This window comes from Peromyscus maniculatus, chromosome 1, assembly GCF_049852395.1.
Source record: "Peromyscus maniculatus bairdii isolate BWxNUB_F1_BW_parent chromosome 1, HU_Pman_BW_mat_3.1, whole genome shotgun sequence".
Taxonomy (NCBI): Eukaryota; Metazoa; Chordata; class Mammalia; order Rodentia; family Cricetidae; genus Peromyscus; species Peromyscus maniculatus.
In genome coordinates, this window is record NC_134852.1 from 79906358 (window position 1) to 80041811 (window position 135454).

The 135454-nt window shown below is 43.7% G+C and overlaps 2 long non-coding RNA genes and 1 pseudogene across 2 annotated transcripts; all 3 read left to right on the plus strand.

Moving 5' to 3' along the window:
* The first annotated feature begins 13894 nt into the window (after nt 1-13894).
* LOC121826102 (uncharacterized) lies at nt 13895-15300 on the plus strand. Its single transcript, XR_013049447.1, has 3 exons — nt 13895-14444; nt 14640-14748; nt 14917-15300. It is a non-coding gene; the product is annotated as an uncharacterized LOC121826102 (long non-coding RNA).
* A 4541-nt stretch (nt 15301-19841) lies between these two features.
* On the plus strand, nt 19842-21441 carry LOC102917257 (tetraspanin-7 pseudogene; annotated as a pseudogene).
* A 4655-nt stretch (nt 21442-26096) lies between these two features.
* LOC121829489 (uncharacterized) lies at nt 26097-119000 on the plus strand. Its single transcript, XR_006072371.2, has 3 exons — nt 26097-26498; nt 27992-28147; nt 118599-119000. It is a non-coding gene; the product is annotated as an uncharacterized LOC121829489 (long non-coding RNA).
* The last annotated feature ends 16454 nt before the right edge of the window (nt 119001-135454 follow it).

The following is a 135454-nucleotide window of genomic DNA, read 5'->3' on the forward strand; positions in this document are numbered from 1 at the left end:
TCCTCCTCCTCCTCCTCCTCCTCCTCTTTCTCCTCCTTCTTCCCCTTCCCCTCCTCCTCCTCCTTCTTCTTCTCCCTCTCCCCCTCCCCCTCCCCCTCCTCCTCCTTTTGGTCTGGAAATTAGCTTCCTTTAGTTCCCACCCCTCCAAGCCAGGGAGGGATAATGAAGCCTTCTCCGACTGCCATGATTCACAAGTTACAGACCATAACAGTGTGCACTGTTAGGGTAACAGGGAATTAGATTAGACCTCATCTGGATAATTCCAACACCTTCCTCACTTTATGCCCCTTGGCTTTAGCCGCATCTGCAGTGTTGATTTTTGCCAGTGCACATTGCCTGGATTCGGAAGGCGATGCCAGAGGAGGGGCATTATCTGACTATCACTGTAGGTCTTTTGTATCCAATTCTGCTTGAGGGGCCAGAGAAAATGTAGAGTGGGATCGTGAATTTCCTCCTGGTGCCTGCTCATCCTCTCTACTTCCTTTCATTGATCATTTGTCTGCTTTTTTTTTTGCTACAGATTGTCTTCTTCATTCTCTTTGCTCTCCCCCACTTCTTCTCTTCCAATTTCTTTCTCTTTTTTTGTTTTGCTTTTCCTCTCCTTTTGTAGTGTGAATATGCACCTGCAGAGGAAAACCTTGGATGTTATTTTCACCTCATACCTTATTTGAGGCAGTTTTTTTTTTTTTTTTACTGGTTTGCTGATGTAAATGCTGGGCTAGCTGGTCTTGAGAATCCTGTCTCTTAGCAGGAGCTCTGGCATTACAGAGATTTGAGCTACAAATCTGGTTTTATGTTGATGCTGGAGATTCAAATTCAGGTCTGCAGGCTTGCATCGACTGAGCCATCTCCTCAGCCCCTTTTCAGTTTATTCTTATCATCTTACAACAATAACAACGATGATGATGATGAGGACTGAGATAACAATACCTTATTTGAGCAACACCCCTCCTTGGGTGACCTCTCTGTCCCAGTTTTGTTACATGTTACTGATCGCTCCTTTATGTTTTCCTTAGAACTATCAGTGGCCTAGTTTTATTTCACCCCAGCTATATTGGTTGTCTTTATTTGTCCCAACAAAAGCAAAGCGAGAGGATCACAAAGAAATGGGGCAGATGCTTGGCTGTCATACTCATCTGCCTATGAAACACCCCAGTCATCTGCAGAACCTTCCATACAGTCCATGATGGCTTTGTGCACTTATTACCCTAAGAGTATCCCTGACATTGATGGAGGAGAAGGAGTACTTACCACTAATGAATGTGCTAAGGGCAACCTACAGCCTACAAGGGACAAAAGTTTGTGAATGGCTTACTGACCCCAGTTTCCCCACAGCGCACTGAGAAACAGTCCAGGCATCCATCTACACTGACTAGATGGAGTAGTCTGAGCGCTAGTTGCCTGCTGAGGTCATCTACTCTTCTAGATTCCATGCCCCACTCCTCAGACCCTTCTTAGAGTTTCTAGGCTCAGTTGCTAAAAGAGCATTTGCTCCCTCTCTCAGGGTCTAGATAATAATAGTTAATTTTGTGTGCCAACTTGCCTGGGTTGGGATGCTCGGACAGCTGGAAAATATTATTTCTGCATGTGTCTGGGAGAATGTTTGTGGAAAAGATTCGTAGTATCTGGATCAGACCAAGGGAAATGTGGCCTGTAGGAGTTGGGGAGATAGCTCCGTGGAGAAAGTGCTTGATGTGCAAGCATAGAACCTGAGTTCAGATCCCCAGCACCTCTGTGAGAGCTCAGTGCAGGAATGTGCATCTGTAACTGCTGAGGAGTGGAGGTGGGCAGATCTCGGGGGCCACTGGCCAGACAACCTAGTCAAAGCATTGAGGTCCAGGTCCCATTGAAAGACCTCGTCTCAACAATCAACTAAAGAATGATGGCAGGATAACAGCTGCCAACCTCCAGTTCTACACTCATGAATAGATCTGTAACTTGTGGGTATACACAGGCATAACCCCTCCCTAAATCATATGAAGAGGGAAAAAAAGGGACAATACGTGAATAAATACAAATCCACCCTGTGTAATGTTGGAGCTAGACATTCACCTTCTCCCTCTCTTGGGTGCTGACCTTCTGAGTCTCTTTGGACTCTGGGATTTATACCAGTGGCATTTGGCCTTGGTTTAAATTACATGTCTGGCTTTACTATGTCTCCAGCTTGCAAATGGGTTTATAGCTCTTCTTGGTCTCTATAATTACATGGTGTAGCTCTCAATGAACCGCCAACCATGGTTTTTTCTATCCTACTGGTGAACCAGAGTGATACAGTCCGCACTGGAGAGAACACCAAATCCAGAAGCCCTGATTCCTGTACTGGAAAGATCCATGGACAAGAGGATGGGGTGGTATGCCCAGCATCGCAGGACCTGATCAGGGAAGGCTCTAATCAAATGTGCTCTTTCCTGGCTCCTCTATCCCCTTTAGCAAAGTCTTTCTTTGTTATTTTATTTTAAACTGCATTTTAAAATTACTTGTGTAGAAATGTCTGTCCTGCATGCAAAAGCCAGAAGCCCCTGCTTCCTGTCTCAAGAGGAGAGAAGAGGTGAGGAGGGCTGGGCAATAACAGGTCTAATTCTCATAGCAGAAGGAAGAGACAGACTGGCAGGAAGGACTCAGCATGCTTATTGGAAAACCAGGGACAAGTATTCATGGTCAAAATTCTTTCCCCACGCATCTGTAACATTCAGCCCATTTTCTCTTGGGGCTAGTTTCAGTGGCCTTGCCCCAGGTGCAGATTCTAGCCATGACACTGACTCCCTGACCCAGTGGAAGAAATCCAAACTCCTTTTCATCCCCTGGAGGTATAGTCCTGAGCTCTGTTATGCAAGTCCAAGAGACATATGCTTACAGAAAGGAGCCTTCACTGTAGGAAACCACAGCTGCCTGTGAAGTAACCATTGCCACAGCAAATTGGAAAGCTAATCTGATTTTCAAAGTGTGGACAAATATCTGCTTAAACATTTCTCAAACTTGTCAGGGACTGGAATCTACAATTATTTCAAACCAAGGAAGCAATAAGTACCCATTCTCCATTCTCATGGGCCCACCTAAGTTGACTGGATCACAGGAGTGGTCATCTTGTTTTACAGGGAGACACAGGTAGGTCACTGTAGATAGGTCACTGAGAGGAGTTGAAGATTAGAGGAAGAGATGAAAAATGAGCCCATTTAGGTAGACCTGAAACCTGTTCAGCCCACTGCTGCTGTCTGAATTCTCTCTTGGTTTCTGGGGCCAGACAAAAGCTAGACAGTGTCTTTAAATAGTCACAGGCAGGAAGATTGGCACAGGTATTCTCCACAGTGGTGGTGGTGTGGGAACACGTATGTGGGAGTACAGTGTGGGAAATAAGTTCAGAATTAGGTTATTTGAAACATCAATGCAAATTTGAGTGTCTCAGCTGGTGGGCTATGTAGGGCAGTTCCGGCTCTTGGGCTTGGGGTACTGAAATTTTCTGTTTATTACAAGCGACAAGGATTTAAGAAAGAGATTGTAGACACCATTGGGGATGGGGAAAGAGGGAAGGTCATTATGTTGTCATATAAGTTCTGAAGTTAGAAACGAGAAGTGAGTGGAAGGGAGATGCTTTTAGGAAAAGCAGACAGTGGAATTAGCCTGGGTAAGCTGAGAATGAAATCCTTGAAGACTCGGCATAGGAAAGAGTCCCACCACCTGCTACTCTACTCCTGAGGACTTGTGAGAAGGGGTTCTGTGCTTAGGGTTAGGCTACAGATGGGGTGTGGAAGCTGTTTTATTCATAAGTATTTAGCTATCATAAATTCATTCATCCACTCCATAGAGGCAAATCTAGTGACCCAGACATTGTACTTGGCCCAGGGACTATGCTGATCAACTCACCCATTCACTGACAGTAGAAACACCAATCTCTAGGGAAGCATAAAGCTGGAGAAAGTGGTGGGCAAACTGAAGCTTGGTAGAAGGTATACAGTGGCGAGAGGGATTTCAGACCAAGCGAAGATCTTGTGAAAGTTTAGGCAAAAAGGAACATGGAGCACTGAGCTATCACAGCATGGCTTGGGCTCACCGTGTGACTTTGGCTCAGAACAAGGACAGCAGCAGGAGGTGGGCTGGGAGATAAGCAGAGCCTCATAGACTGTGCTTAGCACTGTAAGCTTGCTTTTTAAGGCAGCAAGAGCCCCCGAGGCAGAGAAGTGATGTGCTAACAACCACTAACATACACTGAGTGCTTGCTACCTGCCAAGTTCTTTGTGCTACTCATATTATGATCTGACCTGTCCTTAAAGCTACACAGTTGGGACAGGCAGTTTGGAGGACAGAAGATTCATTTCCTTTGGGCTGTAACAGTTATTATTTATGTTTTACAGATAATGAAACTGGACTGAAGGAAGTCACATGATTTGCTCACGCACATATAGTAGAGACAAACTTGGTCACAGCTTTGTTTGTCTGGCTGGGAAAGCTCTCGTTTCTGTGCTCCCTGGACTGTCATCCTCTTTGAAAGGATTACATCTCAGAGAAATGGAACAAATGGGAAGCAAAGAGAGCCAGTGAGAGTTTGCACATCAGTCCTTCAAAAAATATTGGCCATGGCCAGCCAGATCAGCAGGCAAGGAAGAAAAGTCTATTGGAATCAGAAAGAATAAGAGAGGGAAATATTTAGGGAATATAGGTGCTTACTGGCACTTTCACATCTTGCTTTCTCTGTGTCTGGCTGGTGACTCCTGACTCAGCCTTCCTCTCCCCAGAATTCCCCTCTTTGCTTGTCCCACCTATACTTTCTGCCTGGTTACTGGCCAATCAGCACTTTATTTATTCATCAATCAGATTAACACATTCATAGCATACAGAGTGATATCCACAGCACTACAGCTGTACCCATATGCATATACATTGTTCTGCTGATGGGCAGCTAACTTGTTTGGTATCTTGTTTTTGGTTGTGAGTCTAGCCTTTAATAGCTGAGCCATCTCTCCAACCCTTGTTTTGGTATTTTAAAGTATACTCGCTGGGCAGTGGTGGCACACACCTTTAATCCCAGCACTTGGGATGTGGAGCCAGGTGGATCTCTGTGAGTTCGAGGCCAGCCTGATCTACAGAGCAAGATCCAGAACAGGCACCAAAACTACACAGAGAAACCCTGTCTTGAAAAATCAAAATAAATAAATGAATAATAAATAAATAAATAATACTCTATGGATAACAAGAATAGGCCCCCAATCTACATTTTTCTTCATTTTTATCATGGAATTATGCTCAATTACATAGATGTTAATGTCTACAGATAAGGGGTTACTTATCACTAATCCTATAGGTTACTCTGTTTTGAGATTTGCTAATTGTTAAGTATCTTTTCTTATAGAACCACTTCTCCATTGGTAAAACTGAGTTTTTACCCCATTTAAGTTTCCATTTGTGATTATAGGAATGCATAGATGATGGAAATACATGGTCAAAACTATTTTAATAACTCATTGAAGAAAAGGTATGGAATTTGGAATTGCAAAAAGTCCAGGCAAAGGAAACAGACTAACAACAACTTCCCTGACAGACAAGAGATACCCACCTTCAGGTTTTTGGTCAGGACTTTCCAAGGGACCCCCAACTCCAAACAATGTAGGCAATAGAATTGCTCTTTGTTACCTGCCAGGACTTGAAGGTGAAGCCTTATTGTTAAAGACACCACATATTTTAGTCACAGGACTTGGAGACGTCAACTTGGTACTGATGTAGAAGCCTACTCTGTCAGCCCTGGGTCTTTATAGTATTGGAAGGTGTTATTCGAACTGCCAAGGGAGACAAGTTAGCAACAGTCTGACCCTGATGTGAAGCCTATTCATCACAAAGATGACCAACCCAACTGATAACCCCAGTGATGCAATAGTGGTTATCATGGGGGTAGCCAACAGCTGTATAGCTAGACTTAAAGCCAACTTAGTAGGAGGGAACTCATGCCTTGTACTGTAGACCGAGCCAAGCACCTGTGGCTAGAGAGGACATAAATCCTAGAGGAGGACCAATCACTACCATCTTATAAAATCATGGAGCTTCCAACAGCCTTCTGAATACTTACCTTTATACCCATAGATAAGTGTAGCTCTTATCCTTTATCAAAGAAATTTCTTTTTGCAGCAGAGAGTAACTGACCATAGGGTTCCCAGCTCCAAACAGGACATTGTGATGCCACCACCTCTTACACGTAAGGCTCAGGTACATCATGAAAGGTGTAGAATGGTTATAGCCAGAAGACTGGGGCAACTGTTGCAAGGTAGTGTCTTCTGGATATGACAGGGATTTTGTGTTCTTGAGATCTCAACAATATGGTTGCCTGCATAACTCCTGCACAAGACCTCACCAGTCACCATGGTAACCTAGATGGGGGAAAGTTCACAAGGCCCTACCCCTAGATGAAGAGCTATAGGCAGTCAGTTGTTGTCCAGGGAGATTTTCTTCAGGCATGAGTCCCATGAAAGGTTGCCCAATCTGAAGGGGTCAGCACTAAACACATGTATGTAAGGGCAACACTAATTGCACTCAGTAGGTTTACATACATGTGTATGTACATATGTGGTGTGTGTGTGTGTATTTAAAATTATAGAAGAGTATATGAATTCTAAACAAGACTTTGGTGGGACATGGGAGGAATTGGAAGGGCAAAGGGAGGAAGGAAAAGGGTATTCATGTGTGAAATTCTAAACAATCAAAATTTAAAAATAGCCAATGCTGTGCTCTAGAACCTACATTCCTTTATTCAAATAATTTTATTTTTTTTGTGGATTCTGTACCTGAGCACTGCATTTTAACTGTTTCTGTTCCTGCCTCTCTCTTTCTTCAAACCCTCCTAAGTACTCTACCTCCAAAATCATGACCCCTTCTTTATTATTATCACACACACACACACAAACACACACACACACACACACACACACACACACACACACACACACAGCAGTTTGGACACATGTATAACCCACTGAGTCCATTTAGCTTTGTTTTATATCTACATCTTGGGAATGGGCAACCTATGTGGGAGCTTGTTCCTGGAGGGGAATATTATCTTAAGGTGTGTTACTTTTGTTTATGCCGCATTTGTTTAACTCTGTGGAACTGTGTTACTGTGCCTGTCTAAAACACCTGATAGGCTAATAAAGAACTGGATGGCCAACAGTGAGGCAAGAGAGAGAGAGAGAGAGAGATATGTGAGGCTGGCAGGCAGAGAGAATATATAGAAGGAGAAAAGAGAAAAAAGAGGAAGAGAAAAAGATCTAGCAGCCAGAGAAGGAGGAGGACTCCAGGGACCAGCCACTCAGCTACACAGCAAGCTACAGAGTAAGAGTAAGATTTACAGAAGTAAGAGAATGAGAAAAGCCCAGAGGCAAAAGGTAGATGGGATAATTAAAGTTAAGTAAAGCTGGCAAGAAAGTAAGCTAAGTTAAGGCTGTGTGTTTATAATTAAGAATAAGCCTCCGTGTGTGATTTATTTGGGAGCTGGGTGGTGTACCCCCCCCCCCAAAGAGCAAAAGAGTAAATAAACAAAACAAAACAAAACAAAACAAAACAACAGAGACTGATATTCTTTCTGTGATGGCTAATCTTATGTGAACTTGGCACAAGCAAGAGTTACCTGAAGGGAGGAACCTCAACTACTGATTGATGGGGGAGGGCCTATCCCATTGTGTGTGGTGCCCTCCCTGGACTGGTGGTCCTGTGTTCTATAAGAAAGCAGGTTAAACGAGCAATGAAGCATTTGTCTAATTATTCTTTATCAATAAAAACTCAGGAGTCAGATATTGGGGTAAGAACCTGACTGATCAGAGAAGCAGTAGAGAAGTGATCTCTCTCTCTCTCTCTCTCTCTCTCTCTCTCTCTCTCTCTCACACACACACACACACACACACACACACACACACACACACACACACACACACACATTCTTAGATCCCAAAGGGTCAAGACCCTCTCTACAACTCTCCCTACAACTTCCTGTGTCTATCTGTCCTCAGTCCTCCAAAACCTCTATGGTGGATTATGGTCAGCTAGTAGCTAGCTCTGCCCTCTGGTTCAAAACAAACTTTACTGTCAGTCTCGGGAGCCTCAGAATGTGATCGAAATATTGCATAACAGAGCAAGCCGCTGCATGCCTTCAAGGCCTCTGCATCAACTTCTGTCTCCATATTCCTTCCCTGTTTGAGTTTCTGTCCTAGGCTTCTTTCAGTGGTGGACTACAGTGTGGAAGTGTAAGCCCAACAAACCCTTTCCTCCTCAACTTGGTTTTCGGTCATGGTGTTTTATCATAGCAACAGAAACCCCAACTAAGACACCCTCATCAGGAATCGACTGCCGCTCGCTCGCTCGCTCGCTCGCTCGCTCGCTCGCTCTTCATCTAGGGGTGGGAGCATGTAGAATGTCCCCTGTCCACGTTGGTGTACCCACTGGTGTCATTATGCTCATCTTGTTCAGGCAACTCCATTGCTGAGAGTTCATGGGTGCAGCTTCCCTGACATGTATGGAACTATCTCACAACAGATGTCCTGCTCTTCTGGCTCTTACAGTCTTTCTCCCCCACCTTCCATGATTTTCCCTGAGCCTTAAGTGTGGCGGTAACGCCCGCATTACTGATACCCGTTTACCATGTCTGAGCGAAGGGCTGCGGATTAATTCCAGTAATCAGCATACCTGGAGAACTTACCGACGTCGTAGCTGTTCCTGGCGAACTTACCAACGTCACCGCTCCGTGTGTTGAGTTCTGAATCCTCTTCGACCCCTCTCCTGGTGTCCGAAGTTTCCTTCCCGGGTTTCGGCACCAGTTGCGGCGCGCTCCTCGGCCAGAGAGGAAGAACGACCACCACGCGAGGATTCTTCTCAGATCACACTTTATTGGAGCGCCTCTTGATTAAGGGAGAGCAGGAGGTGAGGGGGCGGCCCGAGGACTAAACTGCAGCTGCTTATATAGGAAATCAGGCAAATGTGCCGTACTGTGATTGGGTCCCGCCAGAATGCTAGCACAGGGAGCCACAGGATAGGCTGAGGACATAAGGCCAATTACCATACTCGTGTATCATAGCCAAATATGGAGTTGTTTACAGCTAGGCTACCAGGAAGCCAGTGCCATCTTTGAATAGCGGCTCCCTACACCTTAAGTGTAGGGTTGCTTCGAAGATGTATCCTTTGGGGTCTTGCACCCCACAGCCAGTTATTTTCTGCATTTTGATCAGTTGTCGATCTCCATAATAGTCTGCATCTGTTGCAAAAAGAAGCTTCTTTGATGAGGAATGAGAGCTTCACTTATCTGTAGTATAAGGATAAGTATTTAGAATACAGTTAGAAATGATATTGGCTTAGGAAGGTGGCAGTAGTGGGTTCTTCTCTAGGGTCTATGACCTCAACAGACGTGTAGTTGGCTAGGTTTGCAGTACCAGGCATGACTCCTCTCCCATTGAGCAGGCTTTAGTTCAATTAGACAGCTGTTGGTTGCCTCAAAGACAAAAGTGCCACAACTACATTCTTGCTAGTCCAGTCATTGTTGTGGTTCATAGGCTTTATAGCTATGTAGGATTACGTATCGATTCCTCCTCTCTCTGGGCAGCTTGCACAGCATCTTCTGATACTATCGTAGCCAGTTTTCAGTAAGGAGGTGTCCAGCTCAGTTCCAGCTTGATTCTTTGAAGTCTTGTGTCCACTTCAGATTGGACCTTGAAGTCCTTGTGTCTTCAGCAATCGGGTTACCTTCAAATTCCACACCAAGATTCTTGAACTTTGGGCCATAACCTCACATGGGGTCCCTGCAACTAAATATGGAGTTTGCAAAAAAAAAAAAAAAATGCAGACAGTAAAAGGTTTCCGAGTCCACAATGAACAAAAATGGATCCAATCCCAACACATAATGTATTCCAGTCACGCTTGCCTGTGTTGTACCTGCACTCTCACTGTAGCCTAGGTTCTGAAAACACAACGTGTGCACTTTGCACTGTGAATGTCACCATACTGTGAAACACCAAAAAAAAAAAAAAGCCTCCAAAAACAAAAACCACCTGAAACACTTTTGCTTAGACTCAAGACTATTGTATTTTATGAATTACAGTGCTTTTATTGTATTGTATTATTATGGTTTAATTATGGAAAACAAAAAATTTTTAATGTTACCCTGCAGTTACTCCTCAGCATGTATCAAATTAGTACATGTGATTGTGTTGTGTTAGGCAAACAAGCATATCCATCTCATTAGTGTGCCAATTTCCTTTAATATTCTATAAATAGTAAATGTATACACACACCAAAAAGTTTAATTTTTTTGGTTTATTATCAGTAAATACTTACTATGTGTATCTATTTTATATACCTCTATTCTTTTTTTTTGTGATTCACTTTGGGTTTTTTTAATTAAGAAATCTTTTTCATTTTACATACCAATCAGAGATCCCCCTCTTCCCTCCTCCTGCCCCCGAGCCTTCCCCCACAACCCACCCTCCATCCTCCCTCCCCACCCCCGACAAGAAGGCAAGGCCTCCCAGGGGGAGGCACATCCAGTAGAGGCAAGTCCAAGTCCTTCCCCCACCTCAAGGCTGCAGCAGGTGTCCCATCATAGGTAGTGGGCTCTAAAAAGCCCGCTCATGCATCAGGGATGGATTCTGATCCTACCGCCAGGGGGCATCCCCAAGCAAATCAAGCTACACAATTGTCTTACCATGCAGAGGGCCTAGTCTAGTCCCATGTGGGCTCCACAGCCATAGATCCATCTTTCATGAGTTCCCACTAGTTTGGTTTGGTCGTCTCTGCAGGTTTCCTCACTATGATCCTGATGCACTTGCTCATAGAATCCCTCCTCTCTCTTCTACTGGACTCCTAGAGCTCTGCCTGGTGTTTGGCTGTGGATCTCTGCATCTGCCTCCATCAGTCATTGGAGAAAAGCTCTGTGATGACAGTTAGTGTATTCACCGATCTGATCATTGGGGCAAGCCAGTTCAGTTCAGGCACCCTCTCCACTATTTCTAGTAGTCCAGGCTGGGGTCATCCTTGGGGATTCCTTTCAACTTCCCTAGCACTGGGCTTCTCTCTATCCCCATATCTTCCTCCATCATGGTATCTTTCTCATTGCTTTCCCACTCCATCCCTGTTCCTGCTTGACCATCCCATTCCCTTATGTTCTCATCCCCCATGCCTTACTCTCCATTGCTCACTCCTCACCCCCATTTTGTTCATGGAGATCTTATCTATTTCCCCTTCCCAGGGTGATTTATGTATCCCTCCTTGGGTCTTCCTTGTAAGCTAGCTTCTCTGGAATTGTGGGTTGTTGTCTGGTTATCCTTTGCTTTACTTCTAGTATCCACTTATGAGTGGGTACATACCATGTTTGTCCTTCTGAATCTATGTTACCTCACTCAGGATGGTATTTTCTAGTTCCCCCCATCTGCCTGCAAATTTCATGGTGTCATTGTTTTTCTCTGTTGAGTAGTACTCCATTGTGTATATGTACCACATTTTCTTTATCCATTCTTCAGTTGAGGGGCATTTAGGTTGTTTCCAGGTTCTGGCTATTACAAATAATGCTGCTATGAACATAGTCGAGGATGTGTCCCTGTGGTGTGATTGAGCATTCCTTGGGTATATGCCCAAGAGTGGTATAGCTGGGTCTTGAGGTAGATTGATTCCCAATTTTCTGAGAAACCGCCACACTGATTTCCAAAGTGGCTGTACAAGTTTGCACTCCCACCAACAATGGAGGAGTGTTCCTCTTGCTCCACATCCTTTCCAACATAATCTGTCTTCAGTGCTTTTGATCTTTGCCATTCTGGCAGGTGTAAGATGTTATCTCAGAGTCATTTTGATTTGCATTTCCCTGATGACTGAGCAATTCCTTAAATGTCTTTTGGCCATTTGAAATTCTTCCTTTGAGAATTCTATGTTTAGCTATATAGCCCATTTTTTAAAAACTGGATTGTTCATTATTTTGATATCTAGTTTCTTGAGTTCTTTATATATTTTGGATATCAGCCCTCTGTCAGATGTGGGGTTGGTAAAAATATGTTCCCATTCTGTAGGCTGTCATTTTGTCTTATTTACTATGTCCTTACCTCTATTCTTAATGTTTGTAAAAAAAAAAATTTCAGGCCCAAAGGGGTCATAAGTAAGAAAAATTTAAAAAAGGCTTTTTAAGAGACCTGTAACTCCTAGTTGTCTCATCTTTTGTGACATTTACAGCTACTGATATGTAATGTCTAGGTTTATTACCTAAGAGAAGACTGCAAAATAGTGATATTCTAAGTTTGTGACTTCTTTGAGAGTTTTTAATTGGATTTCTTTGACTTGTTACTCAGTTATTAGTTAAGAAAAGGTAGAATGAATAGCAAATTCTTTCTTTGCATCTATTTTAAGATCATAAACTAATTCCTGTCAATCCTTAAAGATAATCTATCTTCAGGAATTGAAGTCATTGTAACTAATGGATACACACACACACACACACACACACACACACATATATATATATATAATCTCTTTACCTCTGTCTCTCTCTGCCTCTCTGTGTCTCTTTCTCTCCAATTGTGCATGCATGTGGAGGCCAGAGGACACCCTGGGGTGTTTCTTCCAGCACATTGTAACCCCAGTCTTCCATTTAATCACTTGGTGAGGTGACTGGAGTGTTCTTATAACTTTACTTGTGCTTCGTTGATTATTCATGAGATTCAGTACATTTTTATTTGTTTATTGTCCAGTTGGGGTTTCCTGTTGTTGTACCTCTGTTTACCTACTTGCCTGACTATCTTTCTTTAGTTAGATTGGTTTATTGTGCATTGTGGACACAGGCTCTCTGAACTTTAAATTTTTTTCCTTGCTTTTTATCTTCACTGTGTAATGATGTCTCTTGTTGAAAAGAAGTTCTTGATTTTTATGCAGGTGAATAATAACCTTATCCTTAATGACTAGTGCCTTTTATGTATTTTAAGAAACATTTATCTATCAAGAAGTCATTAAGATTAATTACTGTGCTGTTTTTCATATTTAAATCCATATTACATTTAGAGTATTTTGTATACGTGGTAAAGTAGGGGTCACATTACTCTCCCCTACCCATTAATATCCAATTTTCAACTTCTTAATCTAAAGAAAATTAGTAGATACCTTCTTGCTTACCTCCTTGGATCCAGGGACAAAAAGAAGTAGTTCTACATGTTGACCTACTTCTCTGGGTTTGACCCATTTCTCTGGGTTTCTATGTTGTCCCACTCCTCACTACTTTTAGCTGTCTGGTGTCTTTAAGAAGACATCTTGTATTTATGTGTTGTTCAGACATTTCTGTTTGTTCTCAGAGACAAAACAGATAAAAGTTCCATAGTCCATTACCATAAAAAGATCAAAGTTCAATGGTTTACCCGGATAAAAGTCACGCCACTTCTCACGTTTCCTATTTGTTGCCAATAATGTCTAAAGTAAAATAATAATGCATTGGATCATCCCTTTGAGACAAACATTTCAGTCTCTGCAGAACACAGTGTACATTCCTTGCCATTTTACATGGCTACCAGGAAAAGATAAGTTGTCTGGGATCAGATGTCCTTCTACCGGAGGTTCAGGTAGTACCAACATGAACAGTGTCATATGTACATGAAGAGAGAGGGGCAGAGAATGAGAATGTTCACATTTAATTGGTTTATCATAATAACTCATTGAGGGATTTGACTCCTTTTTCTTCAAAATTGGTTGGCCCAGGAGGAGTATTGTGTCAAGGAAAAATTTCAGATTATAGCTTTCCCAAGGTCAGTTTTCTTCTACTTTTACTTCTTCATTAGTCCTCATCAGTGAAGTCTTGACATCCTGTCCCTTTGAACCTTGCCCCCTGTTGAGAAACATTTGCCTTGTGATGTCCCTTCAAATATCATGCATGGCAGCATTCTAGCATCTTGGAACTGAACATTTGGAGCTGAATCCTGCTCCAGGTTTAACAACAGAAGATCAAAGAAATGCTCGGCATCGCATGAACCTACATGGACACCCAGAGACAGGCAAAGCTTAGGACAGCAGCAGTAGAGAAGGCTAGCTTGTTCCTGTGGTTGTTTGTAGATAATTACCAGTGGGATCATGAGAAAGCATCAGCAGGGAAAACAAGGGCTCAACAGAGGCCATCTAACTATAAACCTCTGCATTTGAATACAAAGGTTGAATTTGGAGGATGTGGGGGCCAGTTCAATGTGAGCTTTTAAGCCAGGCAAGGGAGGCTTAAAGTCTTCCCATCATCAATGAGAAAAATTTAGAAAGATGAAACCAGTGAAATGTCAATATTTAAAAGCTCCAGCAATAGATGGAGTAGGTAAGGGTTAAAGTGTCCACTGGAGAGGAGAGGTAGATAAGCTAGGGATTTATGTCTGTCACCGTGGGAAAGGACATGGTCCTGAAATCAGAAACAGTAGGTTACTAAAGAAGAATATCTTAAAGATATTGAGAAGGCAAAGATTGGATGGTACAAGGTGATCTAAAGTCTACAGAACGTTCTTTATGAATTCTATTCTTTATTTTTGGGTGAAAATTGTTTAATTGGGAAGAGAGCTCAGAAAGTAAAAACTGTAGGTGCTCATAATAAGAATCACTGGACACACCAAGCAGTGAGTGCCAATGGTAGATGCACAGCATATGCTACAGTTCCCTTGATTTTTTTCTTCTAGGAGGACATCCAGCTTATATCTCAGAGCAGCAAGGTCACCCACAATAACAAGCAAATGGGTGCCCCTCCCATTGTGGACTCATCTACGACTGGTTGGGGGTCCTGCGAAGGTAAGTCTAGAGCATTGTCCCTTGGTTAGTACTTCTCCTATCTAGATCTGTGGGCCTCGAACTCCAGTGCTCACTGCCTTTAACACACAGAATGTCTTTGTTAGCATGGGTGTTTGTTGCTATTAGTAGAAATTATGTGAAATGACAAGAATGAGCTGTGTCTTACAGAAAGTGACTAAAGAGTGATGCAAGCAGGCTGATGGACTTAAAACAACCCAGTAATACCCAACAGGTAAGGAATGTGAGGTTGCTGGCTATAATGAATGCTAATAAGGAGGAACTTCTTCCTTCGATTTTTCAGTACCACCACGTCAGTCACCTAACTAAAATGTATCTTGCATCTCTGGGTTGAGAAATGGATGACTAATGAAATGCCTCATATAGGCAAACAATGACTAGGTAAGACAAACTAGAAACTAGAGAAGAAAGTTGGTTATACTATAACCCCCAAAGGACATATCAGTTTCTTTTGCAGGTGGAAGAATGAAAGTTAACATATGAGCCAGTCATGGTAATGTATGCCTGTGGTTTCAGCATTGGGAAGGCTGAGGAAGAAGGCAAGTTTGAGGCTAGCATGGGCTACAAAAAGAGACTCTCTCAAATAATGAAAGGAAAATAAATTAAGAATGAAGACAACATGTTTTGTAAAGGTTGAGCTGAATAAATGACTAAAGATTTTAATGCTTTTGACACTCATATTCATTCCGCCGCCGACTTCCTCAGAGGATGTACCATTAAGTCATGATTGACGTCATAGCGAGAGACCCACATTTCACTTCCCGCCATCAGTACCTCCTAATTACAAGTGGCTGTAAGATCTTCCTTGCCCTTCTGTTCATGTCCTTTGCCACTGTCCTGGCTCAGACTTTTTACCTGGCTATCTCAACACCTCCCTTCATCTGCCTTCTCTTCCTTTAACCCCGTCTTATTCTGCTTCTGCCTTAGAAACCTTTGCCAGAGTGGACCTCCTGGAACCCAGACGAGACCACACTAGTCCACTGTACGAGATATCTTCAGCGTGTCTTATTACCCAAACTGGTGCCCTGAAGTTAGACTCTGACCTGTGGACATTTTTTATCTTCTCAGGTCAATATTCACTTGTAATATGGATCCTGGAAGATTTTATTCAGGGCAGCAACCCTAAGTTGGTTATTGTCAGCCCACTTCCTCATTATTTGACTGATCCATACTAGCTCCTGAGATTGCATCCCTCACCTACTGGGAGAGAGCTCACACAGGCTGCCTCTTCTTGCATCGTTCCCTCCAGCTCCATCTGCCTACCACACTACAGAAAGCTTTTAGTTTGAGAACAGGCTGAGCTTCGGGGGCCTCCACACCTTTCCACATGATATTCACACTAAGTGAAGTGGTTTTGTTTTCACAGGGTTTCACTAGGTAGCCCTGTCTGGAACTCACTGTGTAAACTAGGATAGCCTCAAAAAGCCCAGAGATCCTTTTGCTTATCACATCCTGGGATTAAAGATGAGTCCCTCACGCTCATCTTGAAGTGTTTTTATATCAGTGCTTACTGACTAATACAAATGTCCCATACTTCACAAAGATTTCTCTGGTCTCCCCAGATTAAATGGGCTACTCTTGTCTTTAGGTCCATTAACTCAGCAGTCCACCCATCCGTTCAACAATATACTCTGTACCATTTGGGGATATCAGGTACAGAGCAGGGTATTATGAACATAAAAACACCAAGACATAGATTTGCTCCAAGTTTTACCTCTCACACTCACACTCATGGTCAGGCACACTCTGGCAGAGCGGCCTGTCTGGAGTGAAGGGCATGTACATATCATGGAGGAGGCACAACTGGAAAAATGAGTAGGCTGGAACATCTCTTCTCTGGAAACACGAAGTAGATCAGCTAGGAATCTGTGGCTGAGATTTTGGCAGCACATAGACTGAAGAGCTGAATCAAGGCAGCTGCAGTGAGGAGGGCGAGAAGGAATGGATTACAGGACTCTGCTGGGGGAGATATGGTTGCCACACTCAGTAACTGACTGCTAGAAGTGCAGACAAGAGGAAAGCACCAGTTTTCTGGGCTGCTGACTGGAAATGCAAGTGTGGCCATGAGAAATACAGGCTGGAAGAAAGAGCCAATGGAAGAGTGATTTCTTGAATGGTTGATGTGCCCTGGGACATTCAAGTATATTACAGGGCTGCACTGTGGAGGGCATGCCCACCTGGGCAGTAGCTAAACTCATTTTGTAAGTATGGTAGAAAGGAAGAGGAATCCAGCTCACTCTAGGACTTGGGAGAACAGCAATAAAGGTCAAGAGAGACAAAAGAGAAACTAGAAAGCAGTAGAGTGTCTCAGACCCAGATTCCATATGTGACCATAGGAAAAGCTAGTTCTGCTGACAACCCCCAACATGGCAATAATTTGTGATTTCTGTCTGCCAATATTGAACTATTTAGTTGTGTCTGTCCTATAAGTTATTGATCATAGGCTGCTAATAAGATACCACTAACCCCTCTAATACTTCTACAATTATTTCCCCGGAGCAGGAGTCCCTAAGAGTGCTGAATTTCCTCATGAAGCCGACGTTGTTGTTTTAGCTTATACATGGCTGTGGGAAGCTTTGTGATCATCTTCAGTCATTCATTTACATGAAGAGCATATGTTGCAACCAAAAAATTTACAAATGAAAATTTAAACTCCCCAGAAGTCCCACAGTAGCCCACCAGTGAACCCCCTGATGTATCATAGGCCAGGTTGTAGCTGAAGTTATCCTGTTCCTGTCCAGCTCCAGTGGCCCTCAGACGCAAGTAAACACACAGAAACTCATATTATTTACAAACTGTATGGCCTAATGGCTCAGGCTTCTTGCTAACTGTTCTTATATCTTAAATTAACCCATTTCTATTAACCTATAAGTTGCCATGTGGCTCGTGGTTTACCTGTATCTTTACATGTTGCTTCTCATCATGGTGGCTGGCCGCCTCTCCCTCCCTCAGTCTTCCACTCCCCAGCATTTTCCTCTCTCTTTGTCCTGCCTATCCTATAATTCCTGTCTGGCTACTGGCCAATCAGCATTTAATCAATCAATCAATCAATCAATCAATCAATCAGAGCAAACATTCACAGCATAGAGAACATCCCACAGCACTGGGCCATTTTTGTTTTGTTATGGAATTCTGTTTCCTTTCTTTTTTAGTCTGTACTTTCTTCAATGCACATTCAAGGAAGCTGGGCAACCTTGCTTAGCTGCTGCTCTGTTCTTAGTGTCTGCCATAGTGCCTAGAACACGGTACATACTCTCCAGGCTTTGCAGAGTTCATGAGGGAGCTAAAGGCTCTTTCTGTGCTCTCTTGCCTCTCCAACAAGCTTTGTCACTTCTTGTTGTATCTGGCTTGTGGTGTTATAAGGGCAAAATGGTGATCTTCCATAATTTTCCAATTAAACAAGAAAATGGCAAGGGAGGGTCTCTAAATGCCCACTACCGTGGGAGAAGACTTAAAGCCAGAGAGTTGTTCATGAGCACACACATTTCATCTATAAACAACACAAGTCCTGCCTGGAGCTGGATATCCATGGGGACTGGTAAACCTAAAATATATAGCCTGGAGACTTAGGGAAGAGTTGATGTTCCAGCTCATGTGCCAATTCCTCCTACTTAGGTGAGGTTTGCCCATGGTGTAGCACCCACTCATACTTTGGAAGGTAATCCACTATACTCATAGTTCATCTCTTTGAGCATTAGTCTCATCTAAAATCTACACAGAAACACCTAGATTAATATTTGGACAAATATTGAAAAAACTAGCCCAGAAAAACTAACAAAATTAACTATCACAGTATCCAATGCTGTGGGATTCAAAGTCATAGATGTTGCCAGTTTTTGTGGGTGCTCTTATCCTCCCTACCTCGAATGCCTCCACAGTTATCGGCACTGACCTCAAGTCACACAGATGATCCCACTTTTAGCAGGGACAGCTTTTAAAATTGAGTGAAGATTCTGGTGAATCTCACCCAGGCTTGTGCTCAGCAACCCAGTAGATAGTCATGGATGATCCTTTTTGGCTTCAGAATTCTTACTAGGAACATAGAATCCTTATCAGCAACTTTCAGCGGTTCTTAAGTTACCTTCCTCCTGCTTCAGCAGGAGCATAATACATAACTGTCTAGAATAAGTTTATTATTAGCAGGTAGGTCCCTACTACTCTGTATTAAGCATTGGGCTCTTTTCTGAGGGCCATTTGAAATAAGTTATGGCAGTAACAAGGATACAGTCCTTGGTCCCTTTGTATTTAAGGAAATGAATGTCCCAAAGTGATGAGGATTTCCCCAATGTTCCTTGGCCTACTTATCCACTGCAGCAAAATTCATACCCAAAGCTTAGCTGTGGATGACATGTGCTGTTCTGTCAGCTCAGGAGTTTGTGGGTCAGGAATTCAGTTATTCTCTGTGCCACAACTACTGAATTCTAGCTAAGTTGGTTCACATGACTAGGGGTTGCTGAGATCAGTTGTGTAGTGGCTTAGTGCTGGCTATCTTTCGGATCCCTTGCATGTTTTTCAAGTCATGTTTACTAGGATGGGATTTCCAAGTTCACTTTCTGCACCTGCCCTTGGTTGGACCTGACATCCTCCTTTCTATCGCTTGGGCTTCCTGACAGTATGGAAGTCCAGGGTAATTGGACTTCGTCATGGAGCTGGCCTCCTCCAGGATAGAGATTGCAAAAATTGACAAGACTTCTTGGGACTTGTCTTTCCAAATCGCCATGTCTGTCATGATCTATTGGTCAAGCAAATCATTTAAACCAGCCTACATTTAAAAGAAGAGAATGGATTCCATTTCTATAAAAGAGCGATAACAAAAACTTTCAGCCATCTGTAATATGTAAGAGTCAAGACTGAGACATAGAGCTCAGACTTTTCCTTTCCTTCAAAAGCCTTGCCTTTTCTCTCTGTTCCTTGGTGTCTGGCAGTACCCGTATGCAGTGGCCACAGGGTTCATCATTATGAGCAAGGACCCTGGGTCACAATGTAAATAGCTAGCTAGCTGCAAGAGGGCCATGGCTTGACAATCTGTGACATGTCTGGGCGGAACAATGAGAAGGGCCAGCACCAATATCCTTCTTGGGGGGGGGGGGAAGGGACATCAGTGCCATTCCTCACCCTGTGGGTGGGCTAGGGCTGGAGAGAACAGTATTTCAGCAATGAAGGGGATACTCCAATGACCAGTGCTAATGAGGGACAGGAACAGGAGAGGGAGGGAATTCATTGCCAGAGAGTGGAGGATTAAGGCGAATGGGGAAGAAGTGGGGAGATCCAGCCTTCCACTGTATCCACCTCCCAGAAGGAATGAAGCCAATCTACTGTCCTCCAAACACAGGAAGCAAGAACTTCATTCTCTGGAGTCTTTCTTTGCCAATCAGACTAGCAGAAGTCAGTGAAGTCTCGGGAGAATTGAGCAAGCCTACAGCAAGGATCGTATAGGAAGGGTCAGCTGGGCAACACTGCCCTTTCTCTCTCTGGGAACAGCTTTGTGGCAGTGAGGAGAATGGAAACCAAATTTGTGCTAATCTGTCTCAAAATCCTCCTCCTCTTCTACTCCTTTATCTTTTGGATCACCGGGGTGATCTTGTTGGTTATTGGAGTCTGGGGAAAGCTTACTCTGGGCATCTACTTATCTCTTATTGCCAGGAACTCCATAGATGTCCCCACATTACTCATTGGAACTGGCACTATGATTGTTAGCTTTGGTCTATTTGGATGCTTTGCTGCATGCCGAGGAATCCCGTGGATGCTGAAGCTGTACTCCCTGTTTCTGTCGCTGGTGTTCCTGGCTGAGCTTGCTGCTAGCATTTCAGCACCTCTATTTCACCGTGAGATCAAGGACAGCTTCCTGAAGATTTACACCGATGGTGTGCAGAATTATAATGGCAAAGATGAGAAGAGCAAGGCGGTGGACCAGGTGCAGCATAGTCTGATCTGCTGTGGGGTGAAGAACTACACCGACTGGAAAACAAGCCCTTACTTCCTGGACCATGGCATCCCCCACAGTTGCTGTAAGGATCCAAGTGATTGTAACCCTCAGGATCTACACAACCTGACCATAGCTGCGACCAAAGTTAACCAGAGGGGCTGCTATAATCTGATGAGGAGTTTCTTAGAGAGAAACATGGGGGTCGTTATTGGACTGCTCTTTGCAGCCACATTCTACCAGTTGATTGGCATAAGGCTATCCTGTTGTCTGTCCCGGTACATCATAGCCCATCAGTATGAGATGATGTGAAAAGTTTTCCAACGGCGATAGAGTAAGAAGCCTGTTTCAGAGAAGAACTACTCCATCCTCTGAAAGACTTGCAAAGAACATGAGCACACAGAGCTCATGTGCCCTGCTCTTGCTGCCCTCTTCCTCAGGTCCCACACCATACAAGTTGCTGACTCTCCTACCTGATCTCTGCTCCAACTCTGCGCTCACATGAAGTGGACTGTTCATCTCGTGAAGCCCTGGTGTGTTATACAGTGTACCTGGTGGCAGCTAGTCATGGTGAACGCCACCCAATGGCCCTGTGCATGCAAGCTCCTCCTCATGTGTTAGGTCCAAATGCAACTTATTTCGGGAGGCTGGTTATCACATCGTCACTGGCCTCCTGTGGCCCTGCATGCAGTATGAGTGACTGTCAGCCCTTCGTCATGATCCATAAATGGCATGCACCTTTATAGAGATAACCAGATGGTCATTATCAGCTCTTTGGGTTTAATCTTGTTTGCTTTGGTTTTCATTTTGCTGGGGGTTTCCCTACTTTCTTTAGGCTGCCTAGAAGAGCTGAAGAGACACATTAGTAGGTATTCATGGGGAGAAGAGAGCATGTGTTATGGTGGAAACTGTTGAGTGTACAAGTGGATAGATATAGGATATTAATGTAGATTATTGCATATATTAGTAAACTAATCTAGTAAAATATCAGCCTTAGATAAATTGCATTGTCATGGATTCTTGTATATTGATGCAAATGTAAATTATTTTTATATTCTTATTCCAGATATTTGTATATTGATACAAATATAGAACCATATTTGTTGTAATGTACATATATTTCTACTCTTATTTGAAATGTTTGTATATTGATACAAATGTAAAATTATACTTGTCATATTGTATGCATGTTCTGCCTCTTTATCTTTAGGATATTTGGTATATTGATACATATTTATGATTATTGTCATATTGCATATTATACTATACATTCCTACCTCTGCTTTAGCTTTATTGTGTATTGTCACAATTTTGAAGCCATTGTCCTTTTACTGTACATTTGCTTACAGACTGTTTACCCTGTTTATGTGAAGTTTAAGTCCTTAGGTTATATGGGTAGATAAGACTTACAGATTCATAGTCACCTATGCTTGTCATCTCTATAGTTATGTTAGTTAGGTTGTGCAGACTTACAGAAACATATGTCAGATGGATAGGTAATCTTCAAACACTTCATAGACCTAGAGAATATGGCATTTAAATGTTTTGATAACTTGGGATTTTGTTGACATGAGATACGATTGCTCCTGGCAGCACCGATATGATCCCGAGAGAATGCTGGGCTTCTGAGATATTTCCATTTGGAAGTTTGTCTTCACCTTGGCATAAAATGGCCTACTGGGCAAAGAACTGCCCTTGCCTAGACTGCTGACAGTAAAATGGTCTGACAGATACTCAAGGTCTGTAGCCAATTTGAATGCACCAATGATGCTGAGAAATCTTAGGTGACTGTCCAGGCTGCCAGCTCTCTCCGTCTACTCTCTCAAGACTCCCGAAAGTTGTTTGCATCCTTCTCCTGTTTCTCGGGTATTATTATATTCCTTCTCAGGTCTTTGATGGGATTGAAGACTAACAGTTATAGTTACAATCTTCTTGTATCTTAGCTAGAACATATTACATATTAGATTTAGGTTCTATAGGATAGGACACCTTTTGGAATAATCTTTGCAACATGCCATTTACCTATGCTCCAGACTTCTCTGGATTTTAGTATTTCACTGTGTGTCTCTTGTTTGATATTGTTCGTGTTGGTTGTAGTTCCATCTTGTCTAGGCCATTATCCCTTAATCCTCCTGGACAATATTTGATAATCATTTCTATTGTATACAGTTTTGTATTAGGTTAGAACTTTATTTAGACAAAAGGGGGGGATGTAGTGGGTAGCTGATCCAGCTTTGACCTAGAACTAGTACGCCTAATGAGGCTTCCGGTGACTGCCATGCCTACCTATGACCTGCCCCTGAGGTTGGGCCAAGATGGGAGCCCTTAAGACCCAAGATCCAGATGTGCCGGCTCTCTTGGTTCCTGGTGATCCTGGATGTTGGATGGTAGACCGAGTGAAGTTCTCCAGAGAACCCAGCTGGACTGCACCTCACTTCTGAATCCTGTAACCAACCAACCCCTTTACTGACTGTAAGTTATCCCCAAATAGACCTTTTTAACTACGTGGAGTTGCCTTAATAATTCCCCCAATATGCAAGTTCTCGCTACCTAGTTCCACACTTGGGTATGTAGAGACAGCTTACTGGATGTTGGCCATGCAGTAGAAGCCTGCACAACCCTGTTCCAAGGCTGTGTTGTTTCTTCCTTTGAAGGTAATGATGCCAACTCTGGTGTTTTTTCCACCAACTAATTGCTGTTGTTTCTTTACTTTTCATTCTCTGTATTTTTTTATTGATTGACATTATAGACTTTGAGGGTCTCAGATCAACTTGAAAATGGGTGTGAAAGGGAAACAAAAGTCAATGTTTTGAAAAGATCTTTAAAAACAATGCTTCTGGGGCCTCAGGGTTGACTCAGTTGGTAGTGTTAGCTGTGCAACTATAAGGATCTGAATTGTAGCCTCAGAACCTGGGTGAAAGCTGGCTGCAATGGCTTTCACTTACTATTCCGGTGCTGGGGAGGTAGACACAGGTGGATCTCTCACACTTACTAGCTGGCTCACACAGCCTAGTTTGCAAGCCACAGGCTAGTGACACAAGTGGATCTCTCACACTTACTAGCTGGCCCACATAGCCTAGTTTTCGAGTTACAGGTCAGTGAGAAACCCAGCCTCAACAAACAAGATGGATAGTGTGCGGAATAACAGCCTAGCTTGACTTCTGGCCTCCACACCTCCATACATGTACACCCCCATACACACGTACACTCACCTCAAAACAACCTCCTCTGTCTTGTCTAGCACTTCAACACAATGCACTGATATTATAAGCATTTGTGATGTATGCATTAATAAATAGAGGAATTATGAGTAGTCAAAATACCAGAGGTGCCTCAGGAGCTCCTGTGTAGACTGTTCTTTTCCACTTCTCTGTCTCACTGGCAATCACTGGAAGTTACCAGAGATTTGATAATGACTTTTTTAGGGTATTGATAAAGGCTCTCAGGGAATAACCCTTCTTTGGGCTGCTCTTTGTGACCTGTTAGGTCCTCCAGTGGGGCACTTAGGAATGCTTCTTTTCCAACACTAGTTTTTCATGCAGTTAGTTGCTTTGCACTTGGAATGTGACCTTTGCTTCCCATACTGAATTTTCTCCTAACACGATGATAGCCTAGAGACGAGAGAAAGAAGTTTGCTGAGTATTGCACTCTGTTTACTGCCTCTTATCAGCCAATCATTTTTACTAATAGACACACATGAGTCATTGTGCCAAAGTCCGGTCATGAGTCACCGTCACTCCAGTTGTGACAATGGTGCCACATTCTTGTCCAGAGATAGGGCTGAATGTGATCCTTCCCAGCAATAGCTGATGTCATGAAAACTCAGTGAGATTCTGGGAAGAGATCTTCTTCTAAACAAATGACAACGAAAGGTTTTATTTTCCTGTCTTTTTTGAGCAACATGTACTCCAGTACATGAGTCTCTTGTAACCATCTTGTAACTGTGAGGGAAAAGGAAAAAACAAAAACAAAAACCCTAAGCCATACTAAACCTAACCAAATACCCCAGGTACTTGGATTTGCAAATCAGAACCACCCCACAGCCTGTCCTCTGTGTTTTATGTCATTCTCCAGTTTTATGTTTCTTTGGGCTCCAGCCACCCAGCTCTTGGAGCCTGATCTGCATTTCAAATAAAGACCTGGCTCGGGAGTCTCTTGAATATGGCCTAGAGAAATCAGATACCCAAACTCCCAGCTCAGAATTCCATTCCTGGTTTATTTGAAACATGGAGGAAGTGGTGCAGAAAAGAGAGAGACAGAGACAGAGAGACATATAGGAACTGGAATAGAGAGAGGTGATGTTAGAGAAAACTCAGATTTCTAGTTTTTTCTCTTCAACTCCATGCACAGACCATAGACTTCTACATTTGGTAGAGCCATTGAAGAACTTGTGTTAAGTCAAGCCCTCCTTGAAGAGACATTGACTATGATATCACACCCCCTTCACCATAGACTGACTATACTTGGACTGTGGGGCTCTATGGCTTTAGCAGGGGGCAGAAGGGACAGATGGTGGTAATTTCATATCCTATATTGTAATGACACTCTTGTACCCTGTTTTGGAAAAGGAATCTGTGCGTGTCTGTTATTGCCAGGTTAGCATGGACACAGGATTATTGATCTGTTTGTTCTCAGTGGATTTCCCTTTACAGCCTGGATACCCCTGGAGGGATATCAACAAGGGTGACACCAGCAGAAATAAACTTGAATTTAGATTTCATGGACTACCCAAAGCCAGACAGCTACTGAACGAGAAAAGGAGGAGGAGGGTGACAACAAGGGACTCACAGATGTCACATGTCTCAAAAGCATGGCTGACCACCTGACCAGAGGGGGCAAGACTGAGCTTTGAACTGATTGACTCTTTTCCCTGCCCCCTCCTCCTCAGACAATCTACAGCCTGGGGAGAGATGGAAGAGAGTTTCAGGGTGTTAATCCCCTGTCCCAGAAATGTGAAAGATCTGATTTGTGTCTCTGCTCATGGATGTTTCTAAGTGACAGACAGCAACTAAACTCCAGTATTCGCTTAGTTTCATGATGGAAAACCTGGCATGTTAGAGTGGTCAGCTTTAAAATACTGTTACCTGAATCCTCTCAGTTTCCTGACTATGGTGTTCTTAGGCTTATATTAACTTAACTGTGGATGTGAATGACCACCTTCTATAGTGAGTTCCATGTTCATTATAGGGCCCTGGAAGTTCTTGAAACTGCTGGGTCATCTCTTTCTGGCTCTATCACCACATTGATACTATGCCCCCCCCCCCCGCCCCAACCCCCGGCTCCTGCATTAGTCAGAATGTGAGTGTGTGTGTGTGTGTGTGTGTGTGTGTGTGTGTGTGTGTGTGTGTGTGTGTTTGGGTATTTGGTGATTGGTGGCCTAGCCCTGTGTCCAGAGGGCCAGATACTATTGCAACTTCCCAGCCTAGGCAGGCCCACTGACCTGGATCAGACATACCCATTTCCTAGCAGGCTTTGTGTAGCCTCCCTGTGAGGGTCCCAGACACTCTTGGCTCTTGTGTGCTCACTGGTCAGCCTGCCTGCATCCTAGAGTGATGCTTGTGCTCACCCAGTTTTTGTAGGTCAGCTCCAGCTTGGGCACCCGGATGAATTTTTCCATCACCCAGGCAGTTTCCACGGCGTCTTGAATTTGGACTTTAGCCCTTCCTTGGTTCCCTGTTACACATTTACAGTTGCTCCCACGTCACTGCCTCACAGTTCTTTTTAGAAACGGTTTCCTCCTGTGCTGAAGCTATCCACCCTCTCACCATCTTCTGATCTGTCCTGAAATCCCTGTCTCCTGACTGGAGTGGTAGGTTGAGTTTCAGGGCTAAGTATAATAATGGTTTTGGTAATTGTGTTGATTATTTTTCTCATTTCTGTTATCAAATGCCAGACCAAAAGCAACTTAACAGAGGAAAGCTTTGTTTTGGCTTACAGTTTGACAGGTTGTAAGTCTGCCCATCATGGTGGAGAGGCCATGGCAGCAGGGACAGGGGACTACATTGCATCCACAGGCAGGTCACAGAGGGTGATGAATGCTTATGCTCAGCTCACTTCTGGCTTTTTATTAGTCTTCAACTCCAGATCATGGGGTTATGATGGATTTTCCCCCTCAGTCAATCTACTTAAGAAACCCCCTTATAGATATGCCAGAGATTTGTCCCTGGGTAATTCTAGATCCGGTTAGGTTGACAATATTTATCATCATAGGTGATGAAACTGCCAGTGTGGTCAATCATGTGATGGGGAAGTGAAGTCCCTCTAGGGTAGGTGGAGGGTGTCCATGAGCATGTTGACTGAGATAGAGGAAGGGGCAAGAAGAACAGCTTATTGCTGCCTTGTCCAAGAGCCAATAAAGGGACTTCACAGGGTGACCCACATGGAGATCCCCATAACTCTCCTTGTCTCTTTATCCTGCCTCAAAACACAAATCCAAGGAGAACTGACTGAGAAAATGTGCCAGCAACACCTGGCCCTTCAGGAGCACTGTCTAGTGCTGTCCTGATGCCCCAGGCAGATACTGTCTAAGGCACCTGTGATTAGTGCTGATAGTGACCCGCCATTCCCCACAAAGAGCCACCAAGTCTCCAGGTTCCTCCCTGTGAACATCCTGTTGGCCACTTTCAAGGATGAGTCAAGACACGGGGTAAGCCAGTGATCTCTAAGCCTGGGTAAAAGGCATGGGAAGACACCAGCCATACTGATGCCTCTGATACCTTAGACATCTGCACCCCCAGAACTGTGAGACAGTAAAGTTTGGGAATAAACCACACAGTCTGTGGTGCTTCATTTTGGCAACCATAGCCAATGAGTACTGATTACCCTCCAAATAAAATACCTGTGCTTGAATGGTTGTCTCCTGGCCTGCTAAAATGGGAACCAAACCAAGAAGACAGCATTTCATTTGTCCTTTCAACGTCTTGGAAGGGAAGTCATTGTTGTCTGTTTCAACAGCCTAGAAAGACGAATTCCATGAAGACAACTTGAATTTGACTTTGTGACAATACCCTCATTCCTTCTGGCCTCCCACTTCCTCCCCCTAGAAAGCTTGCTGGTGACCCTTGGGCTGTCTCATTTAACACTGCTTTCTGCCTCATCTGGCTCTAGAAGACCGTCGGCTGGAGGGTGACACTTTGGCTGACTTAATAAGCAAGCAGGCCTTGGTGCTGCCTCTCAGAGAGTGCACACTGACCATAGCAGTGTCTCAGCTGGTCCCCAGGGATGTTCGTGTAATGCCACATTAGGGAAGGCAGATGAGCAGAACGCATTTTAAATCCCACCATTTATCCTTCCACTCCTGAGGGAGGCCAGAGTCCTTCAAAAGAGAACGAAGTATGTGAACTTGAAGATCTGAAAAAGATGGGGGAGAATAATGCTGGAGGAGAAGGAACTTGACCTCCCCACTTTGAAGGGATTCTGGGTACGTTGACATCCCGAGGGAAGAACTACAATAAACAGGTGAGGCCAAGAGGAACAGAAACAGAACACAGGGTTTGTGGGATGCTGGGGGCCTGCTGAGTATCCAAGGCAAGTAATGGGAATGAGTTCTTTGGGGAGCAGGCTCAGAATCCTGGCATGCTAATGTCTCTGAGCTGGGAAGATTTATTGTGGCTAAGTGGCTTGCGGTGCTTGCAGACAGATGCAGCCCTCTTTCAGCAATGCGGCCAGATCATCTGTTTTGCTTTCTTCATAAATATGTCTCCCTGAATGTCAAGAGGGAGAGATTTGGAAATAAAACAAAAAGGCATTTTCTATGGGGCACGAGAAATCTCAATTTATCACCAGCTTTTTCACCAAAGGAAAACGATTTGCTTTTTGTCTTCAAAGACGGTTGAACAAATGTTTCAAAACTGCAGTAGGTTATTGCAATTAGTGGGCCCACTTTTTAAAACCTTCCCCGCAGATAGACAGGTGCTCTGAAAATGTTTTCATATACTTGTCTCTGTGAGGTGGAAGGAAGAAGATGAGGTTGCCTGGGAAGTGTCTGTAGGCAGTTGGTCTTTTGTGTTTCCTATGCCATTGGTTTTTTGAACATAGAGGTGTGGACTGTTCTTCAGCTGATGTAGTTGCTAGTCTTGGGAGCTGGGCCTGGAGCAAGCTTCAAGGTGAGCTCTGAGAGGCTGCTGAGAAGTGCACACATTCATGGTGACCATGTGTGATGGTGATGCTGTTGTCTACCTCATGAAGCAAAGCCCACACATTCTGTCAGGCTGCAGGGGGGAAGACACTCAGCTTGGTACTGGGTATGGGGCCCAGAGGGAGGGGTGAGAGAGGGCAGAGGGGAGGGGCGGAGAAGGAGAGAAAGAGTGAGAGACAGATGCAGAAACACAGAAGAGGAGACAGAGAGACAAAGAGACAGAGACAGAGAGGAGACTTATGAATTCCTTAACTCTTGCTAAACATTATGTTTCCCTTCTTTCTCTAAAAGCCTGAGTCAAGTTTGAGACTTATACTTAATGGATGTCTAACAGTTTGGGGCAAATTTTGGGTGCTAAATGTGGTTTGGGTTATTTCCTTATCTCTCTGACTTTGATTTCAAGTGAAATTTTGTCTTATGATGTGTAATCGTGTACAAATTCTTTGCCTAACATGCTGGAGCAGATGCTGTGATCTGTTACCTGAATGTCTCCTCAAGATCAAGGTGCTCATGGCCCAGGGTCCAGGGATGCTGCCCACTGACCATTCCAGAATGTGACTCTCCAAGAATAGTTCTGTCCTTGGGTCTTAAGGGAGTATCTCATCCACTCCAGGTCTTACGTTCTCCCCAGTGGCAGTCTGCACCTAGAGAATGTTGGGTAGAGAGGTGCAAGGGTCTGGCAACCCTGTGTCTAGGATAGTGGTTCTCAGCTTCCTAAGACTGTGGCCCTTTAATACAGTTCCTCATGTTGTGGTGACCCCCACCATAAAATTATTTTGTTGCTACTGTAACTGTAACTGTAATTATGCTGTTATGAATCGTAATATAAATAGCTGGTATGTAGGCTATCTGATATATGGCCCCTGTGAAAAGGTCATTTGACCCCTAAAGGGGTGGTGACCTAAAGGCTGAGAACCACTGCTCTAGGACATGTCTTTCAGGACAGCTCAGCCTCTGAGCTCCCAGTGAGGCATCCTGAGAACACTCACAACTCTCCCGTGACCTCTCAAAGCCCCTTCACTCTCTATCTCCAAGTCTTTTTCTTGTCAAACTTGACCAGTAGCCATTGGTGCCAGCAGTGGGATGCCAAAGCGGATTCTGAAACAGGAATTAAAAGGGGAGGCCCATCAGTCAGCTGGTAGTCAAGCTCCCATCTCATGCCAGATGGAGCCCTGATTGCCCCAGGCATGGACAAAATGTCACAGATGGTAACTAGGCTAGCATTTCAGAGGAAGAGAGTGCTTGAAAAGAAGAGAAGAAAAGGTTGCTGGTTAGTAAACTCCAACTTAAAGCTAAGAGTAGAAACGACAGGGTTTCCCTGACAGTTTTGAAGGGGAATTATGTGCTGCAGCCAAAAGGCAGAAAAACCCCAGGATTGCATCAGGGCCTTCATTGTGAGGGCACGGGGAGCTCTGAATGGTTTTCAGGCTTGGGCCAGCTATTTGACCAGAACCCAAGAGATTCCTGGAGGAGCTGGGTTTCCGGGAAGAAAGTCATTGCACTTGGTGATGAGTATTTCCAGTCTTACACAAAAGGGCCTATGACTGTGTGCTCAAGAATGAAGCACTCAGGGCAGGGAAATACCTTCCTCTTTACCTAAGCACCGAGGTTCTGTGTTGCAGTCTGAAACACCTGAGACTGGGTAATGTAGATTTTAAAAAGCTTACGTAGTTTTTCGTTTTGGAGGCTGAATGTCCAAGATGGGGTAGCCTTGCCTGTTCTGTCACTGATGAGGGTTCTCCAGCTGTGTCACACAGAACTGCGAATATCTTCATGGTAAGCGTGCATGTGGGAGGGAGAGAGAATCACATGGTGAGAGGAAGTTGGAGACTCAGGGGAAAGGGACTACTCTTTTTATAACATGTTACCTGTAGGGGAACTAATTCCTGTGGGAACTCTGGAGATGGTGTAATGGTCCTAAATTGAGCAGTGTTCCTAAATCAACTTCCAAATGGCAGGATTTCCTTCTGGATAAAAGTAGATCACATGTAACACCTAAGAGCAGAAAGGTTGTGGCTTGATCATCTGCAAAAGGGCAGTGGCGTTGCATTCCTGACTCGTGCCTTGACTAGCAGGCATGATGTCCGTCCAAAGCAAGAACTCCCGTGGGAGGGAGATGACAGCTAGGCAGGCACCATGAGCTGCTGTATGAGAGAGAGGTGCCAGGGAGGAGGCACCATCAGCTGCTCTAGGAACAGACCAGAACTGTTTTGCAGGAATGGCTTTCACTCCTTGTCTCTTGTTTCCAAACTTGTTGACTCCATTTCCAAAGTCAACACTGCATTTCCCCCGTGTCTCATTAGTGTGATGGTAACATGCCTTAATAGCCACGATTGCATTGCTGGATTCTTATATCTTGAGCAGTCACAGTAAGTCATGTGCATGGAGGTCAGGGCCTTATCACTTCCATACCTCTTTCCATCGTAGCTGTGGTGGCTATTCTAGGTTGTCAGCTTGACTACATCGGAAGTCATGTGCATGGAGGTCAGGGCCTTATCACTTCCATACCTGTTTCCATCGTAGCTGTGGTGGCTATTCTAGGTTGTCAGCTTGACTACATCGGAAGTCATGTGCATGGAGGTCAGGGCCTTATCACTTCCATACCTGTTTCCATCGTAGCTGTGGTGGCTATTCTAGGTTGTCAGCTTGACTACATCGGTAGTTATCTAGACCCCAAGAAATGTGGAAGAAGGAAGCTTTTCCTTTTTTTGCCTGCTTGCCTCTTGCTCTCACTGGCCATTCCTTTAGTGGGATTAGAGCCTGCTTATTTGGGATTCAGGCATATCCTGAAGAACAGCTGAGACATGCAGCCTCATGGGTTGAACAACTCCTGGATTTTTGGACTTCCCATTGGTAGACAGACATTGTTACATGAGCTGAAGTACTGCTTATAAGCCACTCTAATAGATTTCCATATATATATATGTGTGTGTGGGGGGGAATATGTATAAAATATATAAAATCTACATACATAGATATATAATATGCATGTATGTGCATACACTTATATAGTGTATATATACATGATATATACATAATATACATGTATGTGCACACATTTTCACACACACACACACACACACACACACACATACACACACACACACACACTTTATTCCTTTAGAGAACCCTGACTAATATAATAGCTATCATTCTAAAGGCACATGTTGATGCTCTTATTGACCCTCATGCATTTGGAATATGGAGAAAGGTGGTCAAAAGTGAGCCTATCCTGCCTCTTTCTTACCTACAGTCTTACCATCTCACTGTAATGCTTTCTCTTCTCATTCCACTTTTCTACTTTCTCCAGAGCTCCTTGCTTTTCATTTAGAAGCCTTCCTCCCTTAGCTCATGTCTAGCTCCCTGACTGGATTCCTGCCATCTGGTGCTTTGTACGCTGGCTAATGCAGCAGTCTCTAGACTTGGAATCAAAGGAACACTATTTGAAAATACGGTTGCTCTGCTATGACCAAGCCATTTGGCCTCTCTGGGTCACGGGTGGAAATCAGAATTGAAGAGAAGATGTGGACTCTCTGAGATACCTCAAAATGAGTGTACATAACTACCCACAGATGCTTCTTCTTGGGGAGTCTCTATTGCCTGCAGTCATATGACTTGGTTTCCCAGAAGCATTAACACAGTCTCCATGCGGCTGGCCACGTGGAAGTGCTCACTGAGTGATTACTATGACTTCGGTCCCCTCTTGTGCAGCTAAGAGCGAGTGGTACTTTCAATGGACAACATCTGGGGTTTTGAGGATGACCTCAGTTTTTCTCCTAGTTGTATTGCTATGGCATACTGTTCTAGGGTTAGCATCTCACTTCCTATGCTGACTATGCAACTCAGGGCACGGAACTCAACCGCAGATCACTTGGGTTGAGAGGCAAATATCTGACTGTACTGAACAAGAGACTCCTTGCCCTTGTAACTCATGATCCTTATGCTTATGTCCTTGGTACCATGCCTGACTGCAACCTGACAATTCCACACTGTTCAACTCACCTGTGATGCACTGGATGGGCCACGCGCCACTCATCTTACCAAACAAATTCTTTGAGATAATCAACATGTAAATCAAACAGCTTATCTGGGCTCATGGTTTCAGAGGTTCCCTCCTCTGGTTAGTTAGTTGTTCCTGTTGCTTTAGACCTGTCTGGAAGCAGCACATCACAGCAGGCACAGATAGTGAGGGAACACTGTTTGCCTCGTGGCCAGAAAGCAAAGTGAAAATGAGGAAGCCAGGAGTGTACAAACCCTCAAGGGTGTATCAATGACCTAAAGACCCCCAAGTGCCCTACTTGTCAAAAATACCATCCCATCCCACTAATACCACTCTGGGGGGACATTCTAGATCAAGCTAATAGCAAGAACCATGCCTCCTTTCCCATTGTGGTCCTCCATGAATGCTTGGGTTAGGAGCTAATAACTATAAAACACCCAGTGTCTAATTTTGGCCCCTTCTTTCCCCTGTGTGCCCCTCTGAGCCTATTCTCTAACCATTTTGGGATTCAAGTGTCCCTTTAAACTCCCTTTATCCAAAATTTTAGACCCTGTGCATCTCAGTGTTAGTCCCAGTGAAATCTAAAACCACAGTAAGGCTGCTATTTCCAGAGGCAAATGTCTGTTTGATTTAAACTCTGGCTGGGTTAACACACCACCAGCTGGATAGAAATGAAAAAATAAGCTCCAAGAGGCACTGTTTCAAAATACCTACCCTTTAGATTCATTGGATGCAGCCGGCATGTGGGGTGAGTCTTCCAGATTCTGGACACTTCTGACCTTTAGTTCAGGCAAAAGTCATGGTTAGGTCCCTTGTGACCCTGTCTTCTCCAGTCTCTAATTCTCTACTCACATTTTCTCAGCCCCCCATTCTCTGCCCTTTTATCACTTTTATTGCTTTTCTCTGGACCATCTCCAGGTCTTGACATCTTTCTTAGAACACAGAAGCCATAGACTGGTAAAGAATGCTAACAAGGAAAGAAACAATGTGGAGCCCATTAGGAGGATTGATTTCTAGCCCTTGCATGCGTTGCTAATTCATTCCAGCTTTTAAAGGCACAGCCAGGGGGCTCCCTGGCACTGAGAGCATGGTCTTTGGTGACCCAGGGTGACTTCACCACTGGGTTGCTCATGGGCCCATCACTCCTCAGCTTAGACCTCCTTGGTTTGGTTTTGCTTCTGGTCAGGCTGTCTTGTATTCATCTTGTTTGAGGAAGGCTCTCCTATTAACAAAGATGCTTCCAGAATTTATTATCTCTTAATCTGCATATTTTTGTTTGGTTTTTTTTTTGTTTGTTTTTTGTTTTTTTGTTTTTTTTTGGTCAGGCTTGGCCATGGTGATGCTGTAGAGAGCTGTGTGTGGTGTAGCGTCTGAGAGGCAGTGTGTGTGTGTGTGTGTGTGTGTGTGTGTGTGTGTGTGTGTGTGTGTAGGGGGGGGACCAGGACTGGCCTCCTCTTGTACTGTGTGGGGTGTGCTACTATGTGGATGACCTGGTGTTGCTCCAGCGAACAGCTTCAACGGAAACATTGCTGGGGACCTGATGTTCAATCCTGGCACCAGACCCCAGGAAGCAGCAGACCCCAGTGGTCTCCATGACCCAGTAGGGAAGTTGCTACTGAAAGGTGGCAAGGGTCACAGTTGGCAATTTCACATTCTAACAGTCAGCAAAAGCATAAGGCATGCCTCTAAACTATGATTTAGGGAGGATGAGGCGGAGGGGGAGAGAGAGATTGCTTTATCCAATGTGGTAAAGAGCTCCCAGCTAAGTAAACCTAAAGATACAGCCAGAGGATCCAGACAATGCTTGAGGTGAAGGATGACCTGAGTGGTTGTTTCGGGGTTGAGGAAACACTAGATGAAAGGCCCATGTTACTCACTTAAGGCTTTGAAATGGCAACATGGAGCACATAGTGTTGGAAGAAATTCTGGTCGGGACAAATCTCCCTGTTCTTACTCTAGCTTTGGGTCTTATAGCTTTTGTGTGAGCTGGCCCAGGATTCAGTATGTGAATTTCTCAAAGATGTTGTGAGACTCAGTCATGATAGTGGATATTGTGTGGCGTTGTAACTAATGCAGAGTGCTGGAGGCAAAGCCCAGATACTGTTGCAAATGGGGTTTGGTAGCATGTAGGAGAACCAGACTCTAAACCAGCCGAGCTTAAACACAATGTAGACATTTCTCCCATATCCAAAAGGGCTCTGAGGCAGAAGCAGCATGTCTGTGAAGTCATCAGCTTCTCAAGTTCCTTCCAGTGCTGGTGCAAGTACCTTCCTTTTCCTGGCCCAAGGTAGCTCCCAGGGCTCCTGCCGTCATATCTGCATGTCCACTGACAGCAGGATGAAAGAGGAGTCCAGGGCAGAGGGGCTGTATGCCTTGCTGGTGAGGTAACTTCCTAGAATTTGTATAAATCGCTGTTTTCAATTTGCTAACGAGGACTTAGTCATGCCGGTCCAGGGTGCCTGGAGCATAATGTGTTTTCTTTCCCACTGCATTGTATCCAGCCACTCATCCGTGGCCAGTAGCTGCACAGAAAGAGGGGAGTGGGGTGGGCATTGTGAGGAAATGTGGTAGTGTCGCCTCACATCATAGCCTGTCAATTAAAGTAGAAACCTAATTCGTGCCAGGTCTAGACCTTAGAGGGTGGTCTCCGCTCCATGGATCAATAGACGAGGACCCACGCTCACCGGGTTTTCTTATCTCTAAGGCAACAGTGTGCTGCTTAACAAATATCCCCTCCTCTTTTGCTCATCGTTCACCTCTTCATTTGGTCATCCCCATGGTGCAAATCCCTCCCTACTGGCAGGGTTTGCATGACACCAGCATCATCAGCTGATCACGTCAACCCATTCTTCTCCAGCTAACATTGATTTACCGTAAAGATCTTGATGGTCGACTGGGTGGGATTTAGACTTGCTGCGGAAATAAATCTTTGGGCATGTCTGTTGAGGGTTTGTCTAGGTTAGTGTAGCTGAGGTAAGAAAACCCATCCTAAGCGTAGGCAGCACCATTTCATGGGCTGGAACCGAACAGAGGTGAGAGAAGTGGAGGCTGAGCAGAGCATTCACCTCCCTCTTTCCTGACTGTGGGTGTGACGTGACCAGCCGACTCAAGCTCCTGTCTCCTGCCTTCCTTTATACATTGGACTGTGACCCTGAACGCTGAGCCAGAAGGAACATTTTCTTCCTTAAATCACTTTTGCCACAACAGGCATTTTGTCACATCACAGAACACAAGGAACTAATAGGACGTCTCTCACTGGATAACTGCATGTTTGTGAATTAGTTAAATGTGTTCTGTAATAATTTTGCACATGTATATGATGCCTACTGACCACTCTCCCCCCACCCTCTCACATCTTGTTCTCATCCCCGACTATGCGCCTCCTTTTCTACAAATCTCATTCTCATTTTGTTTAGTAACGCACCGAGTTTAACCAAGGATGTCTGTGTCACCATGGATTTGGAGCTATCTGTTGGAGCTCTGTGGGCTCAACACTGTGTACACAACTAAAGACAATGATTCCAACCTTTTCCCAGGATCCATCAGAAGCCAATACTTTAGCATAAGGGGTAAGGTTCTGTGAAGTCCTTCCCTAAAATTGCATTTTTTTTTTTGCCATGAAGATAAGGTAAAAAGATTATAAAGTACTTATGTATACAAATAAGAAAACAAAACTGTATTATTAAACTATGCCCAGATATAGCCCCAAGGCTCCATTGTAATTATTAAATGGGGAAGATTAGTGGGTAGTGCAGAGGTATCAGAAACAGTATTGTCAAACTAGAAATTTCTTCTTACCCTAAGATGCAAGATTAAAAACTTCCTCATTGTGAAATTTAATCTGCTCTGTTCTTATAAAATTGTCAGCTGAGGTCATCTTCCTTTGCACCGTGATCTGGATTCCACCCTTTAGGAGTCAATCACACACTTGCTAAGTTTCTGACTTGCACCGAGATTTGGTGTGTTTGAATGGCTTTTCTTCCAGGATGAGTCCTTGAGAGACTTGGGGCCAAGCACTACTGTGGAGCTTCAGGCCTGTGGGGTCTTAAGGCCTGGTGATGCCTGGAAGTTGCCTTAATGAATATTCAGTGGGGGCAGGAAGTCAGGTGACAGCAGAGCTCAGACCCCTGGAAGAAGCAGCCTAGTGTGGGAAGGGCCATGCCAGGAGGACGCTCTGTGTCCATCAGAGTTTCTGGTTAGACTGAAGGTCCAAGTTCCAAGGTGAAAGGAACCTTCCTGAAGGTCAAAGACACATTGGGCTGCTGTTGCTGCAACAAGCCTCCAGACAGCACCTGTAGACCTTCCCCTGACCTCCTGCCCGCTCCTGGAAGATTCCTCAGGATGTCTTCTGACAAAGATGAATTCTGAGTAAGGATGGCAGATTTTTCCGAGGACAAAGAAAAGGAGCTTGTCTTTTGGTGCATTTAAGGAGATGAAGTCAGCGTCTGAGGAGGAGTCTGGGCGGCTGTCCTCTCGTTGCTTCTCAGGCTCTATGGTGTATTTTTCTGAGTTATGCAAAGGAATGACTAGCTGGATTCTGGCTAGTCGTTAGAAGTAGCTGTTCGTTTTCCTGTTCAGTTTAGGAAAGGAAGTAAGCTGTGTACTCTGGAGGTAAGATTTCTCTGACATGCCCGTGCCATCCACTAATCTCTTCTTCGTCAATTAAGCAGGGCCTCAGGCCACAATCTAATGCTATTTTTTTTTCCTGTACTTATTTTACTAAAAAATGAAAATCCACTGTTGTGTTAAAACATGAGCTAGCAACCATGATACAAATTCCTAGTCGTTTTAGGTCTAGGGATGGTGGTTTTGGCTTTATTGGCCCAATGGTGATTGACAGGGTCTAACAGGAAAATCTATCTGGTACTGTACCTCCAAGTGTGCGAGGAAGGATTTGGGGAGGAGTGTTGGGGACCGGTGATGTGTCTAGTGGGAAGCATAGGATGGAGTTTGCATGTGAGAACTGTTGCAATGGTTTGGAGGCGGGAGTGAATGAAGTAGTTTGGGTAGCAGAAGGAGAGATAAAATGAGAGGTAGCATTTCATAGCTTGTTGTTCGAATCTAGATGGTCTTTTAATAAGAAACCCAGAACCAGATATTGGGGTGAAAGCTGAAAGACCAGAGAAGCAGAGCAAGTCACAGCCAACCGCACCTCAACAACTCCTCAGGCAATCCTGTTTCCTCAGACTGAAAGCCTCAGAGTCCTCACCAGAAAGGATCTCAGCTGAACTGCTTTAGTTCCTGTTTCCTCGCGCCTTATATACCTTTCTCCGCCCAGCTATGTTACCTCCTGGGATTAAAGGCTTGTGTGCTTCCCAGTACTGGGATTAAAGGTGTGTGCCACCAGTATCTGGCTCTCTTTCTGGTGTAGCCTTGAACTCACAGAGATCTGGATAGATTAAGGGTGTGTGCTATCACTGTCTGGCCACTATGTCTAATCTAGTGGTCGGCTCTGTCCTCAGATCCCCAGGCAAGTTTATTAGGGGACACAATATATCACTATAATAGCTGTTGACACTGATACACAGAGCCTGGGAATTGACTGACATTCTCATGCAGCAAGTAAGGCTTGGATTTGGTGGCATTTCTGTACTTCAATATAGAAATTATGAAGGCAATGGATGATGGAACACTGTTTCCACATCCTGGCTATTGTGGACAGCTAGGAAAATGAGACAGAGGCCAGGGACAGCCTGTCCCATGTCAGCGGAAAACACTACACTAATATACTTTCAATGAGCACAGGTCAGCTACATGCCAATTGATCTGCACAGCTCCTATCCTTTGGAGCCACATACTGAAAACAATGTGGCTCTTTTCAGGTGTCACTTGCTATGTGCTTCCTGGGTCTCCAGGGAATATCTCATGAAGTCACAGAATCTGGTCTTTTTCTGAGTTACCAAACAACCAAAGACAATTGGTAGAATATTGGTTCACATATGAAATATCAAAGCCCCCTTTGTCACTTTTACTCATTGATTTAAACATCTTCAGAGCACCATCAGGGTATCAGTGGGGGATAAAACCAAAAGAAATGATTCCTCAGAAAACTAGAAATAGACCTACCATATGACACAAGTATCCCACTCCTATGCATATGCCAAAGGACTCTATTTACTTCTGTGGTAGGGACATTCTCATCCATGTTCATAACTGCTCTATGCACAATAACTAGGACATGGAAACAGTCTAGACATCCATCAGCTGATGAATAGATGGTAAAAATGCAGCATCTACACTCAATAGAATTTTCTTCATCTCTAAAGGCACATTACATTTGTAGATAAATGGAAGTAATTGTAAAGCATTACACTACTTGAGATACTATAGCTCAAGAAAGACAAACGTGAGACTAATGATTACTTCTCTCCTCTTGTCGGATGTATAGCACCTTCCTGCATTACCAAAGCTTCCTGTTGAGAACCAGCTTGATTTCTTGAAGTTCTATGCCCTAGTATATGGTGTTTTCAGAAATAGGTTCTTACCTTCAGGTGGTGGAGAGCAGTAACTAGCATTGGCAATAGCCTGTAGTGTTTGGAGGACCCTTTGACCAATAACTCAAAAATACATAACCCTATCCTGGCACTGATGGTTTTATTTGGTGGTATATGATGTCTAGTTGGGGTACTGCTTCCCTCATCATATGGTATCTTCACTTAAACTCTTTATATATGGCTATATTTACTAAGCTTCTATAGTCATAGGTTTCTGTTAAAAGTAACTATCAATCTCACCCATCTTTGAACACTGTAAGTGACAACCGTGACCTGCCTGTAAGATGTTCTCAATCAGAATAACCATACACTTTTTACATTGTATTACAGGCCCACTCCATGAGATAGAATCTGTACTCAGCACTGTTAATGAGGTCAAGCACCTGAGGTCTGATAGGTTATGGGCCCTTGAGAAAAACCTACTGCTATCATTCTTCTAAGTGAACATAGCAATAAAATGACTCCTAATGGCGTATTGCTACACTTACAGATCAATGCATTTTTCATCCTTCATCAGAAAAGCCTCTTCTTGCAGTAGATGGTAATTAATATGGAGACCCACAACTGGACAATGTGCAGAGAGTGAGAGACTTTGGAGCACTTAGTCCTAAATGGGATATCTTTATCACACTCTTCCCCTCACATCTCAGGACTATGTGGAAGATCTAGGGAACATTTTAAGAGCCAGAGGTGGTAGACACCTCCAAGGAAACTGTTTTCTATATACAACAAGCTGATGCGCAGATAAACTTTCAAGAATATGACAGCGTGCTCAAGCCAGACAATCCCAGCATGGAGAAGGAGAAATGGGCACAAAGTCCAAGCCCTAGCCAAGAAGCCATTTGCAGTTAGTAGATGCTGGAAGTGGGAGAATCAGTTTTCTGCAATGGAGTGATGCTGGATATGTCAATCACACTTCAGGGCAGACGCTATGCTCAGGAGTAGTTGACCCACACAAAATGGACCCTAATTGTGAATGTATATGCATGATTTTGTTTTGTTTTTAAGAGACAGAAATAACACAAAGTTGGGTGGGTAGAGAAGTAGGGGGTGGATCTGAGAGGAAATGGGGGAAGGGAAAGGGTATGATCGAAATATAGTGTATAAAATTCTCAAAAATAAAGAATTGAGAAAGGAAAGTCAAATTGTTACATGTTCTCAGTCACATGTGAATATTAAAGTTGAATATATAGATTTATGTGTTTAATTTGGAGCATCTGTAGAACCAAGAAAACTAGAACAGGACCATTGGTGGGCAGGGAAAACCTTGCATAGGGGATATTACTCATCCTAGAAGCCAGAGGTTGCCAAACACACATCCTAGGGGCCGGTGTGGGATTTCTCCTCTTGAGCTGGTGACCAGAGGTGTCCCAAGGACACCCTAGACGGTTCAGGTTACTATCTTTGCTCTTAGTTGCCCCCAAGAACTTGATTATAAGACTTGATTGCTGAAGACACCCACATGTTGGTTATGGGGAAATCAAATTGGAACTGATCAGGAAGCACCTACCTGCTGACAGTTCTGGAAGGTGCTATGCAGGCTGCTAGAGGAAAACAGTCATCAGCAGTCTCACCCAGCTATCAACTCTATGAAAGACAGTAATGACCATGGGTGGAATAGCGGACTGAGGCCTCGATTTATAGGAGGAAACACTCACCTGCTATTCGAAAGCTGGCCAAGTATTCATGGTTAAGTGTGCTCACAGGAGCCAGGAGTGAACACACCTACTATTATTCTGCTAAATAGCTGTGAGGGCTTCAAGCGGAGGAAGAGTCAGTTTTCTTTGAGGGTGTGGCTCCTGGTTGGTCAGCCATGCTCCAGCAAATGGCCCCACTCCCAGGGAGTATAAGGGTATTACAAATGGGAGTCAATGGGTCATTTAACAAAAAAAGGAAGACATGAAGTTTGGGGAGTTGGGAAGATAGAGTGGATCTGGGAAGATTTAATTGGGGTGGGATATGATTCAACTACATTGCATGAAATTCTTAAGGAAATAAAAATATTTATTAAATAATAAAAATACTATATTACAAGGAAGCAAAATGCAAAAGAAAAAGTTGTCATCTTTTCCCCAGAAGCTTCCCTCTCCACCCCCCAACTACTAGTTGAGTACTATAGATTTCTAAATTAAATTAATTCTTTGACAATTTCATAAGAATATCTAATACATTCTGACTACTACTGTCAACGTAAACTTTTCTTATATCTCCCTTTCCCTAGTCAATCCCCTGTTCTTACCTACTAGTCTTGCTCCCATATTCATGACATCTTGCTTTGTTAAGCATGGCTATCCATATGACTGCTGGAACTTGGTTGGCTAAGTGGTGGGTACATGACTAAAGACAATGACTCCCCTTATCAGCCACCAGAATCCATGAGTTTCTCTCCCATCAATGACTGAGTGTTGACAGACCCTGTCTTGTGCAGGACCAGTGTAAGCAACTGTAGTTACCGTGAGTTTATTACTGTAGTAGCTATGGCACACCAAGAAGACACCATTTCAAAATCCTCCCCTTTATCATTTGGCTCTCACATTCTTCCCACACTCTCTTTGACAATGTTGTCTGAGCTTCAGAGGGAGTTTGTACAAAAGTCCTGTTCAGGACTGAACACGGAACCATCACTTATTCTCAGTACCTTGAGCAGCCACAGGTTTCTGCCTTTTCCACAGTTCACTTGGTTAGAGAAGCTTTTCTAATCAAGACTGAGAGCATTTATCTTTGAGTATAAACTTGAAAGGCAGTTTGAGACCATGTTCTTAACCAATAATAGTAATAGTAACAAATAATAATTCTCCTTGGGGCCTAAGACCTCCCTGGCCATGTTTTTGTTTCTAGTTTTTCTCTCTCCAGAATTATACTATGAGGCACGAATTCTCTCGTGTCAGTGATTCTCCAGTCTTAGAGAGTAGTTGGCTGGCCTCATGATGGTCAAGTCACTGTGGCACCAGTGGGCATATCTTGCCTGGCAGATTGGTCTTTAGAATGGAAGCACTACAACTCGCTCATTTGTCCTAATACTGATTAATTATGGGTTTAAAAATATATAAGTGCGGGGTTTGAGAGATAGTTCAGCTGTTAGGAGCATGTACTGCTCTCTAAGCTTGCCTGAGTTCGGTTCCCGGCACTGAAACTGCTGCCGGGGTCTGATGCCTCTGACCTCCTCAGGTAGCTGTACTCAGGTACACATACCTAGACACAGGCACGCACTCACAATTAAAAGTAAAACAAATCTGTTTAAAAAGATATACAGATTTCTACATTTCAGCTATGTGGACCTTATTGGATATTTAATTTAATTTGCACATAGTTCTTCCTTTACTCTGAGTTGATTTGTCATTTTTTTTTTTTTTTGAGACATGGTTTCTTTGTGTAGCTTTGCGCCTTTCCTGGAACTCACTTTGTAGACCAGGCTGGCCTCGAACTCACAGAGATCTGCCTGCCTCTGCCTCCCTAGTGCTGGGATTAAAGGCGTACGCCACCACCGCCCGGCTGATTTGTCATTCTTGATAACACTATGGACTCAAAAAGATTGAAGTTTTGACAAAGCTGAATTTATGTGTTACAAAAAATCACACGTATGTTCTCTTCTAAGGTATTTCTAGCTTTAGCAGTTGTGTGTAGAGTTTGCTTACTTGACTTATACTTTTATATATATATGATGTGACGTTGAGGCCAGGGTGAGTCTTTCTAATATAGCTATCCACCTGTCTAAACACCACTTATTGAAAAAACTATTCTTTTATTAATTAATGGACTTGGCATTCTTGCAAAAAAAAAAAAAACTGGTTGAGCATTGGTTTATTCCTTTTTTCCAATAATTGTTGTTTGAGATTGTAATATAATTACATTATTTCTCCATTTCCTTTTTTCCTTCCAACCGTGCCCCCCATGTACCCACACCCACTCTTTCAAATTCATAGTTTCTTTTTCTTCAATTGCTGTGTGTACCTTTAATCCAGCTGCATTGACAAATAGGTAGAACTTTAGAATAATCCCACACTCTCTTGATTTTTATACTTTGTAACATACAAGAAAGCATGGGTCTGCCAGTTTTATTGTTCATTTTCAGGAGTCTTTGGACTATCCTTACATTTCCATATTTATTTTAGAATTATTTTGTCAATTTCTTCAGGTAGGGCAGTTGCAATTTAATAGGGGTTACATTTAATGTATAGATCAATTTGGGGAGCAAACCCCATCTGAACCATATCTCTTCCAGTCACTGCATTAGATTTGTGAAGATCTTCCCATCATTTAGGTCTTTGGTTTGTTTACTTTACTGATGTTTTACATTTTTCAGTGTCCAGGTCTTTCATCTCCTTCCTTAAAATTGTTCCTACACACACCTTTTATTATAGAATTATTTCCTTTGTTGTATTTGAAATTATCTATTTTTTGCTTTTAATTAATTTATTTTTATTTCTATACAATAGATTTTAATCATATTCCTTTATCTCCTTCTCCTTTTATAGCATATAGGTATTTGCTTTTGGATTTTAATATTGTATTTAAAAAAATCTTATAGAATGTGCTTATTAGGTAAAACACTATTTTTATTTTGTTTAGCATTTTCAGTATTTAAAACTTGTGTCAGCTGAGGGAAAGTCAGTTTTCTTTAGGCATTCTGCCCTTGAGGGGCTGGCTGCCCACGGTCCAGTAGATGTTTTATACCCATGCATAGACAGGTAGTACTAAGTCTACTCAGTGGGTTTTGAAAGCAAGCACATAAAATTGAGATAGAAAAGCGGTAGAAGGGTACAGGAGAGGAAGTGGAGGGTGGGGAACCGGGGGGTGGCTTTGATCAAAACATGTTGTATGCATGCATGGAATTCTCAAACAAGTGAACAATAACTAAATAAAAGTCATGGCGTTTGTTAGCAGTGGTAGTTGTAATTTTTCTTTTCCAACCTGGAATCTCATTATTGTTACTTCTTTTTCTTTCTGACATAGACCTAGCTAGAATCTCCAGGGCTTTTTTTTTTTTTTTTGGAAAGTAGTAAGAATAGATAACCTTGCCTGGTTCCTTGTCTGGGGGTGAGGTTGTCCAGTCTTTCATCAGCATGTAATGCTGGTATGCTTCTTCATACACCTGCTCAAGGAAGTTAGTCCTAGTTTGTGGAATCTTTTCTCTGTGAAAAAGTTGTGGCATTTTCTCAGTGCATCCACCTAGGTAGCTGTTGAGACAAGCATGTGGTATGTGTTCCTTACTCCATGACTGTAGTGCAGTACTTGGAGAGATTTCCACCTGCTGCAGTACCCTTGCGTTACCATGATAGACCTTGCTTGTTGACAATGCGTAATGACTTTTGTTCATTGCTGGGTTTGGCTTCCTCTGTGTTAAACGTTTTTGTCTTTGTTTTCATACAGCTTGTGATTTTCTTTCCTCCCCATGACTTTGACTCAATTTTGTATTAGGGGGATGAAAATGATCTTGTAGAGTAAGTTAGAGAAGGTTCTTTTCTTTGTTGATGTAGCTATTTAGATATTGGGTAAGACTAATGAAGTGAATCGCCTTCTCCTATACTTTCTTTGTAGGAAGTTGTCTGGCTAGGAATTTAGTCTCTTTCTTCCTTTTGAGTCAGTTTTCAGTTTCCAAAATTTTTCACCTATGAATTAGACTATTGTTGGCATATGCTTTTTTCAGGACATTTTCTGCGTTTCTGCAAAGTTGGGACTTCTTTTTTTTCTCCACATACTGTAATTTCTGTCTCCTTTCTCATTTCCCTGTTCATTGGTCTAACTAAATTTTTGCCAATTTTGCAGATAATTAAAGAGCCAACTTGGGGTTTTATTGATTTTTTTTTTACTGCTTTTTCCATTGTCTATTCCTACTTTAATGTTTATTATTTTCTTCTTTCTTTGGATGTAATTTGCTCTATAGTGACTTTTTTGTTTGCAATGTAACAGCTTAGATTGTGGATTTAGATGATGCATTCTTTCAATTAACATCTCTGCCTTTACTTGAAGACTTTTTTCCATTTGTACCCGATGTTTAAGATATACGCCTGCCATTTTGTATCTGCCTTTGATGCAGACTATATCTTTTTGTTGTTATCACAGGCTTCTTTTGTGTTCAACAGATACTTTTTAATGTTTTACATTAATTCCCTGGATGTTTCTTTTACTATATATATTTTTGGTATATTTTCCCAGTGATTGCCCTGGGGGTCCAATTAACCTATTAATTTACTGCAATCTAGTTTTCATTAATGTCAACTTAATTACAATATTATATAAAAACCTTCCCACTGTGCTGCCCCAGTCCCTCCTTCATATCTTGTTCTGTTATTATCATAGAAATTATGCTTTATGCCCATCAACATATTTGTAATTATTTCCTAATATGACTTACTTTTAAAAGACACAGGAGAAGCAAAGAGCTATGCAGAAAATACATTTATCCCCCACTTTTATTTACCAATGTGATTCTCTTCTGGCGCTCTTTATTTCACCATCTGAATTTTCTTATTGACCTGTTGTTTTTCTCTGAAGGACTTATGGCAGGGATTATCTAGCAATGGATTTTTTTTCCTGTTTTTATCTCCAACAAAATTGTGATTTCTCCTTTATTTTTACATATAGTATTGTTGGGTAGAAATGTTTTTGTTATACTGTAGGGTAGAGAATTCTTTGTTGACAATCATTGTCCTTTTACTGTTAGCACTCTGAATGTCTTCTGCTCTGTATGGTTTGTGATGAGAAGTCTACTGTTGATCTTATTATAGGTCTTTATCTGGTACTTGCTTGCTCTTGGGCTTTCATGATTTTCTTTATCATTAAAATGCTTGATTATGATGCATTTGGATGTATAACTTTGAGATTAGGTTTTGTTGAGCTTCTTGGATATTCAGCTAACATTTTCCATCCATTTTAACATGTTTCTGGTCATCCTTTCTTCAAACATTCTATTTTTTCTCCCTCCTCTCACAGATCCTCCTGGCACACATTGCTTCCTTTGATATTACCTCTCAAAGTTCTGAGAGCTCCTCTTTATTCTCTTGCTTTTCAGGCTACACACCACTTTTTTAAAGCAATGTTTTTATTAATGCTTTAAGAATTCAGAGCCGGGCGGTGGTGGCGCACGCCTTTAATCCCAGCACTCGGGAGGCAGAGCCAGGCGGATCTCTGTGAGTTCGAGGCCAGCCTGGGCTACCAAGTGAGTTCCAGGAAAGGCGCAAAGCTACACAGAGAAACCCTGTCTCGAAAAACCAAAAAAAAAAAAAAAAAGAATTCAATACAATGTATTTTGAGCATATTCACTCCCAAAATTCTTCCCACTAGTACCCTCTGCCCCTCCCATCCCTTCTCATTCAACTTTGAGATTTCTTCTTCTTCTTCTTCTTCTTCTTCTTCTTCTTCTTCTTCTTCTTCTTCTTCTTCTTCTTCTTCTTCTTCTCCTTCTCCTTCTCCTTCTCCTTCTCCTTCTCCTTCTCCTTCTCCTTCTCCTTCTCCTTCTCCTTCTCCTTCTCCTTCTCCTTCTCCTTCTCCTTCTCCTTCTCCTTCTCCTTCTCCTTCTCCTTCTCCTTCTCCTTCTCCTTCTCCTTCTCCTTCTCCTTCTCCTTCTCCTTCTCCTCCTCCTCCTCCTCCTCCTCCTCCTCCTCCTCCTCCTCCTCCTCCTCCTCCTCCTCCTTCTCCTCCTTCTTCTCCTTCTTTTTCCTGCTCCTCCTCCTCCTCCTCCTCCTCCCCCCCCCCCCTCCTCCTCCTTCCTTTTTTGCCTTTTCCATCAAGTCCAGCTAGTATTGGGAGTGGAGCCTGCCCTGGCATGTGTTCGACATACCAGGGGTCACCTTATTAAAGGAAACCGACCTCCTCTCCCAGAAGTTATCAAATGCTAACAGTTCTTTGGCTGCTGGTGGGATTTCATGTCTACATCCCTCAGCTATGTGCTGGGATCTTGCCTGTTTGGAGCTTATGCAGGTCTTGTGCCTGCGGGCACAATCGCTGTAAGTGCGCATGTGCAGTTGCCCTGCTGTGGCCTGAGAGCGCCGTTTCCTTGATGCTATCTGCCACCTCCGGCTCTTACAACTTTTCTGCTCCCAGAATGGCACATTAATGACTTATTTCCAAGCTCGCTAGTATGTTTCTCTGCTTATGAAATTTTGCTAAGAGTCTATGCTGAAATTTTTTTATTAGACTTTGCACTGTAGAATTTCTATTAGTTTATACTGTGTTTGTGTGTACCATCCCTAGCCCTTTATGAATCTTCTGTATTTGATGAGGCATTGTATTCACTTTCCTTTAGTTCTTAGAGCAAGCACATTTAAAGGCCTTTTTCTAGTAAGTCTAATCCCTGTCCTTCCTCAGAGATTAGGGTTTTTTTTTTCTCAATGACAAGTCTGCACTAGAAATGTGAATGATTATTATTTTTTTACTTCCAACCTAGACCCAAAGAGTGAGGGTAAATTAAAATGCCACAAATAATTGCTTTTCCTAGGGTTTCTGTGTTTTTCTTAAACACATAGCTCTAGAGTGGTGTCAAGCCTTTGGCTAATTTCAAGAGTTGTAGGAAAAGTTGATTCTGATAATTGACAAATAAAAAGCCCAGTGCCAGGAATGGGTTACCTCTTTTGGAGTTGTTGGCCAGTGAGTTCTCACAGGCCCCGAATATTGCAGGCTACTGCCAATATCCTTGGTTACCCTCCAGAATTTGATAGATTGATGAAGACACCACATAATTGAGTCATAGAACGTGGTCAATTATTAAGCTTTCTGGGAACCACCCTTCTCTACATAGTCCTCCACACATACTTCATCATGGGTTGGTTGTGACTAAAAGGATAAGTTAATACGTGGCTAACTCTCATGGAGATGTTTAGCTCAAAACAAGAATTTGGTGGACTCTTCCTGTCATTAGGGTTACCTTGAATTCTCCCAATAATCCTGAACAGTTGCTAGGTCAAGTTCTTGTCAAAGTCCATAGAATTGTTTATTGAAGATGGTAACAGATGCCCTCATCCAAGCTCAGGGTTCTGTAGGCTGTAGGGATAACAGGTACAAACATCCCAGCTTATACTGAATAGATATGCTCATTAAATAGGAACTATTTCTACAAACCATGGCTCTCCTATCTTCTTCATGCTGCTTGTGCATGCATGTGCTGGAATATTATATTTAAAATGTTTAGAGAAATGTGTGTGAGGGTTTGTTGTATCTTGCAGCTACTGAAGACTCCCTGGCAAACTTCTTCTGATATGTAGGCTTCATAAGAGTTCAGAGATGGCCGGGCGTGGTGGCGCACGCCTTTAATCCCAGCACTCGGGAGGCAGAGGCAGGCGGATCTTTGTGAGTTCGAGGCCAGCCTGGGCTACCAAGTGAGCTCCAGGAAAGGCGCAAAGCTACACAGAGAAACCCTGTCTCGAAAAAAAAAACCAAAAAAAAAAAAAAAAAAAAAAGAGTTCAGAGATGAAGATGCAAGAACTGGCCATGATGGTCATGGCCACGACTTCATGAATACGCTGGGTTGGCCTGACATGGGAGGCCAGCACGGTCTGAAACTTGTCTTGGAACTGGCAGCCTTTACAGGAGGAGACAGGTGGCAGGTCTTTCCAAACACAGCAGATGGACTAAAAGCAGTTGCTCAGAGCAGCTACAAATGGGACCGGTGGCTTGTACGACACCAGCTGTGCGTGACGGCTTGTTTTATCGCTCTTTGGAATGTTGTCTGTGGCCAGTTTACAATGGTTTTTATTCTTGCCCTGGCTGTAAATCTTGCTGTAAATTTGCTCTAATGCAAGGGAAAGGCTGTGAAGTGAGACACGGAACCTCAAGCATCAGCTGATTATAGAGGGAAGGGAAGCACACTAAAGATGCCCAGAGAGAAAGTGAAGGAGAGCCAGGGGGAGAATTAGTCGACGGAATGGTCATTACATGCTCGGATTTGTCCCTCTCCAAAACAATTTAATTGAGAGAGAGAGAGATGATGACACTTTCAGAGGCATCCACCAGGTGGCACTACCAAAAACGTTTCTTGGCTTCTCCCTTTTAATTTCTTAGAGTTAATTTAGTAAGCTCACTATTTTGTTTTTAGAAATGAGAACAACAGCTTCAGTTTTGGAAGGAGAGTGCATGGATGCTCATCCTATTATTCTCTCTACCTGCCCTGTGTTTATGTACACACATGCATGGTGCAATTTTCCATACCAAAAAAGACCCTTTTCTCAAGAGAGACAATATGTTCTTGGTTAGATCTTTTTTCAAGGACAATTTTGAGCTAATTGTCCTTGATTTAGGGTTATGTGGTTATATCTTCTGATTAATGTTAATGTAGTTGGTGTTTTTCTTTTTTTTACTCTGGGCCTATAAAAAAGCCCTTATATGAGCTCCTTAATAAACTCTTAAACAATCCTCGCCAAGATTGAGGGAGAATGCTAAATTGTTCCCCATACCAAAATAGTTAGCTGTTCTTCCAAGTCTGATTCTGAGATATGGAGCCCTTGGAAAGGCTATTGCAGGAGGTCAGCATGATCTTGAAATCAAAAGCAGAGCGCATGGTTAGGATATACTCTGGTTAAAGAGACTAAGAACTGTTTTTAAAAACTTACCCTTCTTTAACTCATATCTTTTCAGGGAACTCCTCAAAACTCCCCATTTGCATGATCATGGTTCTCTCTTGTTTTACTAAGAACCAGCAGGAGGGGGCTGGTATTTTTGACATTGTGTTTTAAAAACTATGTGTGGCATCCTTTGAGGTAAGAGAGAAAGTGTGCACGTGAAAGGATCCCTCAGTAAGAAGGGCAGGCCTAGTTCCTGTTTCTCACAGAGAAGGACCAGAGCAAGCTGAAGACTGTGGCATAGGAAGGCAGAATTCCTACTGCTCTGTTCAAGTAAAACTGAATTAGAGATGCCTGGACACTTGAAATGCTCGCTGCTCTCTTATCTACAGTCACGTCTATGGTCTATGGTGAAGATGAATAGATGCAGGGGTTGAGGGTGGACCCGAGGAAGGCACCTCTGAATAGTGAGCTATGTACAGAAACTGGTATTTCATCAGATGAAAATCTTGAGTTGTTTCAAACACTTATTCACGGTGTATGATGCCCGTGCCCACACATGCACCATGGCATACCTGTCCTGTGAAGGACAATTTTAATGTCCCTCTCCTTCTAGCTTGTGGTCTTCAGGGGTTGAGTTCAAGTTGCCAGGCTTGGTGGCAACCACCTTTGCCCATTCAGCCATCTTGCTAGCCCAGGAAGCTCTTAGTGGATGCTTTCCTGGCAAGCTGGAGCTGACAGACAACATTTAATCTTTACTAACTAAAGTTATACCCCCTGCCAGGTACCAGCAGAGCCTGAGAGGCTTAATGAGCTTGAGGACCTAACCTGGTCCTTGCTTGACCAGTTCCAGTGTGTGTGTGTGTGTGTGTGTGTGTGTCCCCGTGTCCTTGGTGATTTGCAGCAGGGGCTGATGAGTGGTATTTAGAAATGTACAGGCAAAGAGCTCCTTGCTTGGCCTCCAGTTCAACTTCCACACAGCTGGCAGAACAGAGGGTCTTAGGACAAGACAAACGGTCTGAGCGTGAGAGGTGGGTAGAGAGCACAGTCTTGATGTCTTCTCTGGCTGAAGCACACTAAGTGACCCATTTGCAATTTCAAGTTCAGTCATGTGTCACTGACTCACAGGGACATGTTCTCAAAAGGGCATTCTTAGGCAATTTCTAATGTTAGGGAACATCATAGAGTGTTCAGGTCTTAATGGTCCAGGTCAGTCAAGGTCTAGGCCATGTGGTCTCCTGATGCAATCTAGAGAGGTGGGAATTAAGAGATATATGAGGCCCCTGCCACCACCACGAGACATGCTACTCAAATAGCAAACTATTTGAGTAAGTCTGTTAAAAACACAATAATAATCCCTGTGTGGGAAATACATAAAGTGGCATTGTAGCTGTTTATTACCTTTGTGAAGTATCATTTCCTGTCTGTGGTTCTGCGAGCTTTCCTTTTCTATGGCTGGCAGCACAGAAAGATTATTCACACCAGGGTCCCCGCATACATTGTGTTGTGATGTGAGGGTAACTCTGATGTTAAGGGAAGTTTTCTACTCCGTTACGACCTTATAGACTCACCTTTGGAGACGCAGTTCCTTGATGACTGATTGAGCACTACATGGTACCAGATAGAATTTTCTGAGCCCTGGCTGGTAATGCTTCAAGTGGCCCAAGGTCAGGGGTACAGAGTAGTGACCACTGTGGAGTTAGACCAAATGAAAACCGTACTGATCAGATAGTACCCATGACAAGCCCCATCTGTAGGGCCTTCATCTCTGCCTGTTGCAAGTGTTCCACAAGCATGAGGCACAGTATTCTGCAAGCGTTGATCGGTCTAATCTCTTCTGACCTGTTTCCTAATTATGGAGGCTGGCAGGGTGGTCTGTGCCCTGTTTCACTTGAAGAACTCCTTTCTACAGAAAGTGGATGGAAGTCCCAGACTCGTCTTGACTGGCAAAGGACAGTGATCTGAAGTTTCAGGACTCCCTACAACTGGCTATGAGGGAACAGGAAAGGAAACAGGAGGGCTGTCTGCATGACCTCTTCTTCTTTTTCCTTTTACTGAAAATAGATTCTTTTCTCACTAATATAGTCTGATTATGGCTTTCTATTTCTCTACTCTTCTCAGCTCCTCCATATCTCAACTCTTATCTGGATCCACCCCCTTCCCATCTTTCATTGGAAAACAAACAGGCTTCTAAGGGAATGTAACATAACATAACATAACATAACATAACATAACATAACATAACATAACATAACATCACATCACAACATAACATAACATAACATTACATAATATAATATAAAAAACTAACATGTTGGAATTGGACAAAACAAAGAAATAGAAGAAAAAGAGCCCAAGAGAAGGCTAAAGAGTCAGAGACCCAATTGTTTACACACTCGAATCCCAAAACAACTCTAAACCGAAAGCCTTAATATATTTGCAAAGGACCTATAGGGCAAAAACAGAGAAGAAAAAATATATAAATAAAGTAAAATAAAAATAAAAAATAATAAGGTAATTTTCTTCTTTGAAAAAGAAAAGGAAAGCCCTGACAGGACATTGTGAGAAAAGGAATCTCCAAAGATGGCCTTGAGTTCATTTTCTGTAGGCCATCTGCAATAGCTGTTTCCCCATTGAGACTTCCTTGGAGGAAACTAAAATTTCATTTGCAAATGGTTATCAGTTGGAGACAGCTTCCGGGTTGGGGACAGGGACATACATTCACTTCTCTGTTTAGCTCTAGAACTTCCATCTGGTGCAGACCCATACAGACCCTGTGCATGCTGCTTCAGTCTATGTGAGTTCATATATGCATCTATCCTGTTGATTTAGAGGGCTTTGTTTTCTTGGTGTCCTCCATCCCCTTGGTTCTTCCTTTTCTGTGGGGTTCCTGAACGCCTGAGCATAGGGATTTGATGGAGACATCTCCTTAGGGGATGAGGGTTCCAAGATTTCTCACTCTGAGTAGTCTGGCTATAGATTTGTGTATTTGTTCCCATCTGCTGCAGAAAGAAGCTCCTTCTCTGATGATGGCTGAGCAAGGCACTAATCTGTGACTATAGCAGAATGTCATTAGGAGTCATTTTATTGAAATATATATATATATATATATATATATATATATATATATATATATATATATATATATATAGAGAGAGAGAGAGAGAGAGAGAGAACAGTAGTATTTGGATTTACCCTAGGTCCTTGGGCTATCCAGTCTTAGGTTCTTGGTCACCCAGGTGGTGTTGTGTATCTTAAGGAGTGGGCTTAGGTCCAATCAGATATTGGTTGGTTACTCCCACAAGCTTTTTACAACTATTGCACTTGCAGGCAGGACACCAAAAGGTTAGTGACTGGGTTGGTGTTTATGTTTCTCTTTTGGTATTACACAGAGTAACTTCCTGTGCCAAAGATGCTAGCTCATAGGGGTGAAGGCCCTAGGTAGGCACCAGCTTGACTTCTCTATGTCCAATGGCATGTGTAGGTGTTGTTTTCAACAATGGGGCCTTGCTGTCAGTTTTGTGGAGAGCAACCTATAGTCTTGGCAACATCCTGGGTTATTTGGGCATTTTCACTGGCCTCATTTGGCCAACAAATCAATTGGATATAACCCAGTTCCAGAACTATAGGTTTCATTTGGTGAAAAGAGATGGCCAGTTGGGGCTCTGTATCCCCAATTATTTGTGTGATTTCATCTAGATAGCCTTCATATATGTCTATATTTTAGGAAGCTTCTACTATATTAAGTTTTCATACTACCCCTAAAATGGCCCTTAATTTTAGCTGTCTCCTCCCATATTCTGTCCCTCATTCCCTCTCACCACTTGACCTCCCATTCCACCCCTCCCTTTTTCATCCATCCATCCACCCATCCACCTATCCCTCCATCCATCCATCCGTCCGTCCCTCCGTCCGTCCATCCATCCATCCATCCATCCATCCATCCATCCATCCACCCATCCATCTATCCAATCCATCCATCCATAACTATTCTTTTCCCTTTCCTAGGGAGATCTATCTGTTCCCCCTTAATCCCTTACTATATACCTAACCTTTGTTGTAGCTGGAGTTATCTCCAGTCCTGCCGAGGCCAACCACCACTCAGACTCAAACACACAGATGCTTATATTACTTATAAACTGTATGGCATGGCAGGCTTCTTGCTATCTGTTCTTATATCTTAAATTAACCCAGTTCCATAAATCTATATCTTGCCATGTGGCTCATGGCTTACCAGTGTCTTACATCATGCTTCTCTTCATCTTCTTATATCATGGTGGCTGGCTGCGTCTCCCTGCCTCAGCCTTCCATTTCTCAGACTTCTCCTCTCTCTTTGCCCCACCTATGCTTCCTGCCTGGCTATTTATCAATCAATCAAGCAAGCAAGCAATCAAGCATTCACCCACAGCACTTTGTGGTCTTACGGATTGTAGGCTGGTTCTCATTGACTTAACAGTTAATATCCATGTATATGTGAATATGTACCAAGTCTGTTTTTTTCTGAGCCTGGGTCACCTCACTCAGGATGATTTTTTTCTAGTTCCATCCATTTACTCGCAAATTCCATGAATTCATTTTTTTAAAACAACATATGTGTAAATGTACCATATTTTATTTACTCTTCCATTGAGGGATATCTAGCCTGTTTTCAATTTCTGGCTATTGTGAATAGAGCAGCAATGAATATAGTTGAGCAAGTATCTCTGTGGTAGGATGCAGCCTGTATAAATGGATCTTGAGGTAGATTGATTCCCATCTTCCTGAGGAACCTCTACATGATTTCCACAGTGACTGTACAAGTTTGCACTCCCACGAGCAATGGAAGAGTGTTCTCTTTGGTCATTCTCACCAGCATGAGCTGTTACTTATTTAATTAATCTTAGCCATTTTCTGTTGGGTGTAAGATGAAATCTCAAAGTAGTTTTGATTTGCATTTCCCTGATGACTAAGGATGTTGAATATTTCTTTAAGTGTTTTTCAGCCACTTGAGTTTCTTTTTTTTTTAAATTCTCTATTTAGATCTGTACCCCATTTTTTGACTGAGTTATTTGTTTTCTTCATATCTAGTTTCGTGAGTTCTTTCTATATTTTGGATATTAGCGTTCTATCAGATGTAGAGCTGGTAAAGATTTCTTCCCATTCTGTAGGCTGCTGCTTTGTCTGATGATGGTGCCCTTGGATCTACAGAAGCTTTTCAGTTTCATGAGGTCCCATGTACTAATTGTTGATCTTAGTGCCTGTGCTATGGGTGTTCTGTTTAGAAAGTCTTTTTCTCTGCCAGTGAGTTCAAGGCTATTCCCCACTTTCTCTTCTATCAGATTCAGTGATTCTGGACTCATGTTGAGGTCTTTGATCCACTTGGAGTTGACTTTTGTGTAGGTTGATAAATATTGATCCATTTGGATTCTTCTACATGCAACTGTCCAATTTGTCCAGCACCATTTGTTGAAAAAAATACATATCCCCTTAAGGGTGCTGCTGGCCTAGGGGAGGGTCTTCTAGATATATTATTTGTTACATATGAGGCAAGAGGCCAATGACAAGGTGTCATCTGTCCTCATAAGAAGTGGCCAGGTCAGGCCTCCCCTACCCCGTACTTAGTTTGTTTTTATCTGCTTGCAGTGACTGTGTGGGGAGCCAGACCTTTGAAGTCCCCTGGACTCCTCTGTGGTCTCCTCCAAAAGGATCTCTGTGGTCCCACAGCAATTTAAGAAACAAGATTCTTACATTGAGGTAAAAGCAGAAATCACATCTCAGCATTGTGGGTCTGACCTTTGTGGATAAAAATACAAAATGACAATGAATGTTTAGATATAAGCCTATCAGGTGAGGTGGTACACACACTCAATCCAGGAACTTGGGAGGTGGAGGCAGAAGGATCAGGAGTTTAAGGCCACCAATTAAAACTATTAGATAAGAAGAAGGTATGAAGAGAAGAAAAAGTAATCACAAGCTACACAATCAAAAGGGAACAAACACTTCAAGCTCTTCAAGACAGAGAATACCAAAATAATTTCATATTTTATTGACCCCATTAGTTAAACTTTTCTTGGTAATTGGAGAAATTTCTTTCAGTTTTCTAAGCTGCTACATTGAGGACACAGATGGGTCATAAGGGATGTGGGTTAGAAGACTGGGCAGGTTGGCGGAACAAGGATAGGGCACCCTGGCCAGGAAGGGGACCCATTACTGCCAGGCATTCTGAAAGGGCATCCAAAGCTAGGCTGAAGAGCATATCCACCCTGAAGAGCAAGGCTCAGATCTTAATAGGAACCACAGGCTTCACGGTTACAGGGTCCTGCAGAACAGAGGGTCTGTGGAGGTTTGATCAAGTTGAAGGTGTTGTGAAGCCACAGCACCCATGGCAACTGTCCCATGGGGCAGAGCTGTCTACAACAAGAAAGACAGGCAGCTGGTGTACAGCTGGTGTCTGTTTTTAATTCTGCACCCCCATGCACCCTGGGAGTGTGAGTTTCTGTCCAAAGTCCTGGCTGCCCTGTGAGGTAGGCCAGGTACCCCCTCCACCAACCTATCTGGATTCCAACTGTCCACTAATCCCACTGCTCCATAATTATTCTCTCTCCTTTCTCTGTCCTTGTCATGTTTTCCTTAGAAATCCAATTTCTGTCATTTCAGCACTAGTTTAGGAAGTGAAATGGTTCAATTCATTTCATATGACAACTACAGGGTAACTTCCTTTATTGAAATATGCCCTTAAAAAATAAGAGAGATAAAGAAAAGATGTGCCGATGGCCTGGATCATCTAGAAGAGTGAGTTCCGTTTGTAATCGTTTAGGAAGGAATACACCTCAAGACTCTTGTCCTGATGTGCTTTATAGTCAGGCAGGCACAGTGGTCCCACTGCTGTCCTGGGGACACTGGACTAAGAGGGTTTTTATGAACCAGCAGAGGCATCTTGATATTTACCACTGCTTTTTGTTCATTTTTAAAAATAAACTTTAAACTGTTCGCCATGGTGGTACACTCCTTCAATCCCAGAACTCAGTAGGAAAAGGTAGATGGATCTCCATGAGTTCCAGGCCAGCAAAGGGCTACATAGTAAGACCCTGTATAGACAACAAAACAAAGTGAAAACCGACCAAACAAACTTTCAACTTTCATATTGTACATATGGTACTCAGATTCGCCTGGCTCTCTGTTCTTAGTCACCATGCAGATACAGCATGCTGATAAAGAGTCCCCTTTGTAGTGCATACACCCATTTATGAGTAATGAGTATCTATATTTCATAGATTCATTTTAGTGTAGAATTGACCCATTAAATATATCTGAAGTGGTTACTTTCTCCTTTACATCACAAGGATGACACCTGGCTTCTCATGACATGGCTACCTGGTCAAATGGAACTTTGAGCTTATACCTTCCCGCTACTCAGGTATTGTGTATGTGCTTGGACATGCAGACAGAGCTCACGTTAATTTAGAAAATACTGACAGTACATAACCTGACAATCCTTTTCCTTGCCCCAGACATTCAAGGCAGAGCAAGCCATGAGCATGCTGGTTCAGCTGTCACAGTAATGAAACCAAAGCTGATAGGGGCTAGCAGTTTGGGACTGTGGGAGATGAACAGCTCAGCATGGTGCCTGAATAGGTTTGTGCATGTTTTCAGGCTCATATTTTCAAATTGGACATCAAATGGATTGTTTTCCTAATATATCGTGAACATACCGAAGAGTCAAAATAGAAACTCCCATTAAGAGCATAATTGTCAATGCAGTGGGTGAGGAGATTGGAGCCTGTCATGTCCTTTTCAGGTTTCACATCTACACTAATGGTATTTTCCTGGTGACTGACTTTAATCAAATTCTCCCATCTTCTGGTGACCTCAGCGCAAGCATCTTCATAACTGGGTTGGAAGGAGGAGCATCTAATTAAGATCACATTCATACTTGAAATCTCTCTGCCCAGTGGGGATAGAAAACATTGTCACTCAGTGTTGGGAGTGGATAATGATATTAAATGCTTTCCCCACAGGCAACACAGTACAACCAGGGCTCGGGCTTCAGGACTTCTGACTCCTTGAAAGAAGGTGGCCAGGCATGGTTTTAGGGAGTCAGTAGCAAAGTTGACCTAAGGGATTTGGTATTCTTTGCCTCTTCTCTGGCAGGCATGGAGTTTTCTAACCTGGGGTCCACAGTGAACTTGAGATGCCCGATTTATTGAGGTATAATTTACAAACAGTAAAATATTCTGGGTTTTGGTGTTTGAGTTTCAGGATTTTGACTAAGTATACAGTAGTGTGTTAACTGTGACAGCTCCCAAAAAAGTAGAGAGCCATAGAGAACTTCAGAGTACAGTTCCTTGGACAGAAAGAGGCTCTTAGAGAGTTGTTTATGGAGAAGCAGCCACTTCCTGTGAGTACTTTCCACTTCCTTTCCATCACTTTCCATTACCCAGATCATGTCTTTCCTGGGCTTGGTTTAAGTTGGACCTCAGACTCTGCACATGGTCAGAATCTCTTGAAATCAGTGACACTTTGAGGCCCATGCCCTTGACAGTGACAAAAACCATGCTTCTGTTTGCTTAGGTTTTTCCTTACCACTAAACACAGAAGTTCTACATACTAGGTAGGCACTTACTTCATTGCTGTGGCAAAATGCCCAAGGGAAACAACCCAAGGCAGAAAGGGTTTGTTTAGGATTATAGTTCTAAGGGATGCAGCCCAGCACAAGAAGGAGCAAATAGTGAGAGGAGCAGGAAGCGGCTGGTCACCAGGGTGACAGGAGCAGGAAGTGACTGGTCACCTGGGTGACAGGAGCAGGAAGTGGCTGGTCACCTGGGTGACAGGAGCAGGAAGTAGCTGGTCACCTGGGTGACAGGAGCAGGAAGTGGCTGGTCACCAGGGTGCAGGAGCAGGAAGTGGCTGGTCACCTGGGTGACAGGAGCAGGAAGTAGCTGGTCACCTGGGTGACGGGAGCAGGAAATGGCTGGTCACCAGGGTGACGGGAGCAGGAAGTAGCTGGTCACCAGGGTGACAGGAGCAGAGAGTGTCTGGTCACCTGGGTGACAGGAGCAGGAAGTAGCTGGTCACCATGGTGACGGGAGCAGGAAGTGACTGGTCACCAGGGTGACAGGAGCAGGAAGTGCCTGGTCACCTGGGTGACGGGAGCAGGAAATGGCTGGTCACCAGGGTGACGGGAGTAGGAAGTAGCTGGTCACCAGGGTGCAGGAGCAGGAAGTGCCTGGTCACCAGGATGCAGGAGCAGGAAGTAGCTAGTCACCTGGGTGACAGGAGCAGGAAGTAGCTGGTCACCTTGCATCCATAGTCAAGAAGCAGAGGAGTCCACACCTGTGCTCAGCTTGCTTTCATCTTTTCACTGCATTTCAGGTGGGTCTTTCCACTTCAGTAAACCTAATCTAGGCAGTCCCTCACACACAAGCCCAGAGATCTGTGTCCATGGTGATTCTAAGTCCCACCTAGTGACAGTCCAGATGCGGCATCCTAGTGGGTTCAACAGCTGCAGGAGACAGAAAACTAGACTGTGGGGACCATGGCTCATGGAGCAACTCCAAGAAGGTTTGTGAAACTGTGTTAAGGCATGTACCGAAAGACAAGGGAATGTTTCCTTTCCTCTGCCTCAAACTGTCTATTAGCAAAGGAGGGAACTGCCCCAAATTCAAACCCATACACCTTCTCTTTATGAAGAAGTAGTGTCTTATTTATTCTGAACAAAAAACAATGTATAGGAGAAACAGCTTTTACTCATCTCAATTAATTCTAGGCTTGAAAGCTGCAGTAGAAAGAAATATTTTATTAATAAACTAGGAAAAGTCTTTTCCTGATATGCCACCACTGTGGAGTGGGAAAAACATTTTAGAGTGTTCCTATTGTTTATAATTTTAAAAACAAATATCTCGAGCAAATTAAACAGCAGAGATCGATGTCTCTGGTGAATGTCTTTGGAGATGTTAAAACTACTTTCCAGGGATGCTAGAAAGGAACATGAACAGTATACACAGAGGTCTGCTGTGAGATATTTAGAGGGGGGCAGGAAGTCTTTGAATCTTAGTTCTAGGAGTGTGGGTTAGTGATAGAACATCTACTTAGCATGCTTGAGAGCCTGAGTTTCATGCCTAGCAACCTGGCCTAAACTATTTGTACTATGTTTTAAAACTGTTTGAGTCTTTAATCTAAAATATTACAGTTTCTTAGTATTAGTTGAGAATTTTTTTATTAAAGGGATGGAGAGATATCTTAGTGGTTAGGAATACTTGCTACTCTTACAGAGGACCTGGGTTTGGTTCCCAGCACCCATATCAGGTGGCTCCTAACTGCCCTTTAACTCTACTTTCTGGGAATTTAATGCCCTCTTCTGGCTACTGAGGGCATCATGGTGCCCATCCAGCCACTCAGGCAACCACATATATGCATAAAATTAAAAAAAAAAAAGCTATTAACGGATGAAATTTTCAGATTGGGAAAATAGAGGGGTCCGCATATATTTAGAGATTCATGGTAAGAAGAGTTGGGGACAAACTTCATGCATGTGTGGTGTCTGGAGGACTTAGGGCCAGGGCCAGGATCAGAATGGGTATCTGACTGTATTTTCTTTTTTTATCTTTAATATTTTTTAATTTAATTTAATTTTATTTTACAATATAATTCTATATATCAGGATCCCCTTGTTCTCCCCCCTCTTGCCCCCCTCCCCGCGCCCCCAGCCCACCACCATTCCCATCTCCTCCAGGGCAAAGACTCCCCGAGGACTGAGATCAACCTGGTAGACTCAGTCCAGGTAGGTCCAGTCCCCTCCTCCCAGGCTGAGCCAAGTGTCCCTGCATAAGCCCCAGGTTTCAAACAGCCAACTCATGCACTGAGCACAGGACCTGGTCCCACTACCTGGGTGCCTCCCAGACAGATCAAGCCAATCAACTGTCTCACCTATTCAGAGGGCCTGATCCAGTTGGGGGCCCCTCAGCCTTTGGTTCATAGTTCATGTGTTTCCATTCGTTTGGCTATTTGTCCCTGTGCTATTTTCTCTATGTAACTGGCAAAGGGAAGCAAACGCACCTCACTGAGAGAGACTATTTGGATTTTCTCACTTGAAAGACACTTGGTACTTGGTTCAGGTGCGTAGACTACAATCATTATTCTTCTCCCGTGGGCTTAGCTGTGATGTTTCAAGTTCAATAATACTTCATGATGATAAAAACAATACTGTTGATTCTCGTTTGTTTGTGGACTCTGTATTCAGAATTCACCTACGTGTTAAATTTCATTTGTAACCTGGAATCAATATTTGTGGTATTTCATGGCCATTGACAGGGATGGCAAGTGAGAAAAAGACTTGAAAGGGCCTTTTCAAGGTCTGTTTGGTGCCACATGTTTTCATGGCACAAACCAAAAGTGCTAGTTCATGGCCTTAAGCACAAGCAGGCTGTGATGAGGAAACAAATGTGTGTGTTGGTTACATAAGCCTCAGCTTCCAGGTACAGGGATGCTAGAAAGCTCAATGTGAAGGCATCAAAAATTACAGTAAGTGGAGTTGCTTTAGGCAGAAAGATGAATAAAACAAGGGTGTATATTGATCAGGAGTGTACGATGCTCATGACAGAAGTGTTGTGTCCAGGGACTGGCAGGGGCCTCACCTCTGCTCTCCCTTGAACAAGCAGAGGTCTCAGCATTCACTAATTCTCCTAGTGCAGTCATTTTTATGGAACATGCTGCACACGTAATGAGATTGGAGAGGAGGTGCAGACATTCTGCCTGATGACCTTCAGTTTTACTTCTCAACAGATCATAACCCTTTTTTATAAGTTGTTAAACAACACCAAGATTATTTTCTAAAACTGAGAAGTGGGGTCATTGAATGGGCGGAGTTGTCTACACATCCACACCCAGCCCACCTAAGGCAGATGATGCAGCTTCTAGAAGATACTCATTCACCTAGTTCAATGATCCCAGTCCAGCTCTGTGGCTTCCATCCCAGGGTTAGCTGTGCCTCTTCTCCCCTGCTTCCTGGAGCAGAGGTTTGCATCAGCCCCTAATCTACAAACTGGATTGCAAATAGATTAAGTTATCCTTGAGGAATTCCAAGAGCCTTCTGCCTACGTGTTTACTTCAATGACTTCACAGGCTGGTGGGGGTGGATGGATTTACAGTCACCAAGTGGAGAACAGAGAATCCTGGTACCCCCACTTTATATTCAGCAGCTTTTTTTTTTCATGGATTACTGTGCCCCAGACATGAGAAGACATGTAATTTTCATTGTTTGAAGACTAGGACCCTAGCACTTCCTCTCTGCTGCATATGTCTCCACCAGCAATTCCCCTTTATCTCCTTTGGTGCCACAGGAAGTGGGGTTTTCACAGCACTTCCTGCACGCATCATCCAAAGGCTTTAAGAGGGTTACTGATGCATGTTCTACCTACAGATTGTGCTGAAGATAAAAATCTACTCCAGAAGTCCTTGTCTGTGCAACAGAGCTTTGCAAACACTGGGCAGAGAAAAAAAAAGTCAACTCAGAGGAAAGTCTAACCTTCGCCTTTGCAGTCCAGGGTGTTGTTCATCATTGAAATTCCCTGCTGTGAGCCCTGAATATAGTTACCAGGAGGAAGCTTTTCCAAACTAACATCCAGATAGGCAATTTCCTTCTTTGAAATACCTCAGTTAGCATATTTGTCTGTATGTTATTCTGTGGGTGTGGCAAATGTACAAAGAACATGCTTGTATTAGTGACCATCTAGTGGTCTCCAGGAGGCCTGCCATGTGTTCTCAGTGTTTGGGTGAGTATTGGCTAGCTCTGGACCTGGTGCCAGAACCCCTGAGTGTGGGACCCAATCCTGCCAATGTCTGGAGTAATGACCTTGAGCACATCACATGACTTATCTGGAATCTAATCTTTTCATTTTTAGTGACCACAGTGGTACTACTGTGAGGGTCAGAAGCTTATTCAGGAAACAGACACAGAGCAGTATGGTTGCCCTGATGGGTCATGAGGCATGGAATCGTTCTCCCTATTGATGTCTCCAAGCATGTTTATTTCATGGGTTACAAGCAGCAGACTTGGGTAATTAGACCAGTATCCCCACAGTGCTGGCTAGGTTTTGCATCAATGTGGCACAAGCTCATTTGGGAGGAGGGAGTCTCAACTGAGAAAATGCCACCAGACTGGCCTGTGGGCAAGGCTATAGTGCATCTTCTTGATTGACGGTCGATGTTGGAGGGCCCAGATCACTGTGGGTGGTGCCATCCCTGGGCAGGTGGTCCTGGGTGCTATAAAAAAGCAAGATGAGCAAGCCATGAGGAGCAAGCCAGTAAGCAAGCAGCACCCTCCGTGGCCTCTGCCTCAGTTCTTGCTTTGAGGTTCTTGCCCTGTCTGAGTTGCTGCCCTGGCTTCCCCCCGCGAGGGACTGTTAATCTGGAAATGTAAAAGGAAATAAAACCTATCCTTCCCAAGTTGCTTCTGGTCATAGTCACGGTGTTTCATCATAGCCGTAGAAATTCCAACTAAGACACCCACAGACACTTGATAATGTTCCGTACTACTGATGGCTACAGCATTTACATCATTCAGCTCTGTCACTATCTCACGGGGCTGCGGTTGTGGTCCCCGGTTAACTGAAACCGCATCGACACACAGTGCGTGACTGTATTTAATATAGCTGAGGGGGAGGGGCTGTTGGCTACATATTTTGGATTCTCTGAGCTTTGTTCCCTATGAAGGCCCTTTTGGGTGTGGCTCCCCAGTCTGTTCCTTTTGAGTCAGTACAAAGCAGGGGCCGCAGGGACTCTCCACAGTGTCACGTGGACTGCCCCTGCTTAGCAGCAGTGCAGCCTGGCTGGCAGAGGGATTGTTGTCGCTCTCTCTGATGGCCTAGGCCTTTCAGAGGGTCACAGAGAACCTTCAGCATCCCTGTACCTACAGCAGAAAGTGTGGGCTGAAGCACGAACGCGTGAGCATCCCCATACAGACTCCGGGGACACCATCCTCAGAGAGTTTGCCAAGACGGTGCCTTCATACCATACCTGCTACGAGTCGGGAGAAAACACTCCCTGAATCTGCACTTTTCATATTTCAAATGGGGATGGTCATATCTACTAACTCTTGGGGTTTTGATAGGATAATCTGAAGATAGGCATTGATGAAGTAGAAAGACGCTCTGAGAAGGGAGATCATGTGACGGGGTTCATCATTCCTATTATCCTTACCACAGGCAGGCTGTGAAAGTGAGTCAGCCCCCACCTTCCTGCTTACATGGATGAAGCTGGGTAGATACCAGAGAGGAAACTCAACCTTCAGGATGTAGACACCCCTGCTTTCGCGGAGGCAGAGGGTGAGACTGAGCACTGCCAGGAAGGAGCCTTCGGTACCGGTGTAAGTCAGCAGTCCTGCGTTACTAACTCCAGCCAAGTTGTCCTGTTCACTGGACTTAGAGATAGTCTTGTATGCATGCAAAGAGAGGGACCCCCGCCCCCAGGACCTGCAAAATGGATCCGTACACTGGGAAGTCAAATTACAGCAGTTATCAGAAAGTGACACAGACACAAAAACAGGACAAATCAAGTTGCAGGGTCCAGGTTTTAGCATAGTAAATCAGAGGTAAGCGATGCCTGCTTGTCTCAGAAGGGCCTGTGCTTAAAATACAATGGGTGCTTGCTGGGGTGTGTGGTTTCTTGTCGCACACTCTGACGTGTGAGGTGCAAGAGGCCACAGGGTGACGATCAGAATGGAAACAATAATTATTTTTCATAGCAGTGTCTTCTCAAGCTTCAAAGAAAGGGGTCTCTCTCCTTGCACAGGCAAACATCAATTCCGGAGCTAGGAAAAGGTAATTTTCACATGCAAATGCCTATGAGTTGAAATGAGCAGAGGCGAGGAGCAGACTGTTAAAGAGACACTGTCTCCTCTCCCCCCCACCCAACCCCCACCTCCATAGGCAGCAGGGAGGGCTGGAAAGACTAGCTACTTTTGAAGGAGGAGAGGTAGTGACCTGGTGAGTCCCTTTCCTCTTGTTCCTTTATCAAGTCTCTGCTTTCATAGAACTGTTTCGTCAGTGACTGGCCTGGACAGAAAATAGGGAGAGTCAGGACTTTGGGAGTCAGAACTTGTGGAGTCAGATTCGGCTGCAGCCCCGGCTCTGCTGTGGGACCCGGCTCAAGTCACACAGATTCTGAGAACTTGGCTTTCCTCATTAAAAAGGATGTTGTCGGGTCAGCAAGTGTACACCGCCGCCGTGAAGTCCCTTTTATGAGCCACTGACCACAAACCCGGGGGAAAGCAGCATATATTAACACTTTCTAAACTAGCGCTCTCTCCACTAATTCCTCATCCAGCCGTCCCTTTTAAGAATATCCCTTCTAAAACTAGACATGGCTCAATGGGAGATGCTCACACGGCTTGGCTTGTTTTTATGCCACACGGGAATTCCTACCACGGAGCCTGTTCTTCCCAGCCATCCTTGGAATAAGGGTTTTTCCTAAGACGTCTGCAGCACTGTGTGCCTGGACTAACGCTCAGGTGTCCTTTCACCTGCCAGGCCCTGCTTAGAGAGCGCAGGCTCCGTGTGCCCACCGCCTCCTGCTCCCATCCCCCGCTGCAGAACTCCTTTTTGTGTGTGCTTCAGGACAGCCTGGCCACTTCTGAGGCTCTCTCCCGTACCTGGAGGAACCAATTTCAGAAGGGTCCACAGGAGGGCGCTGCCTTTGCTCTGCTGACTTCCTGGATGCTGTGAGCTAGACCAATAATCCACTGGACAGTGACAGGAAGTAAAAGCTAGAAAAAAATGAATCCCTCAGCATGAGCCCGTGAGGAGTCGATGTGCATATAAGAAAGGTAGTCTTGCTCTTTTCCCTCCCCCGGACTGGGAATTAAAATCCTCGCTCTGATCTTCCCAGCTCAGCGATTCTCTGAGGCTGAGAAGGATCAAGTTATCTAAGCATCTAGCCTTGGGCTCTTTGAAAGCCTGTCTTTGAGAGGAAGCAAGTTTGTGTCTTCAAAGGTTTGGCTTACCTTCTTGTTTGAACGGATGCAGAAAGGGTTTTAAATGCTCCCTGGAAGCAGACGTCACAGTCGGTTGGGAAAGGCTGTTGAGAAATACCCCCTTGCAACATCCCTCACATCTTCTGCTTGTGGTCAGCTTAGACTTACCCAAGAGTATCTCACTCAAATACTGGCAACTCTGGGTCAGAAATGGAAGGAGATAGAATGTTCTTGCCTTCCCTTGCAGCCCACAGTCTCTCAGTGTTTTCCCTTGGCTGCCTGTGACCACTAAGATGAACCGCAACTGCCACTCACTTACACTAGAGGAAGCAAGTCCAGGCAATTTTTCTTTCAGTCTGCGTAAATAAACAATTGGTTTCTTTTCTGTCTTAAGCCCTCACCCCACCCCACACCACTGCCTACAAGTGCAAAAAATAAAAATTAAAAAAGAAAAAAAATTCTCGCCAGTGTCAGCTAAGCTTGAGTGCAGACATGTTGCTACTTGGTTTGGTTGCTTGAATGTGGCTTCCAAGGAGTCAGATAACCTTTGCCTGACCTCACAGGAGGTGCTGAGGTCAACACTGAGGTTTCAGTCATCTCGCAGACATGTCTGGTGATAAAAGAACTCTTTAGTGCGATTTACAGATGATAGAGGAGCTGGAGAGTGTGCTCCCTTGTTGGAAGCATGCACACTGCAAGCCTGAGGACCTGGATTTGGATCTCAGGGTCTGGCTGACCTTCCCACTCTGTAACCCCAGCTGTGAGGCTGTAACCACAGGGCTGAGGGGAATGGAAACTGCCAGGAGGAAAAACCAAAACAAAAAACAGAGGACACCTGACACCGTCCGCTGGCTACCATTGGGTGCACATCAGCATACGCAACCACCCCCTCACATGTGTGCACACATGCACTCATACACACACTAAGGCACTAAATAAGATCAATAAAGATGATAGATAGAATCTTGGCTAGATAACCGCGTCATTTGTCTTCTAGCGGGGCTGCTCCTAACAGCTTGGCAGATGTGTGGCCGGAACAAAGGTTTCACCTGTTTAGACCGTATTTCCACATGTAAAACAGGACACATTCATGTGGAGACAAACAGCCCCTCATGTCACCCTTTCTGTGCTTTTCCTGCCAAGGCAATGATGATGGAGGAGAAGACAGAGCAGGTATGTGTCTCCTAGCTGTCTAGTGGGTACTTCAGTTCCTTGGATGTGATTCATTATATATATATATAATATATATATAATATATATATAATATATAATTAATATATATATATATATATATATATATATATATATATATATATATATATATATGATGCTGAAAGGGAAAGGAAATGCACAACCAGGGCTCTCAGGATCTGAGGAATGGTATTTGGCCGAATTCCTTGGATTTGTGTTTTGTAACATATACCTCTGACTAGGTATTAAAGAAGCCAGGAACTTGGGAATGTAAAGGGACGCAGACTGGAACAGTCCCAGGAAGAGCTTCCTGCCTGTAGCTGAACCAGGGGCGAAGCAGACACGGAGCTTTCACACAGCCACTACCCGGCTCTGCCAACATGTCACAGTGCCACCTATGGCTTCACTATAAAGCACCCAGCAAAACTGGGGAATTAATTTTCATCCTCATAAGGCTGTAATGGGATAACGCAGCAGACCATCTGGTAAACCAAGTAGAGAAACCACCAACTCTAGGGGTAGAACTTTCCACCTGCTGGTTTTGGGTCCCCAGCTCACTACAGTGCCAGTGGAGACCATGGAGGGAGGTGATGCCCATCTTCACCCAGTAGTTGTGAGGAGTCCTCTCTTCCATGGATCAAGTGGAGAACTGGTATTTCTACACCCACCTGGAAGTTACAAGCACCAACTCTGTCCTTGCTAGAGGAATTTCAAAGAAGGTTAGCAAAAGCATATGATTAAAATAAAACATTGAGTCTCAGAACATAAGACAAAATGCATTCAATTGAAAAGCACATGTCATCATACAATGAACTAGAAGTACTTTAACCTAAATGGAAAAATAAAGGCCAGCATCAAGGTGACAGACATAAAGGTTATCTCATGAAGGTTTTTAAACAGCCATGATTTGATGAAGCAGGAACAGATGTGCTCATAACACATGCAAACAAGACCTTTGGCAAATAAAGGATACACAGAAGAACCACTTAAAAGTTGCAACTCTGAGCTAGCTAACAAAGAGGACCCAAAGAGGGATGCATGGATCTCCCTGGGAAAGGGAAATAGATGAGATCTCCATGAGTAAACTGGGGCTGAGGAGGGTAGGGGATGGGGGATGAGAACATAAGGGAATGGGATAGTTGAGCTGGAACAGGGATGGAGTGGAAGAGCATTGAAAAAGATACCATGATAGAGGGAGACATTATGGGGATTGGGAGAAACTGGGCGCTAGGGAAGTTTCCAGGAATCCACAAGGATGACCCCAGCTTAGACTAATAGCAATAGTAGAAAGGGTGCCTGAACTGGCTTACCCTAGCAACCAGATCAGTGAACTGTCATCATAGAGCCTTCATCCAGTAACTGATAGAGGCAGATGCAGAGATCCACAGCCAAGCACCAGGCTGAGCTCCAGGAGTCCAGTCGAAGAGAGAGAAGAGTGATTCTATGAGCAACAGGCATCAAGATCATGATGGGGAAACCTGCAGAGACAACCAAACCAAACTAGTGAGAACTCATGAAATTTAGATCAACAGCTGTGGTGCCTGCATGGGACTGGACTAGGCCCTCTGCATAAGCAAGATAGTTGTGTAACTTGATCTCCTTAAGGGGCCCCCTGGCAGTAGGATCAGGATCTGTCCCTGGTGCATGAGCAGAGTTTTTGGAGCCCATTACCTATGATGGGACACCCTGCATAGCCTTGGTGCGGGGGTGGGGGGGGTGGGGGGGTGGGGGTTGGACCTGCCTCAACTGCATGTACCAAGCTCTGCTGACTCCCCATGGGAGGCCATACCTTCTTGTAGGAGGGAATGGGGGGGGTGGGCTGTGGGGGAGGCTCGAGGGGCAGGAGGAGGGAAGAGGGGGATCTTTGATTCGTACGTAAAAATGAATAAAAATTTTTCTTAATAAAAAAAGCAAGTTCATCTCTGGAAACAGCGGTGGCTGAAATAAGACCATCAGAGGATGGAATGTCTGAAAGGATGGAGGGGAAATAAAGACAATGGCTATGCAAGAAAAGAAGTGAAATCATGCAATTAGAATAACAGAGAAAAACACACAGAGCTAAAACTTATGGGAGTCTGAAAAAAAATGACCAAACAAACAAACAAACAAACAAAAACCAAACCAAAATAAAATAAAACATTCTAACCCTGGGAAGGGGAAGACTAAGAGGGAGAAGTTGAAAAAATATTCTAAGAAAAACAGCTAAGTACTCTGAATTTGGCAAGTCTATAGATGCAAGAGATGAGAAAAACTCACAGAGACCCACAAACCATACCAGCTCGTGATACATATTTAACCTTCTAAAAACAAAAAGGAAACTAGAAATTGCCCGAGAAAAACCATATGTTTTCCACAGAAAGACAATTAAAATGGCCACGGATTTCATCAGAAACCACAGCGGCACTAAGAAGTGGAAAAGAATCCACTCACCAATGCGTGATTCTATACTTTGCCGAAATATCATGCAGGAAGGGGAACTCAACACATTTTCAGAATAAGAAAACATAACATATTTATCCTTAGCCTGCCTCCTCTCAAACAATGGCTAAAATAAATTGTCCCAACAGAATGGAAATTATAGGAAAAAAAATCTTGAAATACCAGGAAAGAAGAGAAGAATGCCATGGGCAAGAATGGGTATGTATATATTGTAAGCTTTCTTTCTCTTGAGGTTTATAAATCACGTTTGACACTTAAAACAAAATATTACGCTGTCGGATATTGTTCTAAAAGTGTGAAGAAAAATGTTTTAAAAATAAATTATGAATGGTCATCTTAGTTAGGGTTTCTGTTACTATGATAAGGGACCATGAACAAAAGCAAGCTGAGGAAGAAAGAGTACTCTTAGGTCATACTCTTTCTCTAAGGGAAGTCATGGTGCAGAAACTCAAGCCAGGAACCAGGAGGCAGGAGCTGATGCAGAGGCTGTGGAGGGTGCTGCTTACTGGCTTGCACTTCATGGCTGGCACAGCCTGATTTCTTATGCTACTCAGGACTACCTGCCCAGGGGTGGCACTGCCCACAGTGGGCTGCCCCTCTCACGTCAACTTTTAGTCAAGAGAATGCTCTGAAGACTGTCCTGCAGGGTGTCTGATAGGGGCATTTTCTCATTTGAGGTTCCCTCTTCCCAGATTGTACTAGTCTGTGTCAAGATGACATATAAACAAGGCTGTACAACAGTGATATGCAAATAGACTTAACCGGAAGTGAGCTTTTTATGCTTGATTGTAATTGATAAAACAACTGAATTAAGCCATTCATCATATATATATACACATAATATATATATATACATATATATATATACACATTACACACACACACACACACACACACACACACACACATACATACTAAACTCTATTCATAAACTAACACCTAGAGGAACCACTAAAAAGCTATTCAAGTATGGGTACTAAAAACAGCATGGATAAATAAAACCCAAATTTTAAAAATGATTGAGTAACTCATATGTGCTGGTTAGTTTTATTTCAACTTGACACAAGCTTCAAGTCATCAAAGAGGAGGGAATCTCAACTAAGAAAGCACTTTCATAAGACAGGGCTTTAGAGAGAGGTCAAGGACAGCATAAGAGACCCCACAGAATCAACTAACCAGAGCTCATAGGGGCTGAGAGTCTGCATGACAATCAGGGAGCCTGCATGGGTCTTACCCATGCCTTCTACATACATGTTACGATTGGTAGCTTGGTGTTCTTTGGGACTCCTAACAGTGGGAGTAGGGGCTGTCTCTGACTCTTTTGCTTGCTTTTGGGGCCCTTGTCCTCCTACTGGGTTGCCTTGACCAGCCTTAATACAAGGGGATGTGTCTAGTCTCAATAGAACTTGATAGGCCAGGCTTTGTTGATAGCCCTGGGAGGTCTGCCCTTTCTGAAGGGAAAGGAGGAGGAGTGGATCTGGGGAAGGAGGGAGGGAGGTGGGGAGAGGGGCTCAGAAGAGAGGAGGGAGGGGAACTGCTATGAGGATGTAATATATGAGGCAAGAATAAATAAAAAGGGGGGGGGCTTCAGCAAGCCTGTAGGGCATTTTCTTAATTAGTGATTGATAAGGGAGAGAACCAGCCCATTGTGGGTGGTGCCATCCTTGGCCTGGTGGTTGTCCTGGGTTCTATAAGAAAGCAGGCTGAGCAAGCCAAGGGGAGCAAGCTAGTAAGCAGCACCCCCATGACCTCTGCATCAGCTCCTGCCTCCAGGCTCCTGATCTGCTTGAGTTCCTGCCCTCACTGCTTTTGATGATGAACTGTGAGTGAGATAAACCCTTTCCTCCCCAAATTACTTTTGGTTATGGTGTTTCATCACAGCAATAGTTAAAGCTAATGAAGACACCATACCAATTCATCAGGGGAAAGAAAAGAAAGAGAAAATAAATAGAATACAAGCATAAAGAGAGGCATATTTCAGTTACAATATATCAGAAATTACATTAAATGTAAACATTTAAACTAAAGGACAGAAGTTGACAGAATGCATTTTGAAATAAAATACCCAAATTATGCTATTATAAGGAATTCACTTCAAATATAATTCACAGATATGTTAAAAGCCAAAAGGTGAAAAAGGTAAATAATATAAATACTTTTAGGAAGAAGGAATGGCAGTATTAATATCAGATGAAGAAGACAACAGAGAAAAGAAAATGACCTGAGATAGAGAGGAGTATGTGGTAGTTTGAATAAGAATGACCGCCCCCCCCCATAGGTTCACATATTTGAATGCTTAACCACCAGGGAGTGGCACAACATAAAAGGATTAGAGGGATTGGGAGGTGTGGACTTCATAGAGGAAGTGTGTCACTGGGAGTGAGCTCAAAGATTTCAAAAAGCTCATACCAGGCCCAGTGTTCTCTCTCTCTCTCTCTCTCTCTCTCTCTCTCTCTCTCTCTCTCTCTCTCTCTCCTCTCCCCCCCTGCCCCCCCTCCCCCCACCGCCTCGGCCTGCAGATCAGGATGCAGTTCTCAGTGTCAAGTCAATAGATGAAAACTACATTTAAACAAAGCTGATAAAGAAATCAACACACCTTTTTCTAAAGCCCAAAGAATGTGCTCCAGGTTTGAAGTTTTAATTGGCATTTCCCTAATGGCTAAGTTGGATCTGACCAGAAACCTTCCTCCATGGAGGCTAGATTTCCTAAGTGCCAATGGAGAAAAGCAATCAATAATCCTATGCCTGAGAACCACAACAATGAGCAGCATGGCGTGATATCACTAACGGTGTGATAATGGCACTCATATCTTGGCTGTAACCAATAGTTTCTAATTGGACGTAGGGCTTGCTCAACATGAGAGAAGTCATGCTTGGAGTTGTAAACCTAGCCAAACCACCCGTGGCTCGTGAGGTTCTAGATCCTAGAGAACTTACTGCTGTACTTTACTAAATGAGCATAATTCCTGACTGAATTCTGAATGCTTCTCCTTATATCCACACATGTGTGGACCTCTCACTCCTCATCAAAGATGCTTCTCTTTGCAGAAAGCCATATTGGTCAAAATGCAGAGAAAACCTACTCAAGACCTGGACACATGTTAATGTGGATTGGGAAATCTCCCAAGGCTAAGATCTGGACTAAGATCTACTGGCAATGAATGACTTTGGAATTAGGGAAAATTAGTCTTTCACAGGGACTAGGCCTCTAATTAGCTATCTAATACCAAATTGTCAATCCTAAAACATATACATGTAAACAGTAAATTGACTCAGCATGTTGTATTTATACACACACACACACACACACACATACACACTTACTTAACAACATCTTAGAGTTTCTATTGCTGTGATGAAACATCATGATCAAAAGACAAGTTGGGGAGGAAGGGGTTTATTTGGCTTATATTTCCATATCACTGTTCATCATTGAAGGAAGTCAGGACAGAAACCCAAACAGGATGGAAATCTGGAGGCAGGAGCTGACACAGAGGCCATAGGGGTGTTGTTCACTGGCTTGCTCCCTATGTCTTGCTCAGCCTGCTTTCTTATAGAACCTAGAACCACCAGCCCAGGGGTGGCCCCACCCACAATGGACTCAGCCTTCCCCTATTAATCACTAATTGGGAACATGCTCTACAAGTTGGCCCACAGCCTGATCTTATGGAGGCATTTTCTCAATGAGGTTCCGTCCTCCCTGATGACTCTAACTTGTGCCAAGCTGACATAAATCTAGCCAGCAAAAACAACAATTAAAGAAAAAGAGATCATGAATTTGACAGGAGTGGTGCGACATGGTAGGGGGTTAGAAAGCTGAGCAGGAGGAGGAAATGATTGCATTATATTTTAATTGAAAATAAAATAAATTAATAAACACATTCAAGTCTTACCTGGAATCTCTTAAACAGATGTCCTGTGCCAAATGCATGCCTGAAGCAGCTTCATCCTCCTCCGTAGCAGACGCTCTCTCCTTCACCTGCTATGAGTCTATGCCATGTCCTCAGCACCCCACAGAATTCCCCTTCATTCCTATTTCCCAGTAGTTCTGTCAGCATTTCATGTTGTACATTTAATTTATATTCATTTATTTTAAAAGTTTGAATTACATGTTTATCTATCTGTGTGCATGTACGTGTACTCACACACGGGAAAGAGGAGGAAAGCTTGCAGAGGCTGGTTCTCTGTCTCCATCATCCAGCAATGTTTATGTTCAGGCTTGTTTTGGCTATCCAGAGTCTTTTATGCTTCTAAACACATTTTAAGGTTCCCTTTTCAATTTCTGTGAGGAGTCGCACTGGGACTTTGATAGGGTTTGCATTGAGTCTGTAGGTTGCCTTCAGGAGGTCGGCCATTTTCACAGCATTCCTCTTACTAGTCCGTGTGCATGGGAGCCTCCCGTCCTCCGGGGCCTATCTGATTGCTTTCTTTAGCGTTTTAAAGATTTCATTGCAAAAGGCTTTCACATTTTACTTCTTTGGTTAGGTTTAGTCCAAGGGGTGTGTGTGTGTGTGTGTGTGTGTGTGTGTGTGTGTGTGTGTGTGTGTGTGCATTGTGATTGGAATAGTTTCTCTGATTTCTTTCTCAGTCTGTTTGACTTTGCAATATAGGAAGATACTCACTGGGTACGTTGATATTGCATCTTGCTGCTTTGCTCAGATGCTCCAGCTAGGACTTCAAGCACTATATTGAATAGGAGTAGACCCTAGCTCCCAATCCAAATGTTAGTATATATTCCAGAGCAATTGCAGAAACTAGGAAAGAAAAAAGGGACCATGGTGGGGGTGACAGAGAAGGAGGATAGTAGGGTACAGGTAGCAGGGAATGAGAAAAATGGGGGAGGACTTTATATGGGGACAGGAGCAGGAGGAAGGACACACTGAGGGAGGGGGAGGGGAGAGGGATAAAGAACACCAAGGATGATTGAAAAAGCCACAGGGAGATAGAGTCATAAACGAGTAAGGAAACATTACAACAGATGCCAAAGGGATTCAGATTGTTCCATGGAAATACTTTTAGCACCATACTCCATTAAACTACACAAATCTGAAGGAACTCATGTCTGGGGAGCTTCCAGGCCCCAGGAGTGAACCTACTGTTACTCTTTGGCTAAATAGACATCGTCAAACTGCCCTCTAGACTCATATCCCTGTACCCGAAGATTAGTGCAGCTCTCAGACTTCACCGTAGAAGTTTCTCTGCACAGCGGATAGTGGTTCACACAGAAGCTCACAGCCGGTCAAAGTGAAAAGAATAAGTACCTGCTCAGCTGCACATGAAACCTCTCTGTCATGTCACTACTCCATCTCAGGGACCACCAGAGAAGAGGGGGTAGAAGGATTATAAGAGCCAGAGGTCAAGAAGACCCCGAGAGAAACAGTGTCTTCGCGACCTAGCAACACAACTGTTCTCATGAACTCACAGCAGCTGTGGTTGTCTGCACAAGGTCAGGCCCGTCAGCGTTCTAGCATGCAGGGGCTGGCAGTAGGGTGTTATGAGCTCCCCCTCCCTTCACTGAGGAACTATAGACAGTTGATACCTTTAAGAAGCAAGAGAATCAGTTTTCTCTAAGGGTATGGTCCCTCGTAGGTTGAGCATGCTCCAGGAGATGGCCCAGCATCCATGAGTACAGGGGCAGCACAGTTTGGACTTGACAGGACATTTAAAAAAATAGAACACAAGTTCAGGAGGGAATAGAGAGGCAGCGGTAGATCTGGAAGGAGTTAATGGGAGGAGTTGGGGATGAATATGATAAAAATACAAGGTACGAAATTCTCAAAAATTAATGAAAATATATAACAAGAATACATACTCAAGCAAGGTGATAAAGGACTAGAGAGATGGATCAGCAGTTAAGAATGTTTGCTGGCCAGGCGGTGGTGGCACACGCCTTGAATCCCAGCACTCGGGAGGCAGAGGCAGGCAGATCTCTGTGAGTTCGAGGCCAGCCTGGGCTACCAAGTGAGTCCCAGGAAAGGCGCAAAGCTACACAGAGAAACCCTGTCTCAAAAAAACAAAAAAAAAATGTTTGCTGTTTTTGCAGTGGACCTGAGTTTGATTCCCAGCACCTACATGGGTGGTTGTGAACCATGCTAGCTCCATGGCTCTTACTATCTCTTCTGGTGTTTGAGGGCACCTGAACTCACATGCTTATCCCCTCCCAACATACACATCAACAAAAATAAAGCTTTTTTTTTAAAAAAAAAAAACTATGATATAATTCACCAATATCAGAGGTGAAATATAAAATATCACTATAGGACATGCAGGTATCAGAAGTCGCCTTAAACGTTCTTAAATCAGATTATAGAAACAATGGCTGGATTCGTGGGTTAAGAAGAGGTTGAGCTCTGACAGGAAGTGGGTGTAGTCACAAACAGGGACACGAGATCCCCGTGCCAGTGGAAATGCTCTGCATCTTTATTGCGTCACTGTCCCTTTACTGGTTTTGAATCTCTGCTGAGATATCAGCACTAGCGGAATGGAGGGATGGTATAGAGAAACTCTCTCGATTTTTCATAGAAACACATGTGAATCTATAATTATTTCATGATTAAGAGCATAACTAAATGTTTTAAAAGACTATGCAATGTGATAATCAAAGTTTATAAAGTCAGTTGATTCTACTAAAGTCTTATGTGGCTTTGTGTACCGATCCCTAGTGGTTCCACCATATATCTCAACTCCTTGGTAGCCTGATTCAACATCACTTCTTTTTCTGACTTGGCTTTCTCCTCACTGAAACTGTCTAGTGTTCTTTCCATCCCTTGTCTGAAGCATGTTTCCTCTGGCCAAGAGTCCTCTACTCCTCCTTAACGTCTTCATTAGCCAGTTCCTAGTCTTCTCTCAGATCACTTCCTGGGGCACACTCCACTTCCCTGCTTTCCCTTCTAGAGTGTAAGCCTTGCAAAGACAGAGGGCACAGGGCATGTCTCATCCCTACTCTCTTCTCCAGATCTAACTCTGCCCACACGTGTGCTTAATAACATGAGTGAGATAAATCAATACAACTAACTCCCCTCATCCCTTCATGGGATCCTTCATGCCAGGTCTTTGTACTTCGCCGGAATTTAGAATCTTGGTGCATCCATCCCTCTACCATTCCCACCCACTCCTAAACTCACTTGTTGTGTCACATCTTACTTTTTTTGACACATGTATATGGTGTACATGTGTGTTCACATGTGTAGGAGGTGTGTATGTGCATGTTTGTATATGTGTGTGTGGAGGGCAGCTTTCCCTGGGGATCCCGTCTCTGCCGCCTTAGTTTCCGTTTTACAGACAGGCTACAATGCTTATTTAACGTTTGTGTGGGTTCTGGGGATCCACATTTTGGTAGCCGTGCTGTACAAGAAGCACTGTATCCATTGACCCACCTTCCCATTCCTTGTATTGCACTTGTAAGGCTGAGAGCCAAGAGCAGCCCACCCAGCCTGACCTTCAAAGTAAAAAAATGTCTGATCCGTTTCGACCTTGAGACTTCTTGGTCTTTTCAAATATATAAAGATTTCCAGGGAGTGTTAAAAGAAAGTTTAAACAAATGAAAATGTCTTGTACCCTTACAGTAAACTGGACACTACGCTTCATGTATATCATCTCCCCTTTATCATTGGAGAGGTGTGTTTATTTCCATTTCGCAGTGTAGGGAACTTGAGTTCATAAAGACAAGCTCTTTTCCCAAGGCCACACAGCAGGAACCAAGGATCTAAGTTAAGATCTGCTTAATTCCCAAGCTCTTTCCAGCAAGGGCAGGAGTATCCCTTAGAAAATTTTCTAACAATAATTTTCGCTTTAGGAGAAAGACTAGACACTGTTTTGTCTGACCTTTCCAATTATCTGACGAGCCCAGTGCTAATCAGCTGAGTCAGAATTGATGACCTCAGGATGGCTTAAGCCCCAAACCATCTTCTGATGAAATGATAAAACAGGACTGCTAGGCTAATTAACAAGTCCAAAAAATTATGTGAGCCCCAATGATGCCTTTGCTTCTGGCCCATCCCACACCTTTCCCAAATAAGAAAGCAGCTAATTTGCAAAATCCTGGCTTCTGTGAAGCAGTTGTGAGAGTCACTGACATATCTGATTAGCATACAATTAATTCCTGTTGGGGAAGCATTATTACCGCCCCTAATGAGGTTCAGAAAGTGATTAGTACTGTGTGGAATGGTGGATAAAAAATTTTCAGACCTCCCGATGAAATCTGTGTGGGATGTAATCTTCTACACAAAGCCTGGGATACACATTTTGCATGAAGATCATGTGTTAATACCACTGCCTTAGTCCATTTCAGCTAAAAATGCCATAGACTTGGTGGCTTACAAACCATTTCTCAGATTGGAATCCTAGGTGCTCCAGGATCAGTAAACAGGCTGATTTGTGTGTGGTGAGAACTCACTTCCTGCCTCACAGCATCCTCAGGTGGTGGAAAGGGCAAGCAGTCTTCTGGGACTTTTGATAAGGACACTCATCCCATTCTTGAGGGCCCCATCCTCATGATTTTGCTGCCTCTCAAAGGCCCACCTCCTGAATTTTGAGAGGATATGTTGAATCCGAATCAGCCATATTGTGATTTGAGCCATAGAAAAATGTGTATCAGTGTAAATGAGTCTTTTGTAATAGTTCCATGGATAATTCTATGTAGAAGACAATGATGGTGATTTTAATCCTTTATGTTAAATATCCTTTAACTGATCTAAGTTTCTTTCTTTCTTTCTTTCTTTCTTTCTTTCTTTCTTTCTTTCTTTCTTTCTTTCTTTCTTTCTTCTTTCTTTCTTTCTTTTTTTTTTTTTTGAGACAGGATTTCTCTGTGTAGTTTTGGTGCCTGTCCTGGGTCTCGCTCTGTAGACCAAGCTGGCCTCAAACTCACACAGATCCTCCTGGCTCTGCCTCCCGAGTGCTGGGATTCAAGGCGTGCGCCACCACCACCGCCCGGCTTGATCTAAATTTCTAATTTCACGTTGAAAAGAAAAAGAAAAGTGAATCTACTGTAGTCATGTATAGGAATCACATGTTCCAATGCTAGAAAAATAATGCAGCAGTGACTCTTTCCTACAGTAAACAGTTAACTGAGTTACAGTTTTAGTTTCAGACTTTTTCTGGTTATAGCTTTGTCATCGAACTAAATATCACACAATATATTGAAGTCACTTTTGATAATAATATAAAGAATTTTTGCACTAATTTTTCCCAGAAACATCATTTTATTGCTTTTACAATATATTGCATTGTATAGATGGGCGTAATTTACTTGATAATTGCCTGAATGTCAGACTTTATATTTGTTTCCAATTTTCACTACAAATAATGATGTGATGCTTATCTTACTACATGCTGCTTTATCTGCATTTTAATTTATTTCCACTGATTTGCTACAAATGCAATTACTTGGTCAAAGCAGTTTCTGGGTATGTTTTTGGGCATAAACATTGTTAGATAGACTTTAAAAAAACCCTCTAACTATAATATATTCAAAGACAAGGAGGCTGTCTGGGATCTCTTTGATAATGGCACTAATCCTGTCCTGAAGGGTTCTGTCTTTGTTTGTAAACACATCCCAAAGGCCTCACCTTGAGTCCTATCAAGTAAAATAACTTCCCTTTCAAATGAAGAAACATACAAACACTTTCAGACAAACTGAAATGAAAACAATTATTGCCTTTAAACACACATTAAAAGAAACATTAAAGGATTTTCTAAGACAGGAGAGCTTATCTCAGATAAAAATATGGAAACACAAGAAATAAAGAGAATCAGAAAATGTAAATATGTGGACAAAATTTAAATGTCAAATCTATACAGCAATAATAACTTAAAATACACAGAGAATGAATAGATAAAACCATACAAAATATGAAAGCAAGGTAATAGAATTAAACTTTGCAAAGTTCTTTCATGTATGAAAAAAAATGAGTCAAGTAACCATTTTTATTGAACTTTAAGAGGTTGTTATAATCACTGTGTAGTCATTACAGGAAAGGGGAAGAAGTGGTAACTAAGGAGGCAAGATAGATGGAACTGGAAGACAATTCAAAATCTTTTTTAAAAATGCAAGCATGATGGCGGCATAAGACCCTCACTCTATCAGCAGCCCCGTTAACTGTCAATGGACTAAACATGTCAGTTAAAACGCAACATCTCTGTTGACGAAGGTGAGGATGCAACCAGACACTTGAGACGTGAAGGCAGGCAGAGGTGCTGGAGGTGGGTGGGAACCAGGAGGATTTAAGTTCATAGGGGAGAAGAGGAGGGAAAGAATCAACAGAAACAAGTTCTGCTCGAAAATGCCATAACAAAACCCAATTCCATGTGTGCTAACCAGAACATAAAATAAAATACACACCCATGCACGATGTTATGGTTCATTTTAATGTCAACTGGCTACAAATTAGAATCTCCTAAGGACAGAGTCTCAGCTGATGAACTGTGCCAATTGTTTTGATTGATGTGGCAATGCCCACGTGGAGTGTGGGTGGCATCTTCTGGTAGCAGCCCAGATTTACAAAGGGCAAGAAGTTTATCTTGTGTTTTACTTGCCTGGCCCCCATTCTTGCTGCTGCTGATTCCATTCCTGACATTGGAGCTAGCATTTCCAAGCTTCCATTGTGGACTAGGGACCAGTGGCTCTCCAGGAATCTTCCAGGTGGGGTTCCAGCACCAGATTGAGTGTGCTGAGGCAGCCTGCCAGCATTAGTGAGTGGCAGCTATTGTGAGAGTCCTCTCTACTTGACTGTCGAGGCAGCAGCCTCAAGAAAGGAGCAACTACCAATTTCCCAGCTTCTTAGTGTGATTTCACTAGTGTCACTATCTTAAAGCTCGTGTAATAAATTCTGATATGTATATATATGTGAACATATATAAATATATATATGATGTATATACATATACATATATACAGTCATTCTCTTGGTTATTTGCCTCTAGAGCAGTGGTTCCCAATGTGTGAGTCATGACCCCCACAAGGGTCACATGCCAGATATCCTGCATATCAGAAATTTACATTATGAGCCACAACAGTAGCAAATTTACAGTTATGAAGTAGCAATGAAATAATTTTATAGTTGGGGGTCATCATAACATGAAGAACTGTTATTAAAGGGTCACAGCATTAGGAAGGTTGGGAGCCATTGCTCTAGAGAAAACTAAAACACATATAAATGAAAATGAAACCTCTCAAACTTAATAAAAAAAGATAATTTAAACACTGAGGTATTAGAACACAAAGGAGCACTTTACCAGAGGCCAGGTACCCATTCCTGCTAACACCTCTTAAAACCTGCTCAACAACCCTAGACTGCACCCCCGGTGCTCCATGTCCTGGGCCTACAACTTCAGAGACAGACTTGGGATTTTCCAGAGCACAGGCTGGAACTAGGAACCCCAGCCCTGGCAGCTGTACTGAAGGCCAGGCTGTTCCTAAGGACCCCAGGTAGGCTACCACACACCACCCACATAACCCCTTTAAGCCTGCCTGTGGTAGTTTGAAAGAAAATGGTCCCCAAAGGGAATGTTACTATAAGGAGGTGTGGCTTTCTTGGAGGAAGTGTGTCACTGTGGAAGGGGACTTTGAAGTCTCTTTGTCTCAAACTTCCCTCAGTGTGACAGTCAGTCAATGTCCTGTTGTTTGCAAGAAGTCGCTCACTCAGCTCCATCACCACTTCTGCCTGCACACTGCCATGCTCCCTGTCACGATCATAACAGACTGAACCTCTGCAACTGTAATTGAGCCCCTTCAATTAAATATTTTCTTTATAACAGTTGCCATGGTCATGGCGTCTCTTCACAGTAACGGAAACTCTAATGAAGACATTGCCCCAAAAACCCAGACTGTGAACCCTCCATCCCTTGGGCTCCACACTAGGCCCCAAGGCCCTGGCAGCCTTACAGGAGGCCAGGCTGGACCTAAGTGTTCTGGTGGAAGCTCAACCTCAGCTCCCATCCCCCATATGTCTCCCTAAACCCACTCCCTGAAGGCCCACCAAACAGCAGCCCCTCCCCTAGAGCTTCCCTTTCATTCTAGACCCCCACCCATCCCCCCGAAGCCCACCAAATGCCAGTCCCTCTCTGGGGATGCTCAAGACCATGCTTACAGGGTACTTAAGGCCTGGCAGCCATATTTGCCATGTGACCCTTCCCCCGTGACTCTTTCCCTGTGACTCTCCTCTGTGACCTTTCCCCTGCCTTCCCAAGGGTCACCCAGGATTGCTTTGCTTTGTTCATTAAACCTGGATTTATTAATTCGGTTTGATTTGGCTTATTACATCAGTGGCAGTAGGAACCCAGCAACCAGGGATTTAAAACTGATCACTAAGGACCCCAGGCAAGACTCCCACTAAACCCCTTTACACCTGCCTGCCCAACAACCCCAGACTGCACCCCTCCTTCATATACTGGCTCACAACTTTGGAAGAAGACTGCTGCTGTATCAGAGGCCAGGCTGGATCTAGGGACCCCAGACTACACCCTGCCCCCTGGGCTCCATATTCTGGTTTACAACTCAGAAGAAGACTTTGCCTTCACCAGAGGTCAGGCTGGATCTAGGGACCTAAGACCCCAAAAACTGCAGAGAGGATGCCCTGCTGGATCTCAAGACTTGCTAGTCATCAGAATCCTTGGCCATTTAGGTCAGAAGCCCAGAGAGGAAAGAAAAACCAAAAACAAGAAACAAAACACCCATCCAACCAAGACAAATGCAGGAATCAACACCTAGACCTATAATCACCCCAAATCCAGATGCCTAAGCACCAGTGTAAGAACACAATAACAGAAATAACAATATAACATCACCAGAGTTCAGTCATCCTACAACACCAAGACCTGAACAACCCAACACAGCTGAAGCACAGGATAACAGCCTTAAAAAATGACCTTATGAGGTTGATAGAGGTCCTTAAAGAGGATATGAAAAAAAATCCCTTAAAGAAATTTAGGAAAAGACAAACAAAAATAAGAAGCAATCAATAAATCCCTAATAGAATGCCAAGAAAGCCAAGAAAAAAAAAACAAAACAAAAAAAACAGATGAAGAAAACTGTTCAGGACCTGAAAATGGAAACAGAAGCAACACAGAAAACACAAATAGAAGGAATCCTATAGAAAGACAACCTGGGTGAGTGAACAGAACAACAGATGCAAACATCAACAGAATACAAGAGATGGAAGAGAGAACCTCAAGCGTTGAAGAAATGGTAGAAGAAATAGATTTACTGAAAAATTTAAATCCAAAAGATTCCTAACACAAAAACATCCAGGAAATCTGTGACACTGAATATACCAAACATAAGAATAATAGGAATAGAAGACGGAGAAGAAACCCAGCTAAAAAACCTAGAGAATATGTTTAACAAAATCATAGATGAAAATTTTCCCAACCTAAAGAAGGGCATGCCTCCTAAGGTACAAGAAGCTTACAGAACAGCAAATAGATTGGATCAGAAAAGAAAATCTTATCTCCACATAATAATCAAAACACTAAACATACAGAACAAAGAAGAATACTAAAAGCAGCAAGGGGAAAAGGCCAAGTAACATATAAAGGCAGACCTGTTAGAATCACACCCGACTTCTCAGTAGAGACCCTAAAATTCAGAAGGACCTGAACTGATGTCTTGCAGACTCTATGAAACCACAAATACCAGCTCAAACTAATATATCCAGCAAAACTAATCACCATAGATAGAGAAAACAAATATTTCATGACCAAGTCAAATTTAACAGTATCTATCCATAAATCCAGTTCTACGGAAGGTAACCTGAGGATAGAGATGCAGATATGGAAGGTTACTGAGGTGTATAAATAAGTAGTGTAAGCAAATGCACCTAGCACATCATGGGGTCCCCAAATGTCCCTGCTTTCTGACCAGGGTTTACACCCTAGGGTGGCTGGCAGCCAAAATAGAACATCCCAGACTGGGTGACCTGAGTGATGGGCACTCATTTCTAACAGTTCTGGATGGTGGATAGTCGATATCAAGGTCTTTCCAATTTGGGTTGTGGTGTGGGTGCTCCACCTGGGTAGACAGCTCTCTCTTTACTATGTCCGCTCATGGAGAGAAGGTAAGCAAGCCCTCTGATGTCTCTGTCCCTTCACCTAAGGATGCTGAACCTTGTCACTTTGGGGCTCTACCCTATGACCTTATATAATCTTTTTTTTTTCTTTTGAGACAGTGTCTCACTATGTTGCCTAGACTGGCCTCAGACTCACAGAAATTCACCCACCTCTGCCTCCTGAGTGCTGGGATTAAAAACACGTCACTATCCTATGCCAAATCTTGTACAATCTTAATTACTTCTTATGGTAGTTTGAATGAGAAAATTTTCTCCAAGACTTGGGCATTTGAGCCATCAGTTCCTCAGTTGGTGGCACTGTTCGGGAAGTTTAGGTTTAGCCTTGCAGGAGGAGGTGTACCATTTGGGGCCTTCCCTGTGCTGGCTTTGAGATTAAAAAGCCTCTCTTACTTTGCTGTCTTGCTTTACTTTACAGTCTCAGCTTCCTGCTCCAGCAGCCATGCCTAGAGCCTGCTACCTGCTCCCTGCTACCACACTGTCTCCACCATTACAGACTCGAACACTCTGGACCTGTAAGACTAAGTAAACCCTTCCTTCCACAAGTTGCCTGGGTCATGATGCTTTATCACAACAGGGAAGTAACTGATACAGCTCAGTATCAGCAATTAATACTAAGAATTAGTCACAATACAGGAAGATGTGGATGCCTATAAGGGAACACCATTCAGTTCATAGTAACGCCTCTCTGCCTCTGATGCAGACCTTTGAGAACAGTCCAGGCCCTTTGTAAACCCACACAGGTCATTCTCCCCTTATAAACCTGAGTGAGTAAATGAAGTTCCCTTTTGTTGGTTGGCTTAAGTCATAGTTACAGGAATATTTCACCCAAGCTTTCTGCAGCTGTAGAGAAAGAAAAGATGGGGTTGAGGTTGTGTGAAGGACCAGGGAGCCGCCAGAGAAACAACCCATGATGTGTGAGGCAAGAGAAGTACTTAGCCTGATTGACTCAACAGCACATGACTCAAGATTCAGAGTGGACAAAGATGGAACTTCCAGGTGGGGAGCACCTTCTATATTTGGCTGCTGTAACAGGAAACTGTGGCTGTGTGAAGAGAGAGGGCAGACGAGGAGGGTCTCCAGGTCAGCTTGTAGCACATGTCCCAACAGAGAGAACAGATAAAATACAGGGTGGATTCCCAATATGGACTCAGTGTTTAACAAAAGGAATATTTGGGCAATAAGACCATTCGGAAGAGTCAGTGCTGAGCCCATCCCAACAATGAGCCTGAGGTGACCCATGGGTGAGTTCTCCTCTGCTGAGCTGCTTCTTGGTATTTCACGAGCTGGCTGGGGAGGAATATGATGGTGTAACCACAGGGTGGTGTAGAATACTGAGGACTTATTACAGAGTAGTAAGAGATGAGATTGACTATAGCCAAGGGGACCGTTGCCGAGAAAAGAACTCTCACGGAGTGAGAACGGGCAATGGCAAAGGGGCCCTTGTGCCCCCAACATGCTGAAGGTTAGTATTATTTTTAAATCTCTGGAACAAAGAGATTTCCTAAAGGGGTCAGTTTCTACCTTGGTGTTTGACAGGTTTATTGAGATGAACTCTTAAGGGAGAGAACAATTGTATGCCTTTTTTTTTTAAGCAAAAAATTCTGTGTCTCAATTCAAAAACTAGAGAGACAAATTGGGACTCCACTCTTTTTAAATCCCAAAATTATGTGAGAGAATAGACTTCTTTTTAAGTTAAAGAAATAAAATAAAAACAAATAAATTGGTTTTAAAAATGGCCGTTCTTAAATGCAGAGGCCATTGTCTTCACTTACAGGACTTCTATAAACCTGCAGCAGCCACCTTCCTCCTGTGTGTGTGCTATCTTAAATGTTGAGAAATTGCGATGTCCCTTCTTACCTTCATGTGGTGTTTCAAATGCTTAGGAGAGTTATTGTGAGACTGTCTCCTTCCTAAAAACTAACGTGTAACCAAAGGCACAGGAGGTGCAGCCTCAAGCTGATGATGACAGAGGAGTCCATCTGTGATGGCCTGCAAGCAGCTCACCTCGAACCAGCTATCTAACTCTCGGAGACTTGTTCTCTTCGGATTTTCCTTTAGCTGGGCTTGTGAGATTAAGCCCATCTCTATACAAGCCTGAGTAATGAAAATTAGACAAGGGGCTCTGGAACCCCTTGGCAATAGCAGAGAACCACACTGCAATTGGTCTGCATGATGGAATTTACCTGGACAGGTGCCTCTGTCGTCCCCAGGGTTCTCTTGGTGATGGGCTGTACTTGCCTCCCACAGGGATCAGATTGGACCAATTAGGAGACTTTTCTGACTCCTGGAAGCCTGTCTTTGTCTTTGAATGGGTATGTGTATGTGGTGGGGGAGGGGGTCTCAGAGTATTTGAAAGTCACAGTCAAGTGTATGGCTGCAGTTGAAGCCAGTAGGCTTCCTAGGAGGATCCCAAGGGAAGTCTCTCCCAGCTCCAGGGGCCTTGGGTTCTGCCCACTTTAGGCAGAGTCAGCATATGATCGCTATAGGCTTAAGACCCAGCAGGACGAATGTAGCTCATGAGCATCTTCTTCCCAACCTCCGCCATGCCTCTCAACCATGAGAAGTTGATCTACTTCCATCGGAATTCATTGCCTAAAGTATTCCTTGTCTTGCATTTCTCAGTCTCATTTGGTGTCCAGCACCCAATAAACGTTTGCTACACATTCAGGGGACACACAGGTAACAAAAAGTATTGCTTTCTTCTCCGAGCTCATCATGGCCCCCGAGTGGGTAAATAATTCATCTACTTGTTTTAATGAATATTAAAATGAACTCTTTAATGAATATTTATTTAGGAGATAGATAATATTTACACCTACACAGTGCCTTGCAGATATAAGACACTTAATAAATATCTCTTAAATTACTGAGAAAATCTCCATACAACATAAAATAGTCTTCCTTCTGTGAGTGCATATGCAAACATCTACCCCCTTTCTCTCTCTCTCTCTCTCTCTCTCTCTCTCTCTCTCTCTCTCTCTCTCTCTCTCTCACACACACATACACACACACACACACACACACACACACACACACACTTCCATTTCAGAAATATTTCTTTCAATTAGAAGACTGCCTGCAGAAAAAACAACAATCTCATTGTGAAGAAGCACATTCTAACTTAGAAATGAAATGCGTTCAGTGCCTACCATGCATTGACCTTGTACCCAACACAGGACAAGTCTATAGAGGGCATAGGCAAATGCCTTATCTGACTGAACTACAGAAAAGTTGTTCTGGAGGCCAGAGGCCAGCAGGTCTGGGCAAATTCTTGTGTTAATGGGGATGGCACAGAATCCCTATATCGCTATACAGACGTATACTAGAGGAAGAGGGTGGCATTCTAACATCAAAGCCATGTGACAAGCTGAAGAGGAAGTCCATGTACGCTCAGTTTCTTGTCAACTCCACAGAGTGGCTTCTGGCAAAGAAGTTTCTTTTTTATTTTCATTCAACATTGAGCTCATCAGCTGCTATTTAGGGCATAGAGACATGGCCATGAAATCATGTGACACCAGGCCGAGGTAAGTCAGTGACTGTACGGAGTCTAGGGAGAGGAAGTTGAGGATCAAACAAAAATGAAGGCTTCAGGGTTTCATGGCGGAAGAGAAGATGCGTCCCGTGCCAGAGCTGAGATGGTCAGGACAGGCACAGTGAAGGGGCAGTTCTGAACACACAGAAGTGTGGGGAAGGACAAGGAGGGAAAGTGGCCTGGGCTGATGAAGGAGGGTCAGGGTTAGGTTGTGGAGACACTCTCCAAAAGGTGGAGACTGGAGCTTGATTGAGACTATGAGGTCCTTAAGGGAAGAGGGTCGGAGTGAAATGGTGTTTGGAGGAGTTGAGAGAATAAAGAACCAAGATGGAACAGGAAGTCAGGTGTGACAGTGCTGTGCCACCCAGCTGTGACTACCTTGTGCTTTGACAGACTCAGTTTCTATATCTGGAAAATCAAAGGACAGAAACAATCACATAGACCTCTTACTACTAGTCTGTCCAAGTTCATCAATATTAGCTGTCATTATCATGGGGCCAAGGTAATGGCAAATTGTTTTAAAATATGTAAACAAGAGAAAATGAGGGCTAGTTCTGTGGATGGGATGTCTTTTATGATTTGGAAAGAAAATAAAAAGAAGTCTCTTCAAAACTTTAGTTTCTTCAGTGAAGCTGTCAGGTGCTCACTTGGACATTGGTGGTCAGGAACAGTGCTGTCTTTCCAACTATAAACCCCCGAAGACTACAGTCTCAGTCACTTTGGAGCTCTGATGTGTCCCCTGCCCCTAAGTCTGCCTGGCCTCTAAGGCAATTCCCATCATATGGTACAGCTACTGAGGACTCTGAGACTCCCAAAGTGTCAGAGCAAGGGTTGCCACAGCTGCTAATGTAGGACCGTATATATTCCCATTAATATTTAAATGCATTACTAAAATTAAGATGGGGGTAAAACCCCTTCTGAGTAACTGATGCCCACAGGGTATTCATTTTATAATTCACTCAACTGTTGGAGTCAGTCTCCCAAATGGTTTGGCTCTGGTACCAAAAACCTCTGTCAGGACAACAGTGCCCTGTCCCATCAAGTTCTAGCCAAAGATGCTGCCACCAAGACACTGAACAGCTTCTGGGACTCTTTCAATCCACGTTATGGCCAGTCTTCAAAGCTTACGGGTGGAAAAAAAAATCAGTTTTTAATTGAATCGCTGCCATGTACTAGTAAGGCTAGTTAAGCACATAATTAATTGTTGTAACTATAGCAACAGGATTAACTGGCACTATTAGGGTGGGCACCAGGGGTGCAACAGGAGGCTGTTAAGGAGACAAGTGTTACAGATTGCAGAAAATAATTCACTCCCCTCCAGTGGTTCTCCAGAGAGCTGCACACTCTTTTGCAACCCAAAATAAATCCATTTAATAATATTTTCTTAGATCCATGCAGCTTTTCTTATCCCAGTGGGCCCTGGGGTGCTTTGTAAGTCATGAACATAAATATAGATCTGGAATAATGTATCAGGCCAGATTTTCCTAGTACTTAAACAACTCTCTGGCGGTTTGTTCTGCACCTCTGGAAGCTCCATTACCTTCAGGATGCACACAATCAGTAATTTATTAAGTGGAGTCCCCACAGGCCGAGGGCCTGAACACTCTGGCACAGAGAGAGGCGGCTCCTGAGATGGGACTTTTATTTATTTATGCTCCACTTCATTCCAAAAAGGATTAGAACAGCCTTACAGAACACACAGGGTTTATCAGCATGAAATAAACACAAGCAGGAAATCCAAGCCTGGGCGCATCACAGAGAAAGAAATATCTAGATATACAGAAACAGTTTGTCTGTATGTTATAAGAGGATGGAAATAAAAGAAGCGGCTTGAACAAACTAAACAATTTCTCCAAAGTTCATGGTTATCTAATGGGTAAAACTAAGGACTGTGTATGTGTCTCTATGGTAGCTGACCCCACAGAGAATAAAGAGAGAAAATGAAATTTTCTTTTACAAAAGTGTGTAGGAAAATATCTTTGTAATCTTTGGGTGGAATATACATACATACATACATACATACATTCAAACATACATACATACATACATACATACATACATAGGGACCTGAAAAAAAATAGAGATGTGAATATGATCAAAACACACCATGTGTTTGCATGTGTGTGTGTGTGAGTGTGTGTGTGTGTGTGTGTGTGTGTGTGTGTGTGTGTATGTGTGTGCACGTGCATGTGCCCATGCATATGTAAACTCATAACAAAATACCTTACTGGGAACCCTTAGCAGATGATAACTTGAAAATGTGATGTGGTGGCTCATGCCTGTCATCATAGCACTCTGAAGCAGGAAGACTAAATTTCAAGCCAATCTGGGCTGCTTTATGAGATCCTGTCTGAAAAAAAATACCAAGACTGGGATGTATCTCAGTGGTAGAGAGCGTGCCTAGCATGTTCAAGTCCCAGAGTTCCATTTCTAGCATCAAGGAAACAGCAATTGAGCTGTGTGCTCTTGAAGCCAGGCTTGGGAACACATGACTATAAAGCCAACACTGAAGTAGGAGGACTCATGAGTTCAAGGATAGCCAGGACCACATGGCAAGACTGTCTCAAAGGAAATTAAAAAGGATAAATACACAATGGTCAATTAAACCTCTATACTCTTAAAAAGTAGAGAAGGAAAGGATTGGGAGTGCATACAGAAGATATTTGTAATATATACTTATATATAATATAAAACATTTAAAAATTGACAACAGGATGTCAAATAATTCTACTACAGAAAGCACCAAATCATGCAAACAAATAATTTATAGAAAAAAACTCCTGAATTGCCCAAAAGGACATATAAAAACCGACTCATCTCCAGAAAACGAAAATACAAGTGACAGTGAGATTCTATTTCACACATCAGATTGGCAGAAACTAAAAATACTAAGAGATGGTGAGGATAGGAGAAAAATCACTTTTCAGGTGGGAGGAAGCCTGGTCTAACCTCTTTGGACAGTGACCTAACAAATCTTGTTCACACTTCCTAGGAAGGACAGCTGGTCTTTTTATTCCATAGACCTCAGCCAGGATTTGATGGTGAAGAAAGGATGGAAATGAAATTTGAATGCTGCAAATAAACTACAAGGAACTTTGCCACTTACTTGTTGTTGAATTTGGTAGATAAGATGATCTACAGGCCTGGGTGATGTGTTATCAGATCACTTGGCTGCAGCTGGGATTGATAGAAACTTCTGTATGCAAAGGAACGCCTTGTTAGCTAACAACAGGCTAGAAAACAAGGTATTTTCCCCTTTTCCATTTCCCCCTTTCCCAAAGTATCACAGCGGGCTGTGCATCTTACAATTCGACTTTGTACATAAACTAGCTTGCCTCCAACTTAAAATTTCATTTTACACATTAAGTATAAAACATCCTGATAAATTAGAGGTAACCTCTTAAAATCTATTAGTCAACTAGTAAAGTTTAGTGCTTACCTAGCTCTAATTTAAAACTCGATGTATGCTATTTCTACTTACATCTAAATTCTATACGCTTTATTTGTGACTGTAGCTTTTGCGTACTTACTGAAGAACGTGAGAGGACTGGAGATGAATTTTTAGAAAAAAAAAAAACAAAAACCACCTCACTGCTTTCTGCTTATTTTGTGTTCTTTGTTAACTTGTTCCCTTTTGTTCCTTTATTTTTGCTTTATTTTGGAATAAAGCTAAGGCTGGGCATTCATAAGCAAGAGTAAGTCCGCATGTATTTATTTCTTTCTCAAACAATCACATGACTTAAGAAGAGTTGGGAAGCTCATCTCTGTGAAACATATTTAGGGAGCTAAGGTCAAGATTTTGTTTTCTATTAAATTGTAATGGCTCATTCGATGACTCAACTTACTGATTTATTTGTAGTTCTGTGTATAGGCATTCGTGTGAAATGGCACAGTATAGAGACCAGAGGGTAAGTGGTAGGAGTCAGCTCTTCCCTGCCACCTTCCGGGACGCAGGGATCACACTCAGATTCCTGGGCCCACATGTAAGTGCCTGTACCCACTGAGAAACCTTGCCAGCCCTCATCAGTCTTTCTTAGTAAGGGATCACCAGGTTTTTTTTAAAGGAAGAATTCACACTCTTTGGGATGTTTGTGAAAGCAGGGCTTGGTGACAGAGACCTGTTATCCCAGGCACTCCAGAGACCGAGTTAAGAGGATCATAAATTCAAGGCCTGCCTGGGTTACAGAGTGAAATCAAAGCTATTCTGGGAAACTTAGTGAGGCTCTGTTTCAAAATAAAAAATTGGAAAGAATTCTGGGGATATAGATGAGATATAGCATACTTGCCTGGTACATGAGAAGTCCTGAGTTCAATCCCCACCAGGCCTCCCCACCTCCCCACTGCCACTGCCAAAATAAAAGAAAATTATGTGGAACAGCTATTTATGGAGATAACTCTCCAGAGGATGAGGATAAAATGAACAGTAGGAATTCATCAGTGATTCTTGGCCATTCATACTCCTCAGCTGCTGCCCCATGCAGGCTCTGCTGCTAACACCGTGGGCTTTCCCTGCACCTGCATCCCTGCACCCGCACCCCTGCACCTTCAGAGTGAAGGTGTAAGTCTGATGTGTGACTGATTCTCTTCTCTTATTGTTTTGCCTCTAAGGAGTGTGGTAGGAGGCTCCCCCTTCAATACGCTCACAGACAGGATGGTTGTTTGGATGCTTCCTGACTGAGCAGAGTCAGGTTCCTTGCAGTCAAGGCATCAGTACGTGCTATGAGATTCCCCAGTATATTGCCTGTCTTGTATCAGTGACCTCTATCTGAACCGCAGGCCATAAGTGCAACGTGCAGAAGATGCTTGGTTCTGTCCATGAGGTCATAGGCCAACTTACAAACCTTGTGCCATTTCTTTCTTTCTCCACACCCTCCCCCTCTTTAAAACATTTTGCAGGGTTAGAAGGCTCCCTACAGAATGACCCCAGGGACCATATGGGCATGTTCCACAAGCCAGCTCTTAGGAAGAGGAAAAGGAAGTGTTGGCATCTGTTCTTGTCTGAACTTGAAGTAGCAGGGAGAGTCGGCACATGGCCTCTATCCTGGGGAGGTCAAGTTTGGCATCTCATGTGAGGGGAGAGAAGGAAAGGATCACTCATTTGCCTTTTGCTGCATTCTATGTGATTTTCCCAACAAAGAATGTGCTCACCACTCCCCCCAACCCTCCCTCTCTCTGGCATGAAATAAACATTGCTTTGTGATCTTATATTCTCATACTTTCACTCCATGGATAGTTGTGTGCTAAAGATTTGCATTCTTAGATTTAGCATTTTCTCAATAGGTAAACACACGGTCAAGGTCACTGTATGTAAGACTCAGAAATGTTACTTCTTGTTTACAAACCCCCAAACTGAAGCCAGGGTGTTCAAAAGGGTATTGGTATTCTCATGTTCACTGCTGCATTCTTCACAATGTCAAAGGTGGAAGGGTAGAAGCAAATCAAATTGATAGATGCATGAAACACACATGGACATGTACAAGAACACAAGCGTGAGTGCGAGAGTGCATGAACACACACACACACACACACACACATCCCAACATGGAGACAATTATTAAGCATTAGCAACGTTCCTTGTGACTAAAGCCCTTTATCCTACATAGCTTTGCCCCAAGTCATCTCAAAGTCATTTAGGCACAGGTTAGACAAAACTGTAACTAAACAGCTCACTACAATCTCTCTTTGCTTATCATAGCACAGAGTTATTTATCTGACCTGAGATAAAAATCTCGTCAGAAAACAGAGCTTGTAAGTTCATTATTTTTCTTACAGTTAATCTTATGCACACTTCACTAAGTGGCACACACACTTTCATTGTCCTCTAGAGATACGGCTGTCGTTTAATGGCCGTTGGCTGCTTTATGGGAAGAAATCAGACTGACCTCCAGTCATACTGCTCATCAGTGCATTACCAAGCAGCCCGTGGCCCTCATCCACTTGATGGCTATAATCCAATGAAGCTGGGAATTCTGCTCAGGGATCACTCTCTGCAGGTGGTTTTGATGCAGTTTCCATGAGACAATTGAGAGAAGATGGATCTCCACCAGAGATCCACACTGTCATTCAAATACGCACTTTGCCGGGCATGATACGTTCCTGTAAACCCAGCACGTAGGAGGCTGAGGCACGAGGACTGCGGTTTGAGTCCAGCGTGAGCTACAAAACACAACCCCGTCTCCAAAGTATCACAAGCAAACAAACAACCACATTTTCTGCAAAGAAGAATCCTTCCTTACAGGAAACAACAATGACAACAGCCCCCTCCAAAAAAAAAAAAAACCAACAGCAACAAAAAACAACAATAACAGCAACAACAACAAAAAAAACTGGTGCTAATTTTAAAGAAAACCAACGACGTGGAGAGAGTGAGAAGAGCCAATGGGACTTGAGAAGAGATGTCGTGTGTCCTTGGGCATGGTCTAAGTTGCTGAAGAATGAGAGGGAAATGGTATCTGAGCTAAGCATACATAATATCACTAATTCTCAGAAAAGTTCCGTAGGAATGTCTTCTCCCAGCTTGCAAAGATAAACAAAGATAAACTTCTCTCAGTTTGCACCTCCTGTAAGTTCTTGGGTGTTGAGCAGAGGCCTTGGTTCTGAGAACGGAGACGGAGTCTCTGAGACTCCTGATCCATCTTGATGGTGCTGTGTCCAGGCTCGTGAGGCACTGTCTGCTGAAGAATGAGGCCAGACAACAGCAACATTCCATTCCGACCCTCTGTTCAAGAGGAGGAGAGTGCCCCGTCAACCCCGCCCCCACACAATCCAAGGGAAATGATGCTGTGAAAAGAAGAGAGGAAAGTAGGAAAAATCCAGTCACTGAGCCCTCCAGAGGACCGTTAATATATCAGGGAGAGTCTCCAGAACAGGCAGCTCCTGACACTGAGGGTGGGTGAGGGTGGGTGAGGGTGATGTGTGGGGCTAGCTTTGCTCTTGCATCTTCTCACTAAGCTGAGGCAGGGATGGGAGGTGGAGAGTGTCCTTGCTGGCCAAGGGGTCTCTCAGAAGCCGAGAGAAAGGGCTCTCCAGAGACGCTGAGTTCTGAATTTTCAATGTTGAATTCTGAATCAGAACAGAGGTGTTCATGGTGAAGACATGGTTTCAGCTTGTGTTAGTGGGTGGAGGCTGAGGCAGGCACCTGTTGTCCACGTCAGTACAGTTCTGGAAATGTACGGTAATGGACATCACTCTTGTCATATTGTTGAGTTCTAGAAAGGGAGACACTGTGTGTGTGTGTGTGTGTGTGTGTGTGTGTGTGTGTGTGTGTGTGTGTTGGGCGTGGAGTGCACACTCACATCCATTTGTGTGCATGTGGAGGCCAGAGATTGACATCAAGCATCTCCCTCTATTGCTCAATGTCCCATACACACACACACACACACACACACACACACACACACACACACATGAATAGACAACACACCTCAGAAAGTCACAGGTGAGCATCTGAGAGTTAGCATACAGTAAAGATTGTCTTTCAAACCAGAGTGCAGTGTCAGACTACCCCATGGATGGTGTTGGGAGGAATCTGTGACCCATCCAGAAAGGTGAAAAGGTCAATTGTTCCCTCACTCCTGTAAACAAAATTCTAGACAAACCACATGCTTAGCAGTTCAAACACCATAAAAACACCAGGAGACCAAATTCATGTCTAATCTTGAGAGTTACCCAAGAGACTAGATGCCCAAGCCACACAGCAAAGGTTGCTAAATATCCCTGGGACAGGGATGCATATCAGCCTCTCTCAAAGACCTGAGGAAGCCTCGTACGTGATTTGAGTTGAGCAAACCCTGCCATCTCTCCCTGCTCTGTAGAAGTTGAAGTCTGATCTCCATCACAGCTTCTCTCTCCATCCGATTTCATTCTCAGGGTCCTGCGGTGGTGTTTGAGGGTGACACACCACCCTCCCCAGGTTCATGTGTTTGAACAATTGGTACCTAGCCCATGGTGCAGTTTCATAAGGTTGTGAAACCTTTCCGGACATGGCAGTGTCGCCTACAGAGCTAGGGCCACAGGGCGTTCTAGCTGGCCATGGTTCTGGCCCATGCTGTGTCCTGGTCCATGGAGACAGGAGGAGCCCCAGCCACATTACTACTGTTATGGACTCTTCCATGTCTTTTCCATCTTGACTTGACCCTCTCTGACTGCGACCCAGCTAGTGATGAGGGATGGAACCGGTGTTGACATGGTTGGACTCACTTCACATTGATCTTTACAGGAAATTCCAGAGTGGGAAAATCAGTTGAGAGGACTTTTTTTTTTTTTTCCTTTTCATTTGCTTGTTTGTTATGAGGCAGGATCTCATGTAGGAACTCTAAGCCATGTAGCCAAGGGTGACTTTACACCTCTGCTTCTCCCGCCTCTACTTCCTGAGTGCTAGAATCATAGGTGTGGACGACCATGCTCCTGCATGCTAGTCAACTGTATTGCCAGCTGAGCTACTTTCCTTAGAACTCAGGAAGTTCTTCTTTAATCTGTATTTTCTGAATGTTTGTAGTGAAAGTTTATTCACCTACTCCTTGTGTAATTAAAAATAAGTGAAATTAAATATGTGTTGGTTGAGTTTCCTCAACTTAATTTCCATCTGCCAATGAAATCAATCTGAAACCTGTCATTTCAGTTAATGGTCCAACTTAAAGTGCTGCTCTTCAGAAGACAACCCAACTGTGAGGCCCAGTTGGGTTGCAGAGCTCTGTGCCTTTGATGGCTCTTAGGGTCATGACATGTGTCTTCTGATATTTGCTTTTCTAGGTCCGTGTGCAATGTGCCTTTGCCCTGGCGCTTTAACTTCCTGGCCCTTGGCGAACATAAAGGGCTGAGCGGCCAGGCCAGCAGCTTCCCCTCGTGCAAATAGCAGAGAATGAATGCATGGTTACCTGTTCTGTTTCTAGCCAGAATCAAAGTCCAGCAGGTAGGATGTTTATGTGAGCGGTGAATTGAAGTGGGACTCTGTTTGCCTTTCTCAAAGAAGCTGAATAGCCACTTTTTTGTTTTGCAGACAGCATCCTGGGGACGTGTTGGCAAAGGGCAGAAACAGACTGAAAAAGGCAATTAGTGCTAAATGTGCAAGTTCAGTGGCTAGAAGCATCTGAGGTGAGGCCAGGCTTCAAAGGTGTAGCCTGGCCTTTCTCAGGTCCCTCCCCACTTCCTGATCAAACTCTGCTAAGCTAAAGGAGAGTGTGATAAAGTCCGTCTTTTGATAAAACATCTTAGCCACTTGAGGTAAAGGACTCACCCACACCTTACACCAGACTGGTAACAAGCATGAGACTGGTTGGTGCCAAGCTCATTGTCCTTGGCATGGATCCTTTCCAAATGGTGGTCATGATTTCGTTTGTCTGAATACCCGCATGTACCATAGGAAGTAGATGTCCCAAATTCATGTGAAGCAGTACTCTTTTACTTATTCTGTTTCTCTATTTGAATACCTGCTTGGTGCTGGTCCCTCTGTAGCTGTGGACATACAGCTTGTGTGATGTTTCTGTCTTAGGCGGGGCTCAGATGTCACAGACATGACCAGTGCAGAAAGCTGGGAGGAAACGGAAGTGAGGCAGGGCTGTGTGCCTGAGTGTTAAGGACACAGGTGCTCCTTTATAAGGGACACCAAGGAAGGCCACTGAGGTCAGGGTGCATGGGCATGGCAGGGCAGTGAGGGAGTAAGTCTTGTAGGTACATGGTGAGAAGGTTCCAAGACGTGCAAAGGTACTGAGGTGGAAAGGTGTTTGATGTTTTAATGTAGTCCAGGATATGAGGAGACAAGATCAGAGAAGAGCATTCTTTAGAGGTCTCCAGGCTAATCCAAAGACTTTAACTCCTACTATGTTGAGCCATATAGAAATCTCTAGAGGGAGTCTTTTTGCAGAATGAAGATGTTCTATGATCTGTCTTGTCTTGTTAAAGGTAAAGGACCGAGCATTTGGGCCAACCTGGAAGCTACGACAATGAGGAAAGGAACGTGGCAGGGGCCACATACCCTTTGTTTTTTTCTAGTTGTGAACTGAAGTGTGATGTCAACTGTGCTGCATTTTGGAAAGCACTGAATGATAGATTAAGTATTCATAAAAGAAGCTGAGGCTGCACTGACTGACAAATTGGAGTCCAAAAATTAATAAAAGCATCTAACAGCAAAGGAGACAATCCACAGAGTGAAGAGACCCCCTACAGAATGGGAGAAAATGACAGCCAAGAATGGGACAAGGCATTGAATAGAAGTTCTGAAATGAAGAAATCAAACAGTCAATGAATACTTGAAAAAGTATTCACCATTTGTAGTCATGTACAAAGTAAGACTGCTCTGGGATTCTTTTTCCCTCCAGTTAGAATGGCTGCCATCAAGGCAACGTATTGAAGTGCACGCTGAGGAGGGTGTGGGGAAAGAGAAACCCTTATGTGCTACTACTGGGAATCTAAGCTTGTGTACTCACCATAGAAATCAGCACAAAAATTGGTGTAGTATATATACATGAGGTGAAATATTAAAGAAACCGCAGTACCCTCATGGTGTAAGGAAAAAAACTGACTTCCCCAAACTGTCTACTGACTTCTATGCATGTGCCTTGACAATGCATACCTGCATACTAATTAAAGTTTTAAAAATTAAAAAAAAAACCCTCAGGTGGGGAGTTATAGAAGATATCTAATGTTGATCTCTAGCTTCCACGTACACATGTGCATCTACATACCCCCCTTAAAAAAACATGCCCCTTTATTTCTCCAATTGTGGAATGGGGCATGACATTAACTGTGCTGTGTTTCGCACAGCAGGTTTTATGCAGCCGTAAGAATGAAATCATGGTATTTGCAGGAAGAAGAATAGAAGTGGAGATTGCTACATGAAGTCACATGAGCAAGACTTAGAAAGATAAGGACTCAATGATTTTTCTCATATGCAGAACTTAGATTTAAAAATAACATGTATATGTAACTATACATGTATGTAGGTTGTGAAACTAGAAAGGCACCATGAGAGAGGAGGTCATGGGAGGAAGAGATCCAAAGGGAGGTGGGATCTAGAAAACACAATGGGGTCCTTGTGGTAAGACAGCAGGTGAACTGCCTGGAAGGGTAGAGAACTAGATAGAGGTTTGTGGAGGGAATAAATGTGAGCCAGAACTCTTGACCATCATGTGGCAGGGCCTGAGTTCCATCTCCAGAATCATCAACATCATTGTCATCATCATCTTCATCATTGTTATCATCATCACATAAAAGTGAAAAAAGATATAAGGCAAGGAAACAGCTTCTTCTTGAAGCATCGCCATCAAGCAGACCCACGTTCTAGACAGAGAGATAAAGAAGCCACTGCAGAATTATGTAAACACACACACACACACAGAGAGAGATTGATATTGGAAATGCTTAGCCTATGATCTCTTTTGGGTACCAAACATCCATTGGTGACCAACAGGACAAATACTGGCCCCATGGAAGCCCTGTAGTCATCCAGGCCCTAGATGAAGAGCTGAAGAGTAGAGGATATGAGGAGTTAATAGTCAAGTTTGAGTAGCTAGATGAAGAGCAGGTGGGGTGGAGAGTCCAGAAGGCAGGCCTCTTGACTTGGAGGAAGATCAGCACATTGCAGGTAGAGAAAGATTCTTACACCATAACTAGATCATTGAGTTGGGCTAACTAGTGGATACTAGTGCATTGGGAGACGAGAAGAGGGACTGGCCCTCTGGGCTTCAGAGAACACCCTAAAAGAAAAATCTCACCAAGAAACAAAACTTGAGGTAAGAATGAATTAATGGCACCATCATCATATTTTTCTTCACCAAGTCTAATAAAAAGTTTAGAACCATGAAAATGTTACCAGCATTCACAGTGGGGAGGGAGGCCTTAGGCTACAGCCACAAAGTCCATAGCTGGATGGTTCAGGAAAAAACCCAAGGTCTCAGAGAACATCTTTGAAGTGTTGGCTCACAATGGACCCTCTCCAGCCCTCTCTCACAAGCCACAGAACTGGGTGGTTAGAACCATCAGAATTCCCACTGTGAGCCATATCCCCAAAGAAGAGCCTCTCCCTGTAGGTTGGGGTTTGGCTCTTGAGGAGTTGAATGGAAAGCAAGTTGTTGAGGAGTGGCTTTCTACCCAGACATCGTGACCAGGACACAAGGAAGGAGACACCTGGGAGGAACTAACGCCTGCATTTATGCTAGCCAGATGAAATCAGTCTTGTTCTGACACATGGTAACAAGCATTTGGAGTGAGGACCCAAAGCTGTTCTTTTAGGAAGAAAAAAAGAAATTAAAAAGAAAGGAGCAGAATCCATTAAGAACCACAGGGACAAATAACCAAATGAATGGAAACACATGAACTATGAACCAAAGGCTGAGGGGCCCCCAACTGGATCAGGCCCTCTGAATAGGTGAGACAGTTGATTGGCTTGATCTGTTTGGGAGGCATCTAGGCAGTGGTACCAGGTCCTGGGCTCATTGCATGCGTTAGCTGTTTGAAACCTGGGACTTATGCAGGGACGCTTGGCTCAATCTGGGAGGAGGGGACTGGACCTGCCTGGACTGAGTCTATCAGGTCGATCCCAGTCCTTGGGGGAGACCTTGACCTGGAGGAGGTGGGAATGGGAGGTGGGCTGGGGGGAAGGGGAGGGGGGCAGGAAGGGAGAGAACAAGGGAATCTGTGGCTATTATGTAGAACTGAATAGTATTGTAAAATAAATACAAAAAAAAAAAAAAACAAAAACAAAAACCAACCCTCCAAACCTCTGGTACTTTTCCAGGATCAGTGGGCAGAATACAGGGTGTCTACTCAGCTGATAGCCATGGCTCAGTGGGAAAACAGCAACACAGCCTTTATCAGAGCAAACAGAATGCGTGGTTGGAGCTGAATAAACATGGACCAGATGGAAGGGCAATGTGATGATCCAATCAACCCAGGACAGACACAAAGTTACCATTGGGCAAGAAGTACAAAGGAGCAGAGGTGTGAGGCCTGGGAGAAGGACAAGCTAGAGGAAAATGCCAGATGGGACATGATTCTTAGCACTTGCTTTATACTCCAAATGAATGTACTAAGAGTGAGAATTCAGCTCAGCTTAAGACAAAGTTCTAACGGACATTTGACTTAACAGCTACACATAGTGGCACATACCTGCAAGCCGTCTTTCAGGAGGCTGAGGCAGGATTGAGAGTTCAAGGCCAGCCATAATGAGTTTAAGGATGCTAGTGCTACACAGTGAGACCCTGTTTCATAAATATAAGAAGAAGATGAGGATCAGGAGGAGAAGAGGAGGAAGGGAAAGAGGAGGGGGAGGAAGGGAAGGAGGGAGAAGTTGAAGGAGAGGGAGGGAGGAGAGGAGATGATGAGTGGGGAGGAGGAGGAAGAGGAGAAGTAGGGAGGAGAAGGGTCAAGAGAAGGAGAGTTAAATTAAAAGGAGAACTTGCTGATTTCAGTATATGATCCATAGCAAAGTCATTATTGGACTCAACTACAAATTTTAATGACGAGAAGATAAAATATTCATTTGGATAGTCTATTTTTGAAATAGCCCATCCAATAAAGAATTGTTTTCCAGATGGTTACAAAGGCATCATCCATATTGACCCTATACTTTAAAAGACCCAAATATCCCTCAAGTGGGGAAAAAAGAGACACTAGTGAGGCCACAGGATGCAACCAGTTTCTGTATTAAAAAGAGACATAATGTAAGCTACTTGAGCTACTGAGCATAATAAATCATTTTTCACAAACTCAAACAAAAAAGTCAATGTCAGCTGGCCTTGATTTTCCTATAGTGATATTATGTGCCATAAAATTATGGGGTCCTAAGGCAAAAGGAGTTACCCACTGTCTTAGGGTTTCTATTGCTGTGACGAAACACCATGACTAAAGCAACTTGAGGAACAAAGGGTTCTTAACTGGCTTGAGCTTTCAAACCACAGTTCATCATCAAAGGAAGTCAGGGCAGGAACTCAAACAGGGCAGGAACCTGGAGGCAGGAGCTGATGCAGAGGCTATGGAGGATGCTGCTTACTGGTTTGTTCCTCATAGCTCGCTCTGCCTGCTTTCTCATAGCACCCAGGACCACAAGGCCAGGGATGGCACCACCCATGGTGGTCTGGTCCCTCCGACATCAATCGCTAGTTAAGAAAATGTCTTAGAGCCCAATCCTATGGAGCCATTTCCTTCATTAAAGGTCTCTCCTCTCAGATGGCCTTCGATTGTGTCAAGTTGACATGAAACCATCCAGAACAAATGACCCCTTGTCAACTTGACACACAAACACATCACCATTAAAACCACCACCTTTCCTTTCTCATTCATCCCCAATAGCTCACTTTAAAAACATAGCTTTGAAAGTCCCATAGTCTTTTCATATTCAAACGCATTAAAAGTTTGCTCCCTTTAAAATATCCAGTCTCTTTAAAAATCCAAAATCTCTTTTAAAATTTTGAAATCTTTCAACTGTGGACTCACATAAATACAAAAATAAATTGGATACTTTCTGCTTCAAGAGGAGAGAACCATGGCCCAGCCAAAATCAAAGCAGAGCAAAACCACACTCCAGAAGTATAAATAACTCAAAGTCACATATCTGAGATTTACTCACGATCTTTTGGGTTCCTCCAAAGGGTTCCACTCACTGCAACTCACACACACACACACACACACACACACACACACACACACACAGCTTGACTTCTAGGCGCAGGTTGGCTCCATTCCACAGCTGCTGCTGTTATTGGTGGTCATCCCATGGTACTGACTTCTCCAAAATCCTGGGTCTTCTGCTCCAACTGGGCTGTACTTTCATTAGTAGCCTCTCATAGGCTTTCTTCATGGTGCCAAGCCTCAACTTCTCTGCATGACCCCTTCAATTCTGGACCTTCCACTGCTACTAAAGCCACACCTCCACTAGAAGCCTTTCCTAGATTCTCACAGTGCCAAATCTCAGCTGCTTCCCTTCATGCCTTCAATACCAGTTCCACTTGGGGGACTCTTACACTACCAAGTTTAGCTGCCAGCTTGAGGTACAACCTTGGCTGCCTCTGGAACACAGCTTCTGTGTGCTGACTCTCAGGAAACACTTCCTAGATTTCACCTCAACAATGCTGGTCTCCTCTTAATATCCACTAATTTCTCAGCTCCAGCTAACCAGTGTCCATTGTTCCAGTAAAACAAATACTTCACCTTAGTGGCTCTGGTGTCTTGTTAATCACAGCTGATTCTTCAGCTCCAGGTGACCACGCACCACAGATTCTTCACACAAACAGCTTGGTAGAGTCTTTGCTTCCCTCTGAAACTTCACAAGCCAGGCTTCCATTGTCTGCACCGCTTTCAACGTTCTTATCTTCAAAACTCCAACAGAACGCCCACTGAGGTCTCCACACTCAATGGCTCTTCTAGACCAAAGTTCCAAAGTCCTTCCACAATCTTCCCCTAAACTACATGGTCAGGTCTGTTAAGGCAATACCCCACTCCTACTACCAATTTCTGTCTTAGCAAGGCTTTCTATTGCTGTGATGAAACACCATGACCAAAGCAACTTGGGGAGGAAAGGGTTTATTTGGCTTACACTTCCACAGCACAGTTCATTATTAAAGGAAGTCAGGATAGGAACTCAAGCAGGGCAGGAACCTAGAGGCAGAAGCTGATGCAGAGGCCATGGAGAAGTTCTGTTTACTGGCTTGTTCCTCATGACTTTCTCAGCCCGCTTTCTCATAGAACCCGGGACTACCAGCCCAGAGATGGCCCCACCCATGTTGGGCTGGTCCCTCCCACATCAATCACTAATCAAGAAAATGCCTTACAAGCTTGCCAACTCAGCCCTATCTTATAGATGTATTTTCTTAATTGAGGTTCCCTCTTCTCAGCTAACGTTAGCTTGTGTCAAGGTGACATAAAACTATCCAGCATATCCCCCAAATGGTATACATATCCAGCCGGGTGTTCAGATCTAAAGTCAGTCTCAAGACATTGCCAAATGTGGAACCTCAAGGGTTAACTATGAGCCATATTTGGAGATTAAAAAACAAATCATTCAACAAGTAGCAATGCTTTCCTGGAATCCAACAAAGGGTTAAAAAAATGTCAAGAAAGAAAAATTGCAGAAATTCACTAACTTTGCTGCTGACAGTGAATGAATTTATGTGGATTGTCATTACTAATTATAAAAGTTATGACAAACATTTAAAAATGTCCTAGAATGATAAGCATTTGATAAGTGTGGAGAGATCCTTGGCAGAAATGCTAGTAACCCATGGAAGCTGAAGCAAAGCCTTTTTTTTTTCATTCATGAAAGAACTTTCACTTTATTTCTTCTTCTTCTTTTTTTTTTTTTTTTTTTTTTTGGTTTTTCAAGACAGGGTTTCTCTGTGTAGCTTTGCGCCTTTCCTGGAACTCACTTGGTAGTCCAGGCCAGCCTTGAACTCACAGAGATCTGCCTGCCTCTGCCTCCCGAGTGCTGGGATTAAAGGCGTGCGCCACCACCGCCCGGCTCACTTTATTTCTTCTTAAACTCCATTTCTTTAAGACCTTGTTGGAAACAACATTTCTTATGGGAAAATACAAAACAAAACATTTACTTCAAGGTGAAATATCTCTTCAGTTAGCCTTTTCATTCTCATACTCTACTCAAATTCAAATAAAATTCAATACCAAAGTAATTTTAATAAATATAAACTCTGTACAATGATGCAGTGTTCCTGACTAGATCTTTCTCCTTTCAGCTTGTCACATGTGTGTGGTGGTAACCATGCTGGCAGGAGTGATGTATTTAACACATGTGTGTGCAGTGGTAACCATACTGGCAGGAGTGATGTACTTAACACACATGTGTGCGGTGGTAACCATGCTGGCAAGAGTGTATTTAACACCATGTGTGCAGTGGTAACCATACTGGCAGAAGTGATGCACTTAACATTTGCTGTATCATGTCAGGCACTTTCCAGGCATTGTGCCTGGGTTAGTGCAGCTATCTTCGTCACCCAAGAGGAAAATTTGCACATGAAGAAGTGGAAGAACAGTTGTGTGCAGCCTGTAGACAGACACATGCACTGTGGGGCTCTGGGAACCCTGGCCTTGCTCCCCTTCTGTGCCCACGCAGAGAGGCTTCATGGGACCAACGGCCAGTTCCAGAAGAAGGAATTGTTCCCACTTTTATCTTTAAATCACTTCTCTGTGTCGTATGACACACACACACACACACACATCATTTTAATGTAATATATTACATTATATATGTTTTAACACATGGAAATACATAATGTATTTAAATGTAAAATATTAAATGCATTTAACATATTATAATTAATATTAAAGGGTAACATTTTACTATGAAAGGATTATATTAAATATAACTTTAATATAAAAGGATATATTTATCCTTTAATATAATATATTTTCATATAAAAGGATAACATTTGACATTTTCAGTAAAGACTTGGAAGAAGCATCATTTGGGCAGCCAGGATGTAAAATGAGGTGTAGAGAACAAGATGACTTTGCTCTTTTCAATTGATATGTATCTTACCCTTTTTTATAAGATTTTACTTTATTTTTAAATTATGTGTATGTGTGTATATCTGTATGTGGGTTTGTTCACATGAGTGCAGTTCTCCACAGAGGCCAGAAGAGGGCATGAGATCACCTGGAGCTGGAGTTACAGGCAGTTGTAAGCAGCCCAGTGTGGGTGCTCGTAGCCGAACTCAGGCCTTCTGCAAAGCTGAACAGTCTCCTCTGAGCATCACTTTTTTTTTTTTTATCATTTGAAAAAGAACTGAGGAAAAATCAGTAGTATAAAGTCAAAGTAAGAACTCCCTTTTAGGTAGGCAAGCCAGATCGCCATTCTCTGTAGGTTTATCTTTGAGTTTTTCTATTGATGGTTCATGACCATTGCCATGTTAATTTCTTTGCACATTTTTTGTTATAAAATCAACTCATTCCTGCTTCTTTTCAAGGGGACTAGGAGACCCACTAAGAATAACTACAATGGGGAAGAAGAACATATCGTCTTTCAATAGTTGTTTTGGACCTATCTTGATAAATATTAGCACAAAAATTTATTTCCAGTTCCATTTCCGACTCTTCCTTTTTATCTCTATTTAATATTTCTGAGGAAAGTTGTAAAGTGCTTTTCTTACTTATATAAATGGATTATATGAATTAATATTTTATCTTTTCATAAAAATGATTAGGTTACTCTCAGTAAATCTGAAGAATGTTTGGGGCCTGGATTTCCTGAAAACAAAGGCTATCATGTGAGTCAAAAATCACATTTGAGGACATGGGAGTCATTTCAGAGCATCTGGAACTGAAGATAATTTATTAATTCTGGAGGCTTTAGTATAAAGTAATCCATTTTAAATTATTGTAGCTTTTGGGATATAACCACCTTTTATTTATTTAGAAACTTCTTATTTTTATTTTTTAGAAACTCCTTTCCTAGGATTACTGATGTGAAGGTCAAGTGGAGGCTGGGGATGGCTGAGTTGGGCCAAATGGGCTAATGAGAGAAACAGACTGACCAGTGATATCCTTTATCTGCCCTAGTTGGTTGGAGGGCTAAAGGGAAACCCAACAGGAGAGCTGCTGATTGAGAACAGCCAATGTGGTTGTCCTTGGTTACCATCTGAATGATGATTTGTTGATGAGTTGAGTTTGGAACGTTGGGTTCTCATCTTCAACCCTGGGTACAAAGTGGTTGCGGCGGGGAGGCCAGCTGGACTCAACAGTAATAGATAACACACGAGGTCAACATGCATCTACCACGGATGGTGCCCAGTCCTTTAAACACGCGGAGCTCTTCATCTTCACACTAGAGCAGTAAAGAGACATTAAGTATTCAGTTATACCAGTGAGAACGCAGAGGCTCCCAACCGTAAAGTACTTTCCCACAGAGACAGTGTGAACAGCAGAGGCAGCAGACAAACCAAGTCCAACCTGGGATGGGACCGCACAGATGTGAGTCCCTGCTTTACCACTGACCCCTTGTATGACCAGGACAAGTTCTTTAACTTTCTTTTTATTTATTTACTTATCTATCTACCTGTGGTGATGTATTGTGTTCCCTAATATACTGGGTCTCCCAGTAAAATAAGACTTGCCTGGAGATCAGAAGAAAAAGCCAGCCACTATATACAACTCAGGCAAAGACAGCACACGCCTTTCATCCTTTCACTTGGCAGGCAGGGCTCTGTCTGGATCTATGTGAGTTCAAAGCCACACTGGGAACAGAGCCAGGTGGGGTGGTACACGCCTTAAATTCCAACACCAGTGAACCATGGAGGTCTGGAGGCCTGTGCAGACAGACAGCAATTGACAGAGCTGGGCAGGAAGAGGAAGTGATGTAGCTGGACAGAGAGGGCAAATCAGATGGTAGAACAGCAAGGCATATAGGTGTGGGTAGACAGGAAGTATCTTGATTTTGGAAGCTGTGGAGTTGGTGAGGTAAGGTTAGCTGTGCGTTTCCCTATTTCTCTGATCTCTTAGGTTTTCACCCCTATATCTGGCTCTGAGTTGTTTTATTTAATAAGACCGTTTAGAAATTCATCTACATCTACCTATTTATTTATTTTTGATGTGTGTGTATGGTTGTGTTTTGTATAGATTTTCACTATGTAGCCCTGCCTGACCTAGAACTTGATATATAGATCAGGTTGGCCTCAAACTTATATTGATCCATCTGCCTTGGCTGTTCAAGTTCTAAAACTAGAAATGTGTCCCCCAACATCTAGCAGAAGTTTCTTAACTTTTCCCCCCTATGTTCCACATCCTTGTTTATAAAATGGGGAAAATAATAGTCTCCTGTTGCAGGACTGTGTTGAGAGATAAATGAATTAATTGACGAATTCAAACTCCTATGCTAGGAGTTTGATTGGCTTATGCATGAAGCCCCAAAATGTTAGCTGCTGTACTTGACTGGGACATTTCATAGCCATCTAGTGTTCAACACCTTTTACACTGCACCCAGCATTGAGAAGATAGTAGATGCAAAAAGGAACAAGCAGGATTTTTATTTTCAGTTTTTCCAGACAAGATTTCTCTGTTTAGCAGTCCTGGCTGTCCTGGAACTCACTTTTGTAGACCAGGCTTGCCTCTAACTCACAGAGACCCACCTGCCTCTGCCTCCCAAGTGTTGGGATTAAAGATGTGTGCTACCACCATCTGACAAATATGATTTTTTTTTAAAAATTTCATATCGATTTTAAAATTGTGCACAAGCTTAAACCAAAGATGCTGTGAGTAGAAAACACCCATCAGCTCTTTAGTAACATTTTCATAATGGGTAGCAAGGCTTGGAGGAGGGGTGTGCCCGATAAGCAGGAAAAGGCACCTTTGCTAAGATGGCACGAGGCTTCCTGAAAGGTTTGAAATGATACATGCTTGGTGACTAATGTGATTCCTTCTTGCACTTTTATGGCCTTCATTCTCAGACCTGTTCAGCTTTCCAGAAGTTCTCACAGCTCTTCCTAGTCCAGGTCTCTTGGAGTTTTGCTGAGCGTTACTAAGAGTCAAATGACAGAGATGCGCATCCCTGCTGAGAAGGGACAGAGGTTTAGTCCATGTTTCCGTGGCACAGAATGCTACAGGGGTGAGCGAAGCCACTTCATGGATCAGGTTGACAATGAAGGTGAGAAGTGTCACTTTTTAGCTTGGGTGAAAAAGAAGCACTTGAGTAAAGGACTGCCATTCTGCTTTGTTGGGAAATGGACCAAATCCTGAAGTTTTTCTGGTGTGTTGAGTCATGCTAGTCAAGCGCGACTAAAATCACGTATCCCTTGGAGCACATTCACTGTTTACTGGAATCAATTGGAAAACCAAAATCAAAACCAAATCCGAACAAAAGAGGAACAGAGAAGCAGTCTCCTTTTGATGGAGGAGTGAGACTAGAGACCGGAAGACAAGATGAGAATGGCTGGGGGGCACCAAGGGAGACTCTGCAGGAGGGCCAGGGGTGTGAAGAAAGAACAGCAGAAAAGAACAGCACCACAGAGCCATGAGCTTCCTCACCACCAAGGGTCATGGCTGATCCTCAGGACGGTGGATTAGAAGAAAGACAGAAGACAGTGTAGTTTTCCAGAAGTATACTTTAGGAAACAGGAGCATCCTACTAGGGGATTTCTTGAGTCTTTGTTACATATGGAGGTGTTATGCTTGTGAAATGCTCTCCCTAGACCTGCACTTGCCCTGAGTGTATGATGAGCTTTTCTCCCTGCTCATTTGGATCCCAACAACATTGACCAACAAGCCACATGCCCCAAGAAACAAATGTCCTCTCCCACATGCTCATTCAACCAACCTTTGAGCAATGGAGGCATTTGGACTCTGTACAATTAGATGTTACTGCATGTCATATGTCACACTATTCAGAGAGTTTCTTTCCTGGGGAATGGGAGCAATTACTCATTGGGTCCTTGTTCTAGAAACATCTTAACCCATAAATCAACTCTTGTTGTCTGAAGCTTCATTATCACCAGGTGAGCTTGAGCAGACATGCTTCTCATATTGACTAAAAGGTTCCACACACCTCTACTTGGTCAGCTCGCTTGCCCCTGACCACTCTTGCCACTCACCCACCTCGCACATGTGAGCAAAGTTCCCTCTGCTCCTGCCTGTCTCTGCCTATCTCTCCAGCCTCGTGTGGCTCCGCCTCTCATCCTGGCTCCCATGAGAAGCTCTCTGCATTTTTCTATAGGCTCCAGGTTTTCACATTTGCGAACAGCCCCTACCTGGAATTCTCTTCCCTGTCGTTCTAGACTGAGATTACTCACCTCTCAGGCATGAATTCGGGTGTGACATTTTCCAGGAAGCTTGTTTTAAACTCAGGGTTATTCCCTCAGTGCCCTGAGCATTGTTATCCATCCTTCACCAATTCTGAAGCATGAGCTCATCTTAATGGAACTGGGAAACCTCCTTAAGTAGGCATCATGCCACCCTTGATTCGGAGCACCCGCCATCACACCGAGTGCTGGCGCTGACAGGGTGGTGACGGGAGGTTTGCTCAGCTGCTCTGGTTTCTGACTCCCACGTAAAGAGATTTTTTTGTCAACAGGTCTGTCAGGTCAGTTTGCACAGCTCTTGACCTACCCCTGGGGTTAAGCAAGGGAGGGCATAAGCTTTGGCTCGAGCCAGTCAGCACATAAGGTTGTCTTGAACACAGCCAAGGGACACTGGCTATAAACAAAATATTTCACCTTTGCCCCCTCTGCTCTTCTTGTCCCCGACAGGCGGCTTTTGGTCATTCTAGTCACATGCTCTGTGGTCCCTGGCTTCTTCTGGCTTTCAAGGACACTGGATATGGGCTGGATGCTGTGTGCCAGCTGAGGATACAATGCCTATCATAGGCTTCCCTGGCTGTGGTAAATGGCCTGAGGAATGTGGTTAGAGTGTCCCCAAGACTAGTTCTTAGAAAGTAGGGGGTAATAAAGACCCTTTGTCGCTCTGCTCCTCCATGATGCCCCTGCTTTGTTCTGCCTTATGCTCCCCAGCTCAGGGGAAGGAAGTCAGAAGTGGGGTACTTAAGGAGCTGCTCAGAGCAGCTGCTGTGGAGACTTCATGAGAAAACCACAATGGTTAGTTTCTGGGTATAAGCAGCACTCCCGCCAACTTCCAGGGGGTAATAGAGAGAGGCAAGGAAGCAATGGAACAATGGCTGTACCCTTCCAACCCTCACACCTAAGGATACAAGTGAGAATGTATATGCACCACAAATAACACACACACACATACACACACACACCACAGTACACTCATCACCCATGATAGTGTACATGATAGCCACAATATAGAAACAGTACACATGCTACATACTACCTATATTCACACAGTACATTCACATTATAAATGTCACATAAGTACCACATATTGGGAACTCAGCTTTCACCACGTATATTACACCACATGTCATACCACACACATGTACACCTTGTTGATATTAGGCACATTACACAGCATATATGACATAAACACATACCACTTATCACATACACAACAAACACAGTACATGCACCACACATGTCCACATATATACCACATACTTATACTTCATGCTACATATACATATGCATGAAGGATATATGCCATGTACACCACACCACACACACACACACACACACACACACACACCACATTGTGTACACACACACATGGGTTTAGTTCTTGGGCAACCTCACTCCTAGCTCATCATATATCCTTGGAACAAAGGACAGGGGTTGAGACTCTGCTATGTTCAGCTCCTTAGAAAGTTATTTTCATTTCCTCTAGCTCATTGGTTGAAGGCAAGAGGGGAAACCTGTTCATACATTAGGGAGAACTGGGTAAGTATGAGATTGATTTGCAAACTGACTCTGCACAGCAGTGTACGCACTTGGGAGAGCTCAACACTTCCTTTGCATACACATGAAAGCAAATGCTGGAAGCAGTGGATAAGTGGAGGGAAGGACACTGAGCCCCTGAGCAGGAGGGCAGCCTTTTCCTGGAGTCACCGTGCTGTTGAGCACCAGGACAGGACTGCTGTCCTTAGACTGAGCAATAGGAAGGTGACTGGAAGAAATGGACTGGCGACTCCCCTGGATGATCTATCTGTTCTAAGATTTCCTTCATTCACATAGGAACTCCAGAGACAACCCAGAGCAATGCCTTGTGGTCCCCTGCACTCAGGTGACCGACTGGACCAGCTTATACTTGGAATCTTTCTTCATCTTCATCAAAGGAGAAACTCTGAGTTAGAGGGGCATTTTTCTTTTTCTTTTGCCCCTACAAATGCCAAGGAGCCACATCCCATTGAGAATGCTATTTCCTGTAGGGATTTTCCGAATGCATTCCTTGGGGTTTAGTTAAGAGTAACAAGTCCCTCAGAAGTGTTCAGCCATAGGAAATGGGATGTCTATATCCCAATCCCCACCCCACAGGCCTTGGGAACATATGGGGAGAAGGATTTTAAGAGAAAGCAGTTGAGGAGGAGTGTTGTGATGTGGTGGCTCCTGGATGCGACATGACCAGTGCCCTCATGAAATCACAGCAACCATGACTGTCTACATAAGACCTACACGAGATCAAGCCACTGAACATACCCACTTGGATGGGGGAGAGGATCATGGGGCTCCAGCATTTGCTGAGGAGCTCTTGACAGTTGATGGCTGCCGGAGGAGCAAGAGTCAGTTTATTTTTAGGGGTGTGGTCTTTGTAGGTCTTCTCTGCGCCTGTGGATAGCTCCACACACATGTGTATATATTGGACTTAAAGGGCTATTTAAAAGGCAGGGCAATGAGGCTGGGAGTTGGCAGGGAGATGTGTGTGTGTGTGTGAGGATCTAGTTGTAAAGGATGAGGGTCGATATGATGCACATACAGTGTATGCATTTTGGAAATTACCAAGTGTTACTCTGGTTCACAGTGTGGCCCTGAGCTGAGTGGCCCTGAGCAGCCTCGTTAGCTCAGTAGACAGTATTGGTTTAAATATTAAGCTACTACAAGACAGTGCTTGTCCATTGCTTCTGTTACACTTTCTGGATTGGACAGGTTAGCTGGAGAATGGTGGCGAATTATTTTGATATCTGCAAACTGTGCATGTCTTGACACTAGTGTGCTCACTGAGATTCCCAGCCTGTTCTAGGCTTATGGCCCTGGATTCCCTCCCAGTAGATTGGATGAGAAACTTCCTATGAATCCAACTCCACTACCAGGGCTCAGAGCACTTTGGGAGTTCCTGGAAAGCCATACAGCAGAATAATTTATATGCCAGCATATTTTCAGACATTAGCTTCTAGAAACTGCCAGGCACTGTGGAGCCAAAATCGGGTGAATAATGAGGAGCTAAACTGAGTGATGTTGCAGTAATCACAAGGAAGCTTCGACTTGGAGAGCCACCATGCTTGTCTTTATATGGAGTTGGGAATCTGCCTCTGAACTTTATTCCAAGAGGCTTAGTGAAGGGTTACGAACAGAACCATCGACTCACAGTCATGGTGTCACCTCCCAAAGGTCACACACTTACTGTACGTGTCTGGTGTTTACTTCTTATAAACAAGCTTGTTCTTTGTAACAGTACTTTCTTGAGAATTAACCAGAGTCCCACAACAATTACATTAGGCCCTTCTAAAGGCGTCTCCCTTGATGACCTCCTAGCAAGCCCCATCATCATAAAGATCTGTTTCCCAATATCCTCAAAGCTTCAAACATGAAGAAATCTTCGCTGGGGCACCCTTAAAACATACCCAAACCACAAAGGTGCATTCAGATGTCAGGCAAGAGACACATGGCCGGTACTGCAGGTTCTTGTTGTACAGCCACAGTCGTTTGCATACTGCATTCCTCATTAATCAGAGCACACAGTCCATATGGGAGGGAGCCGAACCAGCATCCTCACTGTTGACTCTGTTTGGGAGTTCCAGTGTTAGGCAAGACGATAGCCTAGGGCTGAGACTCTCAGACGGTCCCTATGAGGGCCACTCCTTGGGATGGTGACCGGGATCAAGAGGAGCCAGCTGCTTTGCAGTATGTCCCAGGTCCTTTAAGTACACAACTGCTCAGAATATACATATCTTCTCTGTCTTCATCTTTGTCCCAGGCTCATGTACAGCAGGAAAATAAGAAGCATTTTGAGTGCCCAACCAGAGGAGGATAATTAAATTAGCCATTGTTCAGTCATAGTCTGGGCCATGATGTTGCCATAGCTTCATGTTGATGGGGAACCTTTTAGGTTCCAGCATAGTGACCGATAAAGACGGGCTACAGGAGAATAATACTATTTGATTTCAATCATATCTAAACAGGTAGAATAAATAAACCATAAAATGTTGATTTATTCATGTGTGGAGTACTGATCCCCTCATAATCTCTGAATTTTTATATAAACAATGAAATATATTTAATTATTTGAAAAGTGACCAGTTTACGAAGTCAAACAGCAGATGAATCGCTGGATAACTTTTGGAAGGCAAGACACAAGCTTATGTCTATCCTTTGCCTCTCCATTGCCTTTCTACTGCTCCCTAGCTAGATTTTACACCAGAGGAAGAGCCACAGCCTCTGAACAAACCCAAACATACCAAATCTGGCATTGCCTGAGGCCCTCCCGGTCCTCCCTGCAGCCAGTCCTGGCACTTCGGAACTCACCCATTTGGGAATACTGATGAGCCAATGCAGTATTCCAGGCACAGCGCTGGCCAGAGACACCATCCCTGTCCTCACTTCTGTCTCTTCTACTCTTTGCTAACCAGCACCTCTCTTCCCTTGGAGGTTCATTCTCCCATCGTCCATGGGAGGACGGCAGGGAGGATGGAGAGAAGAGCTCACACTGAGCCTCCACCGTTGTGTCAGGTGCTCCCACTCAAACCACGTGAGGATTTCATAGGAGAGGGAACAGTCTCAAAGAAAATGCCAGCTAGCTAATTTTCCATCACACACACACACACACACACACACACACACACACACACACACACACACACACACTTCCAGAGAGCATCGGTTTACAGAGTGAAAGGCTTGTATGGGCTCATGGTTTTAATTCCTTTGAGTCAATGCTCAGGCAGACCCATCCCTTTCAGGCCTCTGTTGGAAGTGTCCAATGGCGATGACTCAGAGAAGACCAGGGTCTTGCTGTCCTTTCAAGGGCAGATACTCCAGTGACCTGGAGACAACTCTCTGGCTACCAACCTTAAAGGTTCCAGCTGCCTCCCAGTTGTGCCACATTGGGACAAAGCCTTCATCACCTGAGCTCTCAGAGAAGCACTGGAAATCCAAACTATAACAAAACCGCTAAGTAACTTCTTCAAGGCCACTGTGGTGGTTTAAATGATTAAATGTCCCCCAAAGGCTCACGTATTGGAGCCCTTTGTCACCAGTTAGTGGCACTTTTTTGAGAGGTTATGGGGAGGTGTGGCCTTGCTGGAGGAAGCGCATCATTGGGAGTGGGCTTGGAGTGTTTGCAGCCACTTTCCACCTCCAGTTCATTCTCTGCTTCATGCTTGTGGATGAGGACATGTTCCCTCAGGTTCCTATTCCTGCTGCCATGCCTCCCCACCATAATGGACTCTCATCCCAATGGAATTGTAAGCCAAAATAAACTCTATCTTCCATAAATGGCCTTTGGTCACAGTGTCTTATCTTGGCAACAGAACCATAACTAACTGTAACTAATAAAGCCATACAGCAACAAAAGGGCAGAGCATGTCCAGAGGCAAGCATTCCCTATGACACTATCTCAAAGATTCAAGTTCTTTATTCCATACCCAGCTTTCAGTTCCCTCCAATTCAATAAGACATCCAGACTTTGGAGCTCACCCAGAATTTCTAGACCCATTGGCTTTAAGAATTACAGTGATTTGGGGTTCAAACAACTTTTCATTTCTACAGAAACAGAACAGCCATAGGAAACACCCATGCTTTGCTTCTGTTTATCCTCCATCTTTCATTAGACCTCCCCTGTCAGTCACATTTTGTGACATGTCAGAGATCTTGGCACACAGGGGATCTCTGAGTTGGGATGGAGCCCTACTACTTTATCTAGATACAGGTGGGCAAGTGATTGTCATCTTGTTTCTCACCGGACTCCTTTTCTCTCTCCTTCACTCTCTCAAGCTCTTTCCCACCTCAAAACATTGCCCCTGCCCTTCTTGAGGGGAATACGCTTCTGACTGATCTGTTGACATATCCCTCTTCCCATGTCGGCTCACAGGTTGACCTTGAATGGTGGCCTTCCCCGATTTTTGTCTAATGCGGTCACTCCCGCCCTGCCCACCACTGTAGCTACCCTATCCTAGGCTCTGTGTGTTTTCATGTCATCAACCACCACTGGCAATTACCCAATTTGTGTGGTGGTTTATATATTTATCCATTTTTGGTTTGTTTCTTCCCCAAGATGCTGTCAGCCTTGTGGTTGTCTTGTTCTCTGCGGTGACACACCTGTACAAACAGAGCACTTGTGGATGTTTTTGAGTGAGAAACTGGCTTTCAGAGGAAACAGAGATAACTTTGTCTGTGAACTTTCAGCCTCTAGTGGGAAATGATGTGGTCTGTGGCAAAGAGATGAGTTTGGACCGAAACACTATTGTCGCTTTTAGATATCTAGCTATCTCTATGTCCTCCACACTGTCTCCCACCTCATCAGGACTCTGAATATGAATGCACGCTAACTGTAGGACCAGTTTTCTCCATGAAAATAAAGGCAAAGTCACTGTGGCTTCCACAGTTTGGTTTTTCAAATGGGGATCAGTGTACTCTCAATACAACGGGCCATTGAGTTTTGTCTCTTTAACGTGTTAAAGACTTGACCCCCTCCTGATGGGAAGCTTGCTCAGATTTCCCAGTTCCACATCAGTCCCATCCATTGCACAAGTCCAGCTGATTGTTTGTCAGGATGACACAAGACGGAACTGAAGTCAGAGCGTGACCCAGTTACAATGTTTGTGTGCTAGCCCACGGAGAAAACCAAAGCCTGAATCCGATAACAGAGGCTCGGATGATCTGGAGATAGAAACTGACCTGAATTCTGAATAACAAGCAGAGAGAAGGAAGCTGGAGAACAGGCTGGCACTCTTCCAAAACCTGCTCATTGTGTGAATTCCTAGAAGCTGTTTGACACCGAGAAATAGACGCGCCCAAAGGATTACATCACAGAGCTTTGAAGAGCAGTAATGAAAACCCAGTAGCTTGGCATCTGAGGTCAGAGGCCAGCCTCAGTGGGTCAAGCTGTCTGTCTTTGTTTCCCTGCTACTGATTATTGGTCCTGGTGCCCCGTTAAACTCTATGAAGAGATCAAAAGTTGAATGGATGTCTTCATCCCACAACATGCTTCTAAACAGCAACAGCAGCAGTATTGGGTTACCCAGCATTAGACACATCCAACACAGTTAGCCTCTTGGAATGGCCAGCTTCTCTCAATGCCATGGATTTAGAACATTCTAGTGGCCTGACTCGAGTGTCTGCTCACATCTCAAGGGACAGGAGCATAAGATGTTTTGAGGGATTGAATTGTACTGAATTGGATTGTGTAAGGGAAAAGCAGGGAAAGGTTTACTGGATTCTACCAGCTCGCTTCAGGCAGGGCAAACACAGCAAGAAAAAAGCCAGACAGAGCCAAGCATGGTGGCTCATGCCTGTAATCCCAACTCTTTGGAAGCTGAGGCAGGAGGACTTCAGAAAGTCCAAGGCCAACTTGGACTGCATAGTGAGTTCCAGGCAAGCCTAGGCCACAGAATGAGAACCTGTCTCAAAGTGAAAGCAAAAATAAACAAATAAAAAACCATACACAGCCATGAAAGACACAGTCTTCAAATAAGGACACAGGGTTACAAGGACTGAGATCCATAATTAAGGCTCCTTTCTGCAGGAAAAAAATGTATTTTAGGTCACCCTGAACTATGAAAGAAGGGATCATGGCGTTTAATGACTGCAATACTCATGCTTGTCTCAGTGACAGAACAATACAGAGGGGCCCGCCCAACACACAGATAGAACATTGAGTCATGAAGCTCATTGGTCTGAAACACCAGACCAAAAGATCAAGATCTCTTAGAGAGCACACACGAATATTGAGTAGTCTCTAACCTCAAACATCCCCTTGTTATGATTCTTGTGCTCTGTCCGAAATTCACACTGAAGCTTAGTGGACTTCTGAGATTTACAAGAGCAGGAACATTTTAACAATGCCATGGCCAACTATCTTTGACAATCTGCCAGCAGCGGAGATTACAGGTTCGAAAGGGCCATTTACTTGGCACTGACGAGTTATTGTGGGTGATAAGAAGTGAAAATAGGGTAGTGGGGACCTGAGTTTCAGTCTCCTGATAAGATCCAGGACAATACCAGCTCTCTAGACCTTTGTTCCTCCTATCTAAAGTTCACCCTAGAGCTCAGGCTCTTTAACCCTGTGAAGAACAAAAACATCACCTACACGATAAGATAGACCTATATAGAGAATCCACTCAATTGAAAAAAAAAAATCATTAAGAGAGAAAAACACCATCATAATAATTGACACTTACTAAAACATGTGTATGGTAGAGCTCTTGCCTGGCATGCCCAAAACTCTAGGTTCAATTCTCAGGACTGGAATTAATCCATTAACCTTTAAAAATGTATCAGGTTGATCTCAGTCCTTGGGGGAGGCCTTCCTCTGGAGGAGATGGGAATGGGGGGTGGGCTGGGGGGAAGGGGAGGGGGCAAGAAGGGGGAGAACAAGGGAATCTGTGGCTGTTATGTAGAACTGAATAGTATTGTAAAATAAAATAAAATAATAATAATAAAAAATAAATAAAAACAATGTATGTGCCAGACCCTGGCTATGAGCTTTCTCACATGGGGTCCTTTCATTTGTAACAATCCAATGAGGAAGGCAGCATTATAATCCCCCCTTCTTTTCTTTGATATTGTGTGTTGCTTTCAAGTACACGTGGAAAGCCAAGGTGTAGAAAGTGCTCACACTTGCCCAAAGCGCTGAAGGTGGAAACAGAAGTAGGCCGGGTATTAGCTACTGAGTTCCTCCTGAGGGGTGCCTTTTGAGAAGCGGCTTGGTAGCCTCTGTTGGTGGTCTCAATAAACACTGCTGGGAGGAACTCAGCATGAGTCTTAGTCAGTATGAGTTTCTTGTGCAGAAGCAACTTCATGGACCTATCCCACGGGAGGGATCTCTTGCAGGCAAGTTGACCCATTATCTTGCAGCTCACTCTAAATCACACACAACCACCACGCACTTGAGACCTGGGGACCTGACACAGCTCAGACATCACCCCACAGCTCGGTGACTCAGCTATTTGCTGACCTTCAGTGACAATATTAGAACATAGTCCAGTGTCCTGACTTCAGGTGTTTGCTCACGTCTCCAGGGCTATGTCTCTGAGATACGATGTAAGACGTTTAAAGAGATTAGATACCACTGAACTAAACTGCACGTGGGTGGGAAAGAGAAGCTCCCTGGCTCCCCTTTGCAGTGGATGCGGCAGCAGACACAGCTTCACGCTGTTGGTCTGTAGCAGCAGAGTCATCCTATGCAGAGACTGCCACTCAGCTAAGGCTGGATCCATGGCTTTGCCATAGTAAAGAATTTTACCATGATCCAGAATGAATAAGAGCTGGAGTTTATCCAAAGATTTTAAATATAGACTTATGTCTGAGGATTTGTAGGAGCAGGGCACTCAGGGAAAGAGTAGGGTTCACCTGAGAGTGTGGGTGAGGGCTTCTGAAGGGAGAGGCATGCTCCAGTGTATTTACAATACCTGTGCGTACCATTTTGGTGAGTTCTTCAGTTATCATCTTCAGAATATTCCTAAGACATTTCAATGAGAACACAGAGTGGTTCCCGAAGGGCAACTGACAGGATTACAATTGATCAGGTAGAAATCTCTATCACTGGGAAGGATATCTTTCTGTAAAGAAAAATTAAGTTTGTTTCTGAGGTTCCTAGGAAATATCTGGGGAAGGGGTATATACACTCCCCAAGGCTGTATATACTCATGCCTTAGCCTGGCTTATTGCTAGCTTAACATCCTTATGTGAAAATATTTTTGCAGAGAAATATGTGGTCTCCATGTTGTCCACCTTTGCAGAAAATGTGTAGTGAGCTAGAATTCTGAATTATCAGCTTGCTCCTACTAGTCTTGAGAGTGAGAGAGGCCTTCCCCGCTAAGGTATCTTTATGTTTCTCTTTCTTTTTATTCAGCCCCAGATCCCCACCCAGAAACCAAATGATGTGGTGGAAGCGAAGCCCCGATGGATCCACTGAACAGCACTAAACAAAGGAACGACTTTCAGGGCTGGACTGGGATCACTGGGCACTTTTTGAGTTCTGTGTTCGGTTCTGTGGAGAGAAAGCTACGTATGAGAAGCTGACTGCGCTCTCGCGAGACGTCAGTTCTAAGCACTTTCTCTAGTGTCTCCAGGAAATCCTGCAAGTTGGTCTGGGCCTCTTTTTTTTTTTTTTTTGAACCAGAACACCAAATTCAAATAAAATCCCCTTTCTTCTTACTTGAGTCACATAACCATTCAGATCCTCAGTTTCCCCTTGTGTAAATTTCAATCACTGTGTCTCATTCCTAGACACACTAAATAAAAGCCTCCATGTGTAAGTAATTCTGAGGAGTTCACATAACGGACCACAAATTCATTGGGTGTATTTTTGGCTCCTGTCTCTTCCTATACTACAAGATTTTACCCCACAGCTTTCCAGACATGCCTTTGCATTTAAAATAGTTGATTCATTAAAATGAATCTATGCCTTTGTTTAAAAATAGGACATGTAGAGCTGGGTGGTAGTGGCGTATGCCTTTAATCCCAGCACTCGGGAGGCAGAGGCAGGCTGATCTCTGTGAGTTCAAGGTCTGCCTGGGCTACAGAGTGAGTTCCAGGAAAGGTGCAAAGCTTCACAGAGAAACCAAAGGGGGAAAAAAAGAAAAGACATGTTCCATTATGGTGGATTTTCCAAGTTGTGAAACTTGAAGTCATCTATGGCTTTGGGCACTATAAATTAAATAAAATCCTGAATGGTTCCTCTCATCAAAAAGGCTGATTCAAGGCTGAGACAAAAGAGATGAATGTTCCACATCTTCATCAGTGCAGAAAGCAAACAAGGGCACTTCAGGACTGTTTACAGAAGGACTCCTGGTTGTCCCAACAGCAGCATATTTGTGAGACAGCTCCAGAGTTTCTTACCTTTCTTGATAAACTAGGCAGCCTCCAATGTGTCACTGAGGCTGACTCAGTTCTGGGTGGTGCCAAGAATGGGCATGGAGCAAGTCCTTCTGTTTGTGAGCAGCCCAGTGTCAGGTAGGCTTGGCTTGATTGACTCTGCATGTGTCAGTCAATATGGAGATGTGGGTATTTGCTGACGGTCCAAGTGAGCAGCAGTCTCCAGAGCTGCTGCCTCTCTACTGGCCTTCCCACTTCCCCAACCTCCCCTAAACCCTCCTTTCCCTCTTCTGTTCAGATATCTCTTGCCACCTCCTGCCCATTCTGCTTTGATGACCCATAGCCTACATTCATCAAACACCCGTTAGTGTCTCTGGTGTGAGTGGAAGGATTCCTCACAAGCAAGAAGCCCCAGCTTCAGGTCTAAAGAAGTCTCCTTCCTCCATTCTGCAAAGGCAGGCGAGTAGCGACAGTTTCTCAAAATTTCTGGACTTGCCAGATACTGACACCATTGGCAGGTCTGGACTGCAAGGTTCATGTGGTTTTCAGGAATCCCCACATTTGACGCACTTCTCAAGGGATTCACACGACCTAGTAAGTTAAGAAATAGATATAATCTTTATTATTGGACATTGTCACTTATGTTTCTTTCTCTCCTAGCAAAGCTAATACTGTTGAGCCATTGGCTCAATAATGTCTTGACTAGAAAGCATCAGACTTAACAAAGTCGTAAGAATCATCATCTTGGAACCATGAGGATGGATTTTCAGTGTTGACCTTGGAAAGATAGAGAGGAGATTGGCATTCAAGGTCTCCTGACTTCTTTATCTGAAAATGGAATTGAGAAAGCTAGAGCAGAGCTAAGTTTCGTAAGGATAAGAACTTCCACATGACAGATATCTGACACATGGTAAGCTCTCAATGAAACAAACTGAATGAATGAACATCATATTCAGTGATGGGAACAACTGAAGCGTCTTTTGTCCACTCTATTGACATCTTCCTATCCACGTGGTGTTGAGAAGACACTAAATGATATTCTAAGACTTGGGTGGAAACTCTGGCTGGACATTCACCGTCAGACATTTGGGTTCTGGAAGTGTGATCATGCAGAGGGCAGGCAGGTGTTATCTAGGAGTTGCTTTCTGTATCTTAACTTTGTTGTGTTGGGTCAGTCAGTATGCGGTGCTGCTATCTGTGGGGCAGTCACTATCCATGGAATATCTGTAAAGGAGTGGGGTGTCCAGCTGAAAGGATTCACTCAGAGAACTGTAGCCTGTCCTAGGGGTTGAAGAAGGTGAAGCATTGTTGCATTTCTCTTTTTTGACAGTCTAGTTTTCTACCCTATGGGACACAATTGCCATTTATCTATTTTCATTTCTTTTAGGAATAATTGGCACTGAAGTTCTGCAAAGTGCAAATGTGTGTTCACTCTTGTCTCTCAACATAAGCATGCTCGATCTCTTTTACTACACTAGAGAACTAGAGATGAACTCGGAGTGGAGTCGGGCATAGTGACTCATGCCTATAATCCCAGCATGAGGGAAGCTGAGGATGTTAGCTTTAGGACAGCCTGAATAACACAGCGAGTCCCATACAAGCCTTCATTAGAGTTGGGACCTGGCTCAAAACCATATAAGCAAACTAACAACCCCCCAAACACCAGGTCATCTTTAGAAGGCCAAATAATAGGAGTATCCTTGATTTCTTCCTGTATTAAATTGGATGCATTGGTTTCCATCATCTGCCAGGTCCTTTGTAGACCAGCTTGGAAGCTCTCTGTAGAAGACAAGGGTTTGATGTGTTCAGTGCACTGAGACATTTGAGAAGAATCTCAGGTGTGTAAGAACAGAGGGAATTCATTCATTCTGGGACTGTAAACATGCTCAAAACCCATGGTTAAGGAAGTCATAAGCCCCAGGGGAGAACCCACTGATGTTGTTAAACTGCCTTCTAAGTAGCCATGCTTCTATCCATGGATTTGTGCCACCCCCAACCTTGATCGGAGGAGCTTTTTTTTTGCAGTGGGGCAGAGGTTGATGCAAGATCTATTACTATTCAAAGAGCCGAAAATCAGTAACTGTGAGTGCTCGGTGGGGAACAGGACCTGTATCACCCCAACACCCAAATCAGGGGACGTCAAAGAGGAGGCAGAAAGAATGTAAAGGCAAGAGGACAGAAGAGGGTGATAGGAAATGCTCTCTGTGAGCGCCACATGGCCATGGCATGCACGAGCTCACAGTCTCTGGGATTACCCGCAGAGGACCAAGCCAGTTAAGAATTCTAGCAAAGGGGCTGGAAAGATGACACGGTTGTGTAGAAAACCTCTTTCTCTTGCAGAGGACCTACTGTCAGTTCCCAGCATCCACACAGTGGCTCATAACCATCCATAACTTCAGGTCCAGGGGCTCTGATGCTCCCTTCTAATCTCTGAGGGCAACCGGCATGTGAGTGGTGCATGTACATACATACACTCAGGCAAAGCATTCTAAATAAATCTGAAGGGAGGAATTCTAGCATGGGGGGATGAGGGGTTCCTGAGGCCCCACCCCTCACTGAGGATCTTATCACTAGCTGATGACTGGTAGAAGAGGAAAATCACTCTTTGGTGGAGTGGTGCTCGTACATACACACACTCAGGCAAAGCATGGCAGGAGAGGGGCTCCTGAGGCCCCACCCCTCGCTGAGGATCTTATCATTGGTTGATGACCAGCAGAAGAGGAAACTAAAAATAACTGTAAAGGAGGGTGTTGAAGCTTTGAAAGGATGTTCTTGAGGGAAGGTGGAGGAGGAGAGGCATAAGGTGGGTGGATGTGACCAAGATAATCATGTACATGTTATAAAATGTTAAATAAAAAATAACAGTCTTATTAAAAACAGTAACAGAGAATGTGGGCCTCTTTTCAAGATGCAGATGCGGAAAGTTAAACAGGGACTACGAAGAAAGCGAGCTGTTTGAACAGGAAACAAGAGTGGGTTTAATTTGTTTTTCTCACAGTACGCACGATAAGGTCCCATGGGCCACATAGCATGTTGTGCATGAGTTATTATCCTTGCTCTTTTCCATTTGCTAACGCACTCAGCAAATATGTATTCAGAAGGAGCAGAGTTCAACTGGCTCGCTCACCTGCACATTTGAGGAACTAACTGTCCTGCTTGCTCACCACTAAACCTTCATCTTCTGCGAAGGAGCCGTTTTCTAGTTTTCCAATTTAGCTTCTCACAAGGTTAGACTGTTAGGATTTTTTTGCTGAAGCGTGGCAGGTCTGATGGGTAGTGCGCCTGCCTTTGTAGCGTCTGCTGAACGACTCAGATGGCCATGGCAGGAAGCCCCCACTTGAGGCTTGCCTCAAGCCCCTGGTCACCTAACCCCACCCCCAAGTCCTTCCTTTGCAGCTCTTCAATAGCTGGGTGGCAAGTAGAACATGGGTTTTCCTGGGCCAGCCTGCTAAAGCCAGGTGAATCTGAATCGGTGTAGTGAGGTGGGAAGGACAAAGCTATGAAACACATGCAACTCACAAAGATTTCTAAGCTGTCTGAAATGACGATAATACCTGCTTTGCAGAATTATCTTAAAGGTAAAGGGAGATAAGTTACATAGACTGTTTGTTCTAAAACTGAATTAAGATTTGCTCATGAGCCACCTGAATGGCATGAGCCCTCTTCCTGCAGGCCTAACTTCTAAAATCCCACAGTGGAGCTCCCATAAGCCACACTGACCCTGAAAGGTTCAAAAGCACCTGTTTGCTCACATGGACTCTTTCTTACCATCCACATTACATTTTATCATTTATTGAAGGTCATTATATGCTTATAACCCCGACTGGCAAGTAAAAATCATACTTATTTATTTTTTTGCCCAAAGCTGGATACAATTGATTGTCCATATGATATAATATGCAAAAAAGGAAGACTAAATTACATGAAGTGAGTTAGTAAATTAAACTGAAATAATAAATATACCAGGACCTAATGAACACAGGTTCACCTACATGTTACTCTAAGAGGAGGTTTCCTGGGCTAGAGAGATGGCTCAGTGGTTAAGAGTGTTTGCTGCTCCTTCAGGGGACTTGAATTCAGTTTCCAGTAGCCATACTGGGCAGTTCACAACTGCCCATAATCCTAGCTCCATGGACTATGATGCTTTCTTCTAGCCTTCCTCCTGTACCTGCATACTTGTGGGTATACAATAACATACACATAATAATAATAATAATAATAGTAGTAGTAGTAGTAGCAGTAAAAACATGAAAAGAAAGAATATTGATTGAAAAAAGGACTAGAAATATGTAGTACAGTGATGGAGCACTTGCCTAGCATGTAAGGCCCTGGATTCCATTCCAAGTAGCACATCTCACAGACACACACACACACAGACACACACACACACACACACACTCTCACACACAGACATATGGATTTATGCATTCACACACAGACACACAAACACACAGACAGACACACACACATACACAGGCACTTTTGTACTCATGCACACACACACATTTATTAAAAATGATCCTTTGGTCTGGATGATGATCCAGACTACATAAAGATCATATAAACCAGTAAGCCAAAAGTAAGTCACGAAAATGGACAAAGGGGAGAAACTCTCACTTAACAGTCAGTAGAATGCAGTTGATAACTTCACGTGGAAGCTGCCTCATTATTTTCCTAAGAGCCACTGAGATCTTGTTATGATTTTCATTTTCCAGATAAGGAGGTTGAGGCCCGGAGAAGCTGAGTGGCATGCCTAAGGCTGTGTAACCTGAAAAGCCAGGAATTGCAGCCAAGTCTAGTTCTGTTTGGTATTGCCTCTTCACTGATTCCCTGACTTGATAAGCCTTTCTCTATGGAGGAGAAAAATCCTTTTCTCTCTTAGCAGAAGAGGGTTCGTAGCTCTGTTATAGCTGTGTTTTTGGGACCAGCACCACACTAGTCCCTGTAGTACCCCACCTGCTAAAATCAGTAGACTCCCACAAAAGAAACACCCTTTGGCCACTTAAGAAACCTTCGCATGTAGCCACCAATAGATCCTAGTTCATATTCAGAGCGGGACAACACTCATGATGAGTAGTTTATTGGGAAGCCAGGAGGAAAGATTATATTTTTAAAAGTACAAGTTGGTGTTTTTCAAAATATGTGGCTATTTTCAACAGTTGACAGAAATCTGAGGCAGAGTGTTTCTTTTGAGTCAGTTGTGGTGGTGCACACCTGTAATCTCAGCATTCAGGAGGTTGAGCCAGGAAGTTCACAAGTTCGAGGCCAGCCTGGGCTATACAGTAAGACTCTGTTCCTTTTCATCAAATCTTTTTAAATGCTTTTATATTTTTTTTCTTGAATGTTTCCATCTGTTTAAATCACTTAGTTGTCAGAAGTGAGGTTTAGTTGGAGGGAGTTAAGTACACTTCAAGGAGGTGTGGGACCCAGGTTGTGTCCCCTCTCTTTGCTCACAAGCTATCATGAGGTGATCACACTTTTTCTACCACTTATGCCCTCCTCAGTGAACGGGAGCTGGTACGGGACCAAGGCAAAACGACCAAGTAAGAGCCAAGATAACCCTTTCTTCCACATGCTGTTTATATTAGGGATTTGTCACAGTGAACAGAACACCGACTAATATCAACATTTATCTACGGCTTGTAACCCAAAGAGATTGCAACACTCAGTGCAGGAGGCTGGCTATGCTCAGCCACATTGGGTCTCACTTTAACGTACAGGGCTCTGGCTGCACCCTCAGGAAGCAGGTTGAGAGACTAAAGTGTTTCTTGCATTGTCGTATGCTGTTTAAGAGGTCAGGACTGGATGGCTGAGATGGGAAAGCCTTCGTAGGAAGGTAGGGATGTCAAGGACGGAAATGAGATACCTAACTAGTGGCAGAGATGGTGCACTGAACGGAGATCATCCTGGGTTCTAGACTTTGGGATGCTGCCTGGGAAACCTCCGCTAGCTCTGCTTGTCTTCCTCGATGTTGGAAAGTTTCTGCCTCCTCAGGAAGAGACCAGACCAAAAGACAGGTTTGTGAGTGCCGAAGCTGTCTCTCAGAATGGCACTCTGCATCTCTATCCAGCTCAGTAGCACCCCCACCCCCATATCTGTTGCCTTGAATTGCCTTTTGTGCTGTAAAAGCCAAATGAGAGGCTTTTAAATGATTCCCGTTGCCTAGGAAAGAGGAATAGTATCCAGAGCAACAAAATCATCAAATTTTATTATGTGCTAGCTAGTGCTCTATATTTCAAAGTTTTGCTTTAAAGGGTGTCATTTAGAAAGCTGAGACTGCTTCTGATTGGTTTGCAAGTTTCTATTGTCAAAACATATTACCGGGAAAGTACAATACGTTGGAAAATTACAAGGAACAGCACTTCAGCCCTATTTGGACTTTATTTATAAAAAAACAAATTAATAGCAAATGAATAAAACTTTTAAGCCATTATCCTAGTAATAATACTAAACAAAATAACTAATAAAACAGCCGCATCCAAACAGCTGTTTAAGAAGAGCCAATGATATTTCATCCATTGTCAAACTTGGCACTTGAGCAAAATAAGGACCAAAGTAAATATTTATTGAATCATGTGAGATTACTGAGAATTCCTCTTTTATAAATAGAATAAGCAAATAAACCATGATTTATAAAAATGCTGGCTAACTAAATCAGCTAATGGCTCTATTCAAAAAATTCTTATCATGTAAACTGTGAATTGACAATTATAATTGAAAATTACCCGTTTCTCTATGAATTTAATATACATATAGTTAACCACCTGCTTGACTGTTACACAGAGTCATTTAAACGTGCAAATGGTTGTTCAAATGTTTGAAGGCTTTTGAACCAAAAGCATTAATTGCCAGTCTGTGTTAATGGAAACACACAGAATGGATGCTTGCTTTTCTCTGTAATAACTATAAAAATTCCCTGGGCTTCAAACTCTCTCTTCTCAGCACATGAGGAGGCTTTTATAGGAAAATCTCTCATGGGAGAGACAGACCCCCTCAACCCTGACCAAATAGTTGAGGAGAAGGTAGGAAACATTTACAGGGATGGTATCGAGATACACATTCTTATTATACCAACTACTCATGAGGCTGAGGCAGGAGGATGATGGAGCTCAAGAGTTGAAAGGCAGCCTAGGCAATAAAGTGAGTTCTTGTGTTGGAAAAAATCAAAATTAAGGGTTGGGGAGACCGTTAAATGGGTAAAGTACGTGAGGAGCTGAGTTCAGATCCCCAGCACCCACAAAAGCAGCTGGGCATGGCCTCATGCATCTGTAACCGCAGTGCTGGCTGGGAGACAGAAGGACCCCCGGAGCACACTGGCCGGGCAATCTAGCCAATCATGAATTTCAGATTCAGTGAAGAAATACTGTCACTACAAAATGATGTGGGGAGCCGAAGAAGACATCCTACACTGACCATTGGCCTCTACATGCTTACCCATCTGCACACGCATTCACATCCACAGACAAGTACACGTACAAACAATAGCAACAGCAAAATCCACAAATGGTCCATTTCTTCTAACACGGCTATGCTGAAACAAAGGTCTGGATGATTCTTCTCGAGAACCAATAGCTGTGAGACAGACATCAAGAAGCAGGCCAAGGTCAGCGTAAGCCTTGGGAGCACGTCAGTGCTCAGTTCCTTCCTGTTGACCCCTGGGCACATGAGCATGTGCTTTCTTTTAGTGCTCTCTGAACCTGGTACCTACTTACACTTGCAGGTTATGGCCCATCCCTCTGATGCTTTTCCTCTTCAACCCAATGCGGCAGCTCCTGCTCCTCTGTTCCAGGCTTTGGTGCTGTATACAGAAATGTGACGGTGGTTTGGTGTGTTCTTCCATCCCATCTCCTAGTGAGATCTCTGGAGCAGGCTGTTTCTCCAAGGCTGTGATGGACCATCCCAATGCACACTAAAGGGAACACTACAACTTATGAAACTGACCACTACAGTGAACGCTATGGCTGGCCACAATGAACACTACAACTGGCCACCAGAGTGAGCACTGTGGTGGTCATGATGGCTGAGCGTCAGAGTGGACATCACAACTGACCACCACCATGACAACTGTGGCTGCACATCACAGTGGACATTATAATTGGTCACCACCAGAGTGACCAGTATGGCTGATCATCACAGCAAACACCACTACTGAAAACCACAGTGACAACTATGACTGGCAACCACAGTGAACACTAAAACTGATGACTACAGTGGGAATCATAGTGACCACTATGTCTGATCATCATAGTGAACACTACAAATGACTATGGCCATGACCACCATGACTGACCATCACAGTGACCACCATGGCCGATCATCACAGTGACCACCATGGCCGACCATCACAGTGACCACCATGGCCGATCATCACAGTGACCACCATGGCCGACCATCACAGTGACCACTATGACCGACCATCACAGTGACAACTATGACCGACCATCACAGTGACTACCATGGCCGACCATCACAGTGACCACCATGGCCGACCATCACAGTGACCACTATGACCGACCATCACAGTGACAACTATGACCGACCATCACAGTGACCACCATGGCCAACCATCACAGTGACCACTATGACCGACCATCACAGTGACAACTATGACCGATCATCACAGTGACCACCATGACCGACCATCACAGTGCCACTCTGCTTTCTGAAGTGTTCTGAAGCTTTGTGGCCAACAGGAAGGCCTCATTTTGACTCAGAGGCAGGATTCAAGTCTACGTAAATGTCGAGAAGACACTTGGGGACACGAGTGAAGGCAAACTGGGCCTAAAGCTTTCATCTTCAGTGGAGAGTCAAAATTTGAGGGATGTGAGTTACTTAATTTCCTCCAGCAGCCCAGATTGCACACCTGTCTTTTTTTCCCTCCAGATTTTTACTATTGTTACTTTATATGAGTAAAAACAATGTTTTAGGCTTGGATATTTCCTCACATAGCACACTAGAACGGCTTCCTGTCTTTCATCACTGCAGAAATAAAACCGACTCAAATGGAGCAACACCCTAAAAATAGTTACAACCTGATCACTACTGGCAAAATAATGAATCTTTTTTGAGAGAGAAAATTACAGATGGAAAGGTGGACACAGCAGCTGTTTTAAAATGAGGTGATGAGGAGATAACTCAGTAAGGAAATGCACTTGTCATCGAGATGGACCACCTGAGTGCAAGGAGATAACTGGTTTGTGAAAGTTGTCCTTTATCTTCATATGCATGCAAGTGTGTAGATGCACACATACATACACACACACACACACACACACATACACATACCATGCACACATACACACACCATGCACATACGCACACACTATACACACACCATGCACACATATACACACCACACACATACACACACACTACACACATACACACACACACACACACTACACACACACACTACACACACACACACACACACACACACACATACACACACACACACACACACACAAATAAATAATTTTTAAAAGGCCAGGCAATAGGGTGGGATCCAGGCGGCCCTTTTGGGAAGGGGTCCTAAACAACAAAGTAACAAAGGAAAGGAGTTCCTTGTCTCCATTTTGCAAAAACGCAAGCAGGATTTGGGTTTTGAAGTCTCCAGGACAGTAGAGAGGATGCTAGAGGACAGTGGGAGCTGACTGACTCATGGGTTCTTCCAGAATATCCTTGAGAGTTGGAGAAGAATGTGTTATGCATGCTGTTGAGAGTTTGCAAGAGCTAGTCGGGGTAAGAATTAGAGACATGAGGATATTATTATTGTTATCATAGATGCTTGGCAAGTGCTCTATCCCTGAGCCACAATCCCAACGGGGATAGTATTTTAAATGGAAAGTAGTTGCCCACCCACAGGCTGACTGCAAACAACCAGATGATGTATGATATGAAGAAGCTATTATTACATGTCTCATGTCTGGAAGTATTCAACCCCAGTCTTCAATTCTCCAGAGACATTCTCCCCAGTGTGATGCAGATGTCTGTCCTTCATTTCTGCTTGGTTTCTTCAGTGCCACCGCAACCTGGCACTTAGCTTTCCTCGCTGGGTTGTTTCTGAATAAGCTTCAGATACCCAGAGAGAGTCGGTTTTGATTACAACCTCCATGGACCAAGGCTTTTCACCAGAGCAGACCTTAGAAGACTGTGGCAGCTTGTGAGGACAGCACCGGGAGAACTCCATGCTTCTACCATGGGATTGCGTCACTGTATTTTCAGTTATTCTTCATCTATAAAAGCATGCCACTCAACACCAAGCATGACCTGGGCTGGTGATTTGGAAAAACCCAGCTCTCCCTAAGTCAAGGTCATTAGGGAAAGAGCTGCAAGAAGAAAGGGGAAGCGGCCAATCTCAGAAAATCAGGTGTTCACCTCTTTATGGAAGAGAAGATGGAAGGGGAGGAAGGAGGGAGGAAAAGGGAGAAGAAAGAGGAGAAAGATGGAAGAGGAAAGGGGTGTTTCTGTGCTCTTTTTCTGCATATATGTGCAGAGAGCTGAAGTCCCAAAGGATTTCTATGCCCTTTGAGCCAGAGCTGGACCTTGGTCCCTTGGAGCCCCTACTGAGTGACCCTAGGCAAGCTACAGCATCCATGACTCGATGGGGCAATGGAGGCACATGGCAGTGGGAGGGGAAGATGAATCAGGCATAGGTCAGGTTTCCACAGAGGCCACGATCTAGCCACCAATGGCTCAAATGGGCTGAACATTCCAGTTCCACCCACATGTCCTTACTCACTTCTGTGACAGCACTCCATGTAAGGACTGTTGGATGCTGGGAGTAATTTGATGCAATGGGTTTAAAGGCAGCATATGTTGACTCTGTGAAGCTCTCTCTATAGCTGGTCTCTGGATTCGTGGAACATGTTCATGCCTGACGACACAGGACATGGCACATTCAGTGTGAAATCAGAAAAGTCCTGGGCAAACTAGGACAGACTGATTCCTTTGGGCAAGAGGTGGGCAGGGCATCTGGGTTCTGTCTGGATAAGAAGAACTGAGCCGCCTTTGGAACTATCTAGTTCTCGAGGTGTAAACTTTCCATGCCGAAGCTGGGAGCACATGAAAAGCAAACGGCAATAAACAGAATGCATACACACACACACACACACCAAAGACCATGTCCTCCTAGCGCACGCTATCTACGGGACCCTGGGTGCAGGCCGATAGCTGCTTCTGACGCATGTGACTTCTTTGTTCTGGGGTTTCTGGCGTTGGGACTGAGGGAGAGGGTCTCATGGGGGAGGGCTTCACTGAGAATAAGATCAGTGTATACGTATGTCACAGTCCCAGTGAGGTCATGGCCAAGAGACGTGTGTGGTCAGGTGCACACCTAAGGAAACAAGCTGTGCTCTGGCTGTCCCGGAGCTTGCTTGGGTGTAGCAAAAGACTGAAAGTTTATAGGTCCACTGTCATTCGCAGGCCGAGGTTCAGAAATTCCACGTCACTGTCTATGCAAGGGTGCTGAGAAGTTAGTAGATAGACTTCTTGACTGCCACTGCCACTTCTCACTTTGTGGCTTCCGTGGTGTGATCAAGAGCAAGTCTGAGGTCATCGGAATTCCCCCCCCTTTGGATAGAGACATTGTTTAAACTGTCTTCCTAGCAGAAGGTGATCCGCGGAGGGAATCATTTTCATTTTGTTTCGTGGATGACAATTAGGAGCCGGTTGTTTTAAAACAAGGCTTCCAGTGCAGTGAGATTAGGTTTTGTTTGGAAAGCATGGTATGTATCTGATGCAACTTGCGAGTCTCTTAGGGGAACAGCTGCTGGTGTTCAGATCAGCTGACACCGGAGATGATAAGTTATCTTGTGACACCAGGGCCAAGGTGTTTTCCTCTATCAGATAAGATAAAGGTGAGTATTTGCTGCTGGGGTTTCTGTGGTACCCAGCATTCTGCACTTATGTAAGAAGGCCAGATGGCTGAACTGGGGCTGAAGTCACACCGAGGTTTGCTTTTAAATAACTCAGTAGATATGTTCTCTCTCTCTCTTTTTTAAATTTTTTTTCTTTTATTTTAAAGACAGGGTTCTTTGTAGTGCTGGCTGTCCTGGAACTCACCATGTAGATGAGACTAGCTTTGAACTCATGACCCACATCCACCTGCCTCTGCCTCCTGAAAGGTGGGATTTGTTTTAAAAAAATATATTTTATAATTTAATTTAATTTTACATATCAGCCACAGATTCCCTTGTCCTCTCGCCCCTCCCCTCCTCGCCTTTCCCCCAGTCCACCTCCCATTCCCATCTCCTCCAGGGCAAAGACTCCCCTGGGGATTCAGCTCAACCTGGTATATTCAGTACAGGCAGGTCCAGTCCCCTCCTCCCAGGCTGAGCAATGTGTCCCTGTATAAGCCCCAGGTTCCAAACAGCCAGCTCATGCACTAAGGACAAGTCCCAGTCCCACTGCCTGGGTGCCTCCCAAACAGTTCAAGCTAATCAACTATCTTACTTATCCAGAGGGCCTGATCCAGTTGGGGGCTCCTCAGCAGCTATTGGTTCATAGTTCATGTGTTTCCATTAGTTTGGCTATTTGTCCCTGTGCTTTTTAAGAAAGACACAGGGATCGCCCAATGACAAAGAAATGGATGAGATCTACATGAGCAACCTGGACATGAAGGGGGGGGTAATGAAGGGCAAGGGTCGAGGGAAAGAGAGCTTAGGGGAATGGGAGATCCCAGCTGGATCAAGAACAGAGAGGGAGAACAAGGAATAAGAGACCATGATAAATGAAGACCATATGGGAATAGGAAGAAGCAAAGTGCTAGAGAGGTCCCCAGAAATCCACAAAGATAACTCCACAATAGACTACTGGCAATGGTCAAGAGAAGGCCCGAACTGACCTACTCTGGTGATAGGATAGCCAAACACCCTAACTGTCATGGTAGAAATCTCATCCAGTGACTGATGGAAGCAGATGCAGAGATCCACGGCCAGGCCCCAGGTAGAGCTCCAGGAGCCCAGTTGGCGAGAAAGAGGAGGGATTGTTTGAGCGAGAATTGTTGAGACCAAGATTAGAAAAAGCACAGGGACAGATATGTGCTCTCTTAAGAGATTTACCAAGAATTTTTGCCTTTATCCTCTCCAAAGAAGGATAAAGCAAGATTCTAGCTTAATATCACATTCTTCCCATATGTACGCACACACACACACACACACACACACACACACACACACACTCTTCATTAACTTGGTTTAGTTTAGGCAAAAGAAAAATTAAAATAATTTTTAGGTTCCTAAGGGTTTTTTTCCCCCCATAACTCTGGTCCCCTTGGAACTGTCAAAGAAGATCTATAACAAAATTCTCCCCTTTCTTTTTTTAAGATTAATTTATTTTAAACTTATGTGTATATCTGTGTATGTGCATGAGTTTATGTATATGATATGTGTGCAGGTGTCTGATGAGGTCAGAAGAAGGCATCAGATGCCCTGGAACTCATTAGTAGCAGCTGTGAGCCACCTAATGTGGGTGCTAGGGACTGAACCCAGGTCCTCTGCAAGAGCAGTAAGTTCTCTTCACTGCTGTGGATGTCTTTCTACGTGCTGTGAATATATGTTGCTATGATTGGTTGATAAATAGAGCCCTGGCCTATGGCAAGGCAGCTTAGAGGCTGGTGGGAAATCCAAACAGATAGACAGGAAGAGAAAGGAGAGGCAAGGGAGACACTGCTAGCCGCCGCCACCAGGAGAAGCAAGATATAAAGGTAGAGGTAAGTCATAAGCCACATGGAAAAGTATAGATTTATAGAAATGGGTTAATTTAAGATATAAGAGCTAGCTAGCAGGAAGCCTGACATGGCCATAGTTTAAAAATAATATAAGCCTGTGTGTGTTTATTTGGGGCCAAGTGGCTGTGGGATGCGGGTGGGAGAAATTCTGCAAGACTGGAGAAAACTTCTGGCTACACGTCACCACTGAGCCATCTTTTTGTCCCTTCCTGAAGTTTCCTATGTAGTCGAATTGGTTCCGAGACCCATCTCAGTTATGTGCTGGACTTCCATCAATCAGTGTTAGTTCAGGTTTTGCTTTTCACTTCCTGTAGTATATCGAGATTTGCTGGAACCAGGCAAATTGCTTTACTGAACAAGTTCTTGTCCCTTATCTGTTTCTTGTGCAAGGTACATCAATTTACTGATATGCTTTGTGTCCTTCTATCCCTATCCATGTATGTGTGTATATGAAGAAGTATGCCTTGTGTGTGCAGATGTGTGCATTTGTCTGCTCCTTTGAAGCTCATTATCTATAGATCATAAACCTGTCGACCTGAAGCAGACCCAGGACTGGAGGCAATGAGAAAGATAAAATAACCAGACAAAAAAGGGTGTCCACATGTGTCCGTACATATTGATCTGTGTAATTATGTATCATCAGATGTCTGTGTGTACATGCATGCATGTGGTCTGTGTGTGCAAGAGCAGGGAGGCTTCAGCGTTTTGCTGATTCCCAGTGGGAGATGCTGCCTGAAGTAGGTCTTTTCCTGCCATCCAGACATATATTTTACTTTTTTACATAATCAAAAGGCTCTACTCATTCTAATTTTAAGAGAAAACCCCTTAGGTTAGCATAAATGGCTAGTATGAAATAAGTTCTGGCCATACAAACTTGAGTCTTAACAAGCAATCTTTTGTCTCATAATATTAAGAAAAAGCATATTTGTAGTTAAAATTTTGTGTTATATGTGCTATCTCAATAGATAATAAGAATTGGGACTGTGACCAATGAGAGACAAAATGGAGACCGGGAGAAAACTCACAGAGCTTAAAATGGAAACACACAAGGCAAAAGTAGCCTTTTTACTGCACGTCTTAGGCTGAAATAGATCAGATTTGGAACTTGATACAAAAAAAATAGGCTAGCGTAGTTACTACAGGTCTGCAATTACTAACTTATCTCTGATATAAGACCTGTTCATCTATTGTGCCGCAGCTTGTCATTTATAGGCAAAATACTTGAAGCAGTTTGACAAACTGAAGATGTACCCCTAGAAGTTTATGTAGATCTGAACTGTATTTTCTGTCACATAGAAAGTAGCTCTCAAGCCCCAAATTGAAATATTTATGAAAGTATCACGTGTACACAATTGCTATACACTTTATTTGCAAACTGCAAAATGAAGTGTTAACTAGTAGCTAATCTCGACTTGAAACTATCTCAGCTCAACTATGAAGGCACACTCTGTTGCTCAGGCAGCAGTGTGTGTGGATCTCAACTTGCTACAAGGGATGAAAAAAGAAAATCTCAAGCAGGTACAGACTGAATGAACCCCTGTATCCAGCATTCTGAAAATGGCAAAATAAGAGATGTTGAACAGGTCAGTCAGTGGGGGTGGGGCTAGGGGAAAAAAACAGGGAGGTGTGACTGCAGAGTCAGCCCTTGTGGAGTTTCTCTGTGATGATGGAGCAGTTCTGAATCTTGATTGTGGCCGTGATTACATGAACCTCCACATGCGGTAACATGTCACAGAGCTGCAACACACAATGATAAGCAGAAGAAGACCCAGTGTAGGCAAAAGCTTGCTCCTCTGTGTCGGTGTTATTTTGGCTGCTGTCTTCCCTGTGTAAGATGGCGGCACTAGGGAGCCTGGGAGGAGGCCTAGTGGACTTTGGTGTACTGTTTTTGCAGCGAGGCTGTAATTATTTTGAAATATGAAGGTCTTAGATCTTGGGTTGAAGAAGGAATCCCAACTACTAATTAAACATACTTAGGAAGCGGTTTAGGCAGATTGTGGTCCTTTCTGGAGGTGGGGCGTTGGGAAATAAACACTGAAGACTTGATCTACCACAAGCCTAGAATCCAGGTCTGCAACCCTCAAGCTGTACAAAGGAAGCCATGGCTGTTTTCATTGCTTCCTTAAAGGTGTAGACTCCGGAGATTTCAGAGCAAGCAGAGA